The 144,179-nt window shown below is 39.6% G+C and overlaps 1 protein-coding gene and 1 non-coding gene across 2 annotated transcripts; one reads left to right on the forward strand and one right to left on the reverse strand.

The window, feature by feature from the left end:
• Window positions 1-56,002: 56,002 nt before the first annotated feature.
• NOX3 (NADPH oxidase 3) lies at window positions 56,003-121,456 on the forward strand. Its single transcript, XM_065927752.1, has 13 exons — window positions 56,003-56,050; window positions 56,685-56,780; window positions 56,897-57,007; window positions 58,020-58,104; window positions 67,245-67,390; window positions 69,844-70,025; window positions 75,923-76,046; window positions 81,499-81,591; window positions 83,936-84,189; window positions 90,776-90,938; window positions 104,752-104,898; window positions 109,803-109,927; window positions 121,330-121,456. The coding sequence occupies exons 1-13, from the start codon at window positions 56,003-56,005 to the stop codon at window positions 121,454-121,456; spliced, it is 1,701 nt and encodes a 566-aa protein (XP_065783824.1).
• A 2,955-nt stretch (window positions 121,457-124,411) lies between these two features.
• On the reverse strand, window positions 124,412-124,483 carry TRNAF-AAA (transfer RNA phenylalanine (anticodon AAA)). Its single transcript has one exon. It is a non-coding gene; the product is annotated as a tRNA-Phe (tRNA).
• Window positions 124,484-144,179: the final 19,696 nt, after the last annotated feature.

Below are 144,179 nucleotides of genomic sequence, written 5' to 3' on the forward strand. Positions count from 1 at the left end.
GCTCTAACATTTTCTAAACTTCAGCAAAGCTAGTCTGCTTTATATTAGATAGGCATACCCACTTATCTGCAAAGGGACAGTTTTTAAACAAGAATCAGTTGTTAGAAGACAATTGTCCATGGGTCTTTCCCATTTCTGTGAGTCTTAAGACCAGAGGCACTGACAGTTTTTTCAGAACTATCTTTTGAAGGATAACCATCTAGCAAACAGTCTTGGAAGATATGGGGTCTCGCTCTGGGGTACAGGACTCCGGACAAGTGTTGGACAGGTTTGTTAGCAGTTCCCTTCAAAAGAGTGATTCCTTTAAAAGTTTTGTCCCTGAGCTTCATTTAAACACTCAGAGCTTCTCAGCCACGAGATGAACGCACTGCACCGGGGTGTCTACCTGGGCTATTTCACATCGTGCATGGGCTTCCCGGTGCAAGAGAAACATTGTGAACATGAAGATCATGCTTCCTGCTGTGCCATGAGTAATAATATCCTTTCCCTCTGACCCAGGTGTCTCGTGCCTTCAACAAGCATTCATGAAACTGTGACAGTAACTTATTAGCTTGCAAATAGGATAAAGGCTCAGACTTTTCATAGTTCTTGCAGCTTTAACATTTACACTGAGGTAACACTCTTAGGTAAGTATCTTCCTATATAACAGCAAGAAAAGTTTGAAGATGTCAGTGGAAGACTGAAGAACACAAGATGGAGTAGTAACAAGGCTTAGTCTTATCAAGAGAACCAACTATATAGCATTGGTTCCCAGAGACGGTCAATGTAAGACACAATGACAAAGTCAGAATGAATATGATAGAGGCAGAATTTCAGGACATGGTGATTTTGTTTTCATGGTCCAGCTGTACTTCTACACAGTTTATGGGGTTTACAAACAGAAAAGGAAGATGGGAAGCTAGAATCTAGACAAGTCAGGACAAGTTTATTTTATAGGTCTGGGGAAAAAAAAAAGCTACAAAGCTAAAATAGTTCCATGTGTAAATTCTAGTACATCTTATTTTGGTTGCCCTGGCATGATCAGAATACATACTTCATGCTTGCAATTCTAGAATGAAAGGATTTGAAGGGTAGGTACCTTGGGATAAGGACAAGCTTCAAAGCAGAACATTGCAGGAAAATAAATGCTCTAGAATGAGAAAAAGAAGATCCTACTGTCTACATTCATGGTTAGCATCTAACAAGTTGTTCCTATACCATTTTGTCCATTTTATTCTTTTAGGACCAAAATCCACAGAGTTTTGGATGATGAAACTCTGGGTCTTATTATCCAATACTGTGATAGGCAGAATAATCACCCCATAAATATCCATGACTTCATCCTCCAAACCTTTAAAAATAAGTTGCAATACATGGCAAAAGTATCCTTTCAGATACAGTCAAGGTTACAAACTTGAAAATGGGGAGATGATTCTGGATTGTTTTGTTGGACCAATCTAATCACTAAAGTCCCTGAAAGTGGACAGATTATTTTTCCAGCTAGAGACAAGAAAGACACAATAGTAGAAAAGTCAGGGAGGTTTGAAGCATGAGAGGGACTCGACTATTTGTTGCCGGAAGGGCATAGCAGCAGGAATGTGGGCAGCCTCCAGGAGAAAAGACCAGCTGGGGGCAAAGACCTTTGCTGACCGTCAGCAAGAGAATGGAGACCTCAGTCCTACAACCACATGGAACTGAATTCAGCCAACAACTGGAATGAACTTAGAAGTGGATTCACCCCCAGAGTCGTCAGAAATGAGTATGATTCTGACATCATGTTGATCTCTGCTTTAAGATACTTTAAGCAGAAGACTCAGCTATGCTAATCTATACCTAGAAAATTTAATCTCTGGAACTGTGTGATAATAAGTGGGTATTATTTTTAAGTGCTCAATTTGTGGTAATTTGTTATAACAGAAATAGAAAGTAATGCAACACTAAACTCCCTCTATAACTCCGATGGAAAATTTGTCTGAAGCTTTTATATTTGAGGACTCAAGCAGTGATGATCCGATAAGCAAACCTATGGAGATGTTGCCAGTTTTTAATTCCAGTGTCATTTATTTGCCTACGGACATTTATCTAGTAAATGAAATAACTCAATGAATAATTGAAACTTTGCTATTTGATACCTTTTCAATTATTCAGGAACAAAAGAGAATAACAATATCATTCCCAGAGAGTTTAAATAAATATTTCTTTCCTGAATTTATTTAACTCTTACACTGTGACCACAATGTCAATGCTACCACGCTGACAGTGAAGACTGGAAAGCTTTCTTTGAATTACTGTTTTAGGCATTTGCACATGAGGTCACTGTAGGTTAGTGAAGCACATAGGTTAGTATTTGCATCTTGCCCAGTAAATGACCTAATCCTTCTAAAACTATCTTTCTCATTCCTTTGAACTAGGGAAGCTAACTTTTCTCTGAGGATAAAATCCTTCAACAATCTAAACAGTAGAATTGCAGTATTGTAGCCTGTGCTTTGGGGAGACCGTAATATAACTGATCATTAGTTAACTCACAGAAAGTTATCTTTATTAACAACATAAGATTAGTACTAAAGAACTGAAAAGAGAGGCAGGATCTCTCTGGGATGCAGTAAGTGGTTTGCAAAGATCACAATTATTTATGTGGTAACTCTGTGTCAGTGCTCCAAGGGAGGGAATGCTTTTTAGGATCATTAACAAGGTCTTAACACTTCACATGGCTTCTCTCTAACCTTTCATTTAATATTAAGGCACATTGGCTAATAATAACAAATTGCCAATTACCTCTTTTCAAAAATAAACCTCAGAAACAGAAGAATCTATTTTCTGTCTTCTGATATCAACAACAAAATTATAATAGAAAAAATGCTGGCACCACTGTAGAAAATGTTCTGCACAGCAGAACATGGTAGGAAGCATTGAACTCCCACTAGGAGAACTTTCATTCTGATAATAAGAATACATGGTATCTCACTTTACAGTGTATGGTCCCCAATCAGAAAAATTGAAGGGAAATATTTTTTATCAAGTCAACATTTATTTTTAAATTGTTACCCAGACATCTGTAAAGGGCAAACTCAAAGCAGAGCTTAAGGACTAAATATCATATAATATATCTTCTTTTTAAGAAGGACAATATCAAGTGGATAAAAGCTTCCTTGATTTGAAAAATTCCTCCTGCAAGGGGAATTTCCCAGCATCCTATGACAACTCATTGATACAGCATGTTTTGAAACATTTATTATCACATATAACCCAGCTGTTTAAGTCTGCTTCTTCTTGAAAAATCTTTCAATCAATATTTATTAAGTACCTACCACTGTCTGATTCTACCTTTCTCATATTTTAGCAAAATTATTGAGCTATAATTCACATACTCCAAATAACCCATTTTAAGAGTTTTTAAAATGTTTTTTGTGTATTTAGAGTTGTACAACCATCACTCATAATTTGCTTAGAACATTTCTATCAGTCCAGAAAGAAACCCATTAAAAGCCTTTCCAGCATTCTTCCTTTCCTCGGCCACTGGCAACCATTGATCTGCTTTCTGTATCGATAGATTTGCTTATCTGGGATATTTGTTGGGCTCTCTAGGTGGCTCAGTGATAAAGATTCTGCCTGCAATGTAGGAACCACCGGAAACATAGATTTGATCCCTGGATCAGTAAGATCCCCCTGGAGAAGGAAATGGCAACCCACTCCAGTATTCTTGCCTGGATAATCCCTCGGACAGAGGAACTTGGTGAGCTCCAGTCTGTGGGGTCACAAAGAATGAAACCCAACTGAAGCAAATGAGTACACATCTTGGATATTTGATAAATATATGGAACCATATATTTTATGATTTTTTTTCACTTAGCATAATGTTTCAAGGTTCATGCATATTGAAGTATGTATCAATGTACCATTCTTTTTATGGCTAAATGATATTCCACTCTATGAATATATCACATGTTATTTATCCATTTGTCAGTTTATGCACATTGGGTTATTTCCACTTTTTGGTCATTATGAATAATGCCTCTATAATCATTCATCTCATAAGTTTTTGTGTGGATGTATATTTTCATTTCTCTTAGATATATACTGGGAATAATGGATCATATGGTATGATTGGGGCTTCCCTGGTGGTTCAGAGGATAAAGCGTCTGCCTGCAATGAGGGAGACCTGAGTTCAATCCCTGGGTTGGGAAGATCCCCTGGAGAAGGAAATGGCAACCCACTCCAGTATTCTTGCCTGGAGAATCCCATGGACAGAGGAGCCTGATGGGCTACGGTCCATGGGGTCGCAAAGAGCTGGACACGACTGAGCAACTTCACACACACATGGTATGATTAACATTTGAGGGATCACCAAGCTGTTTCCCAAAGTAGCTGCACAGTGACACATTCTCACCAGCAACATCCTACACATCCTCCCACACTTGTGATTATCTTCTTTCTTATAGCCATACCAGTTGATTCTTAATAATATCTCATTGTGATGTTAATTTGTGTTTTCATAATTAACTATAATGTTGATCCTCATTTCCTGTGATAATTAGCCATTTATTTTATCTTATTTGATAACTGTCTATTCTAATACTTTATTCATATATCAATTGGGCTATCTTTTCTATTATTGAGTTGTAACAGTTCTTAATATAATCTAGATACAAGTATTTTATAAGATACATGACTTTGAAATATTTTCTCCCATTCTGTGGGTTGTCTTTTCCTTTTTTTGATGGTATTGTTTGTTGAAAATACTATTTCTTTCCCTGTTGAATTATCTTGAAATTTGTCAAAAATCAATTCACCATAAATGTGTTGGTTTATTTCTTAACCTTGAATTCTATTTTATTGATCTATATGTTTATTTTTATTAGCAAGTACCACAGTGCTGTGATTACTATAGCTCTGAAGTAAGATTCAAAATTGGGAAATGTGAGCCCTGTTACTTTTTCTTTTTCAAGATAGATTTTGCTCTTCTGGCCCCCTTGAGATTCCATAGATTTTAGAATCATCTTTTCAGTTTCTACAGACACACAAAAAAGAAGCTAGAATTTTGATAGAAATTGTGTTCAATCAGTAAATCAATTGGAGAAGTATTGCCATTTAAACAATATTAAGCCTTCTGTTTCATGGTTTGCAGTCACATGTTTTTCATTCCTTTTACTGATTTGTTTTACAATCAGTCCCATAAGTTAACTAGCACTGTGCCTACTGACCAAGCAGTTTGAGTCATGTACAAAAGTTCTTCAAAGCTGTGAATTCTGTTTTCTATTGACTCTGAATCTCCCATAGTACCTGGTTAAAGTATAAGATACTCCACAGGAAGTTAATTTGTAAGTGTTGAATAAATAGCTCTTACTGAAAATTAACTTACAATATTTTGTTTGAGCTGAATGATCAAATGGTCATGAACAGGGAAATGAAGACAACATGCCAAAAGATACTGGAGAAAGTCACCCAAGGAGTGGTTGCTGAAGACAAAATATGCCGTCCCTGACTTACAAATGATCTTTAGCTGTATAGCAAGCTCTGTGACTTATACACTTTTTTCCTACCTCCAGAAACCCAGACATTCATAGTGGCCAGGGACTTAGGCACAAGGAGCCTCTTCAGTCAACAGCAGTGGTCAACATTTTTTTTTCTAAAAGATCAAGTATCAAATATGTCAGACTTTGCAGGCTGTCTATCCTCTGTTACAACTACGCAGTCCCACCATTGTAGCACAAAAGCAGTCACAGACAATACATAAACAAATTAGTGTGCCTGTGTTTCAACAAAACTTGGTTTATAAAAATAGGCAGCAGGTCAGACTGGAGCAGAAAGCTGTACATAGTCAACTGCTGGTCTATCCCATTGTACCTTGAGCACAGTGCTGTCCTTATAGACTTGTAGGACCAAAAACATGGGCAGAGGGTGCTGGTTCAAAGAGAAATCTTTTCCATTATTACAGCCTAAAGTACAAGAAGCACACTTCCATCAGGCATTCAGCTAGCTGACCAAGAAGAAGACAGACTGCTGATTCTATATCTTCAGTGATTACTGACTCCTGAGAGTGGAACAGGGTTCATGCAGCCAGGGAATGGGAAACCACAACATTCCAAGACTTCTGAATTACTCTGCTAGGGCTGTTGCCACAGACTGGGAGACTTAAACAATAAAAATGTATTTTCTCACAATGCAGGAGATTAGATGTCCGACACCAAGGGTGTCAACAGAGTTGATTTCTTCTAAGACCTCTCTCCTTGCCTTGTAGATAATGGTCTTCTCCCCATGTCTTTACATGACTTTCTCTATGAGTCTATATCCAAGTTCCCTAGTATAAAAACACCAGTCATATTAGACTCAGTCCCTCAGTCACGTCTGACCCTGTGACCCCATGGACTAGAGCTGGCCAGGCTCCTCTGTCCATGGCATTTTGCAGGCAGGAATACTGGAGTGGGTTGACATTTCCTTCTCCTGGGTATCTTCCTGACACAGGGATGGAACTCACATCTCCTATTTCTTCCGCATTGGCAGGCGGATTCTTTACCACTGAGCCATATTAGATTAGAGCCTACACTAATGACCTCAGTTTAACTTAAGCATTTAAAGACTGTGTCTCCAAACTGTCACAGTCTGGGGTACTAGGGGTTAAGGTGTCAACACATGAATTTGAATACAATTAACCCATGGTGACTTCTCTCAGAGAAAACCCAGAGACACTTAAGTGTAAAACAACCCCCTATATTTTCCCTTTTCCTTTTATTCACCTGTCTATGAACTGTACTGTCCATTTCCCTTCCCATGACCACCACCAGCTGTGTAGAATCTGGATTTCTTCTCATTCTAGTCTACCAAAGAACAGAACAAATCTCCCAGCTTCTTTCTTATTTCTATAGCCATAAAGCATGCTCATAGCCATCTGAAGATTTTTATAAGTTTAAAGCATGTGTAATAAATATTCTTTCCCTCTTTCAGAGCTTAAATCTTGTTAGAACACATAGCTATACTAGAAGAGGTCTTTGTATACACAATGGATGGAAGAAAGATTTGTCTGTTTTACTGTTTTGTTGTTTGTTTGTTTGTTTTAGTTGCTCAGTTGTGTCTTTGCAACCCCATGGTCTGTCCATGGAATTTTCCAGGCAAGAATAATGGAGTGGGCTGTCATTCCCTTCTCCAGGGGATCTTTCTGACCCAGGGATCAAACCCAGGTCTCCTGCACTGCAGTCAGATTCTTTACCATCTGAGCTACTAGGGAAGCCCATTTTACTGTTAGTTAACAGGAACATTAACATAGAACACTGTCACCAAGATATACATACACATATATTATCACTTTTGATCCCCTTGGAAGTCTCTGAGGAAAATAGAACATCCTCAGTGTTCAAATGAAGAAACTGAGATCTAAAGTGTTTCAGTGATTTTGCTAAAGATTTTACAACTAGGTTATGCAGCCAGAAAAATCCTACAGCTGTAACAAAGATTTGGGGTTATTTTTTTCCGATATTACTCAGATATTCCCAGTTAGTATCTAGTTATTTTTTTTATTTATTTATCTTTAGGAAACAAAAACATTTTAATAGATCCATAAGAATTACTTGTATCTAGTGTGTAACTTGCTATGAGTTCCTCTGCTGCTATTGCTCAGTCTTATCATATCTGACTCTTTGCAACCCTGTGGATTGTAATCCACCAGGCTCCTCTGTCCATGAGATTCTCAAGGCAAGAACACTGGAGTGGGTTGCCATTTTCTTCTCCTAGGGATCTTCCTGACTCAGGGATTGAGCCTGCATCTCCTGTGTCTTCTGCATTGCAGGCGGATTCTTTACCCACTGAGCCATCAGGGAAACCCTAAGATTTCCCCACCACCCCTGACATAAGTGAAAATATTCTTCTCTACTGTTTAAATATCTTACAGAAGTTCATCCTTATTACTATTTTTTTAAAATTTTTAATGTGGATTTCTGCTATACAACATAAGTGACATAAGTGAAAATATTCTTCTCTACTGTTTAAATATCTTACAGAAGTTCATCCTTATTACTATTTTTTTAAAATTTTTAATGTGGATTTCTGGTATACAACATCAATTTCAACCATAAGTGTGTGTGTGTGTATATATATATATATATATATATATATATATATATATATATATCCCCTCCCTCTTGAACTTCCCTTCCAGCCCCCCCACACCCCATCCCAACCCTCTAGATTGTCACAGAGCACCAGGCTGAGCTCACTGTGTTATACATCAACTTTGCGCTAGCTATCTGTTTTATACACACTACTGACCATCCAGGGATGACCTAAATCAAATCCCTTATGACTATACAGTGGAAGTGACAATAGATTCAAGGCATTAGATCGGATAGACAGAGTGCCTGAAGAACTATAGACAGAGGTTCGGGACATTGTACAGGAGGCAGGGATCAAGACCATCCCCAAGAAAAAGAAATGCAAAAAGGCAAAATGGCTGTCTGAGGAGGCCTTACAAATAGCTGAGGAAAGAAGAGAAATGAAAGCCAAAGGAGAAAAGGGAAGAAATACCCATTTGAGTGCAGAGTTCCAAAGAATAGCAAGTGAAGATAAGAAAGCCTTCCTCAGTGATCAGTGCAAAGAAATAGAAAAAAATAAAATGGGAAAGACTAAAGATCTCTTCGAGAAAATTAGAGATATCAAGGGGACATTTCATGCAAAGACGGACACATAAAGGACAGAAATGGTATGAACCTAACAGAAGCAGAAGATGTTAAGAAGAGGTGGCACGAATACACTGAACTATACAAAAAAGATCTTTATGACACAGATAATCACAATGGTGTGATCACTCACCTAGAAACAGATATGCTGGAATGCAAAGTCAAGTGGGCCTTAGCGAGCATCACTATGAACAAAGCTAGTGTAGGTGATGGAATTCCAACTGAGCTATTTCAAATCCTAAAAGATGATGCTGTGAAAGTGCTGCACTTAATTTGCCAGCAAATTTGGAAAACTCAGCAGTGGCCACAGGACCAGAAAAGGGCAGTTTTCATTCCAACCCCTAAGAAAGGCAATGCCAGAGAATGCTCAAACTACCGCACAATTGCACTCATCTCACACGCTGGTAAAGTAATGCTCAAAATTCTTCAAGTCAGACTTCAACAGTATGTGAACCGTGAACTTCCAGATGTTCAAGCTGGTTTTAGAAAAGGCATAGGAACCAGAGATCAAATTGTCAACATCTGTTGGATCATCGAAAAAGCAAGAAAATTCCAGAAAAACATCTACTTCTGCTTTATTGACTATGTCAAAACCTTTGACTGTATGGATCACAACAAATTGTGGAAAATTCTTCAAGAGATGGGAATACCAGACCACCTGACTGCCTCCTGAGAAATCTGTATGCAGGTCAAGAAGCAACAGTTAGAACTGGACATAGAATAAAAGACAGGTTCCAAATTGGGAAAGGAGTATGTCAAGGCTGTATATTGTCACCCTGGTTATTTAACTTGTATGCAGAATACATCATGAGAAACGCTAGGCTGGATGAAGCACAAGCTGGAATCAAGATTGCCAGAAGAAATATCAATAACCTCAGATATGCAGATGACACCACCCTGATGGCAGAAAGCAAAGAACTAAAGAGCCTCTTGAAGAAAGTAAAAGAGGAGAGTGAAAAGTTGGCTTAAAGCTTAACATTCAAAAAATGAAGACCATGGGATCTGGTCCAATCACTTCATGGCAAATTGATGGGTAAACAGTGGAAACAGTGAAAGACTTTTATCTTTTTGTGCTCCAAAATCACCTCAGATGGTGACTGCAGCCATGAAATTTAAAAATGCTTGTTCCTTGGAAGAAAAGTTATGACCAATCTAGACAGCATATTAAAAAGCAAAGACATTACTTTGGCAACAAAGGTCTGTCTAGTCAAAGGTGTGGTTTTCCAGTAGTCATGTATGGATGTGAGAGTTGGACTATGAAGAAATCTGAGTGCCGAGGAATTGACACTTTTGAATTGTGGTGTTGGAGAAGACTCTTGCGAGTTCCTTGGACAACAAGAAGATCCAACGAGTCCATCCTAAGGGAAATCAGTCCTGAATATTCATTGGAAGGACTGATGCTGAAGCTGAAGATGTGAAGAACTGACTCATTTGAAAAGACCCTGATGCTGGGAAAGATTAAAGGCAGGAGGAGAAGCGGACAACAGAGGACAAGACGGTTGGATGGTGTCACTGACTCAATGGTCATGAGTTTCAGCAAGCTCTGGAAGATGGTGATGGACAGGGAAGCCTGGCATGCTGCAGTCCATGGGGTCGCAAGGAGTCACACATGACTGATCAACTGAACTGAGTTGAACTGACTTATTTTAAATGAAAAAGAAAGTGTGGCATTTCTGATTGCGAAAAGAAAGGTAAGGATGGAGGGTAGATTTGCCCAAGGAGTTACGAGAAAATTCAATCCTAGGAGAGATGGAAGGAATCAGTAAGGTAAATAGGCTATAGTATTCAGGAGTGTTTAGGAAGTACAAACCCCAACCAGGAGGGGAAACATTGCTCTTTCCCTGCCCCCACCTCTGCTAGGCTGATGGTCCCCAGGCAAAATGTCTGAACTGCTAGCTTAGGAGAAAGGATAGGGACTTGTTAGAAAGAGCTGCCTGGGCTTCCCAAACCATTTTCCAAAAGGATGGATGGCAAAAAGCTATCCCAAGAGGTAGCTGCTCCCATGACCGCAGGCAAGCAGGTTTGCAGACTGTTTCAGGTGCTCCCTGCCACTATTCCTTAATATGCAGCCCACATGTGTCAGACACAAGGAAGCCTGGGTCTGCCTGCAGCCTGTTGACAGAAGAAATGGTCTGTGGGGGATAAACCTAAGGAGAAATCATCACATCGCAGAATACTTTGTGTTGAAAAGAAATTGTACAATCCTTTCCCCTCCCTGTCCTCCAGAAAAGGCTTTTTATTTTCTAAAGGGCATGATTCTTAAATCGTTCCAACCAAGGCTGTGCACAGCTCTTCAAAGGGGCTTCTGTGGCTGCCCTTGGGAGATGGTGCCAAAACACATTAGATTTTGAAGCTCTAATTTGAAAAAATGTTTCTAATTCAGATCCTCCAGTTTCCTTTAGTAAATTTCACAGTATTATTTCTCCTTATACTTCTTCTTGGCACTATATATAATTCTACCCTTCTTCTTACCCTTCAGATGGCAGTCAAGAGTTATTGCATCTCTCCAATTTATCACTTAGCTAAGACATATAAAGCATAGTGAGTTATTTTAGCCACCTTTTTCAGGATTAAATCCTTAATATGATCTCTTTATCGTCCCCAGCACTTTTCTGGCAGAAGATCGCAAAGTTGGAAGGAATTTTAAAGATCATCCTTAGTCTGGCCCCCTAATTAATATCTAAATCCCATTCTCCCAGAAGACCAATAAGAATACTCCCAACGGCTACTCAGCCCTCATGTAATTTAGTATCTTGTGAAGCAACATTTTCTTTGCCCAGAGGAGATGTATTTGTTGTTCTTCTGTTGTTATTCTGGTGGGGAGAAAAAAAATTATAGCTTCCAACTATTGTCTCTGCTCTTGGCAATAAACAGAAACCTACTCCTCACACATGCACCCAATCAAGTATTGAAAACAAGTTTCAAGCTCATTGAATATCCCCAAAACTCTAGCTAAGGTCAGGTAGGAGGGCATACATTAAATTTAACTATGAAGTAAGCAATTTGCTTACCTATTTAGTTATCACGGGAGAAAACACAAAGAAAGCATCCAAGTGCTTCTTCCTGAATTTCCATCTTCCCTGTGCCTTGTTTTGGTCACCGTGTCCTGTGTGTTCTCCCTGGAGGGCCCTTCCTTTACATTTTCCCCATCATTTACCTATTTTCTCCTTAAGTCCTTACTAGGTGATGGTTAAAAATCTAACATGTGAATATGAACTAACAAGTGAATACGACAGAATTCTTTTCTGATGACATCATTTTACAAGAGACCACCAAGTCATGCACACTCAGTCGTTTAGTAGTGTGCAACTCTTTGAGACCCCATGGATTATAGCCTGCCAGGCTCCTCTGTCCATGGGATTTTCTAGGCAAGAATACTGGAGTGAGTTGCCACTTCCTTCTCCCAGGGGATCTTCCTGAACCAGGGATTGAACCCGTGTCTCCTGTGTCTCTTGCTTTGGCAGGCAGATTCTTTACCACTGAACCACCTGGAAGCCCGAAACCACCAATATTTATCACAAATAAGTACAGGATGTTGGAAATATCAGATGACCTGGCAGTTTGAAAGGAGTGAGATCCTGAGCTTTGGGAAGGAATTTTGATCCTTTTAAATGTAAACTGTTTGTCTAGCCTAGGGCTCAGTGCTGGAGAGTAATAATAATGTGCTTCAAATTCTGGAATAAACCTCCATTTCAACTTTTAAAGAATTGCTTGTGTTATTTGTTTTGGGAGATGACTCAACACTTCTGGCATAAGCTGTAAATCAGCTCAGCTGAATTGCATTTACATCTGGAAAGTAAGAAGCTTACCATAAGCATTCTCCCGTGATTACTCATATATTCAAGGGAAGAAAGTCTTGACTGAATCTCTACCCTCATTCCTAGAAATCCCTTCATTCTGTGGACCAAGATACCCATTAGTTCAGCAGGACTCTGACTGATGAGAAGTTAAAAGGTCTCCCAGGAAGGAAGCATCCCGTGGTTACCTTTGCCAGAATGGCACTCAAATACACCAGTATGTCTCCCTATCCTTCCCGATTCAAAACCCTTTCCTCACCTTTTTTTGTTCCTCCCATGAAGGCATTTGCATTCTCCTGACCCTTCTATATTAATCTTTGCGAGGTCAGCTCTCACCTCAAAGAAACACAGAGGTTCCATTCACTTCCAGAATAAAAGTCAAACTCTAACCAGGCCTTATAGATTCTTCATGAGTCAGGCTTCTCCTGCTTTTCTGGGCTGATCTCCCACATTCCCTTCACAAATCCTCTGACTTAGGCAGAACTCATCATTGGACCTACCTTTCACGGTGACTCAGGTGGTAAAGAATCTACCTACAATGCAGGAGTCCGGGTCAATCCCTGGGTTAGGAAGATTCCCCTGGAGAAGGGAACAGCAACCCACTCCAATATTCTTGCCTGGAGAATTCCATGGACAGAGGAGCCTGATGGGCTTCAGTCCATGGGATCACAAAGAGTCGGACATGACTAAGTGACTGACACTTTAACTTTCAGATACACAGACACTTTCACACCGGCCCTTGATGTCCTTTCTGCCTGAAATGCCCTTTGCTACTTGTTTCCAAAGGAATATGTTCTCCTGCCCTTCAGAGTCAAACACTAATGCCTCCGTCAAGGGTTCTTTTATACTGCTCCTAACACTTCCTTCTAAACTCTCAGGGAATTGGCTTTATTACTTTTTGTGGTACTTACATAACAACCCAACTTGCATGATTTTATCATCTTCCGACCTGCCTATAATAACGTCTTACACCAGCACCTAGTTCTGTGTTTGAGTCCAGTAGCATTTGGTGCTTATCAGATGGCATCAAGCTTAAGCTAGTTACTCAAGCTTATTCGTAAACTCAAATTCCAATGAAAGAGAAATACAAAATAGATATACAAATGGCACAGACATATGTTCATTTTAGGCCCAAGACCAGTGTTTTAGAATATTGACCTCAGGCACTAGATCCAAGGCATTTTTGTGGCTGAATCCCTAAATCCTCCATTATATATATGTATGTGTGTGTGTATGTGTGTATATACATATATATATATACACATATATACAAATGTATATAACTATTAGAAGGAAATGAACAAGCTCATCATGTGCTCACACAAAGTTTTAGTACTGTTAAACCATCCTGTAAACTCTTTTACGTTGCATTCTTTGCTGGTCTCTGGCACAACATTGTATTCCACTGATGCCCTTCATTCCTTTTAACATTTCTGTGCTCTTGTCTTAAAAGTTCTTAGAGTTGCTGCAGAATACCACTGTTTCTTATAATCAGTAAGAAAAATGGAATAGCTCAATTTCCTACCAACATAACTCTAGGTAATCTTCCTTTGCTGCTAATTCTGGGAAGGACAGGAAAACACAAAGAAAGCATCAAAGGGCTATTTCCTGAAATAATCCCTTTCTCTCAGATCCCTTTGCAAAAGTGACAGCAGAAACAGAAGAGACAAGATACAGCTTCCAAAAGCTAATGACAGAGCCGCCATCCAGGGCTGCAATAATTGAGTTTTAATGTCCTGAGCTGTTGCTGGTCATAAATCCTCTATATGTAAAACGCCAGCCCCTGCTAGGCAAGATGAATGGTTAGCAGTGTATATAATATTTATTAAACCCCCTTTTATGTAGCTAGGCAATCTGTGCTACCATCAAACAAGTTGAAATAATTGACATTTAGCACATCAACCTGCTTTTGACTGAGAAGCATGACATTCATGTAGATAGTAAACATTTGGCGATTGCTGTAAATGTCTCCAAATTTAACGTCATGACCTTTTCTCAGGTAAATGTTTTTGGATAAAATGTAAATAATGATTCACTGTATGTCAAATACCACAGTATGTCAAATACCGTGCAATGTCAAGTTTACTGTCTTGTTACCCTCCAGAGGTTCATAGATTGGTTGACCTGTTGCATCTTTCAGTGAGTTTTATGTTAAAACTCACCATTATTTATTACAATTTATTGGCTTTCCAAACTTTCCCCCCCAAAATATTTCTGATTAAGAAGTGTGGTTTGGTTCCATTGTTTAATTAAATGAAACCTGGCATTTTAAAAATCCATACCACAGTATGAAAAAATTAATTCTATTTCTGAGACTTCTAAGTACAAAGAAACACACATGCCTCAGAATCTTTGGAAGTAGTGACTGCAAATCATCAAAGAAAGTAAGGCTAATGGATTCAAGGGGCCCGTTTCTTACCCTCCGACATCTTTGGGCTCTTCTCCAATCAATGACAAATCCTAATGTTATGAAAGTATAATGCAGCTGCGTCTAATCGTGCTGCTTTATGAAAACTCATCCTCATTCATCACGTGAAAAGGATCACCCTCACTAATAGCCCGTAGGTCCTTTGTTACTATATTTAAATCTCTTTCCTAAGAGGACTTCTGCTTTTCAGATGTGCTTTCTTTGTACACGCTAGGTACACATGGAATTTTTTTCATGAGATCTTCCATTCCTTTAGTTTAACAAAGTATTCTAGACAGAGCATTTCACAACTGTCAGTGGTTCACTTAGGCTATTTTAATGTGGTGATAGAAGTAGATACGCACTGATGTGCAAAGAATACAATGAAATCGATTTAAATTTCTTTTCTGATGTTGAAAGATAAGATAGGCATTTCAGTCAAATTTCTAGAGAGGCTCCTACAGAGGAACTCAAATAATCAGTTAAAAAAAAATAAGTAGGCATGAATTCTTTTTTAAAATTGAAGTTTAGTTGATTTAAAATGTTTCAGAGGTACAGCAAAGTGATTCAGTTTTCATATACACATGTGCAGTGCAGGCTCAGTCTCCTCCGGCATGTCTGACTCTTTGAAACCTGCAGATGGTAGCCCACCAGGCCCCTCTGTCCTTGCGATTCTCCAAGCAAGAATACTTGAGTCGGTTGCCATGCCTGCCTCCAGGGGAATCATCCCAACCCGGGGACCAAACCTTCATCTCTTATGTCTCCTGCATTGGCAGGCAGATTCTTTACCACTAGCGCCACATGAGAAGTTCCAAAAAGAATTTTTTAAGAAAGAAGAAATGGATATGAAGGCTCATTTTGTATCCGATATTCATTTTGCATTTTGATTATCCTTTATTAAACAGTTTTTTCAACAGAATGTTTTGAACTTCTGCTCTGAGCAAAGTATCACACTATAGGCATGGTGACTTTCACTCTGGATAAGGCACTGAGATGCCTTCCTTCATAGAGCTTACAGTCTGGGGAAAATTTTACATTACATGTACCCACGCTCTCTGTTTCCACAATACCAAGTCACAGTTAAAGCTGTTGAAACCTTAGAGATCTCTTCTTCCAACACCTTCATTTTCTCCGTGAAAAACTTTAGTCCCAGGATTTCTCTCTGACTTGTCCAAAGTCGCACACTTCCAGCAGCAGATTGAAATGAGAATCAAGTTCTCCTGCCTCCTAGGGGACTTGTAATCCTCCCATTGTCCACCTAATTCATCCCCTAGTCCATTTAAAATTAAATTCGAAATGGAACCTCATACAAAAGTTTGGGAAAAGTTATCTGATACTTACACAATTGCCATTATGAGAAAACATAACAAACTCTCTTTAGACATTTAAATATGTCTTAACAATACTGTCAGATTGTGGTTAAAAATAATAGTGATGATAATATCAAACTCCTTTATCGTGCCTCTTAGCTTCCAGATATACTTCTAAGGCTTTTATGTATAGTAACGCATTTAATCCTCATGACATTGTAGGGCAGGTGCTATTTACCTTCACTTTACTGATTATAAAAAAGAAATTGAGGCACAAAGAAGTAAAGAAACTAGCACTTAAAATGTGCTTCTTCAAGTTAATGAGTCAGAGCAACCATCAAAAAGAACAAATTGACAATGTGTATTGATACTGTATGACTTCCACAGTATATTGTTAGGTGAAAGATACCTATTTAAGTGTATGCATAAGTTTATATACATATGTACCTATATGCGTGTGTGGTGCCATTGTTTGTTTTTTTAATCACCAGGGAATGTTGTCAAAAATATACACTCCATACTACTTAGCCATTAAAAAAGAATGAAATAATGCCATTGGCAGCAATGTAGATGAACCTAGATATTATGATACTAAGTGAAGCAAATCAGAAAGAGAAAGACAGATACCATATAATATCACTTATATGTGAAATCTAAATTACAACACAATTGAACTAACCAGAAAGAGCCTCACAGACACAGAGAACAGACCTGTGGTTGCTGGGTAAGTAAGGAAGTGAAGTCGCTCAGTCGTGTCCGACTCTTTGCGACCCCATGGACTGTAGCCCACCAGTCTCCTCTGTCCATGGGATTTTCCAGGCAAGAGTACTGGTGGGTTGCCATTGCCTTCTCCAGGGGATCTTCCCGACTCAGGGATCAAACCAGGGTCCCCAGCATTGTAGACAGATGCTTTACCATCTGAGCCACCAGGGAAGTCCTTGTAGAGGGAGATGATTTGGAAGTTTGGGATTCACAGATACTAACTGTTATATTTGGGTGAAGAAACAACAAGATCCTAGTGTATAGCACAGGGAACTAGATCCAATATCCTGTGATAAACCCGAATAGAAAAAAATATGAAAAAATATGTATTAATATAGCTGAATTACTTTGCTGTTCAATAAAAGTTAATACAACATTGCAGTTCAACTATATTTCAATAAAATAAATTAAAAATAAAATATATAGATACTTTCCAGTGTCCTAACTCTAAATTAGAATTTCTCTGGATAGAGTCTGCACCCATGGATTCATAAATAGATGTTTCATCTGTGTACTCTTGGTTAAGATTGCCTACCCTAGTGCAACCAAATTCATCAGGGAAACCATATTCTAATTAACTGATTAGAATAAGTTACACTAAGTTGTGAAATCCAATAACCTTGAAATTCTCCAGACTTACTTGCTGCTGCTGCTAAGTCGCTTCAGTCGTATCCAACTGTGTGACCCCATAGACGGCAGCCCTCCAGGCTCCCCCGTCCCTGGGATTCTCCAGGCAAGAACAGTGGAGTGGGTTGCCATTTCCTTCTCCAATGTGTGAAAGTGAAAAGTGAAAGTGAAGTCGCTCAGTCGCGTCTGAGTTTTGGTGACCCCATGAACTACAGCCTACCAGGCTCTTCTGTCCATGGGATTTTCCAGGCAAGAGTACTGGAGTGGGTTGCCATTGCCTTCTCCGCCAGACTTATTTACATGTATATAAATACATCATACATCATGTACAAGGAAAGAACACATTACCAGGAGCAAGAGTTTTCAGCCCATTGCTAACACTGGGATCCACGAAGTCACTCCTGTCACCAATATACCAGAAAAGCAGGGTTCAGAATTTTAATTGTCAATCTCTTATTTAGACCATTGAACTGCAATGTGCTTTAAGGTTAAACTAAATTTTAAATTCAGTTCACTTGAAGGAGTTCATTGGTGACCTTTGAAAAATCAGTTGTGTAGTATCCCAGGCAAAAAGATGATCTAACTTCCCTATAAATTGATGACCTTAAATGATGTGTGCCATCTCTACCAAATATATTGGGAGAACATTTGCATAGTTCAAGTTCGATAACAGCCTCTTAAGTCCTGATGGGGAACTCTTTGAGTCTCCACCGAAAGAGGGATGAACATTGAGAGTCAGCTCTGAGTCTGGTTCTCCAGAGAGACACAGCAATTTTTATAAACACGATTTTGGCCTCACTCAATCATTGTTTTGATTACTTAAATAACAATTCAATTCACCATTTGATTAAAATCTTTATTTTGAAAGGAACATTTTCTCTTTGGGGGAAAAATGGTGAAAGTGGTTTCCTCTAGACAAACTTGAGAGGTCGTCATGGAGACACAGTATGTAGATACAGTATGTAGATACAGTACGTATCTACATATCTTCAGTATGTAGATACAGACAACAGTGTTACCATGAATTGCTGCAGTGATCGAATGAATTCACTTCCCACAAGTGACCGTGGCTTTCTGTCTGTAAGGGGCCCCGGATCTCTGAACATCCAGATTCAAGAGTTCCCTTCCTATGGCTGAAACTTGTTTCTATTAAATTTCATATTGAGGCCAGTGGACCTCGCTACATGACTGTACAACCTGTTGCTAAGAGATTCCCTCTCTAGAGACCCCTGACTGGACAGATCCAAGCCACCCTAGTCCCATGGAAACACAAGCCAGGCCACAAACCACGTTAGCCAGGATGGTGGTCCTCCCTTGAAATAACTCCATGATTGGCTGCAGCCTAATTTAAGTGGCATTTATTAGTATAATAAATCCACTACTGAGATAAGCAACCGAGAGCAACATTTAGACAAAGTAGGAGAACCCTTGTTTTGTGAGATCAGTAGAAGCTTAAAAGAAAACTGAGAACTGGTCAGAAGATAAGGACAGAACTGTTAAGACACCTCACATTTCATCTATTTTCAAGGAGAACTTGTCGGCTCCCCTCTGACTGTCAGTAAACAGCGGCTCAAGTTCCAACTCCTATCTGCCCAGCCAGCAGACTTAAACACTGCTTCTTAGGACAGCCTTATATAAATAAGTTATGTACAATATATTGCCAGCTTCCACCACCTAATAACATCATGTATTTTTTATGTATTCTTGGGATTCGTAAGTGGGAGGCATATCCATTGAGATGGATAATGGCCATACTCTTTTAGTTTATGCACTTAGCCTTCTTATTGAGAACTGCATTAATCTTGTGTTTTATAATGGTGAATGCCAGAGAGGTGTCTCCCTCTTCGACAAGAAAAAAAATCCTCTTTTGATGTCTAATGTACTTGCTACTTCAGTTCATCCCCTGCTTAGACATTTTTTATTAGTATAATTGTTTATAAAAGCACACAGCAAAAGCTAGAATCTAAAGAGATCAAATTCCTATGGAGTAGATTTATGATCCAATATGAAAAATTCTTGTACTTTGAGATGTCGTCCCCAAAGTCAAGAAGGATTTGATGTCAGAATGTTTTTAAATTATTTCCTGGAAGAGATCTAATACAAGTGCCTGAAGATGCTAGAGTGCCAACAAATGGAGTTAAATTTCAAATTAATTTGCATTGATATCAAGGAGTATTAGGTGATTCAACCATCGTTAGTTTCAAATTGTTATATAGATTATATAGATATTTTATCCTAAATATAAACACAATGGCAAAATACAGAACTTTTATTTAATTGTTTTAAGTAGGCTCTAATTTTGACTATTTCTGGTATGAAGGATTTTCTTAACTCCCCTGAAATAAGTAATGCTGCAAATGTTTGGATAAAAACCAGTTAGTGCAAATATGCCATTACACCACCATAAGAAAGAAAACTTCCACAAATATGGGCTTTCTGCAACTGCATATCTAACTGGATTTTCTAACACATATTCTTAATTCACAAGACATCGGAGACTAAAGGAACCATGAGAGATAAACTAGTCTAGCACTGTTATTTTATACAGGACATATGTGAGTGGGTAAGTGGATTATCACAAAGCTGTTTGAAGGAAGAGATTACAAAAGGATGCAGAACTGTCTTCTACAACAATATCCTTTCCACCAGACCATCTCATATCCACACGATCATAGAAAATCAAAACTGTATATTTTTGAGATTAATCCTTTGTCTGTTTCCTCATTTGCTATTATTTTCTCCCAATCTGAGGGCTGTCTTTTCACCTTACTTATAGTTTCCTTTGTTGTGCAAAAGCTTTTAATTTTCATTAGGTCCCATTTGTTTATTTTTGCTTTTATTTCCAATATTCTGGGAGGTGGGTCATAGAAGATCTTGCTGTGATTTATGTCAGAGAGTGTTTTGCCTATGTTCTCCTCTAGGAGTTTTATAGTTTCTGGTCTTACGTTTAGATCTTTAATCCATTTTGAGTTTATTTTTGTGTATGGTGTTAGAAAGTGTTCTAGTTTCATTCTTTTACAAGTGGCTGACCAGTTTTCCCAGCACCACTTGTTAAAGAGATTATCTTTTTTCCATTGTATATCCTTGCCTCCTTTGTCAAAGATAAGGTGTCCATAGGTTCGTGGATTTATCTCTGGGCTTTCTATTCTGTTCCATTGATCTATATTTCTGTCTTTGTGCCAGTACCATACTGTCTTGATGACTGTGGCTTTGTAGTAGAGTCTGAGGTCAGGCAGGTTGATTCCTCCAGTTCCATTCTTCTTTCTCAAGATTACTTTGGCTATTCGAGGTTTTTTGTATTTCCATACAAATTGTGAAATTATTTGTTCTAGTTCTGTGAAAAATACTGTTGGTAGCTTGATAGGGATTGCATTGAATCTATAGATTGCTTTGGGTAGAATAGCCATTTTGACAATATTGATTCTTCCAATCCATGAACACGGTATGTTTCTCCATCTGTTTGTGTCCTCTTTGATTTCTTTCATCAATGTTTTATAGTTTTCTGTGTATAGGTCTTTTGTTTCTTTAGGTAGATATACTCCTAAGTATTTTATTCTTTTTGTTGCAATGGTGAATGGTATTGTTTCCTTAATTTCTCTTTCTGTTTTTTCATTGTTAGTATATAGGAATGCAAGGGATTTCTGTGTGTTAATTTTATATCCTGCAACTTTACTATATTCATTGATTAGCTCTAGTAATTTTCTGGAAGAGTCTTTAGGGTTTTCTATGTAGAGGATCATGTCATCTGCAAACAGCGAGAGTTTCACTTCTTCTTTTCCTATCTGGATTCCTTTTACGTCTTTTTCTGCTCTGATTGCTGTGGCCAAAACTTCCAACACTATGTTGAATAGTAGTGGTGAGAGTGGGCATCCTTGTCTTGTTCCTGATTTCAGAGGAAATGCTTTCAATTTTTCACCATTGAGGGTGATGCTTGCTGTGGGTTTGTCATATATAGCTTTTATTATGTTGAGGTATGTTCCTTCAACTCCTGAAGCTCAATTCCAGAAAAATAAATGACCCAATCAAAAAATGGGCCAAAGAACTAAACAGACATTTCTCCAAAGAAGACATACAGATGGCTAACAAACACATGAAAAGATGCTCCACATCACTCATCATCAGAGAAATGCAAATCAAAACCACAATGAGGTACCATTACACGCCAGTCAGGATGGCTGCTATCCAAAAGTCTACAAGCAATAAATGCTGGAGAGGGTGTGGAGAAAAGGGAACCCTCTTACACTGTTGGTGGGAATGCAAACTAGTACAGCCACTATGGAAAACAGTGTGGAGATTTCTTAAAAAACTGGAAATAGAACTGCCATATGACCCAGCAATACCACTTCTGGGCATACACACTGAGGAATCTAGATCTGAAAGAGACACGTGCACCCCAATGTTCATCGCAGCACTGTTTATAATAGCCAGGACATGGAAACAACCTAGATGCCCATCAGCAGATGAATGGATAAGGAAGCTATGGTATATATACACCATGGAATATTACTCAGCCGTTAAAAAGAATTCATTTGAATCAGTTCTAATGAGATGGATGAAACTGGAGCCCATTATACAGAGTGAGGTGAGCCAGAAAGATAAAGAACATTACAGTATACTAACACATATATACGGAATTTAGAAAGATGGTAACAATGGCCCTATATGCAGGGCAGAAGAAGAGACGCAGAAGTACAGAACAGACTTTCGAACTCTGTGGGAGAAGGGGAGGGTGGGATGTTTCGAAAGAACAGCATGTATATTTTCTGTGGTGAAACAGACCACCAGCCCAGTTGGGAGGCATGAGTCAAGTGCTCGGGCCTGTTGGGCTGGGAAGATCCAGAGGAATCGGGTGGAGAGGGAGGTGGGATGGGAGACCGGGATGGGGAATTCGTGTAACTCTATGGCTGATTCACATCAATGTATAACAAAACCCACTGAAAAATAAAAAAATTAAAAAAAAAAAAAAAAGAAAATCAAAACTGTTGTGTATATGAAATTACTTGCCATCCCTTGAGACATTTTTATAAAACTAATCAGAGCTTTCACATCTATACCATCAAATTACTCTATTAGACAAACAAATTTTCATTTTAAACCTAAGGATGTGATTAAGACTTCCAGAATCAGCATCAAGAGGTCAAATCTAATCATTGTACTTATATCACTGTTAAAGATTATAATGTTGCACTGTTAGTGGAAATGTAAATTTGTGCAGCAGTGTGAAAAATAGTAAGGAGATTCCTCCAGAAACTGAAAACAGAACTACCATGTGGTCCAACAATTCAACTTCTGGGTATTTATCTGAAGGGAAAAGATCATTATCTCAAGGAGGTATCTGCACTTCCATGTTAATTGCAACCTGATTTATAATAGCCAAGACATGGAAACAAACTAAGTGTCCACTGACAGATAAATGGACAAGGAAAACGTTCTGTGTATACATATATATTCAGCCATAAAAAGGCAAAAATTCTGCCATTTGTGACAGCATGAGGAGTGGACCTTGAAACATTATGCTATGAGAAATAGGTCAGGTAGACAAAGACAAATCCTTGTATAATCTCACTTACCTGTGGAACCTTAAAAAAAAAAAATTGAATTCCTAGACACAGAGAACAGATTAGTGATTGCCAGAGGAAGGGTCAGGATCGGGCAAAATGGGTGAAGGTGCTCAAAGGTATAAACTCCCAGCTATATGATGTCCTGAGGGTGCTGGGTATGGCATGGTGATGATAGCTAACAATATTGCATTGTTATATTTGAAACTTGCTAAGGAAGTGAGTCTGAAAAGCTCTTATCATGAGAAAAAAATTCTAACTCTTGTCTGATGATGAATGTTTACTAAAATTATTGTGGAAAGCATTCCACAATAAATACATACAATAAACCATTAGGTTGTACACCTAAAACTAATCTAATGTTATATATCAATTATATCTCAATTTTTTAAATTAAAATATATGTGTATTTAAAATTAATTGAGCACCCATAGTGAGCCAGTAGTTAAAATTTATGGAGCACCTATCGTGTGCCAGGCCCTTGTAAAGGGCCATTTTTTTTTTTCCCCATTTAATTTTCAGCACAAAACTACAAGTTGGATAGCATTTATTGTTCCAGTATGCAGCTGAAGAAAGAGAAGGTCAAAGAAAACTTGAATTAGATCATATTGCTGGGGAATTCAGGGAGTTTGAGCAAGAGCCCCCTGTTATCCTTGCTTGGCAGTGCAATAAACACTTCTCTGCTCAAATATATACATATGTATTTTTAAAGATCTTATTGCTATCCAAAGATAGGTCAAGGCTCAGGTCCTGGCAATCTTGTTCCAGAGCCTTTGCACAGAAGGAGTTCAAGGAAACTCATAAGAACCTGACTGGACCAGTCTATCTTCACAAGAGAAACAACTTCACAAGATTTGAAAGCTCTTCTTCCATTAGACTCATCAATTGCTCTCAATTTCTTATGCAAATGAATTTACAAATATATAAATGCCAACTCACAGCAGAAATGCAAACCTGATAAATCTGTAATGAGTGCAACTCTTATTAACAGCCTGTGGTTCCAGTGAGAAATCTGCTTGTAATTTACAGCAAAGGCATAATTATTCTACTTCCCATAAATGGCTACTGTAGTGATACCAAGTTTGTAGCCTGTCACATGGATGACAACACAAGTCATATGTAGCTGTTCATTTGTAACAAGTCAGATACGTTATGAGTATTCCCTAGCAATAACATTATGAAACATATTTATGAATTTATGGGGACATTTGCTTAATGTCACAAATTAAAACATCAAATACAAAGTAAATATGGTAGACCATGAACTGTAACATACAAATAAAATGCTGTTATACATTTTGTAATTTTTTTCTTGCTACCTCTATCTTTATCCATTTGTGCTATGCTTTAAATTAATGTCAGAGTGACAAATGTCACCACCCACAGTCACCCCTCCTGTGAAGAGAACTATTTATATCAATGTAGTTATGAAGTGAAGAATGATATCTGGAAATACTTTGGAGTCCTACCTGTGAAACAGTGGTATTAAAAACCAAAGAATGGCTTAATTACCTGATGGCATTATTTTACTTCAAAAATCTAAAATATTGATAATGAGGTGATTCATAGAGTGATGACAGTAACATTGTACCTTTGTTATATATTAACAGGCCACTTGGTTTTATGGACTTTTGTGGACGTACGTTCCAAGTAATTGTGTTCTATGTATCAATGAAATCAAATATATAATATCAGAAAAGATGCGCCAGCCTAATTTTGCACCATGTCTTCTAGACTGAAGGTCACAATTATGTTTTCACATTCAGTTAGTATGCTCAAACAATTATGTTTAAGATGTTAACAATTATGTTTAACATTTCTGTCTAAGATGACAGAAAATGGTGTATTGAACCTTAAGTTTGTGATCCTCAGATTTGCCCCATAACCCTGTTTTCTTCTATCTTATTGCTCTGTATTGTCTATTCACTGTCTATCTACCCCTCCGCCTAATTATAAACTCCTTGAGATGATGACTGAGTCTTCTTCCCCTTTGAATCTTCATATTCCTCTTTGGATTATCAATACTGGCATGTTCCTTGAAAACAGAAGGCATGTGATATCCATTTGAGGAATGAAGAAAGGAAGAAAAGAGGGAGAGAGGAAAAGAGTGATGGAAGGAAGGGAGGGAAGGAAGGAGGAATGAAAGAAGGAAGGAAAAGGGGAGACCAGAATGAATTCTGCTATATCCTCTTCATAAACTAACAGGCTCCAACCTTGTAGTCCCAGCAATGACACATATATGAAGAAAATGTGAATTTCTCAATGAAGATATTCACACAGATACAACTGATACCAAGAAAACATGTCAGCACAATGTCCTGCTGCTATGAAACTTAGAGAAAATTCCTCTGGTTACAGTGTACTTGGATTTCTATTTAATTACGATCATACTGTTCATTGTTTTTGAATAGTAATTTTAAAATACTCAAATAGTGTTTACTAAGTATTTAGTATGGTCTGATATTATGCTAAACACTGAAAGAAAAGCAAAAGAAGTTGTGCAATCATACATTCATTCAGCATTTATTGAGTATTTAGTAATTTGCCAGATGTGTTGAATACTTTACTGCCCTTGAGATAATTACATTGTTCTGGGAAGCCAGAGTATGCAAGTGTAAAACAGAACACTGGGAGAACATGGAGATAAATATAAGCATTTAATGATAAAGGCAATATTAGCCAACATTTAGTAAGTGCTTACTATGTGTCCGTCAAAGGGCCAGCATTATACATGCATTATTTTATTTAATGTTCACTGTAATTTATACACACACAGTACTTTATATCCATGCTATTGAAATACTCATTTTATAGCTAAGAAAGCTCAGCCCAAAGCAATTAAATAATTTGCCAAAGTCACCAGCAATTAATTTGAATCAATGGTCTTTCTCACTCCTAAATTCATACACTTAAACATTTGGTTCTACCATCCCTGATCACTGCCTAAATTTTTGAATGCAGGTAATATATTCTAAGGAATAGAGATTCTGTTTGGGCTAAAATTAATTTTTAAGTGACATGGAAGAGGCAAAATTTAAGATACCAATCTTGAAGTGTGGGCATGATGTATAATACTTGAATAAATAAAGGAAAGAATTGATCACATCAAAGTGAAAGCAGGGGATAGTAAATCCAAAATTGTCAAATGCAAATTTATATGAAATGATGAGATCTGTCTAGGAGCAGATAATTTAATGGGATGGAAGCTTTTGGTCCATAAGTCAACCAAGACCAATGGATATGCTCAGATGGCAACATAGAGATGAACCACCATCCTCCCCTCCCATATCAGTCCTTTGTTAATGGCACCAAATTCTGTTCCCATTTGAATATGTGTTCTCCCTTTCACCTCCATCTCCAAAACCTTAGTTCCCAGCCATGCAATATTTTTCTTGGATTCATGCTCCAACGTAACTTACTTAATGCTGCCATGCAAAGTATTAAATCTCTCTCTAGTCCCCAGTTTTACTATTAGAGAAGTGAACAGGACAATAAAACCTATTTCAAGGCTAGTATATACATCGAATAAGATAATACATGTAAAGTATATAGCTCAGTACTGTTTACCTAGCACATTGTATCAACTCAATGAATATCAGTTTTGCCATCTTCTTATCTCATCTTTTTCATGATCTGTCTCCTCTGTTATCCATCTCTTGCAATATGGCTAGAGTGAATCTTTCCAAAAAAAACCATATATCATCATTTCAGTTTGCGGCTCTAAAATCTTCCAGTGATTTCTCATTGCATCCAGGATGAAATCCAAATCACTTAGTCTGGTACTAACCTTAGAGGCCATTCATTCATTGGTAGATTAATTTAATTTTAAAAATAAGTAAGTCCACCCTGTGTGCTAGGAACTATTCTACATGTCACAAAAACAGCAACAAACTTGGTAATTCAACGTCTAGAGCTCAGGACAAAGTTCTGGATGAGAAATGGTTTGGAGTTCATCACCATTAGGGTGAAACCATGGGCGTGGTTGAGATTGCTGGTGGAGAACATGAAGCTTGAGGAGGGAAAACGGTCAAGAGGAACACCTTTGGAATTATCAACACCTGATATTGATGGGGATAGACAAAGGAAGAAGAGTCCATGAAGGAAATTAGAAAGACCAATCAGGAGAAATTGAATGGGAACAGACAAGACTGATATTAAAGACAAGGAGGAGGATGCAAGGAAGGAAGAAGTTATCAACCAAGTAAGTAGGCAGACCCTGCAATGAGAAAGCCAACAGCAATGTGTGCCCTGGTGAGGGTAGAAACCTAACCACAACAGCTGCAAAAGAAAATGGCAAGTGAGAAAGTGGAAGCAGGGCTATGGGCTATATTTCTAGGTGCTTCTTGGTAAAACAAAAGAGATAAATCCCTCTATTCCCACTCTTGCATCTCCACTTAGCCAGAAGTTGAATTTTCTTTTCAGAAAGACTTCACTGGTCAGTGGCTTTCAACCCTGGCTCCTATATAGAATCACTTCAAGAGAATTTAAGAAAAAATGACGCCCAGGCCAAGGGCCAAAATTCTTATCCAAATGATTTTTGAAATAGATATGACACTGATATTGTTTCAAAGCTTCAAAAGTGATTCAAATTTGCATCCAGGTTTAAGTGAGCAACAAGCAAGAAACCAATCACAAGCCTCCTGGCTATCTCATGAAAGATGTGGGTAGAAAATTCTGTTACATGGCAGGGACTTTGAGTAACACTATTATGTTTTATGCATTCACACTGCACTGTGTCCAGAAATTGACGTACACTATCTTAATGTACGCTTGGAATCACCTTATGAGTGTGATGATCATCCCCATTGTGCGGTTGTGGAAACTGAGGCTCAGGAAGGTTGGAATTTTAGCCAATGTTAGCCAGCTGGTAAGAGCAGAGCCAGGATTCACAGGAACTCAGTCTGTTGAATCTGGTTCCCTGTATGCCTAACCTGCTCAATCTCACCACAAAAACACTGTGGCTGGCATTACAGAATAACCAAATAAATTCATTTCTGTGGCTATACAGACAAAAGCTAAAAACCAGAAGTGAAAACTTAAGACTAACAACACTAACTCTACTGAGGATTCTACTAGAATATTCAGGAGTACCATATTGTCAGTTTCCAAAATTATCCCTCCATCATTTACTTGGCTAACTCTATCCTGCTGAAAGTTAATTAACAGGTCCAACACAATCTAGATAAACCACTAGACAGATAATTAATTTTGCTTAAACTAAACCTGAACCTGAATGGCACTTCTATTCTACCTTCCTAAGTGACCCAAAACTGAATGGATGCAATGACATAAACCTAAATAATGATTTAGTAGAGCAATTACCAAAAGTTTAAAATTTTCTCCTAAATGATCTGCATGATAGAGAGTCCTAAATTTGCACATAAGTGAAAGTTTGTAAATTACTCAAGAGAGGTGAGCAGAAGAGTATCACCAGCCACCTTAAACTGTAGCTCGTTGTAATTGTAACTAATATTCATGTCATAGCACACACACAGAAATCACATCTGTCCTCAAGAAGCAGACATAAATATGTTAGCATGTGTGTTCATGTGTGTAGTACTCACATGTTCCCCAACATGGAACCTCTTGGGTCAACCCCAGCATCTAAAATTGTGCTAACAGCCACAGCATTTTAGGGGCTAAGTAAACAACGGATACTTTTTTAATTTGTAAGTGACAGGATGAAGAATATTGTGGATTTTCCCCACCAGACTGTAACAATATTAGGTAAATCAAATTTTGCACCTCATTTATTTAACAATGTCGTTTCTCAGTTGCTATCAGGTTTTTTAGTCTCTCAGAACACTAGGCTGCACAAATTTCCCAGAACTTATTTTCACAAATAAAAAAAAAAAATGTTAGCTCTTGAACACTTAATTATAATTGGCTACGCTTCTTTTCTTTTATTAAGTGATAATTTATGAAAGACTACTTCAAGATCGTCTAAAACACTGCCTTTGGAAAGGCTGAAGCAAGGGAATATGTAATTGCTGTGTAATGTAATCAGAATATGTAATTAACATATAATCATAAAAGAAGAAGATAGTCTCATAGCATCCATGCCCCAAAGTCAACAACAAGACTGTATTAAAAAGGCTGTATATGCTTATAAAAATATGTTTAATGAAGATAATATTTTTAATAAAATATTTGCTCCATCATTTATTTAATTTCAGCCAGAAAATTTGACCTAGAACTTAGTACTGGAAGGATACGGCCTCTGGCTTTCAAACTGGTTCACAGCCCCCTTCATATTCCCCAGCTCCCATGAACTCCCAAAGCCTTCTTCAGTCACATCCTCTTCCATTCACCTCATACATTTCTTCTTTCTCCTGAGTCTTCATTTATTATTGAGGGCCATCCTCCAAAACCAAGCTTTGTTATTTTAAATATCTGGTCCATTTGTTTTTTCTAGTCAAGGATCCATAAAAATATATAGAAATGCAATCACAGAAAATCACTGAGGATGGGGAGGTCACAAAATTTTGTACCCCAAATCAATGACAAAACACAGGGAAAGAGATGAATTTGATTAAGAATCATAAAGGTAATACCCGGAATTTTAAGAGCAAACATAGTTCAGAATTAAGTGCCTTTTATATGTTCTCCTGGAGGAGGAAATGGCAACCCACTCCAGTATTCTTGCCTGGAGAATCCCAGGGACAGGAGGAGCCTGGTGGGCTGCTGTCCACAGGGTCGCATAGAGTTGGACACGACTGAAGCGACTTAGCATGCATGCATGCATTGGAGAAGGAAATGGCAACCCACTCCAGTATTCTTGCCTGGAGAATCCCAGGGACAGGGGGAGCCTGGTGGGCTGCCATCAATGGGCTGCAGTCCATAGGGTTGCACAGGGTCAGACACGACTGAAGCGACTTAGCAGCAGCAACAGCAGCATACGTTCTCCTAGTTGTAGACATGAGACAGTATATATTTTAATCCTTTTTTTAAAAAAAGTTGCAACAAACTTCGTGTAAGTATCTTCTTGGATGCACGTCTGAGAGTTTCTTTAAGGAAAGTACCTAGCAGAGTTGCTAGGTATAGTGTAAAAATATTCCAGATGACTACTTACTACTCAATGGCTATCCAGGGTGGTTTTAACAATTATCAGTTTGGAGGAGTTCCTTTTCCTTAATGCCAACTCAGTAGACTCTGGCATTTTAATTTTTGCCAGTCAAATGAGCCAGAAAGGGCACTTTGTTCCTTTAGTTTGTATTTCTCCAATTATTAATGAAGCTAAATTTCCTTTTATTGGTGTTTTAACCAATTTGATTTCCTTTTTTCATAGCTGTCCAATTTCACGTGTTTAGTTTTCTAGAGAGTTTTCTCTTTCCCGTGGATTTCTAGAATTTCCTCCTATCTTCCTTACATTAAAGATATTAATTATATATCATTAAAGAAAGAAAGAAAATTAAGTCGCTCAGTCATGTACAACTCTTTGTGACCCCATGGACTGTAACCTACCAGGTTCATCTGTCCATGGGATTTTCCAGGCAAGAGTACTGGAGTGGGTTGCCATTTCCTTCTCCAGGGGATCTTCCCAACCCAGGGATTGAACACGGGTCTCCCACATTGCAGGCAGATGCTTTACCGTCTGAGCCATCAGGGAAGCCACTATTATATATGATATACATATATTACATATCATTAATATATGATGTATAATGATAAATATAAATAACAAAATAATAAATTATATATATATTATATATCATATTATATGTTAAATTTTTTTTAGTTTTCACATACCTTTACCTACAAGTTTGTGTTTTTTATTGTATAAATTAGAGCTTTAATTGTGATGTGGTCAAATGTATAAATCTCCTCGGTTAACACATTTTTTTTTTATTCTCAGTTGATAAAATTACCACCTGTATTTTCTCCTAATAGTTTCAAATTTTTGGTTTTCACTTTTAGGCATTTAATCCACACAGAATTCATTTGTATGTAACATAGTGAGAAAGGGAGCCATGTCTATTTTTTCCATACTGAGAGCCATTTTTCGCCTTATCACATATTAACAGTCTATTTTCTGCCCACAGAGTTGTAGTATCACCTTTCACATAAGACCCCACACAAGACAAATCTGTCACTAGACATTATATTCTGTACTATTCAGCATTTTTTCTTATTCAAAAAGCACATCATTTTATATTGCTTTATATTATACCATATTTTAAATTAAGCTTTATATTATCTTGGTACCTTTTAGAATAGTTATCTTTGCTTTGTTTGTGCCTATTACCATTGTTTAATTTTGTTTTTTGAATTATCTTAGATCGTTTCTGAATTCAACGAACACTATAGTTGCAAAGAGTCAGACACAACTGAGCGACTTTCACTTCACTTAGATAGTTTTCCATTTTTTTTTCTTCCATTATAAGCTTTGAATCTTCTTCACAAACTGTAAAAACTTAGTGATGGTATTTTAATTTTAACTGCATTGAATTTCAAAATTTATTTGGTGGGGAAATGACATCTTCATTATTGTGAGTTTCCTCATTCATTAAAATGATATATTATTACTTTAATCCTATTTCGGTGTTCTGCAACAGAGTAAAATTTCTCCATAACAATCTAACATATCTTTTGCTAAATTTGTTCCTGGCTACTTCACAAATTTTATTGTCACCATGAATAGGATTTTAAAAGTGATTATATTTTAGAAATAGAATATCTATGAATTCTCTGTGTTTTTATATACTAATGTTCCTAAAATCTTTTAGTATTAATAGCTATAATCTGTCAATTGGTTCTCTTGGATCACATATGTATATGATCATTTGCAGTCTGCCTTCTTCTTTATAATTCTGTAAATTGTAGTTGATTTCTTTATTACTTTTTTAAATAGGTATTTATTTATCTATTTATTTATTCTTATTATTATTTTGGGTGGCAGTGCTGAATGTCATGTTCCCTGACCAGGTATCAAACCCATGCCCCTGCTGTGGAAGCCTGGAGTTTTAACCACTGGACCTCCAGGGACACCCCTATTTCTTTTATTATCTTGTTGGTTAGTTCCATGAGAACAAGATTGGATGATTACAATGACCATCCTTGTTTTATAAAGCACATTAATGGAAATTCTTTTAAGTTATGTAAGTGTGAGGATCATTAAAACTTTTTCTTAGATGCCCCCCTTTATCTTAAGAACTCTATTTTATGTTCGTAGCTTAATAAGAGCTTTCATCATAAAGTAATATTGACTTTTATAGAATAATTTTTCTCTAATCATTGAGACAGTTATATTGGCTTTAATCTGAATTTATTAATACAATGAATAATACTTAGAGATGTCTAATCTTTTTTAAAAAAATTCTTGAATTCCTTAAATAAACCATAATTGGTCCTAACAACTTTTTTCTATAACCCATATAGTCAATTTTCTAATATTTTACTTAGGATTTTTACATCATTCCAAAACAAGATATGTCTATAATTTATTTTATTGTTTGATTATCAAGATTGTACTAGCATAAAATTGCTTTTATAAAAGAGAGAGCACTTGTAAAGTTTCCATAAAACTTTCTTCGAAAACTTCTCAGGCCTTTGTCTTATCACTGCCCTAGGAAAGGACAGGATAGGATTCTGACTTTTAATCTATTTCTTTAATAATTATTTTTCTACTCAGATCTTCTGTTTCTCCTTGAGTACATTGCACCAATGTATAGTTTTCTTGAAAGTCATATGTTTTATCTATTTTATTCATTCATACTATTCTCTGATACTTTAATTTTTAGTTATTCATACTATTCCCTGATGTTAAAATAAAAAAAAAAAGACTGTTGAGTTCACTGCTTCAGTTTTATCTTTATTATGTTGTTTTACTTTCATTAATTCATGCAATTATTTACTATTTTAAATACTCTTCTATATACCCGCTATTTCCTGAAAATTGGTAGTTAGACCTAGAAACCTGATCATATTCATTATTTTGTTTGGCAAAAATACTTTATAATGTTATATACCGTGAAAAGATTCATAATGCCTAGTTGAATTTCTTTTTTTGATGTTACCAGCTAGTGATAAAAATTGCCTGTCCTGCGTACTAAGTCATTTCAGTTTTGTCCAACTCTTTGTGACACTCTAGCCCACTAGGCGCCTCTGTCCATGGAATTCTCCAGGCAGGAATGCTGGAGTGGGTTGTCATATCCTTCTCCAGGGGATCTTCCAGAACCCGTGTCTCTTATGTCTCCTGCATTTGCAGGCGGGTCTTTACCACTAGCACCACCTGGGAAGTCCTAAAAGTGTCTAAATTCACTCAAGTTGAATTTCCAAATGACTGTTTTAATATTATTATTCCTTTTGTATTCATGAGCTTGAAACCAATCCTCCTAGAGAGAGAAATTTTCTTTATCAATTATTTCATTACCCCAGGTACAGTTCAAACAGAAAGGATAAGAATGTAAAAATATTTGACTTTTTTCTTTTATTTAAGAGTTTTCAAATGAGTTGGTGCCCCAACCGCTTCAAAAGATGACAAAGGAAGTGCTTCCTTTTAATACCTTCACGAACTCGTGCGTTTAGATATATTTGATATGCTGCTGTCTTTCTTCGTCTTCAAAGTGTCCCATCTCTGACCTGTGGGAACTTTCTCAACTCGGCTTTTAAGTCGCTTTGACATATAACTTAGAGTCTTTGATAATTCCCTTGATTTCAGGTATGACAAGGTAGTCCAGGCTCTTATAAAGTCCCTGTTCCAGAACTTAACCACTTATCCTTGGATTTGTGGCTTCTTTTTAGTGAATGGTGTTTAGAAACCACAACCTGAACCAAGAGGTGTTCTTGCCCATTGCTATTTGAAACCTCCCCACCCTCACGACTATTTTTGTTTTTTGATGTGTGTGTGTGTGTGTGTGTGTGTGTGTGTTTTTAACTAGCATAGTGAAGAGCTGACTCATTGGAAAAGATCCTGATGCTGGGAAAGATTGAGGGCAAGAGAAGAAGGGGGAAGCAGAGGATGAGATGGTTGGGTGGCATCACTGACTCAATGGACATGAGTTTGAGAAAATTCTGGGAGACAGTGAAGGACAGGAAAGCTTGGCATGCTGCAGCTCATAGGGTCCCAAAGAGTTGGACATGACTTAGCGACTGGACAACAAGTAGATAAATCTATCAAGACTTTATACTGAACTTTATATTTGAACTATTTCTAGTTCAAATCCATAATTATAGATCTTCTACTTAGCCTCATTGACCTCATATCTGTACCATTTTTTCCCACATTGAAATCCTTGGTTCTCAATGACTCAAGTATAAGTATTCATTTTCTTCCTCCTTCAATGGACACAACAGTCTTACAGTAATATTACCGCTAAAAGTATATTTTAGTCCTTACAGATTTAGTCCTTACAGATATTTAGTTCTTACAGATAATACCTCAGATGCGGTTCAATTACTTTTAAAAATAAGCTGGAATAATTTCTTTTTATTTAGCTATTGCTTCTTTATTCCTAATAATTGAGATGGTAACTATCTAATTTAATGTCTAAGCATTGTCTTGCTTTGTACAAAACCTTGACTGTATTTAGAAATTTCCCTATGAAAGGTTATCTCTCAGTCTTAAGGGAAACCCAAAATTTGAGTTCTACTTTCCATGGAACATTTTTCAGTGTCTCTGCCAAGACCCTAAAAGTTTCACTGCTTATGAACCATTTTTACATTAATTCATGGCTCCATGTTTTCTTGCCTTTTAGCACAAATTCAGGGTTCCACTCTCAAGGCAATTGTTTGCTCCCACAGTAAGATATGAACTGGTCTTCTGGGATTACAAGCAAAGATCTTTCAGTTCTTATTGATAGAATAGTGATGTCACAGCTGCTTCCTTCGGGAAGGGAGCCTGGATCATTTCTTGGGTATGTGTGGGGCATCTTTCCTGACCTGTAGGTCCTGAGGTGAGTTTCCACACTGGAACCTGAGTCCCACCACTACTTCTTTGCTTATGTGCCACTTTATTTTGCTACCTGAAGTTTTCTATTTTTATCATAAGTTTCTTTCTCAATATTTAGTAGTAGTTTTGGTGACAATTTCTGTGCATTTTAAGTAGTAGTGGAGTTCTCTGCATCTGTGGATGCCATAGCCTTGATCACAAGTCTCAGAAATTAAACTTGTACAGATATATTTACACAGTCCAGAAAATCCAGGTGAAATCTGGAGGATTTCTTCATCCAGATATTTTGATATTTATAAACATCTGAATAATTGAATTTTTCAGCTGGTTGGTTAAGTCCATCCATGTTAGTTTGTGGTACTCATTTTAAATGGTTTTTACCTTTTAATCTATGCCCTGCAATATTTTGACCTTGATTCACCTTGAGTGACTCAGTGGGGATGTATCTCTCTGAGCGTTCGAGATCATGTAATTTAACTCATGCACTGATGTACTACAGCCTAATAGATCCTACAGATTTGAAAGCTTTCTCTTTGGGTGTACACCCAGCACTGTTTAGGGACAGTATATTTTCTAGTTCATCATTTACTCAATTGTTCTGAAGGAGACTTCCTTCACATTTAAGTTATTGGCATCCTCAAACTCAGCCCCCATCTCTTCTTAAAAGATTAATTTTTCAAAAGAGAAAGAATCACATATTTTTAGCACTTTCTTTTCCTGTAACTTAAACATATCTTAACACGATTTTTAAAAGATATTTTAAAATTAAATTTATCCCTTGGCAATTTGATTTGTAGGCTAAGGAGAGCAAAGTTTTACAAATGGAATACTTTTAAATAAATCATAATTAATTAACTATGCAAATATATCAAATAAATGTGGATACATAGTTAGATGACTAATTACCATTCAGAAAGGTTAGAAACTGTAATACTATTTTTTAGCTTGGTTAATATAATATTATAATTGGGGTTGCTTTGATCATGGGGAATGTCAAAGACAATAATTTTTCAAGCTTGGCTGATTTTGAAATCATATGGTTATGAGTATTAGCAGCTTAATATAAAATGTGGTGCTGTCCACAAAGTTAAAAGAAAATTATTTTTGTCATAATAAGCTATATTAATTTAATTAGTTGTGTATGCAGTTATATTTTTCATTTGAAAATGAAAGCAGAATGGTTGTCGATAGATCTAGTTCTTAAAAAAGAGAAAAAAGAGTTCTTTGATATTTTAACTCTGTAGGAAAACATTTTTGTCTCCTTGGGTTTTATTACTTCATACATCCTAGTTATTTTAAGTGCCAGCTAATTCCTGGACCATTCAGTAAGCATTCATAGGGCCTCAGTGGTGCATTTAGACAGCCAATCCTTGAGTTAACTGAATGTAGCCTCTCCTGCTGCTGCTGCTGAGTCGCTTCAGTCGTGTCCGACTCTGTGCGACCCCATAGACGGCAGCCCACCAGGCTCCCCCGTCCCTGGGATTCTCCAGGAAGAAACACTGGAGTGGGTTGCCATTTCCTTCTCCAATGCATGAAAGTGAAGTCACTCAGTCGTGTTTGACTCCTAGCAACCCCATGGACGGCAGCCTGCCAGCCTCCTCTGTCTATGGGATTTTCCAGGCAAGAGTACTAGAGTGGGGTGCCATTGCCTTTTCTGGTAGCCTCTTCTGGCCTACCGCAATGACCTCCTACTTTGCCTTCTGGCTTTGAGACTCAGTCCCTCTGATCCATCCTCCACTCTGACACCAAGATCGTCTTCTCGTAAAGCAACCTGGGGCCTTTACACTGCGCCCTGTGTTTCACACTTTTACGGGGCTAATCTTCTGTTACAGTGACTCTTCTAAACCAAGCGTCCGTGAGCCATCCCCAGGTAACAGACTCATTTCTTGGGCTCATACTGTGATGTCAGTCTTGGTTTTGTTTTCACTTCAATTTGTTTCCAAATTTTAAAATGAGGAGATTTTAGGTTAAATTCTAGAAATCTGAGTTTTCTTCAAAACTTGAAGTGATGGGACCATGCTGGCCCATGTTCCTTCAGGAACTGAGCAGCGGCTGCTCCTCTCAGATGAGGTTGGTCACAGCAGGCATCTCAGGCCCCCGCTCACTAATGTTAACCACCTGGAATCTGAATCTGTGGTCCCTGAATGCAGGCTCAGATCCAGATCTGTCATTTTTCCCTCAAGGCTGTAGTGGATTAAATTGTGTCTCCCCAAAGGTTCACCTGGAATGTCAGAATGTGATTTCATTGGGAATAAGGGTCTTTGCAGGTATAATAAAGGGAAGTATCTGAGATGAGATTGGGGCTTCCCAGGTGATTAAGCAGTAAAGAATCTGCCTGCCTATGCAGGAGACGTGGGTTTGATCCCTGGGTTGGGAAGATCCCCTGGAGGAAGAAATGGCAACCCTCTCCAGTTTTCTTGTCAGGAAAATGCCATGGACAGAGGAGCCTGGGGAGCTACAATACATGTGGTCATAAAACAGTAGACATGACTGAACGACTGAGCATGCACACACACCTAAGATGAGATTATCCTGGATAGGATGGGCCTTTTAAATATGAGCCACCAGGAGCTTCCCTGGTGGCTCAGATTGTAATAGCATCTACTTGGAATGCAGGAGACCCAGGTTCAATCCCTGGGTCGGGAAGATCCCCTGGAGAAGGAACTGGCAACCCACGCTAGTACTCTTGCCTGGAAAATCCCATGGATGGAGGAACCTGGTAGGCTGCTGTTCATGGGGTCGCTAAGAGTCGGACATGACTGAGCAACTTCACTTCACTTTAAATATGAGGATGGGCTGTCCTCATAGGAGACAGAAAAGGAGAAGAAAAAGACCCACAGAGAAGAAGGCTGAGTGAAGACGGAGGCTGAGGTTGGAATCACGCAGCCTCAAGCTAAGGAGAGAGTAAGGTGTCAGCCACCAGCAGCGTAGGACAACTTTTTGTGGTTTAAACTTCCAACTTGTAGTAGTTTGTTAGAGCAGCCCCAGGAAATTAACAAAGCCCCTCTGTGATCACAGCTGCATGATTTTGTGATTCTGTCTTTGAAATGGCTGCTCCCCTTACCTAGAAAACTCTTACATCTCTTTCTTCCAGCTGAAGTTCACGGTTTAAGGCTCATGTCAGAAGGCAAACTCATTGGAGAACCCCTCCTCCTTAGCTAGGAAAATGAACAGATTGCTGCCCCCTAGAGCCAATACTGATGTCTGACCTACAACTCCTTTTAGCACCAGGCGTGTGAGATCAGTCCTAGGTATTCATTGGAAGGACTGATGCTGAAGCTGAAACTCCAGTACTTTGGCCACCTCATGCAAAGAGTTGACTCATTGGAAAAGACCCTGATGTTGGGAGTGATTGGGGGCAGGAGGAGAAGGGGACGACAGAGGATGAGATGGCTGGATGGCATCACCAATTCAATGGGCATGAGTTTGAGTAAACTCCAGGAGTTGGTGATGGACAGGGGGGCCTGGCGTGATGCGATTCATGGGGTCACAAAGAGACACGACTGAGTGACTGAACTGAACTGAACTGACACCCGGCTAAACTATGCCAGGGTAAGAAAGCTTCCATCAGAGGTCTTATTTGAACTAATCCTTCAAGGAGTTGAGGTTTGAGGCATGTGATGGTTAATTTTATGTTTCAGTTTTATATGTCAACTTGACTAAGCTGTGACAAAGCTGTTTGGTCAAACTCCAGTCTACATGCTGCTATGAAGATATTTTTTTAGATGTACTTAACATTTAAAGGAGTACGTCAAGGCTGTATATTGTCACCCTCATTATTTAACTTATATGCAGAGTACATCATGAGAAACGCTGGGCTGGAAGAAGCACAAGCTGGAGTCAAGATTGTCGGGAGAAATATTAATAACCTCAGATATGCAGATGACACCACCCTTATGGCAGAAAGTGAAGAGGAACTAAAAAGCCTCTTGATGAAAGTGAAAGAGGAGAGTGGAAAAGTTGGCTTAAAGACCAACATTCAGAAAACGAAGATCATGACATCTGGTCCCATCACTGCATGGGAAATAGATGGGGAAACAGTGGAAACAGTGTCAGACTTTATTTGGGGGGGCTCCAAAATCACTGCAGATGGTAATTGCAGTGATGAAATTAAAAGACGCTTACTCCTTGGAAGGAAAGTGATGACCAACCTAGACAGCATATTAAAAAGCAGAGACATTACTTTGCCAATAAAGGTCCATCTAGTCAAGGCTATGGTTTTTCCAGTGGTCAAGTATGGATGTGAGAGTTGGACTGTGAAGAAAGCTGAGCGCCAAAAAATTGATGCTTTTGAACTGTGGTGTTGGAGAAGACTCTTGAGAGTCCCTTGGACTGCAAGGAGATCCATCCGGTCCATCCTAGAAGGGATCAGTCCTGGATGTACACTGGAAGGTCTGATGCTTAAGCTGAAACTCCAATACTTTGGCCACCTGATGTGAAGAGCTGACTCATTTGAAAAGACCCTGATGCTGGGAAAGATTGAGAGCAGGAGGAAAAGGGGATGACAGAGGATGAGATGGTTGGATGGCATCACCGACTCGATGGACATGAGTTTGAGTAAACTCCATGAGTTGGTGATGGACAGGCAGGCCTGGTGTGCTGCAATTCATGGGGTCGCAAGGAGTCAGACACGACTGAGCAACTGAACTGAACTGAACATTTAAGTCAGTTGACTTCAAGTAAAGCAGATTACCCTCCACAATGTGGGTGGGCCTCGTCCAATCAGTTGAAAGCATTGAGAGCAAAGGCTGAGGTTTCCCAAAATAGAATAAATTATCTTCAAGAAGGCAAAGTAAAAAATAGGAAACCCTGCCTTGGTGTTCAGTCTGCTCCCCTGTGTACTTTGGACTCCAGACTATAACCCTCTCCTGACTTCCCAGCCTACAGCACAATTGAAAACTTGCCAGCTCCCATAAGTATGTGAGACAGCTCCTTAAAATAAATAAATAGCTGATGTGTGTGTGTGTGTGTTTTCTATTGGTTCTGTTTCTCTGAAGACACCTGATTAATACCAGACAGAAAAGAGAAAGAAGAACATTCCAGAAAGCAGAAACAAAACAATACAGATGTGCTGGTGGAGTCAGATGCGGCTGAATCATGGGGTATACTGAGACATGGAAAGAGACACAGCTGGAGGGGGAGCTGGGGACCAGCCTCTTGTGGGGGTCATTTCAGGCACATAAGCAGAGTTGGGACTTGTTCTGTCTGCTTTTGGAGAGTAGCTACTTTAGTTGTCGCACTGGGGTACAAGCAAACTTTTGCAAAAATGCAAGTAAAATATAATAAAGGCATGTAGTGAGGGACCTGGAATGAAGTGGGATGGGGGGGTGATGCAGATTAAGAATCACAGCCAGAATCAGATGACATGAGCTGATGGCTGGTTTGCCGCACTGTAGTTTCTTGAAGTCAGCTTCTTTCTTATTCCTCTTGGCACCCAGGACCCAGCACTCCTGGGACACAGCACACGATAACTTATCAAATAAGGGGATAAATGGAAGAATTTCAGGAGGAGCATGATGAAAGATTTAAAGACAGCCCTGGTGCCTCTACATCACAATATCTATTCTTTTTCCTTTCAGCACCTTTTAAAGGCTCTATTTCTCCACTTCTCATCTATTGTCAAAAATCTGTACGGTCTAAAAATAATCAGGAACAGTGTGGATTTAGTTTTGCACAAAACTTCCTACTGTTTGAACCTTACCTCTAATCTCCTCCCTTCTTCCTTCCTCCTGCTTTCCTCTGTACCCTTTGGAGCCAGGAATGCATGAGATGTGATTGCTGAGTGTTACCAGTGAGGAGATTGAATTTAGTGGCAGTGGAATCAAGGTTGGTTGGAAAAAATACTGTGTTAGTAAACTTTAGGGGAAATGGATGGGTGGTCAAGGCCTACCTAAGCAATGTGAAGAGGCAGAAAATTCAGAAGATGTTAAGCTACCATCGAGTATTTTGCAGTCATCTGACAAAACCTTCTAAACAGAGTCGGAGCGTAACAAAGCAATTTTGAGAAAATCCATGTTGTACTTTGCACCTTCTTGGTCACCCTGACAACAAATCCTCTTTCTTCAGACAATAATATCATGCCAAGAAAAGCACTTGCAAATTATGTAAGTGTTAATTACAGGTGAAATATCTATGACTGAGGCAGCTCCACCCGGGGAAATAACGGGAAGGTATCTGAAAGTTTGTACTGCTAACGCAGGAGGGGTAAGGAGTTGGGTTATAAAAAGGATAAAGTACAAAGCAAAGACGGATGTATTCACAACCAGCATCAATCCATCAAATGATGTGCAGCCAGGATACTGGATCCATTGGTCATACCTCCCGGAAGGGACTTTAAACTGAGAAATGGAACAGTTACAGTAGCGACTGTAGCATTGTGGCACCTGCAGCTTCAATTGACACTGAAATCAGCTGGGATGACTGAGGCCATGGAGAAAGGAGAGAACCAGACATCAAAAGTGACAATGGACCGATATACTGATTTTCAACACACTCGAAAGAGTTCATTGTTCTTACCGAAGATCCATCTTTTAAAAAGCACTCTGACATGGATTCTGAGCAATTATTCTTATTTGGCCACCCCACACGACCTGTGGAACTTTAGTTCCCTGACCAGGGATGGAACTTGTGCCCCCTGCAGTGAAAGCACGGAGTCTTAACCACTGGAACATCAGGAAAGCCCCTGAGCAACCATCTTGTTTTCTCTACATGGCCAAAAGTATTGCTAAAAATATCACAATGGAAAAAATAAATTTTACTTTTAAATTATCTATAAGTAACAAAGCACTTTAGGATATTGTCCTATTTGGTTGTACTCTTCCCAGGAAAATTTAGGCTTTAAGTATAAACTTTTAAACTTTGACATGAAATTCACGCTCTCTCAAGAGCTATGTTATCAGTGAGGTGGGTCAGAGGAGCACTAGATGACTGACCCCATCTTTCCATGTGCCCAAAACACAGCTTAATGGCTGTGGTCATTCCGAATAATTTTTTTTTTCTTTATAAGTTCAACTTAATTAGGCAGACCATCGTAAAATGCATCTAGCTCTGGACACCAATCAGACAGAAGCATCCATGCACATAGGGCAAGTTTTCATTGGTGGTTTAAGAAGTGCATCTGTGCATTTGTCTCCAAGGTAACATAGTCTAACAGGTAGATCACAGGACTGGGTTCAGGCATGTGCAGCTCAGCTATGCTTACCAACTAGGAGATTTTAGGATGTTTTCTGAGTCTCGTTGTCTCACTATATCCTCCTTTTCCATAAAGAATGCCTTTACTACATATGTCTGAAGTATTAAGTATCATAGTGTATGAAATGCCTGGCACCTGGGAGGGTCTCTGGAAATAATATCCACTCTCGGGGCTTTTGGAGAGTAAATACACCTTCCCTATTAGCACTTCGAGGCTTCCCAGATACCTGGGTTGGGAATATCTCCTGGAGTAGGAAGTGACACCCCACTCCAATATTACTCCCTGGGAAATCCCTCGGATGGAGGAGCTTGGCGGGCCACAGTCCACTGGGTCACAGTCCATTGTGTCTCAGAGAGTTGGACACAACTCAGCCATTAGCAGCAGCAGCGTTAGCACTTTCAGGCTGCATTGTCTAGGATCCAGGCTCTTGCAGTGAACTCTTTGAAGCTTTTTGCTAATGCTTTCACCTTTCTCTACTGTAGACTGCAAAGATACAAAAACCTAAGTGTAATAAGTGATGTAATGAAACAGCCAGTGGACTTAAACACCTGGACTCTGGTTCTGTTTTTCTACTAACTTGCAGTATTACTTTAAATTAGTTGCTTAAGCTCCTTGTTTCTGTTTTCTCCTTCTTAAAATGAGAATATTGCTCTATTTGATCCCTACGAGTCCCCTCAGTTCTTGAGTATTATGACGTAAAGCAATATTTTGAGTACATGAATTTTGGTTGTGAAATATTATGATAAAATATCTGTACGCACTACAAAATGATCACCACCACAGTCTAGTTACCTCACAGATGACTCCCTCCACCCATTAGCTTGCCCCCAACACCCTTCCCCTCTGATAACCACGAATCTGTTCTCTATGAGTTTTCATTTTATTTTGTTTGCTCATTTATTTTTAGATTCCATGTATGAATGAAATCACAGTATTTGTCTTTGTCTTACTTACTTGACTTAGACAAATATCTTTAACTTTTATCCGTGTTGTCACTAATGTCAGGATTTCATAGTGTATAATGTTCATACTGTATTGTTGGATCTGATTTGCTAATATTTTGTTGAAGATTTTTGCACATATATTTATCAAGAATCAGTTCAGTTCAATCGCTCAGTCGTGTCCGACTCTTTGCAACCCCATGGACTGCAGCACACCAGGCTTCCCTGTCTATCACCAACTCCTGAAGCTTGCTCAAACTCATGTCCAATAAGTCAGTGATGCCATCCAACCATCTCATCCTCTGTTGTCCCCTTCTCCTCCTGCCTTAAATCTTTCCCAGCATCAGGGTCTTTTCTAGTGGGTCAGTTCTTCGCATCAGGTGGCCAAAGTATTGGAGTTTCAGCTTCAGCATCAGTCCTTCCAATGAATATTCAGGACTGATCTCCTTTAGGATTGACTGGTTTCATCTCCTTGCAGCCCAAGAGACTTTCAAGAGTCTTCTCCAACACCACAGTTCAAAAGCATTAATCCTTTGAACACAGCTTTCTTTATAGTCCAACTCTCACATCCATACATGACTACTAGAAAAACCACAGTTTTGACTAGACAGAACTCTGTTGCCAAAGTAATGTCTCTGCTTTTAAATTTGCTCTCTAGACTGGTCATGGCTTTTCTTTCAAGGAGCAAGCGTCTTTTAATTTCACAGCTGCAGTCACCATCTGCAGTGGTATTGGACTATAATTTCTTCTTTCATAATATCCTCATTTGGTTTTGGTATCAGGGTAATGTTGATTTTGTAAAACGTGTTTGAAAGTTTTCTCCCTTCTTCAATATTTTGGAAGAGTTTGATAAAGATAGGTATTAAACTTCAAATATTTTGTAGAATTTGCCAATGAAGTTGTTTGGCCCTGGGCTTTTCTTTCTTGGGACATGTTTGATTGCTGTTTCAATCTCCTTACTAGTAACTGTCTATTCAAATTTTCTGTTTCATCTTGATACAGTCTGGGGAGAGTGTATATCTCTAGGAACTAAGCCATTTCTTTTATTTGCTATACAATTTGTTGGTGTATAATTGCTCTTATAGTCTCTTATGATCCTTTCTATTTCTGTGATATCTGCCATAATGTCTATTCTTTCATTTCTGATTTTATTTAAGTCTTCTCTCTTTTTTTCTTAGACTAGCTAAAGGTTTTACTATTTCATTTATCTTTTCAAAGAACCAGCTCTTAGTTTCATTGCTCTTTCTTATTGCTTTTTCAGTCTCTATTTCACTCTGATCGTATTTCCTTCCTTATACTAATTTGGGGTTTCATTTGTTCTTTGTTTTCTACTTCCTCTTGGTATAAAGTGAAATTTCTTATTTAAGATTTTTCTTGTTTCTTGAGGTAGGCTAATACTGTCATTAGCTGCCTTCTTAGAAGCATTTTTGCTGCATCTTATAGTTTTTGGTATGTTATGTTTCTGTTTTCATTTGTCTCTAAGTATTTTTAAAATCCTTCTTTGATGACCCAGTGTTTTTTCAGTAGCACATTGGTTAGTCTCTGTATTTTTGTGGCTTTTCCCTTTTTTTTCTTGTGATCAATTTCTAGTTTCATGCCATTGTAATGAGAAAAGATGTTGGATATGATTTCAGTCTTCTTGAATTTACTGAGACTTGTTTTGTGAACTAACATGTTATCTATCCTGTAGAACATTCCATGTGAATTCAAGAATGTATATTCTGCTGCTTTTGGGTGGAATGTTCTACATAAATCTATTATAAATTCATCTGCTCTAATGTGGTATTAAAATCCAATGTTTTCTTATTGATTTTCTGTCTGGATGACCTATCCATTGTTGTAAGTGGGATATTACAGTACCCTACCATTGTATTACTTTCAATTTTTTCCCTTTAAGCCCATTAATATTTGTTTTATATTTCTTGGTACTCATCTGTTGGATGTGTATACATTTTAAATCTTATATCTTCTTGCTAGATTGACCCCTTTGTCATTATGTAATGCTCTTCTTTGTCTTTTATTACAGTCTTTGTCTCAAAGTCTATTTTGTCTAGTATAACTACTCCAGCTCTCTTTTCATTACCTTTTGCATGAAATATCTCTTTCTATCCCCTCACTTCCTGTCTGTGTGTTCTTCTTTTTAAAGTGAGTCTCTTGTGGGCAGCATATAGATTGATCTTTTTTGAAAAATCCGTTCAGCCATTCTGTTTTTGATCGCCAAATTTAGTTTATGTACTTCTAAAGTAATTTTCAATTTATATTGACTGCCATTTTTACAAATTTTTTAAAAAATTAAATTCCATAGCTTTATCTTTTTACTCCCCCTCTATCACATTTTATACTTTTGATGATACCTAGGCAAGGCTGGCCCCTGGACCAGCTGCAGGGCCTAGCCATGGCTCCTATGGCATGCTAGTGGACGTGGCTGACCCCCAGAAAGCCCCCAGGACTTGACCACAGCTGCTGAGTCTGTGGGGTAATGCTAGTGGGGCTAGCCTCCAGGTGAATCTAGGTAATTTTGATTCTTAGTATGAAGTTCTACAAACCATCTTCTAAAAAAGCATTCCTAAGTCTTTTTGTGTGTGCACGTCTTGTGTTGCTGGATGATGGTTATGATGATAACTGTGGACAGGTTTGTCCCTTTTTGCCAGTTCCTTATTTAGTGGTTATTGAATATTCAATCTTGTTAAAGTAGCAAATGAACCTACTCTTTTCTGTGCTTACAATTCTTTCTTCTATTTCCCATTTTTCAAAAGCTTGTATTATTTTGGTTCCAACTCCTAACTGAACCCTTTGTTAACAAAATGAATCTTCAGAGTTGTAATAATGCAAACATTGATAGTTGAGTAGGATAATAGCAAATTGCACATGAGATGACAAATGAATCATTTCATCCTAGAAAAGAAATATCATTGAACCTGTTGAGGGACATTGGCATCCTTCAGTACAAATGTCCAATGCTTTCTCCAGCTGATACTTTCTTATCTGATGGCTTTACTTAAAAAAAAACTAAACCTTCTTTTGATTTTCCTGTTCTTTATTGAACTGTGATCAAACAGTCCCACAGTTTGGCAAACTGCCTTATAAGGTAGTAGAGGGCTTAAAAGTAAACTTTCCAGTTCATCTAAATGGATCATGAAAACAGAATATTTCAATACGTGTTCATTTGCTTTCTTATTTGCTACCAGAAAATTCATGACTGCTACAAAAAATGCATTTATTTTTAGGAAGCTTGTTTTATGTTATTTCACCCCTCCGCTGTCTATTAAATCAAATGGATGTAATTCACTGCTTCATTCCTCAGAGCCTTTCCCTGCAGCACGCAGGGGTTAGAGTACGCAGTGTGAAAGAGCAGCAGGAGAGATGGTTTGGAAGTGCTCTCCTCATCACAAATATGTGTCTTCAATATTTAGTTGTTGTGGCAGGAAAACAGCAACAAATACATGAACTGTAAACCATCTGCTTTGAAATATGTTCAAATATGAATGTTCATCTTGAAAAATGAAATCTATGGAATTCTGGCATCCACTTTGACTTTTGAGAGATGAACAGCTTGGATATGCAAAGAAGGGATTTCCAGACTAGCCTTCTTAAACTTTAAATTTTCCTAAACTCTGAAGTTAAATAATTCACGACCTAGACAGGAAAACTTTCCTCTCGGTTTTAAACTTAAAGGGAAAACACTACTCGAAAATCCTGCAAATGTATCTGTGTACGGATTTGTATAGAACTGTCTTATGTTTCAAGAAGCGGAGAAATGAATGTAGCTCTGTGTTTGTTATTTAATATTTAATAAGTTTCAGTGTATGCTGGGCATGATAGAAAATATAAAAAGCATGATAATTCTGACTTCCACCAGATTCCTAAACCAAAAAGTTAAAATTGGCAAAATAGGAGACTTTGAACTGTGCCACTTAGTTTGGGGATAAGAAATGATGAGTTAGTCTCTCTGCTCACTTTTGAACTCTGGTCCTGAGGCTATTCAGCATCGGAGCCCTGTAAGAAGTAGCTTTCTTTTCTTTTTTTTTTTTTTTTTCATTTATTTTTATTCGTTGGAGGCCAATCACTCCAAGAAGTAGCTTTCTAAATGACTCTCAAAAAGATTTTAGGTGACTCAATAAATGTAAAGATGAAACGTGCTATAAACATGTGAGCAATGAGAAAGATGAAGGCAGGAAAATGGACACTGAAGAAAGCACAAAGCCTCTGGGCTTAGCAGACCGAATCAGAGGTGTCTGCAGGAAGATTGGAAGCAGGAGTCATTTTTCCTTGCTGTTTGATGTTTGGGGAGCTCATTCAAGGGACCCTTTGAGAGACACAGAAATTTAAGCTTATTTTCCTCCTTTTCTTCTTCATGCCATGTAATTTTTGACAACAATCAGTTTGATCCTCATGTAGAGAGCATTCTCCCTACAGTAAATCCTTTGGCAAGATCTCTTTGTGCTTCAGTGGCCCCCAGGTGGACAATCTCGGCCACTCCAGGATGTGCTCCCCTTGAAATGATTACTTTATTGCTACACACGTCCTGTCACTTCCCTGCTACCCTGTAAGCCTCTAAGTAGTGGAATCCAAACTCTAACACCCTCTGAGCCGAGGCATCATGTGATGAGTGCTGTGGTCTCAGTTACTGTTCATTTGAAATTGGGAAACTTGGACAAATAAATTATGCCTAAGTGGGAAAAAAAGGTTTAAACTGACTAATGCCAATCTAAGTTTGTGAAATAAGATATTTTTATACAGTATTGAGAGCACAACCTTTCCTAAAACAAAATACAATATACTTAATTCAGCAAACAGTAAGATGTTGGTGATATATTTAATTTTATTTTATTTTAAAAATCAGATATATTTCAATGCCTGGCCTTTCTGAACTCTTTTCTTTTGTTCTACTTTTTCTTTAAAAAAGGAATTCATTCAACATATGATTCATCTAACAGAGTTTCATAATTTTTACAACAAATGCTCCTCAAAATAACTGTATAAAGACCTGATACTATTTGTGTCTGTACTTTTTAATTTACTTTTTTCATCTCTTTTCACTTTTGCTTTTAGGAAAAGGGGCAAAAACACGTCTAATGCTTAGAAGATTTGGCAATGCTATTTTTATGCACTGTGAACTCTGCTATGTCTACAGGGAACTTAGATTTTAGTATGCAGCAGCAAAAAAGCTACTGGATGATCAATCTTGCCCTTGAGGATCAAAGTGTTTTTTTGTTGGGTCAACTGTTCAAGTAAGAAACTAAAAAGAACAAAAAATATAATGGAGCAAATCCAGTCCAGAAATGTAGTGTGGGCAGTATGGAGTTTCTGTTTTATATACAAGCAATTAACCTGCCTTTGTAAACATATTTGTTTGGTTTCCTTCCTGCTTTCTCTACTACAGAAAGTCTGTTACTGGTAATCTCTACAAGGGAAAAAAAATCCACATCTTTTGTGTTGAGCTGGAAGAACCAATGGGTGTATCCATTTTAATTAGAAGGACGATATCTCCTTAGAAACACACAGAACAAATTTCACTTCATTTTTTTCTGAGAAAATCCTGAGAAATGAAATGAGCACAACTTATTAGCAACAAAGAACAATTAGGTGAAGTTAGATTGAATGCTGAGCATTCATATCATTTTAGTAGATTTTGTACAATTTCCTCTCCTTAGATGCAACTTCATTCAGTTGACCTGAATTCTTAGGAAATGATTCAGATAGCTTTGATTTAAATTCTGATTTGTACAAATTTCTTCACTGCAGTAAAAACTAAGGCAGCCACTGGGGGCTGGATAGGCATCCTTGAACTTCTCCAGATAAATTAAAAATAAAGAGAGAAATCACAGTATCATATTTATCAAAACTGAGGACTTCTGGGGAGTGCAGAGGCTGGACTGAGTTGAACTTGTGTGTGTGTGATATAAGGTATGATACTTTGTGTTTTATAAAATCTGATTCCAATATTGTAAACCAACCAATGGTGTCAACAGATTATCCTTATATATGAATACAGAGAATCGGAGAAGAAAAAGCATGTCCATCAATTGTACAATAGTGCTGAGCTCTGAATAAACTGAATATAATTTGAAAGTCACATATTTTTTAATACGAGTAAACTAACATGGCAAGTTCTACAAAAATAAAATCTGTAGAGAAAAATGCAGAAGCTGTCATGATTTATACTTTTATAACACAACTATGAACCATCTTTTAACTATGAATGAATAATAGATTTAACACAAAGTGTCTTTGCATGCTCGAGATGAGGAACAAATACATCAAATTTTAGAAATAAGAATGGAGCATGCAAAGATGCTGTGTTGTTTTTAAACCTAAACCTTTAAATTTTATTTTTATTGTAGCACTAGAAATAGTCCAGGCAATTAACAACAACAAAAATGTGACCACACATTATTATTCAGCAGTATATGCCTCTCATTTGTAACACCGTGTGAAGAATACAGAAAGCCAGAAAGCTCCAACTCTGTCTCACACTCACTGAATCTAAAATAGAGAAGATAGTATAAAATTCTGGAGGTAGTCGCTCTGAATTAATTTTTATAACCCACCTGAATAATGCCTCTAAGATATGTAAATCCTGAACACTTCAGAAATAACAAATCATTTCATCATGGAAGATTATTGGCTTAAAGAAATGAATATGAAGACTTTACATCTTTATATGTCTCACTGTTAAAAAAGCTACTGAGGATATTTCACTAACTGCACTCTTACCTCGGGTTAATGCTGCCAAAATACCTGTACTTTTATATATTTCTAGAGGGAAAAGTTCCTTAGAAATGATATCTTTTTCTAAAGAGAAGCAAGTTTGATCATTTTTGCTGGCAAATCTAAAATGTCTCCCAAAGAGTCATCATCTCATGTAATTGTGAGTGTGTTTATAACTGTGAAGGTGTATGCACCTTGATTAGAGGGACTAGCAGTGAAAGAGGAAGCTTCAGACCCTGGTTTTTGGGGCAAGGGGTCTGCCCTGCCTCGGGATCGGTTGGTTGCTGGTTTTTCCCGGCCTCCATGTGTTCACTGCTTCCCGGACCTCCTTTCTGACCCGACTTGGAACAGTCAAAGCATCTCCATTTGTCATTTCCTGGTGAGAGAACCTGTGCATTCTTTCTTTACCTGTGTGAATAGACCACCCAATGCTTTCACTTCTTAGAAATGCCTAAACTTTCTCTGTCTCTGAGGCTGATCAGTTAAATCATTTAAAGGAAGGTACAGGTATTTCTTCATCCAACCCACCCCGGGATCAGGGGAGCTTGCATCCATCCTTGCCTTGGTCTCACCTAGGATGGAGGTCTAGGCAGGAGCAGCCGTTAGCCCCTGGCAGTTGCTGGGCACCGTTACCATACAACCCATTAGTAGGCAATGGTTATGGGGAGATCTCTAAGGCCTGGTGGTTAGCGTCACCCTTGGAGGTCCGACTCAGCCACTGGTCAGCACAGCAGTGGGCCCTGCCCCCAAGTGAGCAATAGTCAATGAGCAATCATTAGTGGGGACATTTAGTCAAGGGTCAACCAAGATAATCACGATGGTTTGATCACTCACCTAGAAACAGACATCCTGGAATGTGAAGTCAAGCAGACCTTAGGAAGCATCACTACGAACAAAGCTAGTGGATGCGATGGAATTCCAGTTGAGCTATTTCAAATCCTAAAAAATGTTGTGAAAGTGTTGCACTCAATATGTCAGCAAATTTGGAAAACTCAGCAGTGGCCACAGGACCAGAAAAGGTCAGTTTTCATTCCAATCCCAATGAAAGGCAACACCAAAAATGTTCAAACTACTGCACAATTGCACTCATCTCACATGTTAGCAAAGTAATGCTCAAAATTCTCCAAGCCAGGCTTCAACAGTACATGAACCGTGAACTTCCAGATGTTCAAGCTGGATTTAGAAAAGGCAGTGGAACCAGAGATCAAATTACCAATATCCATTGGATCATCAAAAAAGTGAGAGAGTTCCAGAAAAACATTGACTTCTGCTTTATTGACTATGCCAAAGCCTCTGACTGTGTGAATCACAACAAACTGTGGAAAACTCTTCAAGAGATGGGAATACCAGACCACCTGACCTGCCTCCTGAGAAATCTGTATGCAGGTCAAGACGCAACAGTTAGAACTGGACATGGAACAACAGACTGATTGCAAATCAGGAAAGGAGTACATCAAAGCTGTACATATATTGTCAACCTGCTTATTTAAATTATATGAAGAGTACATCATCAGAAATGCTGGACTGAATGGAGCACAAGCTGGAATCAAGATTGCCAGGAGAAATATCAATAACCTCAGATATGCAGGTGACACCATCCTTATGGCAGAAAGGGAAGAGGAACTAAAGAGCCTCTTGATGAAAGTGAAAGAGGAGAGTGAAAAAGTTGGCTTAAAACTCAACATTCAGAAAACTAAGATCATAGCATCTGGTCCCATCACTACATGGCAAATAGATGAGGAAACAGTGGAAACAGTGACGGACTTTATTTTGGGGGGCTCCAAAGTCACTGCAGATAGTGATTGCAGCCATGATATTAAAAGACACTTGCTCCTTGAAAGAAAAGTTATGACCAACCTAGACAGCATATTAAAAACCAGAGACATTACTTTACCAACAAAAGTCCATCTAGTCAAGGCTATGGTTTTTCAAGTAGTCATGTTATGGATGTGAGAGTTGGACTATAAAGAAAGCTGAGCACCAAAGAATGGATGCTTTTGAACTGTGATGTTGGAGAAGACTCTTGAGAGTCCCTTGGACTGCAAGAAGATCCAACCAGTCCATCCTAAAGGAGATCAGTCCTGGGTGTTCAGTGGAAGGACTGATGCTGAAGCTGAAACTCCAGTACTGCAGCCACCGAATGCAAAGAACTGACTCGTTGGAAGAGACCCTGATGCTGGGAAAGATTGAAGGCGGGCGGAGAAGTGGTGACACAGGATGAGATGGCTGGATGGCATCACCAACTCAATGAATGTGAGTCTGAGTAAACTCCAGGATTTGCTGATCGACAGGGAGGCCTGGTGTGCTGCAGTCCATGGGGTTGCAAAGAGTCAGACAAGACTGAGTGAACTAAACTGAAACAAGTGATGGTCAAGAGGAGAGTGAGCTAAGAGGCAGATCTCAGCTTTGTCCCTGGGGCCCTCCAGCTCACCTGGCTTCAGGCCAGCAGGTAAGCTGGGGGTCTCAGGAAAGAGGCTTGTGCTGTTTCCTGCAGGACTCCAGAGCCTGGTCAAGCTGCACACTGGCTGGGCCTAGGCCTGAGGCAGCATGAATCTCTCCCCATTCACACCTCTGTGTCCTCACGGCAGCTGAGTCTGCATGAGAGGTGGTCTGTAGGACCTGCCCCCTCAACCTCGCTGCTTGGGAGGCCTGAGGAGCCTGAGGGTCGGCTGGGTCCTGGCTCCCTCAGCGATGACACTGGATAGGGTCTGGAGATCGGGCCCTGAGGGAGCTGCCAGCTGAGATCCGCCTCCTCAGCCACACCGGAAACTGGCCCTTCCTTGTCAGAACAGAGACTAACCCTTGTTTGGTGGAGATTCACAGCAAGAACAAAGGCTCTGACACCAAGACGTTTGCAACAGTTCATCCCGCCCCACCCGCCCCTTTCCGAGAAAAGGGCTTTGCTGAGAGCTTTGGGGGAATCGGGGGTTTTCAAGACATGAGACACCCCATCGCCTTGAGGGGCCCTCAGCACAGCTTTCTCCGCTCCAAACTCCGATGTTTCCATGTTGCTTGGCTTCCCTGTGCTCATGGGGTTGGTTTCGGCCACATGGTTTCCGGAGCTGAGACTCCGGATCAGAAACTGAACGTTTACAGCGCCTCACAGGCCTCCCTCTCACTGGCGCTCCAGTTCTGGGTGTAACTGTGCGCCTCTCACTGGCATTTCTGGGGCATTGGGGGTGCAGCCTTCACCCCCAACCGCAGGACATTGGAGCCACTGAGATTCCTTTGAAAACCACTGTCCACAGGCTTTGAAAACCCACCTTCCTTGACTTCTCGCAGGGCCTGTCCGCCTGCAGGGATGCGGGAGGCATCTCTGCTTCCCGACCTTGGGCTTCTAGGCGAGTCTAGCTCCAAATGCTTCTAGAAGTTTCTCCCCTGTGCCCTCTTCTCCTTTCCCAATATTGCCCGAGGAACCAAGCTCTCCAGCACCTAGGACTTCCCTCCCCCTTTTCTGTAAGTTTTCTGTTATGTGCTAAATGTCTGGCTCACCCGTTTATAACAATCTTTCTATCAGGCAGTCTTCCTCCTGGTGACCCATCCTCCCTTGGGCAGCCCCTTCTTGGCCTGTCGGGACCTGCTGCAAGTCTAATACACAGACTTGTGGGATTTTTTTTTTTTAAGATATTTAAGCAAAAAAATTATATTAAGGCATAATTCAGTGAAATTTATTCTAAGGGGATGTTTTTACTTTTGTACTTTTTCTGTTGCTCAGTTGCTAAGTTCTGTCAGACTCTTTGTGACTCCATGCACTGTAGCATGCCAGGCTTCCCAGTACTTCACTATCTTTCTTAGGTATCTATATTTTATCAGCTTACATTTGAATGCCTAAATTTGCCCTGAAAATATCACATAAAATTGTATATTTATGAATGAAAGAAAAGGAGATGTTTAGGGTAATATTAAAAAATAATGATGCTAAATTCGGAGGTTCCAGCTGTTCACACCGCAAGTTACTTCATTAGGCTTGTTTCTGTATTGTAACTTGGCTTAGAATACCTACATCTTAGAGTCAATGAGTTAATAGGACAATATTGGAAAAGTTTTTAACCTGGCACCTGGATTTTTTATTTAAGATTTACAATTACTCTTATTATTTGTTGCTGATCAGTTGCTAAGCCACGTCCAACTCCTTGCAACCCCATGGACTACAACACACCAGGTCTCCTTGTCCTTCATTATCTCCTGGAGTTTAATGCAAACTTATGTCCATTGAGTTGGTGATGCCATCCAACCATCTCATTCTTTGTCACCCCCTTCTCTTCCTGCCCTCAATCTTTCCCAGCATCACGGTCTTTTCCAATGAATCGGTTCTTAGCACCAAGTGGCCAAAGTATTGGAGCTTCAGCTTCAGCATCAGTCCTTCTAATGAATATTCAGGGTTGATTTCTTTTAGGATTGACTATTTTGATCTCCTTGCTGTCCAAGGGACTCTTAAGAGTCTTTTCCACCACCACAGTTAAAAGCATCAATTCTTCAATGCTCAGCCTTCTTTATGGTCCAGCTTTCACATCCCTACATGACTACTGGAAAAACTATAGCTTTGAGTATATGAACCTTTGTTGTCAGTGACGTCTCTGCTTTTTAATATGCTAAGTTCATCATAGTTTTTCTTCCAAGGAGCAAGTGTCTTAGTTTCATGGTTGTAGTCACCATTCACAGTGATTTTGGAGACAAAGAAAATAAAATCTGTCACTGTTTCCTATTATTTAGGTAAATGAATATTCATAATTATCATTATTGCCAATTTTAATTTTCTTTTTAATTTTAATATTTTCTTTTAATTTTAATTAATATTAAAATTTTAGTATTTTTAGAATAACTAAATAGATTCACCATATGAGGATGCAGAAAGCTTAAGCAATTATTCAAGCCTCCTATTTCCATCTTAATTATGTAAAAACTTTAAGTGAAATATTTGAGCAAAAAAACATATTGCTGAAATTGGGCCAACTTTGCCCACCAGAGCAGTCATAGTCACTGTATTTAATAACTGTGTGTGTGTGTGCTCAATCACTGAGTTGTGTTCGATTCTTTGCAACCCCAAGCACTGTAGCCCTCCAGGCTCCTCTGTCCATGGAATTTTCCAGGCGAGAATACTGGAATGAATTGCCATTTCCTACTCCAGGGGATCTTCCCAACCCAGGGATCAAACCCACATCTCTTGCATCTCTTGCATTGGCAAGCAGATTCTTTACCACTGCACCTCCTGGGAAACCCCATGTAATAACTGCAACTTACACAAAATCAGAGACTGGACCAGACCCAGACAGAGCCACTCTTTGGATCACTAAAGCATGAAAGAATATTCTCACTGACCTCCTGGGTACACCAGGTGGGATTAGGGGGAAAAAAATACAATTCATTTTGCAATCCCACAAAACTGTCTCCTTCATTCCTTATAGTTACATATTTTTTGAATATTTACTCATTTGGCTGCATCAGGCCTTAGATGTGGCATGCAGGATCTAGTTCCCTGAACCGGGAATCAAACCTGGGTCCCCTGAATTGAGAGCATGGAGACTTAACCACTGGACTACCAGGGAAGTCCCATCCACATTTTAAATTTATGAAAGTTCTTCCATCTGTGTTTTTTTTTTTTTAATGATTCTTCTCTGGTTTTCTTCATCATCTTCTGAAAGATTTACTTATATTTATTTACCCATCATTCTATGTTTTCTATAAAAAGCTTTTTTCGAAGAGGAAGAAAGGAAGTGAGGAAACAAAAATAAACAAAGCGGCAAAAATTCTATTAAAATGTTTTGCTGTATCCAGCCTTCAGCAGTTAGGTTATTTTTCAAATTTACATAAGGACTTATTATCATCCTGACTGCAATCATGTAGAAAATGAATGGGGTATAAAGTACATGAGACTAATTTAATAAAACGAGCTTTCTTTTCTTGTGAAATCTTTGAAGAAAGGAATCATTAGACAGAGACTTGCCTTGTTTTCACCCAGGTCATGAGGCATGTCAACTTGGAGATGTGCCTTTGGCAAGAAGTCCTTAATTAGAAATTCCTCAAGAGCTGCTCCCAGTAGGTGCTTCCTAAGACAAAAAGACAAAATAACACAGCAAAAAAGCCCTTGCTAGGGATACAACAACATCCAGGCTGAGGTGAATGAAAGAAATAATTTGCCAACTGCAAAAGAGCAAAGCTGTCATGATGGGATGCTGGATTTTGAATGAGAGTCTCTCCATCATATTAGTAGTAAGTATCATTTTTGTTATTCAGCTCTAAACATATACATTGCATACCTTGATCCTTCGGATAACTTGTATAGGAACACTAAGTAATGTGAAGTATTGCTCTGCTTAAAAGACTAAAACTTGTTAGAAAACATCCAGGAGATACACCTTGGTAAATCTTAATTTACTCTTGCAGAATCATGCAAATCATTATTTTTAAAGTCAAGTGGTTTTCATTTGCATCGGGTATGAATGTTTCTGTAAGTTGAAGGAAGTGTTTGAATTAGGCTATGACATTGGAATTTTTCTAAAGTATTTTCTGAGTTGATTTTTAAGGATTTCCTCCTTGACATCATTGACTTAACACATTATAGCAATGTTAATTAGGAGGGTTCTGTACTTTTCATTAAATTCCTTAAAGTATACCCCTATGTATTTCAAATCTTTTTTAATAAAGTTAACAATTTCTTATCATGATGATGATAACTGTTATGAAACTAACCTATAAGAATTAAGTATATGAAATGATTCTGATTGATATTGAAAAGCTTTTCATTTCGCTTAAAAAAAAAAGACCCCAAGAACCCCAAGTGATTTTGAGAAGAAGGAAAGGTTGAAGACAGTATTGATTGGCTCTTTTTTCCATTCTGCTCTAGCTTTCATGGCTGGGAGTGAATTTATATCTGTTTATCGACACATTCTATTGGTATGAAGAGGAAGAGTCTTTCCTTTATACGCGAGTTATGCTGGGTGTAAGTAGATTTGGGTACTATGCATTAATTATCATTTCAGAAAACAAAATGCATTCTATTCCCCCCAGTTTCCCTGTTTCACTGTATCTCTTTCTTATGTCTTTACATACTGACAGTCAACACTCGCTTGGGCTCGCGCATCTGCAGTCTGCCTGAATTTTAACTGCATGCTAATTCTATTACCCGTCAGCCGAAACCTTATTTCATTTTTGAGAGGGACAAGTACTGTAAGTACTAAGTTATTTAGAAATAATTTCCGTTGTTATGATCTATTAATATAAGTGCTATTGAAAACAAAGATGTACTTCACTACAAAATTCCCAATAATCCTGTTTAGATTGACATGTGCTTCTTTGTAGAGAGGACACACAGCTAAAACTGAAAATCGGAAATTGGTACATTTGATTTGTGTTTTCCTTTTGCCATTGACACCTTACATGACATTGGACTCATTGCTCAACCTTCCCCTGATGCATCTGCTTCATCAGAAAAGAAAGGCTAATAAGATTGACCTGACTCATGAAGATGGAAGCGTTATAACAGCTTGAACTATTACCATTTCTGATTAAAAGGAAACAGATACGTAGATGAGTCAAATGCCACTAGAGAAACGTCTCTCTGAGTTTTCAGCCCAGGAAAACACAATTAGTGTACATAGATTTTAGTATGTAAATTTTAACCCCTAGCAGACACAATGGGGCATTTCCTAATTATGTAGATTTCACTGCGTTGAGTACTTACCTGTGTTTCCTGCCAAACAGAATAATGCACTGTACAGAAAAATGAGACCTTCAACAACCCTTCTAGACTTAATAATTTATCATATAATCATCTTCATAATTTTATGAATATTTAGATGTAGATGAATATAGAGCCTTTCTTTGTGTAATAAGGAATAATTTATAGACTACTTAAACCACATCACTGAGGATGATGGTTATCATCTTCATTTTCTAAATTAGCTGATGCATGATTATTAGCAGGTTTATTCTAGAGTTTTGACTTTTAGCCAGGGAGCTACTAACTCAATCACTTTTATTGAGTTGGAATTTCAGCAAAGCTAGTAATAACCATTTGATTTTGCCTGTTTGACTAATTAATGGCCACTAATTTTTTGTCCAGGTAGGCCCACCTTTAGTAATTTAGAGGGAGAGCTTGAGTCTTGCTCTCTTAACTCTCATGACACTGCTATTGCTATGATTTTCCCTGAATAAGACTTTCTAATTTTTGTTACTCTAGTGCTTCAGAGGACCATGGAGGAGGCAATTAGACAAAAATCTCAAATTCCACAAACTGGTTGCCTATGGGATAGTCATTAATGCAAGTAAGTGCTTATTATTAATTGTCTGATTAATTTTATAATACCACACGTTCACTTAATAGTTTTGTTTATTTCCTCCCTGCCAAAGACTCACCCTTAGGAGAAAGAAATCTTTGTCTTCCATCTGACCATACAAACCTTATACAAATGGATTTTTAAATTTCTAATTTACACTCATGCCTTCTCTTCTTTACCAAGCCTTCAATTTGTCAAGGAAAAGTTTATGAAACTTCATTTTCATTTCTGAATAATTAAGCTTGTTGATAATACCATGGTAAAGACCCACTTGAAAAATAAGCACTTTGTTGTTCAATATAATTCACATCAGAAATAAAATTGACCTATACTCAAAATCCCATTCAGTCATGGGAAAATGACTATCAAGTGGTATCATGGGCAATAAAAAGAAGAAAAGCAAGATCATGTGAACGAGGTTTTGAATAGTATTGAGCTAGTGGATATAAAAGGATCTTGAAAAGATCTGAAGCTTTATAGGCATATAAATTGTTATCACCATTTCTTGAATTAGAAAACAAGAGAGTTCAAGATAAAAGCACTAGAAATTAGCATCCAAGGTCAAGGTTAAACTCTGGTGAGACAGAAACGAAGAGGGGCAACAACCAACTGGCTTGTGGTTTTGTTGGACAACAAAGACATTGAAATAAAAGGCTATCTAAACAATAAAGAGTTATGATTCAGGACGGTTTTCCTCAAACTAATTTAACTATAAAATGTTTTTCTCTTGTTTTTATCCTCTCATGCATAAAAAAAATAGCAGAGTAAAAAGAACATTCAAAACAAATATAGATTTAATTAAGCAACAAGACATGACAGACGGTGCCCCGGTGCCAATTAGCACAACTTTGGGTGTGTGCTGAGACAAGTGGGGAGAGCTCCCTACTGGCTGTCTTCAAAGCCAGATTAAGCCAACCCAGGAAGTGTTTGGAAAAATCCTTCAGTGTTTGTTAAGAATTAAGGGTAAAACTACAGCATGTCCCAGAGAAAACCAGAGAAAGTTTGGAGGACAAAGAGCAGGGCTAAGTCATCTTTGTGTTCCAAGGCCTGCAATGGTGCAGAGTATGTGTAGATGCCAATATTCTTTGATGAATGAGTAAATGCAGGAAGGAATGAAGACTCAGGGAAGCAGATTTAAGCTCAGAAATGGAAGCCTTTGCCAGACCTTGAAAATTACCTGAAATTAGAATAAGGGCCCCCTGAGAGGGCTGAGTTCCCTGTGGGGGGAGCTGTTCTAGTGGAGTCCAGATTGCATCTTGGAAAGTGCTTCAGAAAAGGAATTCAAGGAAACTCTAGGCTTCCTTTAAAACCTGAGAACCTTTAATTCTGTTTTAAAGGAGGAGATAAAACACACTACAATGGCAGGAAGAATGCTCACTCTGCAATAGCTTTAAGGCAGAATTGGACTCTAAGAGAAAGTTATAAAGATATTATAGAGAGAAGGAACAAAAAAACCCCAGAGCATCAAAACATGTCAGAAAAGGAATCAAAGAATAAATGAAAATATGTGTTATGCAATGATTTTTTTCTCCTTAAACCTTTGGGTATATATATTTCTTCATGCAGAATCATATATCAATAAGATATATATATATCTTATTGATATATGATTCTGCATATATATATATCAGTGATGCGTGTTGAATATCTGCCTCCTGTGCCCAAGATACCATGATAGTAACTATATATAACCTCCTGAAACTGGTACAGTCAGTAATGGTTTCAGGGTGGAGCATAATTCACAGGGACAGCAGTTGACTAGAATCAGATGACCAAGTTATTTTATACGCCTGCTACTGATGGGTTGTGTGATCTCAGATAAGTTCCTTATGTCCTACTCTGTGGAATTAAAAAAAAAAAAAAAAACAATCAATAATGCACTGTATCCATTCTTATGAGATGCGCAGACCAGGTGCCAGGAGTGGACCTCTTGGAAACCTACAGACTTCAAGCCATTTGCTGCTGCTATTGCAGACAGAATCAGCTTGGTGGGCAGGCTCCCATCACCACGGCCCGCCCACTGTGCCCCAGCTCATCTCTCACCACGCCCCCTTGCTTTTTCCTCGCTACTGCTGGTCCCCGAGCAGGCTGTGCATTTGCCCTTGCTATTCCCTCTGTCTGAAATGCTTGCCCTCTCCTTCTTCACTGGATAAATGGTCACCATATCCAGGGCTCCGTGCTTAGCCAGCTTCCCCCTGAGCTGCCAGACCTGGGCTGTTGGGCTTCTTTATCTCTGGGCCCCAGCCACCCCTCCTACCGCACAGTACAATTTCTCAGACTCCGATCACCTTAAAACGTGAGACTGTGCCTTATGCCTCTTCCCTCTCCCAGTCCCGGCACATAATAGGTCCTCAACAAATCTGGTCTAACCTTAGGATGAGTAGGAAAGTTGGCCAGCAGGAAAAAAGAGATCAAGGGATTTCTTGGGACAAGGTGCTCTGAAGCGTTCAGGAGTTGCCAGGGAACAGGGACCGTTTTGGGGGTGGACGAAAGATACAGTGTGGGCAGCGAAGAGATTCAAAATGATGCCAGTCATCCAAGATAATCAATTCACATTCTGCTCTGACAAGACAAAGCAGGATGCCCGTTCTCCCGCTTTCCCTCACAAATCCCTGGAGAGAATCAAGTCTTCTCCCTGGCCCTCTTCTCCTTGAATCCCCACTGTTTGCCAGGCTCCCAAACGTCTCCCGGGGCTGTGCCAGCAGGGTCTGACTGCTTTTAAAAGCAGAGGCTCCTCGTCTCCCACCGCCATGGCAACCAGCAGCCCTGCTCTTGTTTCCACTCCAGGCAGAGGCAGGAGGGTGGAGAGAGAGCGCTCTGCTTCTCCCAAACCCTGACAAAGCAATTATTACATTTCACATTGACGAAGAAACGCGGCTGGCAACTGTGCTTTTAGGGGGAGAAAAATGCTAAGCCCTGGTTTCATAGATATACCTTTGCTTTTCACATTTTGTCCTTCTGGTAGATTCACTCGGGAGCTGCTGAAAATGTCCCCATGCTTGCTTTATTAGCATCACCCATTACGCTGCTTTTCAAATAGCCGACCAGCTTAATAGAGGTGTGTAACCTTGGAAGAAGTGCATCCACGTCGAAGTTTGCGTGCCAGCCTCTAATTTCTCATCCGTTCCCCTATAAGTTGAACTGCAGGCTTTAATTGGTCAAATCATTAAAGGAGGTAATTAGAGCCTGGTGAAAGTAGGCTGGGGAGGAGGAGGGAAGAGGCAAACAATGGTATCTATAATCAAGGGCATCACCGAAAATGCAGTGACAGGAGCTCTTCTTTTGGCTTCCTGCCTCCCTGCTTGCTTGCCTACGATAAGAGCTGCTGGAGCCTTCTTCAACCATTAATAAATCATTTTCAGAGCCCCATTTTCCCTGGTATAAAAATCATAGTTTTGCAGCCTCTCTGTTCTTGTTAATGCAGATCTTTCTGGGCTCTGGCCCACAGGAGACCTTGAAGACCCTTCCAATTGAATAGTCGTGCTTTAAGCCCGAGCTTCCTTCCAGGGGGCTGTGAATGGTGACCCCGGCAGCTCCGTCTGCCCCTGTAGTTGGCATCTGCTAGGTTCCAGGGGTGGATAATGACCCACAGGCACCTCCTGATTAGTTTGTAAACCTCAAGAAACACAATAGAGACAGGTTAAGAGAAGTGACCTCAGAATCGGGATGCTGAGAAAAAATGATTTGGAGGCCCCACCACAGAGAACAATCCCAGAGGCCCAAACGTTTTCAGACCTGATCCCAAAGGGATGGCTACTGATCTAGTTCTGCTTGAGGCATGTAGAGTTCCAAGGAGGCATCTCCCCAGTCCTGCCTCACACAATTTAATGTGATTTTCAAATGATTGGCATGCACAGTATGCCAGAGAATATGTGTATTCTTGCAGAAACAAGACCACAAATTTGAAAGTTTGGGGCCAAATTCTGGCTGCAAGAAACACAGCCAGAATTTGTCCCTGGGTCCTTCTTTCTAAAGGCTGCTTAATTAGGAGGTGACTAACTCCAAAATGACTGTTATCACTGACAGGCAGGCAGAAAGATAGCATAGAACTGACCACACTTCCAAGATTCTCCCTCAATTATGCTCCCTTTGATCTCCTGAAAAAGAAAAAGAAGGAAAGAAGGGAGGAAAAGGAACTTTCTCAGGGCAACTGGCTCTAATTGTAGCCTTTATGAATTTTTTTTATTCACTCTTCAATAAAAGCTCCTTATTTGAACTCCAAAGTTCACACACCAATTAAATGTGCATTTGTAGTGTGTCCAAGATTGCAGCTCTCTTTTAACTGTAAAAAATATTTTGGTAAGAAAAAATAGTGGAAAGACTGAGCCATAGCATCTTTTAACATGGAACTCGGGTGGGTTCTGGAAATGTGTACCTTGGGATCTTCCAAGCGATCGGTAGAAGGTCCCCTGAGACACCATGAGGGGAGAACCCGCATAGCCGGTGACACTGGATTTGCCATAAGACTGAAGAAGCTTCTTTAAGACAGTGTTGATTTTGAAAATGTTTTAAAATGTTAAATTTCATGTTTGCTCTCATATTGGACTGCAGCTCCCTTTCAGATGACAAATGTTCCCAATTAACTTCAAATGGAGACATAAGAGCCAGACAGCTGGAAGGGAGCCTAGATACCACGGTTTAGTTCAACCCACCCCTTTTACAGATGAGAAAACAGGGACTAAAAGAAGTTAAGTAACTGAGACATATCCTCCAGTTTTCTTTCTCCCACATGCTCATACCAAATCTAGTAACATGATTTTGATGACTAAGAAAGAAAAAATAAAATCGTGTCACTATTTTATCATATACTTGAAGCAACTGTCACTATAAACATAGATAGCACAGCTATTCATATTAAAATAACTAAAACGTATAAGTGGAAGAATAGAAAACATAATGTCTTTAAAAGAACAAAATCCATCTTTCCCCTGATAGGTATCAAGTTCCAGCAACCCTGGATTTGGTAGCCGGAAAACCTTTGGTTCCAAGCCAAGATTGCAATAAAATCAGGGTACAACCTAAGAGAAAATGGATTCTCAGGTGGCTCAGTGGTAAAGGATCTTGCCAATGTGGGTGATGCAGGAGATGCAGGTTCAATCCTTGGGTCAGGAAGATCCCCTGGAGAAATTGCAACCGGCTCCAGAATTCTGGCCTGGAAAATTCCATGGACAGAAGAGCCTGGCGGGCTACAGCCCTTGGGGTCACAAAGAGTCAGTCATGACTGGGGAACTGAGCATGCACACGGGCAGCACTGCTCCTGTGCTGGGCTCAGTCGTATCTGACACGTTGTGACTACGTGTACTCTAGCCCCCAGGCTACTCTGTCCATGGTATATTCCAGCAAGAACACTGGAGTGGCTTGCCATTTCCTTCTCAAGGGTTCAAGCCCGTGTCTCTTGCATTTCCTGCATTGGCAGGTGGATTCTTTACCCCTGTACCACCTGAAAAGAAAGAACATGGAGGTAGCTGCGGAAATGAAACATTTAAGATATGAATTTTAAAGTACATAGAAAAAAATGGAAGGAATAGCTTTCAATATATTTCCTGAAGAGCCACCTTGTGAAAAGCATCTTGGGTTTTCATACTCTACTTCGTTAGTTTCTTCAAATTTGTTGTGAGAAACCTGGCAATAAGAATAGATAAAGAGCTCAATATCTTTGCTTATGAAATAAATGTACTTAAATTTAGAAAAAAAATAAATTTAGTTCATCAATGCCAAATGCTCATATAGAAATCAATCTAATAGAAAGTAGATTGTGACCAACAGCTCATTACATGGGAGAAAGAAGCTATAGAATGTAGACTATAAAAGACCTAGACTTTATCCTGTGTTCCTTTTCTGACCATCACGTGTAGGTTATGTAATGGTAAATACATCACTTAATTTGGGACTTGAAGGTCAGTGTCTATTTCTGTAAAATGGGAATAACTCCTCTCTCTCTGCTCTGCTTTAGTCGACAGAGGGAGAATTGAAGGAGGTATGAGCAGAGGTGTGTGGGTGAAGGGATAAAATGCAGACAGAGGATTTATACCCACCTACAAAGAGGACTCCAAAGATAATGATCAGTCATCAGTCTTAGGAGCTCTTTGACTCTAGATTAAAGACACCAAGCGAGCTATTCAAAGAGTCTAGCTAAGCCCTTAGGAGAAATTCATCTTCAGTAAAGTATAGTGATTATTGATTAGAGAAAAGAAGCAATATAACTTAAAGGTCAAAAGATTGGGCTCTGGCATAGGCAAACAATCCCATGGACAGAGGAGCCTGGCGGGCCATAATCCATGGGGTCCAAAGAGTCGGACACGACCTCTTAATTTATTAAACACTGATCTGTAAAATGGGAATAAGACTAATATTTGAGGATTACATGAAATCATATACCTAAAGAATTTGTAACAGCATTTGGAGTATATAATAATATATATTAATGATATATTTATAATAATATTATATATATTATATATATAAATATAATAATAAGTATTCAATGTATGTTAGCTAAGAAAAACATTACTTGTTTTTCAAAACTTTAAGTCAATTGTCAGAAAACAGCTATTAGAAAATACTAGACAATGTTTATGTTGAACTAAGAAAACAGTTTCCTTTTTATATGTAGCATATTGCAAGAGACTGCTTCTGGATAAGCTTTTCTAGCTCCATGGATGCTGGGACCAAACAAGACAGCCCTTTCAGAGATATGGCCACATATATTGACAAATAGAACATATGAGGAAAGAGACCACCTCTTGGGTGCTCACCTCACTAAATCCATAAAGAGATAGTCAACATCATAGACTCAGAAACACTGTCTCGTGCTTTTCATTCTTAAGTAAAAGCTTCAACCAAAAGTATATTTGAATTGATTTCCAACTTAAAGGCTGTAGAAAAATGTGCAAAAATACATATTAGCAGAGAAAATGCTACCCTAACAATGCTGCACATAGATTGTCGCTCTGGACTTTCTCTTGTTCTGTAATGTCACTCTGCACATAATTACTAAGGACATGCACGCTCAGTCGCTTCATTCATGTCTGACTTTGTTACTCCATGGACTGTAGCCTGCCAGGCTCCTCTGTCCATGGGATTCTGCAGGCAAGAATACTGGAGTGGGTTGCCATTCCCTCCTCCAGGGGATCTTCCTAACCCAGGGACTGAACCCGAGTCTCCTGCATCTCCCCTATTGGCAGGCATATTCTTTACCACTGAGCTACCAGGGAAGTCTTACTAAATTCAGGCTGGAGCTAAGCATGCGCCAGGTGTTGAGATTTCAAGATGATCCAGTCTTGAGGGGTCAAAATCCATCAAGAAACGCAGGTAAAATAATCAGAACCATAATATCTGGAAAATGTCATCAAGGCATCATCCATGCCTGCGGAACTGAAGAATGCTTGAGAAAACAACTTTTGAATTGGGTCTTAAAACAGGAGGATTGCTTTGCAGGGCAAAAAAGGGAATGGCTCTGTTAAATGGAACTCAGGTGACAGAGAGAAGAGGACAGTTAGGAGGTGATATATTTAGATATATTTCTAAATTTATCTGCTACTAGAACCAAATGCCACCGACATTCACAGAAACTCCTGCTGTTTCCTTTTCCCTCACTCCACACACCCACTCCAGTATTCTTGCCTGGGAAATTCCATAGAAAGGGGAGCCGAGTGGGCTACAGTCCATGGGGTCAGAAAGAGTCAGACTCGACTGAGCTACTAAACAACAACCAGACCTCAACTCACAGTGTACAACCATGGCTGACCCCAGAACTCACCCACACTATAGAGACTTAGAATAGTAGACACCTCTGCAGCTTTTCACTGTGGATGCGGTGGGGGGGCGGGGGGGGGTGGGGGTGGGGAAAGATGTCAGCTGGGAAATTACCTATCCTCTGGGTAATGAGCTCTCATTTCACACTTGAATCTGATCTCAACGGCGAGCATCATCTGGCCACCCAGCAGGGCTCCCATTGGCAGGAAGAGCCTCAGGATGTTCTTGTCTGAATGCTGTGGCTGCTGGCATCCCCATAGATTTCAGAAGACAAGAAAGTAGCACTGGGTATAGACTGCTTAGGCCAGATGATGCTGTGATCTGAGCTTGTTCTCTTCACTTGGAATTTAGACATCACCAACTCCCAGAATTAGAAAACTAAATTTTCTTCTTAAGAATATACTGAGAGGTTTAGTTTCATAAATACTTATTTTGGTCCACTGGGAATAACATATGTAAGTATATGTGTGTATGTGTACATATATGTATATGTATATATATATTCACTAATATGTATAAAGTAAGAATAAAAATATAATGTCTGAAAGAGAAAAAAAACACTGTCTCTTCTGGTATCTATATCATATGTCACATGCATATATATATGTGTGTTTGATATACAGTATTCTAGAAAAATACTTTCTGATTTCTTGGGAAAGAAGAGATGTGTGTGTATGTGTATCTTCTTATATATATGTATAGGGTAGAATATATATATAATATATATAAGAATATATATATATAAGAATATATATATAATTAGCTTGTGTATCAAAATATCTATTCTATTCTATGTCCAGAATGATTATACATTTATAATTAAATTATGGTGAATTGGAATTTACTTTATGTCTTAATATAGTTAAAATGAATATGGTGATGGGTTGCACAGCCAAATTAAAAAAAAAATGAATGTGCTGAATCATACAGTATCTTTGAAAGTATTCAGTTCATTTCATTCAAGACACTAGGAAAGATGCACAAATCACTCTTCCTTGGAGGTTACAAAAACCAGAACAGAGAAACTTGACCAGAGAGACATTGAGCTTTTGAGTAACCACAAAGGGAGAAACTTACATGGTGCCTGTTCTGTGTTGTCCCCTACCCATGAGCGAATGAAGTCGCTCAGTCGTGTCCGACTCTTTGCAACCCCATGGACTGTAGCCCAGCAGGCTCCTCTGTCCATGGGATTTTCCAGGCAAGGGTACTAGAGTGGGTTGCCATCTCCTTCTCCAGGGGACCTTCCCAACCCAGGGATTGAATCCAGGTCTCCCGCATTGCAGCCAGATGCTTTGCCGTCTGAGCCGCCAGGGGAGTAACCACAAAGGAAGAAATTCACACGGTGCCTGTTCCGTGTCGTCCCCCACCCGCAGCCATCCACATCGTGGCGCATTTGTTTAATCTGGAGCACTACCACTGGAGCCAGTCGCCAGAGGCAGAGGGACTTGTGGCTGCACTTTCCAAACTCGGCGACACCCCAAACGAGACCTACCTCAACCCCATCCGGACCTTCCACACAGTGAGCTCTTCTTGCATGTCACATCGTTTCTCACCCCCTAAATCCTTCCTTTAATGATATCTTTATAAGGAATCCTTTATTTCAAAAGCTTCTGATAATAGTTTTTTAAAAGCTAGGGAGCTGGTTTCTGCCACACGCTAACATCAATTTCACCTTTTAAAAGAAGTTCTTTTCTTCTGCCTCCATCGTTGCTAAGAGGTTATGAGCAAGAAAAATTGATGCCACTTAATTAGTTTATAGCAAAAAGAAATAAATAAATACACCTAAACAAGAAATGAAATAACCTATTAAAACTTTAACCTTTAAGTTTTTAAAGTAGCTCATGATTAGATATTTTTTACCAACAATAGAATCATAAAGAACGTGAACTGCCATCTAAATTCAGGGATGATGAATTGGATGTCTTTATTTTCAGTTTGCAAATTGTTTTCTGGATTGCCTTTCCTGTGTCATTTTTGGCACACAAATGACTAGCTAGTTTGCCAAATCTGACGCTGGACACAGCAGCTAATTCCATAATGAGACCTGCGTGGCCAGTGACATCATTAATGCTAATTAGTTGTGTGCATATGTAAGAAAACCCAATGTGTTGCCGCAGAAATCTGCCTGAAAAGACATTTCTCTCCTTTAATTCACCCCCTACCTCTGTTTTCCTCGTTGATCTCAACGTTTGCCATGTACTACCTACCGTATTGCAAAATGTATCCTGCATGTTGACCAAGATCAAAAATCTGTATTGCCCAAGAAGAGCCTAACACAATACTCTCCAAAATGGAAATTCCTCCAATACTGTCTGGGCCATCTCTTTAAGTGACCCTTTTGCCCATTTAGCCTTACTTGAAGAAGCAATATTCAAAGTCTCTTTCTGGGGAAATTCTTCCATGTCATGTCTTCTAATTATCCTACAGTGATTTTGAAAATCAGGCCATTGATCTAGTAGAGCTACATTTTCTTAGCTGACAATAATTAGAAGCTACAGAGGCCCTAAGCCTGTGGGAATGGAATGCCTTTGGTGTACTTATTGGAGCTGCAGGATTTATCTGGGCACCTACTGGGGTTAACTCTGTCCCCCATTAAGGCTCTAGGAACTCTGCTGTTATATATACCCAAGAATAAATTTCTTTTGAAGAGACTACAATAAATTGTATTTATTACAAACGCTTTTAAAGTAATTTGAAATAAATTAAAAATGATTAAGCTACTCCCCATATGGCTATTTCAAAATTTTAAAGGCGATATACAATGTAAGTACTAATTAAGGTCAAGAAACCTTCTAATCTGGGATATTTAGAGAAAGATAGGTACCCATAACACAACATGTACATTATAGAGCATTTCTAACAAGACACAGAGGAGTTGTTTTAGATGATCCCTTGCAACTCAAACCAGTCTATAAATATGTCACAAGAAGAGGGAAGTGGGGATTTGCTTTAATAAGCAAAGAAGAGTGATTTGAAATTAGCACACCATGTGATATCAATGGATTTCTAAAATGCCTGAGTACACTGGGAAAAAAAAGTCCTTTAAATGTTTTAGACATAACCCTTTCAATTTTATTTCCACTGTTTGCTCTACAAAGAAAAAAATAAACAACAGAGAAGTCCCTGTTTAAGTTACCTCAAGATCTCAAAGCGGCCCAAATCAATATTTTACTGACAAAAAGTACAGTGTGCATTTATGGAGCTCATGGTTGTCTCAAAGATAGTAACACAGTGTGTGAATACTAATGACTTGACCAGAATATGGGAAACTCCCAATAAGGCAAAATGTTTTATGATTCATATTCTGAAAAGCTATTTAACCACCCTCTACACTAACAGGTCAGAATTCTGGCCTTGTGTCTATCTGATAAGAATAGCTGTATCTTTATTGATCACCTAGGATTTACAAAGCCGTATTCCAAGCCTCCTGAGGTGGCATGAAAGAAATGCAAGTCATGGTCCTTCCAATTAAAAATCGAGAGCAAGGAATAACTGCCAGGGGAACAGAGTGTGCAGCTGCTTTATTAGGGATGCCCCTGAGGGACCTCTCCAGAAAAGTGTTTATTAATGTTAAGATGCAATTAAGCATGGTGAGTCTCATTTTTATTTTAAAAATTAAAAACTTGAAACTCAGGGTTTTTTGGCAGTATTGTATCTTAAGATGCATTTTCATATATTGTCCTAATTTCAATTCAACATCATCAACTTTGGCATGATGGCTGATTTATACAGATGGGGAAGAAAGTAGTTAACAGAATGACATTGGACAAAATGTGAGCATAGTGAATTCCACCCTCAGGTGACAGACGAAAGGATAAGTCCCTTGTTAGAAGTGTATGGGGACCCTTTCCAAGGTTAATGTGCTTCTGACTAGTACATTTTGAATTGCTCCCTGTTTGGATTCTCAAATGTTGATCCTAAAATGGAAAAATGGAACTGAAACATTAATGTGATGGTGTTTGTTTCTTTTAGAACACAATCACTGAGTTGCTAACTACAATCGCAGGCATTACTGGCCTATTGATCTCTCTGGCTTTGATCTTGATCTTGACCTCTTCCACCGAGTTCATCCGGCAGGTGTCCTATGAATTGTTCTGGTACACGCACCATGTTTTCATCATCTTCTTTATCGGTCTGGCTATCCACGGAGCAGGGTGAGTCCTTATGACACTCAGTGAGTAAGATTTTATCTCTGTGAATCTCAGAATAGTCTTAGCAAGTCTTTTGGATGGAGGGGCATGACATGCAGGACAGATGGACACAGAGAACGTATGAAAAAGCAAATTCACTATGCCAAACATAGTGGATAAAAAAGCAATATAGATGGTTAAAGACTTCATTTTCTCTAATTAATTCTGTTGGGGAATCTTGATGGGTATATGAGAATTTTAATGAATACTGGATAACAATAGATCTATATTTTATTTTGAATCTATTTCCACAATCCAATTTATATGGGAATCATTGGGAAATATATTTTTGATACTCAGATTTTACTTTTGCTGGACTAAAATTATCCACTAGAAAACCCAGTGTGGCAGAGGGGACAGAGTGTGAGATGACCAACCTGATCTAGGTTGTGCCACTGGTCACCAGTGTGACCACTTGCAAGCCTTTTCAATTTTTTGAACCTCAGTTTCACCATCTGGCATCTAGGATTCCTTTTTGCTCAAACATCCCATAAAATGCTGTTCTGGCATTCAACACCCACCTGATACTCTTAGTTCCTTCATCAGGAAGCTAGAGTAGCAGCATCTGAAGTATAGGACCTTCAAAGATAATGTTTTTAATTCTTTAAATGTTACCAAAATTGTGCAGGAGACAGTGATCAAAACCATTCCCAAGAAAAATAAATGCAAAAAGGAAAGATGGCTGTCTGAGTAGCTGTACGTATAGCTGAGAAAAGAAGAGAAGTGAAAGGCAAAGGAGAAAAGGAAAGCTATACCCATATGAATGAAGAGTTCCAAGGGATAGCAAGGACAGATAAGAAAGCCTTCCTAAGTGAACAGTACAAAGAAATAGAGGAAAGCAGTAGAATGGGAAAGACTAAAGGCCTCTTGAAGAAAATTAGAGATACAAAGGGAACATTTCATGCAAAGATGGCACAATAAAGGACAGAAACAGTATGGACCTAACAGAAGCAGAATAGATTAAGAAGAGGTGGCAAAAATACATAGAACTATACAAAAAAGATCTTAATGACCTGGATAGCCATAATGGTGTGATCACTCAGCATCAGCCAGACATCCTCGAATGTAAAGTCAAGAGAGCCTTAGAAAGCATCACCATGAACAAAGCTAGTGGAGGTGATGAAATTACACCTAAGCTATTTCAAATCCTAAAAGATGATGCTGTGAAAGCGCTGCACTCAATATGCCAGTAAATTTGGAAAACTCCACAGTGGCCACAAGACTGGGAAAATGTCAGTTCTCATTCTAATCCCAAAGAAGGGCAATGCCAAAGAATGCTCAAACTAACACACAATTGCACTCATTTTGAATGCTAGCAAAGTAATGTTCAAAATCCTCCAAGCTTGGCTTCAACAGTTTGTGAACTGAGAGCTTCCAGATGTTCAAGTTGGATTTAGAAAAAGCAGATGAACCACAGATCAAATTGCCAATATCTGTTGGATCACAAAAAAATCAAGAGAATTCCAGAAAAACATTGACTTCTGCTTCACTGAGAATGCTAAAGTCTTTGACTGTGTGGGTCACAACAAACTGTGGAAAATTCTGAAAGAGAGTGGAATACTGGATCCATCTTACCAGCCTCATGAGAAACCTGTATGCAGGTCAAGAAGCAACAGTTAGAACCAGACATGGAACAACAGACCAGTTCCAAATTGGGAAAGGAGTACATCAAGGTTATGTATTGTCACCTTGCTTATTTAAATTATATGCAGAGTACATCATGCAAAATGCCAGACTGGATGAAGCACAAGCTGGAATCAAGATTGTTGAGAGAAATATCAGTAACCTCAGATATGCAGATGACACCATCCTTATGGCAGAAAGGGAAGAGGAACTAAAAAACCTCTGGATGAAAGTGAAAGAGGAGAGTGGAAAAGCTGGCTTAAAACTCAACATTCAGAAAACTAAGATCATAGCATCTGGTCCCATCACTACATGGCAAATAGATGGGGAAACAGTGGAAACAGTGACACACTGTATTTTGGGGGGCTCCAAAGTCACTGCAGATAGTGATTGCAGCCATGAAATTAAAAAACACTTGCTCCTTGAAAGAAAAAATTATGACCAACCTAGACAGCATATTAAAAAGCAGAGACATTACTTTGCCAACAAAGGTCTGTCTAGTCAAGTCTATGGTTTTTCCAGTGGTCATGTACGGATGTGAGTGTTGGACCATAAAGAAGGCTAAGCGCTGCAGAATTGATGCTTTTGAACTGTGGTGTTGGAGAAGACTCTTGAGAGTCCCTTGGACTGCAAGGAGATCCAACCAGTCCATCCTAAAGGAAATAAGTCCTGAATATTCATTGGAAGGCGTGATGCTGAAGCTGAAACGCCAATACTTTGGCCACCTGATGCAAAGAACTGACTCATTGGAAAAGACCCTGATGCTGGGAAAGATTGAAGGCAGGAGGAGAAGAGGACAATAGAGGACAAGTCAGACCATCTTGTCTGACTCAATGGACATGAATTTGAGCAAGCTCTGGGAGATGGTGATGGACAGGGAAGCCTGGCGTGCTGCAGTCCATGGGGTTGCAAAGAGTCAAACATGACTGAGTGACAACAGACTAGCTTGTCACATGGTAATTATTTCTCAAATTGATGCCTTTTTCCCATGTTAAAATTTTAAAGCAGGTTCATACAGTGTATGATCAATTTGACCCCAACAGTCCTGTCCAATGAAGATGGTGCTGTTATTCCCATTTCATAAAGAGGAAATAGATGCTCAGAGGGTTAAGTGATTCACTCAAAATCCGAGGACAAGTAAATAGCAGAGTCAGAGGCAAGACAATGGCTTTCAGACAACCCACCCTTTAGTGGTAACAAGCCCTGGAGATCAGTCCCTACTTACGTGAATAAAACATGCCTCCACACTTGCGAGAATGTGACTGGTGATATTGCAAAGCCTTCCGTGGCTCACCAGCAGCTCCTCCTCTGTTATGCACACTCGCTGGATGCTCCGTCCTGCACCCATTCTCCCACCCTAGCAGCTGCTGAGTGCAGGAGGCTGGTCTCAGAGGTGGGCTCTGTTACTGCCCAGGTCTGGAAGGGCAACCACACCGCGACAGAGACTGGATGGCGGGCCGAGACAGTCACACACCTCGTGGGGACTGTGGCCCCTGTGCGGGGCCCTCTGGGCAGTTCTTCTCAGTTTGCACCTCCCAGCAAGTCAGCTGCCTCCTCCAACCTCCTACCCCATCCTAGGTGCACCCCTAATCTTAGCCTCCCCTTCTTGAAGGGGGTCTGTGTGCCTCCCGCTGGCTCTGCCCAGTTAAGAGCTTCCCCATCATCCATTAGCTCTTCCAACACAGAAACACAGAAGGAAAAATTGCCCCCAGCAGCATATTCAACTCTAAATTAACTGGCCATCCCTCGGCTAATCTTTAGAAACCGAGTCAGTCGCTGTTCACATTGATGCTGCTGCTTGGCTGAGGGCTTTCTAGCCTCTTTTTTTTTTTTTTTTTTTTTTTTTTAATATTATTTTATTAGTTGGAGGCCAATCACCCCACAACATTTCAGTGGGTTTTGTCATACATTGACATGAATCAGCCATATAGTTACATGTATTCCCCATCCCGATCCCCCCTCCCACCTCCCTCCCCACCCGACTCCTCAGGGTCCTCCCAGTGCACCAGGCCCGAGCACCTGACTCATGTATCCCACCTGGGCTGGTGGTCCGTTTCACCATAGATAATATACATGCTGTTCTTTCAAAACATCCCACCCTCACGTTCTCCCCCAGAGTTCAAAAGTCTGTTCTGTATTTCTGTGTCTCTTTTTCTGTTTTGCATATAGGGTTATCGCCACCATCTATCTAAATTCCGTATATATGTGTTAGTATACTGTAATGTTCTTTATCTTTCTGACTTACTTCACTCTGTATAATGGGCTCCAGTTTCATCCATCTCATTAGAACTGATTCAAATGAATTCTTTTTAACGGCTGAGTAATATTCCATGGTGTATATGTACCACAGCTTCCTTATCCATTCATCTGCTGATGGGCATCTAGGTTGCTTCCATGTCCTGGCTATTATAAACAGTTTTCTAGCCTCTTTTAACTTTAAAATACCTGCACTTGACTCTCCTGAGCATGTCATCCTTCACCCTGACTGTTTGTATTTGGGGGATGGGGTGGGTGGTATGTAAGTCCCCAAGCCTTCCACCCCAAAGGCTGTCAGACCTTCCTTTCTCTGAGTTCTTCTGCCAATGCCAGAGTGTTAACCCCTGGAGTTCACTTGAGAGCTCTTCATAATTCACGTGTGTCTAGAAGACCTCTTCACAAAAATTATGCATGCATTGCCCTGATCCTTCCTCCTCGGCATTCACTCCGTGGTGCATTGTAGGAGCACAAGAGGATTTCAATGGGCAGTGTTTCGCTGGAGATATTTTTTAATATCCAAATAACATTTCACAAGATGAATTTTTTTTTTTTAGTCATTTTAACTTAGTTGAAAGGCTTATTTTGGGATAAGGGCCTCATTTAATCTTCTCAGCTTGAAGTATTCTACAGCTACTGTTTACAGCAAAAAGTAATTTGCAAATTCTATACAAAAATGCCAAGTAAAGTAGGATTATTGCAATGTGTTAAAGCCCACTAATCTTCTTATTATGGGATGGCATAGATGAAGACATAAAAAGTTTAAAAATTTTTTAAAAGATGCTTGCTGCGTTTGAGAAATGTTCTGAGGTTCCTTGGAATGCAACAAGAAATGTCTGAGGCCTGAGAAGGAAGGTGTTAAAATTTACAGATGCTTTTCATCTGGCTCCTGTATTTTATTCACTCGTCCTGTGTCTGGGCATCGTTTACTCATGGGAGATTCACAGATAGTTTTGCTCATCTAACTCAAAGGGATGTTATCAAGTTTGGATGACTTCCATAAAACAGACTAGGACAAAGGCCAGGATGGCAGTTCTCCAGGCCACTTCCAAGGGCATCGCTGCACCCTCCTCCCAGGCAAAAGGGGATGTGTTATTCCACGGGACCCAGGGCCTGAGTAGCCTAGTGTGATGCTTCGTGTGATGCTAAGCTTTCTCTGCAAGGACCATGTTCCTCAAAAAATAAACCCATGTATTTTACTCATAGACACCTAGGAAGTGAGCAACGCCTAGGTTGTATGACCTCAGTACCCCATGCATCACACTGTGCACCAGTAGATAAAGGAAGGAATTTGCCCCGAAGCAAATTGTCCGGGGCCAGTTGATACTGCACCTGTAGGAAATCTAATATAACAGGATCACAGGGCTCTTGATCCAGTGCTCCATTCATGAAGGCCAGCTTCTTTTTTCACTCTCCAATTCAACAATATCGTCTTGAAAGGCACATTTTACATCGACCTATTTGGACCCCATCAAAAACTAAGCCTGCTCTGGGTCACTGGGGGGACATATACCATTATTCAGGGCACTTCTTTTGACTTCTTCACTTGACAACTTGTAGGTGCTCAGAAACAAACCAGGAAAGGAAGAAGTACAATAAATTTGCAAAAGACCCAAATAGTATAGTTAGCCAATTAGCCCGAATCAGCAATCAGGACAAGATGTAACCTAATTAGATTCAACAGTCTACAAAAGGATGTGTTCAAACAATTTCCTTCATTATGAATTCTCTAATGTAGACACTTTCAATTTAACACAGGATACCACCGAGGGGCACTTCTTTTCTGGGCTCTTCAAAGTTACTCGAAGCATCTTAAATTCCTATTTTTAAAGAAGCTCAGGGAAATGCATCCCAGCCCAGATTGCAAGACAGTGGAAGTGTTATTGTAGAGTCCATCATAGTCTATGTATCCGTGGCAATCACAAGGCACAAAATCAATTTCAAATCTGAGGGTTTTATTATTATTATTATTTTTTAATAACAAGCCGGATTGTTCGAGGCCAAACCCCCGAGAGTCTCCTGCTGCACAACGTCAGCTTCTGCAGAGACCACCTGGAGGAATGGCAGGCCCGGTGCCCCGTGCCTCAATTTTCTGGCAAGGAACCTTCGGTAAGAATGAGCCCAGGAGCTTTTAAAAATAGCTGTTGCCACAGTTAAAATAGCTAGAGCTTTTACATGCTTGAAAAAAAGAACAGCCCGTGTCACCACAAGACAAAGCCAACTCTTTATTAAGAGTGCTAATGGAGGACTCGAGTTATGGATAATTTCAAGAGAGATCTCCTGCCAAAAGCACTCTGTTCGTTTTGAAACTTGTTCTTCCACTTACATTTAAATATGTATGTCTGAGAGCGTGGGATTCAGAGCCCCGCACGCACAGCCCTGACTCTGGAGGAGTCAGAAAGCGGTGGGTTCACCACGCTCAGCTGTCTGCACAATCAGTTACCTGATGCCCTGGGCAACTGCCCACTCCATCTTGAGGACTAAGAGCATCCCTTCTCAACAAACGTCAGGCAGCACCCAAGTGAAAATCAGGCCACCTTTGCGAGCTTGCCTTCTTTCTTTCCACAACTTACGAGATGGAAAGAAATTGAAAGTACATACATTTACTTCCTCTTCTAATTAAGCTTCTATTCCTGAAAGAATGACAATATTAGACCAAAATAGACTTAATTAGAGTATATAATAGTGTCCACAAGATCTTAAAAGCAAGATTTCCTGGGTATGCTGTCAGGATGACAGTTGATGGCATGCTGCTGCTGCTAAGTCGCTTCAGTCATGTCTGATTCTGTTTGACCTGATAGACGGCAGCCCACCAGGCTCCTCCATCCCTGGGATTCTCCAGGCAAGAACACTGGAGTGGGTTGCCATTTCCTTCTCAAATGCACGCATGCATGCTAAGTTGCTTCAGTCGTGTCCGACTCTGTGCGACCCCATGGACAGCAGCCCAGCAGCCTCCTCTGTCCACGGGATTCTCTAGGGAAGAATACTGGAGTGGGCTGCCATTTCCTTCTCCCAGTTGATGGCATAGATAAATAGAAATAATAATTTTCTTCGGTCTCCTCATGTGTCTCAGAGCAATGCAAACCTGGGGACAGCTGGGTAGTGCATAAAAGAAAGCAAATGAAGCCAGCAGATTAAAACGAGGAGGAAACAAGGGACAAAAAGGTGCACATTTGCTCTCAGCCGTGTCTGACTCTTTTGCGCCTCTGTGGGCCGTAGCCACAGGCGCCTCTGTCTGTGGGGTTTCCCAGGCAAGAACACTGGAGTGGGTTGTTATTCTCTTCTCCAGGGGATCTTCCCCACCCAGGGATCGAACCTACATCCCTTGAATCTCCTGAATTAGCAGGCAGATTCTTCACCACTGAGCCACCTGGGAAGCCAAAAGATATATATCATTTAAAAATGGGATAATAAGATATAAATGGTGAGGATTCAAGAAATTAAGTCATCAACATATGAAGAATATGATTGACTTTTTCAAAAATTCTCAACTCTATTCAATGAAACACTGTATTTTAAGGATGGAAACTGCTAGGAGGAATGTTTAAAACCAAGAGAAGTGGAATAGATGTGCCCATTAGACTGTGGTTCTTTTAATGGCCAGTATAGATTGTCTCTGTCTTAAACTCAACTATCGGGAGCCACTACCCAGCCTGCATATTAATGAGGAACATGAATGCCTCTCTCAAATGTTCAGCTACAGTGTCTCCATAAAAAAATCAATACTCTCCCACACCTCATGAATACAGACTAGAGCCCACTCCCAGCAGCGTTTGCTGACATTAATTATCATGAGAAGGGGGGAACGTACCCACCTCTCTGCTCACTCTCCCATGCTGTACCTCCTTGCACACCCAAACTCGTGTTGTCACTCTTTCCCATTATTTTTAATGGACCCTGATTCAAAGCGTGTGTGGGCTGTGCAATTACCGCTTGGCTGAGCTGTACAATATTCTTTCTGTTGTCTGAGAGACATGAATCCAAAAGGCATCCCAAGGACAAGAAGGGTCCCTGTGCCTCACTGCATCACACCTACCCTGTCTATGCAGGCCTCCGTCTCTTCCTCTCTGCCTCTCTTGACTCAGTGCATTTTCATGGTGCTTTTCCCAGTAGAATATTTATCAGTTCACCTTTAGGGGTGCACCTACTCTCCTACTCCTCCCAAAGCTGATAGTGCTGCATGCATCACCTCTACAAGCCGAACTGATCAAAGGAACCAATTATATTATTATTTTGCAATCCCCTTTGCCCCTATTTGTCTCACTCCCTCTTTCTTCCCAAACTCACAGACACACGCTGCAAGACTCCAGACTAGAATTCCTCATGCCATCCCTCTCAAAAGATGTCTGGTCTCCCTTAGCCTATTTCATTTAACTGCAGCTTTAACAAACAATAATAATAATAATAATGACTGGCACTTTTTAATTACTAAGGAATGATGCCAACAGTATAGGGAAAAGCTTTAGCTGAGGTAGAGTTAATTCAGCAAACTCTCGCCAACTGGCTGTTATATACTTGGCATTGCGCTAGATGCAAGATTCAGGGATGTGGTTCCCACCCCCTGGAAATCCTATTGTCTCCAAAAAGAGGCCATTCATAAACACGCACATAAAATAAAATCAAAGCCAGCATGTTCTTATTTTCTGGTAGGAATGAAAAACCAGGAGTGAAAGTAGAGGAAACAAGTTTCATTACTGCAGCTTTTAAATCAACATGGTTTTATTTCTACCATAAAATACTCACTGTACCGTGACTTTTTCAGTATTTTTTAGAGAAGAAAATATAGAGCTAAAAATCCACAGAGTCTTTTAACATTAAAGAAACTTAGATACTAAATAGCCCTGGCCCTTTATTTATTAGATGGAAAAATTGAGGTCCAAGGAGTTTTCATTTCTTACCTATGGTCACAGAGGGCATTCCAAGCAAAATCACATCAAGGAGCCAGAGCTTCTAACTCTCTGGCCATGAACTTTCACCTCTATGCTCTTCAGCGTTCATTTTGAATCTCTGACCTTTTCCCACTCCTCATTTTGCCAGCTCTCTGCTGCTATCCACAACTGTATGCCCCCAAAATTGTATTCACCTCTGTGAGTGAAGTTGAAACATTTAAAAGCTTGGAGGGAACCCAAATAACAGCTTCTTTCAACTCTCCCATTTTATAAGGCAGAAAAGTTGAGCGTAAAAGGATCCAAGGTTTTCCTAAAGGCATAGGACAAGGTATGGCAACCCCAAGACCAGAACCCAGGTCATCTGAGGCCCATTCCAAGACTCATCCCGTCACATGTCCCTCCTGCTCTGGGCCATCCCTTCTTGTTTTCACTCGATCTTGCCTTTCCTGGTCATTCCTGTTGGGAAATACATCTTTGAATATTCATCTCTGGCCATCTTCTCCTCCATCTCTAATTTCCAGGGGCTCCAGGAATATCACAGTATAACTAAACTGGGCTTTCTCCTCCTGGAGCAATTTATATACTAGACAGAGATAGTGGTAAGGATTAATAGCTTACATTCACCTTCCTGAGTAACTGTACAAAGAAAAATAATCCATTCCATTTTATCAACATGGAAAAAACAGAAACCATGACTGACTTGACACCAACAAAATGAAATGTATGATGTCTCAAAACTTTCTAAAATGGGCGTGGAAGATTATTTGTAAAAATACATAGAGACTATGGGAGTGTTTTTTTGCAAATCTCTCTCTAAGCTCATACAGAAAGAATTGCATCCTTGCTATCTTTTCTGTAAATATCCAAGCCTATTCCCGAAATACTTTCTGGTTCATTCAAGCATAAGAGACCTAAGGACTCACTGCTTTGGTCCAGCCCCATCCTTCATGTCTACCCCTTCCTGCCTTTTTCCCTTGCTCTGATCATCATGCCCACCTCACCCACAGCATAGGTGGACAAAAGGTTTTATTCTCTCGGCTATTCTGAACACGTTGCTGAATCCCACTGAGGCAGAAAAGAATAAGTGGGTCAAATTGCTTTGTGTTGCCTACATAAATGGAGCCTTTATCAGGCAAACAAGAGGCTCCCAGGGAAAAAGCACAGAAGGTTGAGGTAGGTGAGAAAAGGTACCATGCAAACAGACCTAGAAATAAACAAAAGAGCTTCGAAGAAACAAGAAAGATAACAAAAGCAAAAATAATGCTGAAGGGCTTGTGATCCGCCAACAGACAAGACAAAGATGGATGTTAAGTAGGGGAGTAATGAACAAGGAAGATGATGAGTCAGTCGGTGAAGGTTTAGTGAATATCTGTGTTCAAGAGAAAGGGACGCCCTTCCTGCTACTAAGGATTCTAAGAGTAAGTTTCAGTGGATTTAGAATTCCAAGGAGGGAACTGAGGGAAACTAGGAGAAGGCTTGGGTTCTACTCCTGGCTCTCTGCGACCTCACTCCATGTCCCTGACAATGTATACCCATTCTTGGAATGTTGTTTTTTCTTCTTTAAAAGAAGAACTAGGCTAGATTTCCAAGAACCTTGATCATCCTACAATTCAATGAATTAATGAGTCTTTAATGTGAAGCAAGTGTCTCTTCATTGAACAGAAAGAAGCATGATTACATGGGAAGAACACAGGCTGGGTAGTCAAGGACATCTGGGTTCACATCTTCACTGTGAACCTTGTTTATCACCTTTGTGACCCTGGACAAATTTGTGTCATCTTGTTGAGCCTCAGTCCCCTCTTCTGCAAAATAAAGAGAATATCATATGCCTCAGAAGGTTGTTTGATTAAATTTGAAGATTAAAGCTTCAAAATTTTTAAGTTCCTATTCCTTCCCTTTTAAGGAAGCAGACACCTTATGTTATAACGCAACCCCTGATACAAAGGTAACCTACCAGTAAACTGAAGCTCAATAAGGCAGATTATACTCAGAAAAGGCTAACACAGAATGGAAATGTTCCCTGTCACAATTCTCCAGACAAGTATTGAGGCTTCTGTTCTGATTCTGTTGATCTAGATTTACAACATTGAGAAACTAACTTTGTTTTATTTCAGATAACACTGACTATGCCCATGTGTGTGAAAGTGTGTATGTGGGTGTGTGAGTACATGGGTATATGCGTGTGTGAGAGTGTGAGTTGTTTTAGGCAGACCCGCAAAGTTATGATGCATTCTTGGCCCCCAAACTACTATTTGAAATGTTTTTTATTGAATTTCTTATGTCCTATGTTGACTCAGTAATGTAGTTTGTAAGCCTTTGACTTTGGTTGAGTTTGGGAGCATTTATGACCCTATCATATATAACATAAACATCAATCTACTTTCTATTTCTTTGCAAATTCAATTATTTCTAATTACATAAAGGCATCATTGATCAAGTAAGCATAAAAACCAATACAGAAGAGTTTAATCTCTTAAATAAGCTTGTAGACTTCAAGGCATAATTGAATGTTATAATATTTAATACAAGGAGACATCTTTGTTGTTGATAACTGGCCCAAAGTTAAAGGAAAATGTCTAAACTCCATCGCGTTATATATTGATTGGTTCAAATTGAAAATATTTGGATTCCATTTTCATTTCCTTTTCCTCTCTCTTTGCCGCTCTCTGCAGGCTTGGAAATGGGTTTTAGGCCCCATGGTCTTGTATGCGTGTGAAAGAATAATTAGGTTCTGGCGATTTCAACAAGAAGTTATCATTACCAAGGTATGCATGTAGGTTTATGTCTGAATAAAAACCTGAGTGTAGATGAAAATTTTTTATTGGCCCAAGTTTTTAATTTGCCATTTTTATTGCAGAACCGTCTGTAATTTAGAGGCTCATCTTCTGTTCTAATAATTGCTTGTATCCTGTGCATCTTTTAGTGAGACTAATTTTACTGAAGACAGGGATCAGGGCTCCCGACTGGTACACAGAATTCTGATAAAGGTTATACTACAGTCCTGGAATCGCCTGTATTTCCCTTTATTTTGGTGTCCTCCAGGGGAAAAGGCAGGAGGGCTGAGCATGCTTTACCTGGATCACAGTGCCTTAGAGTATAATCGCTTCCTCCACCACACAAAAACACGGACGTTGCAAACACAAAAATAATGTACATATATTTTCAAGTACACACGCTCACACTTGGAACTGCTGAACAGAAGATGGGGGAACAGTTGGCCTCAGGTTTAAATGGAGAAAGGGCACTGGGAGGGAGTTCAAAATGGAGCAGAAGGGGCCCTGCCCTGGTGAATGAAGGCAAGAAGGTAGTATTTTCCAATCTTGACATATCTCGTCACTGCGCCCCAATTTTTACCTTGAGCTGGAGGAAGGTCTCAGCAGATAAATCAAAAATACATGCCCAAGCAGTAAAAGTGGAAGTGTGAAAGTGTTAGTCACTCAGTCATGTCTGACTCTGAGACACCTTGAACTATAGCCCTCCAGACTCCTCTGTCCACAGAATTCCCAAGGTAAGAATACTGGAGTGGGTTGCCATTTCTTTCTCCATTTCCTTCCCAACCCAGGGGTGGAACCTGGGTCTCTTACACTGCAGGCAGGTTCTTTACCATCCGAGCCACCAGAAAAGCCCAGGCAATAATAGTAGTGTAATAATAACTCTGCTTTTGATTAATAAGAGTAGGACCCCTCTGTCATTCTGCAACATATTGCGTAGTTTTACTTTCTTCATAGCGTGTGTCATCTCCAAATGCATTTCTTGTATATGTTATTATTTGCAATAAAATAAAATCTTCTCTACCCCAGCTAAGATATATGCTACTTGAGAGCGAGGACTTTTTTTTGGCCTCATATTCTGTACTATATCTCCAGCCCTAGAATAAGTCTGTAATAGAATATACACTCAAAAAACAATTGTTGACTAAATGAATGAATGAAGAAAAAAATGAACACGTGCCTGGGAGACTGAAAATTTACCCCAAACTCTCCCCTCAGATGTTTTAATGTCTTAGAAGAAATTCTCTGCTAACCAAATCCATGCAGCTTTGCTAATACAATATTAACAGAATACTCTATCTCTTTAACTGTCTTCATGAAAGCAGATGCACAGAAATTGCTTCATATTTCTGTTTTAAGCTGCTTCTGTGTTGCTGTTTTTAAGTTAAGCACCAAAGAATATCAAGCTGTATCAAAAGCCAGACCATAAAACTTCTGGAAATCTACTCAAGCTGTTACTAGGGAGACCATTTAACAGCTGAATCAGAACAAGATCAGTAGGGAGAGGAGAAACTAATGATTAAAATGCTGTGAAATTCTCTTCTGAATGGAAAAATACTGTCACAGGATCCACACACTAGATTTTGCTCCCATATAACTCCTGTCACATAAGAAGACATGTGAGCCTGGAAAAAAAGAGGTATGTCTAAGGAGGAAAATTAATTCTTTGTCTCTGATAAGTAGCAAGTTATAGAGCACTTTAAAAAGCAATAGATTTTGCATCATGCTTTCTTACATCTAAAACTCAGAACCTAAGTAGGAAATTGGACAAGGTTTGAATAACACCAAACAAAACCAACAAAACATTTCAGAGTTTGAAGATTGTTTCATACTTAGAATGAAGAAATACCAGGGTTAGTTCACAAAGGATGAAGAAAAGATCCACGCCATTGAAAATGGTAACAAACTAGACCTACATTTTAAAACAACATGAAGTTAATTCTGTGGCTATTTCAATAACTTTAAGCCTAATTAACTGCTATGGATGAAATGCTAGCTTATATTCTCTTGAAATTAACCGGCCTGAAATTAACTGTGCTACAGAAAGCATGATCACTGAGACAAAAAGTCATGTGCTAGACACCACTTTGCCCCTGATGCAGCTGCACAAATTTCTGGCCTTAGCCCCTGAAGAAGATTAATGTCATTCTGGCTGAAGTTGCCAACTCAGACATGAAAGTTGTGGCAATGATCCTTGGAAACTCATAATTAATGGTCTATGTCAATTACACTTCAAAAGAGTTGATATAAAAATTGAAAAAGCTTTGATGGGATGAAGGCCATTGTCTTATTATTTAACCTAAGTGAAAGAACCAATGACTCTCTTGCTGTGATTTAGGTGGTAAGCCATCCATCTGGAGTGCTAGAACTTTGCATGAAGAAGCGCGACTTTAAAATGGCACCAGGGCAGTATGTCTTGATTCAGTGCCCATCCATCTCCGCACTGGAGTGGCACCCCTTTACCCTCACCTCCGCTCCTCAGGAGGACTTCTTCAGTGTGCACATCCGGGCAGCCGGAGACTGGACGGAAGCCCTATGTAAGGCCTTTGGAGCAGAAGGACAGCCCCTGAAGGAGCCCTGGAAGCTGCCAAGGTGGGAGCCCATTTCTTTTTTATGTATAAAGGTTAGTGGTACTATAAAAAGCAAGGTCCTTTAGTGCATCAACCTGCTGAGAGCTTCTGCAGTATCTTAATTCTAGATGGTAAATTTGAAACCATTTTTAAAATTTGAGTACAAACAAGTACATTTCTTTAAAAAATCGAATGATCAACAAAGGCAGGTCATGATCCAGGAACAGGAAACATTTTGCTTTCCCAGGTCTAAAACATCACTTTGGCGAATTACAAGCAACTTGTGATGCCTAACACAGTGCTGTATACTTTTTGCTGTCATCGTCTGTTGCTGGACCATTCAATCCAAAACAACACCCTATTTAGAAAAGCCCCAGCATGCAACAGAAGTTGACTATAATCGCCATGCCTTGGTTCCTTTTAGTCATCAATGGCTTAAAATTGATTCCCACTCTTGCTACAGGATTATCCAATAAGAATTCAAAATCTATGCTTAGGGCTCCAAAAAAACAGGGACACAGACAAAAAATGTTGAAATAAACATTGTGAAGAAATTTGAGAGAACCATAATTTTTCACTGCTTTGGGCACAGAAAGGATTTAATACAGCCCCGGGAATCTCTGAGACAAGCAGTGACTAAGGAGCCCAAGAGGAGAAGCAAAGCCTCGAGAAGAGGAAGAAAACTCTTCCTCTAAACTCAGGAAAAAGAGAGAATAAGACCTCTTTTTTTAAAAGTTCACATTAACAGATACACACTACTATATGTAAAAAAGATAACAAGGGTCTGCTGTGTAGCACAGGGAACTATAGCCAGTAGCTTGCTATAACCTATAATGGAAAAGAATCTGAAGAACAATAGATAGATGGCTCAGATGGTGAAGAATCTGCCTACAATGAGGGATACCAGGGTTCAGTCCTTGGATTGGCAAGATCCCCTGGAGGAGGAAATGGCAACCCACTCCAGTGTTCTTGCCCGGAGAGTCCCATGGATAGAGGAGCCGGGTGGGCGACAGCCCATGAGGTCGCAGAGTTGGACGTGACTGAGTCGCTAACACTAACAAATGTATGGATCACAGAATCACTTTGTGGTTCACCTGAAACAATATAAGTCCGCGACACTTCAATAAAAGTAAATAAATGAAAAAAAGACTTTGTCTTCCGAGGTCAAATGGAGGAATTTCTCAGCATTGGTACTAGAGTTCTCAGCAATTTATATCTACAACCCAAAGCCATGGGTCTCAGCATCTGACAACCTGGGTTCAAAGCCCAATTTTGCATGTGTTCTTGGAGGATATTTGCAACACCTGCCTCGGTTTCCTCCTTGGTAAGATGAAAATGATAATAATAGAACATAGGTTCTGTTTAGGAGTAAATATGATAGTCAGTACGATGCTCTTTGCATAATGCATAGTAAAAGAAAAAGTTAGCTATTCTTGATATTAGCAAAATAAGAAAGGTCAGAGATGACAATGAACGTGCTGATGAGAAGACAATGTAGATAAATAAAGGTCTTGGGTTCAGAGAGACAAGACCAAAGGTTGCTGGGCAATGCTGATGAGAAGCAGCAGGGACAGAGTGATGTGACTGCTGCGGAGGGAACTTGTTTCTAAGATATGTTATCAGAAGCTGTATCTACATCAGACAGGAAGCACCTGAGTGAACTTGATAAACAAGAATTTGTGCAAAGAAAGCCAGTTCAACGCTGAGAGAAACAGAGGTGTTTTGGTCCACAAAAAGAACCATCAGAGTGCCATGATGGCTAGATTCAGCTAGTTAAATAAAGGCTAGAGAGGCAGGGAAGGGAAAAGACCTGGTTTGTGTTTCTCAGGAAGGTAACAGGCCATGAGTTGTCAGAAGGCAGATCCCAGTGAGACAGGAGGAAAAACTAGACCAGCCCCTTGATGGAACACGGGGCTCTGCAAATTCACGTGGGAAAGTGATCAGTGATCACGGATGTGAAAGGAAGGATCACTGTATCAGCAGGGAGATGGGATTCAATATTTCCTCCTGCTGCTCCAGCTTAGATTCTCAGTTTTATGTAGAAGTGTGTTTATTGTGCATTTCTATGAATTATGACACAATTTTTCTTTGGGTTTAATTGTTATCTTTATTATCAGTGTCAAATAAATCCTAAATACAATGAAACATAAAAATAACTATAAGACGTTTTAGTTGTGGACAGTTTCTATTTTTCTCTCTCTCAATTCCCTTTATCTAACTATTTATAAAAGAATCTACCATGGACTGAGATACAAACCCTTTCTGATTAAGGCCCTTTTATTTTTATTCTTCTATTTCCATACATCAATATGTAATAAAAGCCTTATTAATTAATATTAATTTGAGGAGAATCAAATTGAATTATTAGGAGGTTTGGTATATGGAATATTTTAAAATAAACCCAATTGAACTTTCATGAACACATAGTAAGCCCAAGTGGGCCAACCCCGGTGCCTTCAATAGACGCTCCTTAGGGAGTGGTTATGAATAACTTAGAAGCTTTTTAATTAGCATATCTTTGTTCATATGTAAATGCGTGCTTTTGGAAAAGTTGAGGTTATTTAATACATTCTGTTGATTGAAATATTTTAAATATTCACAATCTATTCAACAAACTGTTATTGAACAATCCATGCCTCGTAAGGTGCTGGCTTGCAGTGGTGGGCAAAGACAGATACGCCCCCTCCCTCCTCAGAACTTACAGTCCAAGAAGAACTTAACACCAAACCCGCCTGCCGATGCAGGAGACGCAGGAGACTCGGGCTCAGTCCCTGAGTCAGGAAGATGCCCTGGAGGAGGAAATGGCAACCCACTTCACTCTCCTTGCCTAGGAAATCCTATGGACAGAGGAGCCTGGAGGGCTACAGTCCATGGGGTCACAAAGAGTCAGACATGACTGAGCGCACACACATAGGGAACAAAGACCCCACATGTTGGGTGGTGCTGCAAACACACACACACACACACACACACACCACCCAAAACAGCTATTAAATTACATGAATGATGAGGACTGCAGAGGAGAGATCAGTTCAGTCACTCAGTTATGTCCAACAATTCGCGATGCCATGGACTGCAGCACACCAGGTTTCCCTGTCCATCAACAACCCCCGGAACTTGCTCAAACTCATGTCCATCGAGTTGGTGATGCCATCCAACCGTCTCACACTCTGTCATGTGCTTCTCTTCCTGCCTTCAATCTTTCCCAGCATCAGCATGTTTTCCAATGCATCAGTCATTCCCATCAGGTGGGCAAAGTATTGGAGCTTCAGCTTTAGCATCAGTCCTTCCAATGAATATTCAGAACTGATTTCCTTTAGGATGGACTGATCTGATCTCCTTGCAGTCCAAGGGATTCTCAAGAATCTTCTCCAACACCACAGTTCAAATGCACCAATTCTTCAGCCCTCAGATTTTTTTATGGTCCAACTCTCACATCCACACATGAGTACTGGAAAAGCCATAGTGTTGATTAGATGGACCTTTGTTGGCAAAGTAATGCCTCTGCTTTTAATATGCTATCTAAGTTGGTCATAGCTTTTCTTGTAAGGAGCAAGCGTCTTTTAATTTCATGGCTGCAGTCACCATCTGCAGTGATTTTGGAGCCCAAGAAAATAAAATCTGTCACTGTTTCCATTGTTTCCCCATCTATTTGCCGTGAAGTGATGAGACCAGATGCCATGATCTTCATTTTTTGAATATTGAGTTTTAAGTCAGCTTTTTCACCCTCCTCTTTCACTTTCACCAAGAGGCTCTTTAGTTCTTCTTTGCTTTCTGCCACAAAGGTGGTGTCATCTGCATATCTGAGTTAATGATATTTCTCCTGGCAATCTTGATTCCAACTTGTGCTTCATCCAGCCCAACATTTCGCATGATGTACTCTGCATGTAAGTTAAATCAGCAGAGTGACAATATACAGCCTTGATGTACTCCTTTCCTGATTTGAAACAAGTCTATTGTTCCATGTCCAGTTCTAACTGTTGCTTCTTGACCTGAATACAGATTTCTCAGGTCTGGCATTCCCATCTCTTGAAGAATTTTCCACAGTTTGCTGTGATCCACAGAGTCAAAGGTTTTAGCATAGTCAATAAAGCAGAAGTAGATGCTTTTCTGGAACTCTCTTGCTTTTTCTATGATCCAACAGATGCTGCCAATTTGACCTCTAGTTACTCTGCCTTTTCTAAATCCAGCTTGAATATCTGGAAGTTCTTGGTTCACATACTGTTGAAGCCTAGCCCAGAGAGTTTTGAGCATTACTTTGCTAGCATGTGAGATGAGTGCAATCGTGCAGTAGTTTGAGCATTCTTTGGCATTGCCTTTCTTTGGGATTGGAATGAAAAGTGACTTTTTCCAGTCCTGTGGCCATTGCTGAGTTTTCCAAATTTGCTGGCATATTGAGTGCAGCACTTTCACAGCATCATCTTTTGGGATTTGAAATAGCTCAACTGGAATTATCACCTCCACTAGCTTTGTTCATAGTGATGCTTCCTAAGGCCCACTTGACTTTGCATTCCAGGATGTCTGGCTCTAGGTGAGTGATCACACCATTGTGGTTATCTGGGTCATTAAGATCTTTTTATGTATAGTTATTCTGTATGTTTTTGCCACCTCTCCTTAATCTTTGCTGCTTCTGTTAGGTCCATACCATTTCTGTCCCTTACTGTGCCCATCTTTGCATGAACTGTTTCCTTGGTATCTCTAATTTTCTTGAGGAGATCTCTAGTCTTTCCCATTCTATTGTTTTCCTCTATTTCTTTGCATTGATCACTGAGGAAGTCTGTTTTATCTCTCCTTGCTCTTCTTTGCAACTCTGCATTCAGATGGATATATCTTTCCTTTTCTCCTTTGCCTTTAGCTTCTCTTCTTTTCTCAGCTATTTGTAAGGCCTCCTCAGACAATCATTTTGCCTTTTTGCATTTCTTGTTCTTGGGGATGGTCTTGATCACTGTGTCTTATACCATGTCACGAACCTCCATCCAGTTCTTCAGGCACTCTGTCTCTCAGATCTAATCCCTTGAATCTATCTGTCACTTCCACTGTAAAATTGTAAGGGATTTGATTTAGGTCATACCTGAATGGTCTAGTGGTTTTCACTACTTTCTTCAATTTTGGTCTGAATTTGGCAATAAGGAGTTCATGATCTGAGCCAGAGTCAGCTCCTGGTCTTGTTTTTGCTGACTGTATAGAGCTTCTCCATCTTTGGCTGCAAAGGATGTAATCAATCTGACTTCACTATTGACCATCTGGTGATGTCCATGTGTTGAGTTATCTCTTGTATTGTTGGAAGAGGGTGTTTGCTATGACCAGTGCATTCTCTTGGCAAAACTCTGACAACCTTTTCCCTGCTTCATTCTGTACTCCAAGGCCAAACTTTCCTGTTCCTCTAGGTAGCTCTTGACTTCCTACTTTTGCATTCCTGTCCCCTATGATGAAAAGGACATCTTTTTTGGGTGTTAGTTCTAGAAGGTCTTGTAGGTCATCATAGAACCAGGGGATAGATACATGGTGTTATAAATCATCTAAGACAGAATTTACTAGTCTCAGAAATCCATGAAGACTTCCCCGGGGAAATGATTACTGAGACATGGAAGGATAACCGTGAACTATATAAGAAGATATAGGAGAACTTGGGGCAGAGTTTTCCAAGTGATTAGTTGGATTATCATGGGCAGAGGCCCCATGGCCAAAGAGGGTCCTGTGTTCCCTAAGAAACAAAAGAAAAATCAGTGGGGAGAACTGGTCATGAGAGATGAAGCAGAATCCAGGGAAGCTCAGTCCATTTAGGACCCTATTAAAGACAGTTATGGGCTCCCCAATTACTCAGATAGTAAAGAATCTGCCTGCAGTGCAAGAAATATGGATTTGATCCCTGGAACAGGAAGATATCCCCAGGAGAAGGGAATGGCTACCCACTCCAGGATTCTTGCCTGGAGAATCCCATGGACAGAAGAGCCTGGTGGGCTACAGTCCACGGGGTCACAAAGAGTCGGACACAACTGAACAACCGAGCACACACAAAGATAATTATACTTATTCAATGAATATGTATTATTCTTATAAAGAAAAAATTTGCCTACGCAAAGACCACCTGCCCCGGCCTGATTATCACAGATTTTTAAGTTCGCATAATCTAAAATAATGAGTTTTAAAAATTCAACATAACTGACAAATTATTCCAAAATTATGTTTATTCCTAATGAATAGCTACCATTAGACTAAAATTATATAAACATACTAAGAAGTGGGATGGAATAAATAAAAACAGGGGGAATTACATTAGCAAAAGGAGAGGTAGGCCTTGTAAACCACCCTGATACTTCTGTTTGTTTTTTCCCCTGATGGCAGCTAGGGAAAGAAAAGGAAAAGAAAAGGCATCTTTTATCAGTCTTCATGATGCAAAACAAGCTTTTAAGAACTATAAAAAGAGCTGTGCTGTGAGGCTGGCCACCAGATCTCTCCACTCTGTGTTCAAACAGGGCGTTCTCGAGCACAGAGCTAACCTCCCCGCACACTTATGCCAACACATCCTATTCAAAGCACTGGTTTAGGATGGTTTTGTTTTTAAGAGTAGTGTTCTGAAAGTCAAACCGTGCACTTTGTGATTGCAGGCTGGCGGTGGATGGGCCGTTTGGAGCAGCTTTGACTGATGTGTTTCACTATCCAGTGAGCATGTGCATTGCTGCGGGAATAGGGGTCACTCCTTTTGCAGCTCTTCTGAAATCTATCTGGTACCAATGTTGTGAGGCACAAACCCAGTGCAAGCTGAACAAGGTATGGAAAAAAGTCATCAGCTCACCCTTCCATGAATTCAAAGGTTCACCATCCTTCTATCTATCATCTACTGATTCCTGGGGAGGGTTTTAATTAACTATGAGGGATAAATTCAAGGATCCTTAACTATACTTATGTTCTTAAAAATCTCCTTTCAGTATTACATTTATGAGAAGGGTTATGTCTAATCTTGTTAGAGATGACAAGACATAAATTTTATTGCTTCATTGCCGTTACAGGACATGTAATTGCTCATGTCAGTATAATATGGACAGGCTGCAAATGGCTATGTGACTGGGCTGCAGTGAGTAATATTAACAGGCAGGCTTTGACTCTTGAGCTTGTTACTATGGTTTAAGTGTATGATTCAATATCTTCATCTCAGGGCCTCAGAGTCTTAATTGAGAAACAAAAATGCCACTGTTGGGATTCATTTGTCTGCTTGCTTCTTGTTGTCATCCAACTCCAAATCTCTCTTTTATCATTTCTTGAATGTTCTCAGACTAGCTTCCTCCATAGTTCCTTTTCTCCTTTTTCCATTCCTTATCTGAACCCTCTTAGGGTTAGCAACAGACACTAGAGCAACAGGAAAAAGGGATGTCAAGTTGAATGGTGTCAACTCCAGGGGACCCAGGACTCCTGGGTCCTGGTTCTGATCTTTCTGATCTTTCTGATCTTTCTCCTGCCACTTCTCTGGTTGACACTTTGGCAATAGTTTGCTCATCTATCCAAGGAAGATGCTTGATTAGGTCAGAATGTCTCCATGTCTTCATATAATGGGGTCCACTGAAGAGAATTCTGTAGTCAAATGACCCCAGAAATGTTATGATAAGGCACCCTTTAGAAGAGTCACATCTTCTATTCGCCTACTAAATAATTTCTGTAGAAAAGAACATCATTCAGTTTTGTTTCACCCACCCTTCTCAAACATATTTAGCCGTGGAAATTTTTTTCACTTCCCATCTTTAAGAAATGGCACTCTCACTATAGAGAATAGTGTGGAGATTCCTTTAAAAACTGGAAATAAAAAATAAAATAAAATAAAAACTGGAAATAGAACTGCCATACGACTCAGCAATCCCACTGCTGGACATACACACTGAGGAAACCAGAATTGAAAGAGACACGTGCACCCCAATGTTCATCACAGCACTGTTTATAATAGCCAGGACATGGAAGCAGCCTAGATGCCCATCCGCAGACAAATGGATAAGGAAGCTGTGGTACATATACACCATGGAATATTACTCAGCTATTAAAAAGAATGCATTTGAATCAGTTCTAATAAGGTGGATGAAACTGGAGTCTACTATACAGAGTGAAGTAAGTCAGAAAGAAAAACATCAATACAATATATTAGCGCATATAAATGGAATTTAGAGAGATGGTAACTATGACCCTATATGTGAGACAGCAAACGAGGCACAGATATAAAGAACAGACGTTAGGACTCTGTGGGAGAAGGCGAGGATGGGATGATTTGAGAAAATAGCATTGAAACACGTATATTCTCATATGTGAAATAGATCCCCAGTCCAGGTTCAATGCATGAGACAGGATGTTCAGGGCTGGTTCACTGGGATGACCCTGAGGGATGGGATTGGGAGGGAGGTGGGAGGGAGGGTCAGGATGGGGAACACATGTACACCCATGGCTGATTCATGACAATATATAACAAAAACCATCACAATATTGTAAAGTAATTAGCCTCCAATTAAAATAATAAAAAAGAAAGAAATGGCACTCTGAAGCACTGGCAAAGCCAGATTGGAAGACATCTAGATGTGGCAATTTCTCAACTAAGAAGTTAGAGTAAAATAAGCTACCATTTCATGACTTTTCAAGTGACAGGTGCTTGACAAATGCTTTCTCGTTCTATTTTTATAATCGTCCCAGCAACCTTAGAAAGTGGGTAGCACAATCTCTGTTTTCCAAAGGACTTGGAAGCTTTGAAGAGACTACAGTAACTTTCCTGAAAACACACTGCTAACAAAAGATAATAACCAGCATTCAAACCCCAGTCCATCTGGCTCTCTGGTTTGACATAGGTAGCACATGGTAAGCATGACTGCCACCTTCTGTATTGTAGGAAGACTGTGGAATTCCCGGCTAGAGAATCTACCTCAGCCTGATTCCACCAGAAGCATCAGTGCATCAGTTCACCTCTCTGAGCTGTTTCTTGATCCACACAACAGAGAAATAAGATTCCATATCCAACCAGACAGTTTCAATAACAAATAAGACAAATAAATGATGTAGAAATATTTCATTATAAATGTGTATGAAAAGAAAGTGAAAGCCACTCAGTCATGTCCATCTCTTTGTGACCCCATGGACTGTAGCCCACCAGGCTCCTCTGTCCATGGAATTCTACAGGCAAGAACACTGGCGTACATAGCAGTTCCCTTCTCCAGGGGATCTTCCCAACCCAGGAGTTGAATCCAGGTCTCCTGCATTGCAGGTGGATTCTTTACTGTTTGGGACACTAAGGAAGCCCAAGAACACTGGAGTGGGGTAGCCTACCCCTTCTCCAGAGGATCTTCCTGACCCAAGAATCAAACTGGGATCTCCTACATTGTAGGCAGACTCTTTTCCAGTTGAGCCACCAGGGAAGCCTGCAAATAGCTATAAGATTATATTAAATGTGCTCTATATCTGCCAGAGATATAAAAAGATTGCTAGTTCATTTCAGTTGCTGAGCTGTGTCCGACTCATTGTGACCGCATGGACTGCAGCATGCCAGGCTTCTCTGTCCTTCACCATCTCCCAGAATTTGCTCAAACTCATGTCCACTGAATCAGTGATGCCAAGCAACCATCTTATCCTTTGTCATCCCCTTCTCCTCCTGCCTTCAATCTTTCCCAGCATCAAGGTCTTTTCCAATGAGTTGACTCTACTCATCAAGTGGCCAAAGTATTGCACCTTCAGCTTTGGCATCAGTCCTTCCAATGAACATTCAGGGTTGATTTCCTTTAGGATTGACTGGTTTGATCTCCTTGCAGTCTAAGGGACTCTCAAGAGTCTTCTCCAAAACCATAGTTCAAAAGCATCAATTCTTTAGTATTCAGCTTTCTTTATGGTCCAACTCTCACAGCCATACGTGAAAGTGAAAGTCGCTTAGCGGAGTCTGACTTTTTGTGATACCTATAGTCCATGGAATTCTCCAGGCCAGAATACTGGAGTGGGAAGCCTTTACCTTCTCCAGGTATCTTCCCAACCCAGGGATCCAACCCAGGTCTCCCACATTGCAGGCGGGTTGTTTACCAGCTGAGCCACAAGGGAATCCCCATACATAACTACTGGAAAAAAAACATAGCTTTGACTATACAGAACTTTGTCGGCAAAGTAATGTCTCTGCTTTTTAGTATGCTGTCTAGGTTGGTCATGACTAGATTACTAGTACTACTACTAATACTAATAGCCTAGATTCAACAATCTCTTGCTTCTAGAAGGCAGGGAGTAACACATTTCCACATACTATCTCGCATCATCTTTTTAAGAGACTTACACTTTCATTCCATTTTACAGATTAGAAAATTATAATACCTCTTTCAGATGAGTAGCGTCCTCAGATTACCAGTGAGGAAGCAGAAGCACAGAAAGCTCATCAATATCAGAATGAGAGTTTGAATCCTGGTTCTTCTTAAGTTATTAACAAATCCCTTCTTTTCTTTATACCACAGTTAAGTTTAACTAAGTGTCTTGCTCTGTTTGAGCTGCTATAACAAAATGCCACAGGCGGAGTGGCTTTAAGCAACTGAAATGTATTTCTTACAGTTCTGCAGGCTGGGAAGTCCAAAGTTAACACATTGACAGACTTGGTGCCTGATGAGAGGCCAGTTCCTGGTTTATGAAAGGTCATCTTCTAGCTCTAACTTTCTATTGCAGAAGCGGGCAAGGGAGTTTCTTGGACACTGATGGGCACTAATCTCATTCAAGGGGACTCCACCCTCCTGACCTAATCACCTCCCAAAGTCCTCACCTCCAAATGGGGGGTGGGGTTAGGTTTCAACATTTGAATTTGGGGGAGGAGGCACAAAGAGTCTAGGGCATAAAGCAAGCAAAACAGACACTGTTTACACATGTGAACCCCACTGCAAGGCTCTGTTATTGTTTATGTTGATTTCTCATAGCTCTTACTGTCTACCAAGTCAAACCCATTTATCCAGAAGGCTTATTGCTTCATTGTTCTCATCATACTAAAGGTCACATTATGCTTCACATGCAGAATGTGATGGGATAGTATGTCTCACTTTCATTCACTTATTCACTCAATGAGTATTTATTCAGCACCTACTATGTGCCATAGGCAAAGCTATGGTTTTTTCAATTGTCATGTATAATGTGAGCGTTGGACCATAAAGAAGGCTGGGTGCCAAAGAATTGATGCTTTTGAACTGTGGTGTTTGATAAGGCTTTTGAGAGTCCCTTGGACTGCAAAGAGATCAAACCAGTCAATCCTAAAGGGAATCAACTCTGAATATTCATTGGAAGGACTGGAGCTGAAGCTGAAGTTCTAATACTTTGGCCACCTGATGCAGAGACTCATTAGAAAAGACCCTGATGCTGAGAAAGATTGAAGGCAGGAGGAGAAGGGGACTGCAGAGGATAAGATGGTTGGATGGCATCACCAAATCAATGAACATGAGTTTGAGCAAGTTCTGGGAGATGATGAAAGACAGTGAGGCCTGTTGTGCAGCAGTCCATGGAGTCGCAAAGCGTCGGACATGACTGAGCAACTGGACAACAGGAACTACGTCCCAGGTCCTCTCATACTGACATGAAAAGCCTTCCCTTCTCCTCGTGTCAGACTCACAATGCCAGACCTTTCTCTCAACATCCACTACCCCTGTGCAACTCCCCTTTTAGATCACTTATCTTTCTTTTTTTGTATTAAGGTTCACAAACTACCTTATTTCCCTTAACAGATTCTGAAGTCCTTGAGTGTGTCTCCTCTGGATATCTTCATAGTTAAATATGCTAGGTGCCTCGTTAGCGCAGTAGGTAGCGCATCAGTCTCATAGTTAGATATGTGTGTATATGTGTATATATATACACACATATATATTTATACATGCACACACACGATAAATTTTAAATAAGCCAATGAGTAGATAAGTGTCTACATGCCCCCCCAAAATGGCTTCTTCATAATTTTCTGTAAAATTCTAGGTTACTGAGAATAATTTTTTTATTTAAACAAAATGTTTAATAACTTTATAATTAAAATAATGCATTCCAGTTATTTTATCATAAATAGAAAAAATTCTTCTAAGAATCCACAGAATCTTAAAGTCCTTATAGGATCCCACAAAATTTTAATACTGTCTCCTCACTCACCATTCTGTTATTATTCATGGGCTCTGTTTATGGGTTTTGTTTATGGGTTTTCTTAAGGCTGTTTCAGTGAGAAGGCAAAGGAGTGATCACAAAACCATAAAACAGGGACTGTGATCTCTATTCCAAAAAATAGAAACCATGGAATTGGAAATAAAACACAACTGTTTCATGACTTATAAAAGTTGAGGGTGATATTGAGACAACCGTCAGCTGAAAATCAATGTAGAGGTTGTAGCATATGGGAGAGAAGAAGCCAAATGCAACTGAAGGGCCCAGCCTCTCAGTTTTGCATTTGACAATACTGAGTGACAAATGACTGGTCCAAAGTCCCTACCTGGCTAGCCACTGGTCAGGATAGGAGATTGTGTTTCTGATTTCAAAGCTCTTTTAGGAAAGAAGTGAGGTTTCATGCTATTGAAAGTTTAAACTGAAAATAACACTTGAGATCTACTTCCTCAAAATCTGCATGATTGAGAAAAGTTTAGGAAATTTCTCTGTTTTAAAGCAATTCTGTGTTTGTTTGAATACAGCCATCATTAGACTTATATAACTAATATTCATCAGGGCCACCCACATGCCTTTGAGATATAAGTACTACTCCTTCCACTAAACTGTCAGCATCTCTATAATTTTTTGAGTGCAGCAGAGCAATAGCAGTGCATTCTTATCTAGCTACATCTTCACAATTATAGATTTGGGCTCTAGTTTTCAGTGTTTTGTTCTGCAACAAGAAAAGGGGAAAAAAACAGCATAGAGACATAAAACTGAAATTTTAAGCTTAAATCGTTAAACTTAAGCTTAACTTAAGTGGGGGGGGGACTTTCTTCTTTTTTGTGGAAAACACCGGTTGACATAAAAGCAGCCTTTTTTTTACATACACGCCTTATGTTGCAAGTCTATAGTCAAAAATTTGCACCAGTGTTATTTGAGTTGTGACCATTGCAAGCTGCATCCCTTTATCCTTCTCCTCTAACACACTATTCTAGAACACTTCTAAGAAAAATGTGAGAGAATAGCCAATAGAACTCCTGCCTCTTCTTTGGTCGTGGGTAACACTTTGTTTGAAGCTGGCATTTTTCAAATTTCTTTCGAGCTATGTTTTTTATTAAAAATAGTGGGGAGAACGGGCAGAGGAAGAGAGAGAAGTGGTTAGGCGGTGACTTCCCAAGGAAGCAAAATAGCAATAAATATAGTGATGCTCTGCTGTGAAGAAAATGAGTAAAAGTTGTAATATATTAAAGGAATATTTTCAACCCAAGAGTAAGAGCCAACTTCACTTAGTTGGAAGCAGATGAGAACGCAGTGCTCCTTTAGGATGAGAGAATGAGGGAAGGGGCTGTAAGCAGCTAGGAAGTCTCTGTGATACAATGTGGAGGAAGCTGAGGGTAAAAATGCCCCTTGGCAGTAGATGTCTCCCAACTCCTGCCCAACTGGGATGATTAATTCTACATCACACTCAATTTGTGAAAAGAGCTCTTGAAAAAAATTAGGACAGTTTGCTTGTACAAACTGTCAAAATGATGAATGGAATAGGTGTGTACAAACAGGGAGGGAGGGGGCAGAGTGCTGACATAAATGCATTGGCCTCTACATTTGGTTCTCCTGGTATCACATCCGTGCAGTCAGAACGGAGAGGATGGCCAACGGAAGGATGTAGTTCATTTTCTTAAGTGCATATGTAATCTTCAGATGATAATAAAATAGATTCTAGAAAAACTGAGATAATCTAATCCCTTCATAAATTGTCTTCCTTCATCAGCTCAATAATACATAACTGTGATAATGGGTATTTATAGTGTGTCCCATGCAAAATGACCTTTGGGTTCTTAACCTAATATAATAAACAGATAATTCAAATAAAAAGACAGCTTGGGCCAGTGGGAACAAGGCAAAGAGGCCAAGAAAGGCAAAAATCCATACTCTCCTTAAATATATTAATAAAACAAAGGAGGGCCTGCTTCCTTTTCTAATGAATGAAAAATGCATTTAATTTAATCTGTTTAGCTTGAGAAATTATTTACTTTCACTTTCCCTCACCCTGGTGTTCTGGCTACTCCTGGAATTGATCATCTCTGAGAACCGCTGAGAGTGTTCTGATAAATTGAACCAGGGAGCACGAAGCCATCTTGCATCTCTAGGAGACACACGTGCATCTCATCTTTCACTAGGCGGCCTCAAAAGAGTCCAGTTTCCCATAAGGCCTCCCCATTGCCCTGTGGGGAAGTGACCAGTATTAATATTTTTAATATCTTGGTTTATTAACCACACAAGCTATACATGACTACAGGGTTCCTGTAAAAGATTCAAATAAAATACTCACTCAAAAATCTCCCTTCAAAAAGAAAAACTCCCCCTTCAGAAGAGATCAGTGGTTGCCCAGGGAGTTGAGGGAGAGCTGGACTGAGATTTGAGAGGTTGGCAGATGTAAACCATTACATATAGAATGGATTAAAAAAAAAAAGGTCCTACTGTAGAGCATAGAGAACTATATTCAATCAATATCCTTAGATAAACCATAATGGGAAAGAATCCAAAAAAGAATATATACATATGTATCTGTGTGTGTGTGTGTGTGTGTACATGTGTGTGCTAGTTGCTCAGTCATGTCCAAGTCTTTGTGACCCCATGAATTGTAGCTTGCCAGACTCCTCTGTCCCTGGGATTCTCCAGGCAAGAATACTGGAATACTGGAGTGGGTTGCTGTTTCCTTCTCCAGGGGTATATATATATATATGAATCATTTTGCACTATACAGCAGAAATTAACACAACATGGTAAATCAATTACACTTCAATTTTTAAAAAACAAATATAAGTATGGCTTTAAAGAGTAGAAAGTACACTGTTCTGGGAACCCTTGCGATGAAACACATCGTCTTCATTTAGCTGGTTTTTTTCATTTCTGCTTAAAAATAAATTGGTTTAGCAATTTGAAAAAACCAAAAATCTCCCTTTATTCACCTTCCTTCCCAAACTAACCACTACCACCACTTGACTCTCCAGGGCTCTCACCTGAAACAGTCGAGCATCCTTTATTCCATTCCTTTCCTGTACATTTATGTACACATACACACCTACACACATATGTTTATTTTTTATAGTTTTATGATAGGGATGTGGGGGTGGGGAAGGAGGGAGAGAGAGAAAGATGCGCAATTTATGTTTTTGTTTTTCATCCTAACATGGCCTGGAGCTCCTTCAAGTGTCAATGCCTATTTATTGATTTTATTTTATGTAGCCCCTTCAGTGAATTCTGTAGTATGACTATCTCACAATTGATTTAATCATTCTGGTATTAATGGACATTCTGGTTGTCTAACAAGTATTATTAACTAGAATCAGAACAAACTGAGGCACAATAAAGTTCAGTCCCCATTCACAAGGAAAAGCAGCGGCATAGCCATGAAAGAGTTAACAATAACAGTAATGGCTTTCAGAAAAAAACTCTTATGGGCTTCCCTGGTGACTCAGATGGTAAAGAATCTGCCTGCCGTGCAGGAGGCCTGGGTCTGATCCCTGGGTCAGGAAGAGCCCCTGGAGAAGGGAATGATGACCCACTGCAGTATTCTTGCCTGGAAAATCCCATAGACAGAGGAGCCTGGTGGGCTACAGTTCATGAGGTCACAGAGTCAGACACAACTGAGCAACTAACACTTTTAACTTTCAAGGGCTAACATGATTAACAAAGGCTGGTCTTATAATGGATAATGGGAAAAACAATAATCTTATTTCTTTAAAACTTGATGTGGAAGTCACATTAGGGAAGCTTCTTGATAAGAACTAGCTGCTTCAAAATCTGTTTGCTATTGTCTTCATCTAGGATGACCTTGGCGAAAGAAACCACAAAATAAAAACCAGGACAATAATAGCTACCATTTATTGAGGAGGTATTATGTTTTCTAAATATCAGTCTCAGTCTTTATCTTTTCAGAGACAATAGTTCTCTTTTTGGAAAACAGTCATGAGTCCCTCCATGGAACGTCTCCATCGCCCTCCTCGGTTGGAGCTTCTACCAATTCTGTCAATATTTCATGAAGTGTGGAATGTTAGCTCAGATTACTGTAAGGCTATAAGATTACCAAGGCTAAGTGGCTTAAAACAACAAACATTTCTCATAGGTCTGGAGGCTGGGAGCCTGAAATCAAAGTCCAGGATGATCGGAATTTTGCTGGAGGTCTGAAATCAGAGTCCAGGATGATGGGGTTCTGGGAGGACTCTTCCTGGCTTGCAGATGACCGCCCTCTTACTGTGTCCTCACGTGACAGAGAGAGGGGGCTCAGGTCTCTTCCTCTTCCTATAAGGGCACTAATTCCATCATGGGGGCCCAACCTCCAGACCTCATCTAAATCTAGTCACCTCTTAAGGGCCCCATCTCCAAATTATCACATTGGGTGTTAAGCTTTCAACACATGAATTTGGGAGAGAGACATTCAGTCCACAACAGTGGGGAACGTAGGGTGCTGCCCAGGAGGAGGCAAGGTGACAGTGCAATTCCACTGGCCTCCTAGGGGGAGGAGGTCAAGCCAGCACCCTATAAATCACTTTACTTTGAGCACATGGAGCCTGGGGTACCCTTCACTGATGAATGGGTTCCTCTTTCAGAACTGCATAATTATAAGCACTGCTGAGGTTTTGAGACAGGTGCTGCAGATAAAATTTGATTTCACCTTCTGTGGATGACCACCATCTTTATAATTCAGGAGTGACGGTGGGGACACAGACCCCTAAGTACAGCAGATGACCCCTTTGCTGTCTAATATCATCATGCGGTTTTCATTCTGTCAGCTCTGCCAGATGCCATTGAGGTGGCAGCAATATCTCAGCTCACATCTCACGTGGAAGAACACTTACTGCATCCATAAACCTACCCTTTCAACTTCAAAATAATCTTGTGAGTTATTGTTCAGTGTTTTTGTTTGGGTTTTTTTTTTTTTTCCATGTTAGTGTGTGATCATCTAGGCTCAAATTACATAATCTGCTCCCAGTTGCATAGCTTGAAGGTAGTGAAGTCAGGAAACTAGGCCAGGTTGCAGGACCCCTGGGTTCACAGTATTTAGTTACCATGTTGTACTACATCTTCAACCTGCACCCTCATGTGCAATTTCCTTTCTTGGAAAGGAAAAATCCCCTTGGAGGGATGCTTGGTCATAGGTAGATAGATAAGTTTTAGCCCCACTCCACGTTCAGGAAATCAGTCTGGGTCTAAAGGTGGTATCTGAGGGTATGTCCTCAGCTGTGTTCTGTGTTTATGAGTAACTAACCAGGCCGTGGCATGAGAACCTCTGATGGAAGAGTCTGGAGCTCTGTAGTAAAAGAGATAAGGAGCTTTCCTTAATGCATTTTCTAGAATTGTGTATCCACAAACAGCACAGGGCCATTTCCCACTGGGTCCCGATGACCTGGTTCAAACACTCTTCAAGAGAAGCCCAGGCTGCAGGGAGGCTGGGGGTGGGGTGGAGCTGGGACCCAGGCGCCCCAAGATTGGCTGCCCCTGAGCTTGTCTGGTGGTTCATGCCGGGAACAAAGAGAAAGCAGAGGCCTGTGACCGGCCACATGCGCACAGGGTTCCCCAACTCCGTGACACCCTCCCGGAGCCGTCCCCCATCACATCTGGGGATCCCTTAGGTCTACAGAAATGTGTGGGCTGAGTCCTGGAAAAGAAAGAACTTCATCACTACAAAAGTTCAGAACTTTCATCCTTTTACTGAAGACAACTTTCTGTGTAAGAAAAGCTTTTAAAGTTACCTGAGGTATTTTAGGCCTCTGTTATTCACTCCAGAATCCTGAAAGCCATGCTTTATTCGGGTAACCGATTTTAGGGTGGTTTTATTTTTGGAGACTGGGGCGGGGTGAGGGTTGGGAAGCGCAGATCACAGACGTGCAGGCTATTGTTTGGGACATTTGTTCTAGCATTGACCAGACCCTTCCTACGGGAGGAAATGCAGAGGTGGAACCGTTTGTCCCTTCACAGTGAGCGTCCCTCAACATTAGAAAGATGAAAGGGAGGCAAAGTAAATACGCTTTGCCTCCGTTCAAAGTCCGTTTTCTTCTTTTTCTGCCTGAAGCACTTCTCCTGGGCCCATTCAGTGCCCTTCCATTGCCTCCTGCACCAAAGCTGCCCAGTGTCACCTATGAGTCAATTACAGAGGGAAAAACACACAAAGCCATTACAAGGAAGCAAAAAAGTATAAAAGGCTTGGCAAACCCTCAGAACACTGACTGACACACAGCTAAGCCACAAGAAAGCAAGGACAGGGATGGTTTCTGTTTGAAAGAATAAGGGTCAGTAAGTGGAGGAAGCTGAGATGTGACTGTTTTTCAAGTAAGGGTGATTGGAACTGGATTTGAAATGAGAAGTTCTTTTTTTTAATGATACTTTTGTTAATTTCCTAGATGAGTACATTTTTAGCATGTTTCTTAAAGAGTGAAAATAGTAGAAAATAAGTCAATGATTTTTATTTTATACCAAATGCCACCATTAATGTTCTCAGATAAAACAATCTACCGGGGGCAGGGAGGAGAAGGATCATAGATGAGAATGGCATTAAATTCAGTCAAGGTTTTCGTTTCCATGGGGAGCCCAGTGAGTCAAAGGTTGGGGGACTAAGGTTTTGAAATAATGATTTAAATGAAGCACCTCACAAAAGTGGAAAGAGGATAGCAATATCACCCTCATAGGATATAAAGTCAGCTTCCCAGCCTTCATTCTTCCTCCCTCCTCTCCCCATCCCCTGTACACCCCCCAATCCATCCTCAAGATGCCGCGGGAGTGGTCCTTCCCCAGGGGCCTTCCTCAGATGACGTCATTCCCCACCGAGCAGCGGGCAGTGTCTTCCCCTGTCACTCAGAGTAAAAGTCAAGCCCCCGGCTGCACCCCTGCCTTCCCCTCAGACCTCACCTCTTGCTGCCACCAGCAGCCTCACTCTGCCCCCAGCCCTGCCCACCCGAGAGCTCCTGCCCTGGACCTCTATACTCTGTTCCTCTCCCAGCCTTTCAACTTTCTCCGTGGCCGGGCTCAAACGTCCCCTCTCCTTGACTTAATACTGCAGGACGTTCCAGCCTGTCTTCGTTTCTCCATAGGACCGATCACCCTCTGATGTGGCCTGTATTTCACCTATTCACTTATCACCATCTTTTTTTCTCCCTCTAAAATGCAGACTCCGTGAGGACAGGGAATTACTGGCTCGTCTGCCTGCTCTTCGAGTTGCAGAGCCAAGAACACTCTTGACACAGAGTAGGCATTGCTAGATGAACACAGTCGCCAGAGGGCCGCACGGCCTGAGACTGAAAAGAAGCTCCTTTGGGGCTGGGAGTGGGTAACGCCCCTGGGAGCTATTGTTTGTCCTGAGGTTAAGATTCCAAGTGCCCTTCCAAGCAGCAACTGTCCAAAAAATAGGTAGGCTCTAAGTTTTTGTTCTTGACTATTAATTTCTGCACAAACCTGGGGAGAATAGGCGAGATGCTTAGCCTTGAAACACATTCTGTGATTTTTTTTTTTTCTCATGAATATGATCTGCTAATTAAATCTTGTCTGGAAGTTTCATTATGTGATGATGGTGAAATGCAGGCTGGCGGGGGAAGGGAGGGCAAGAACACAGGCTATTGGAGGCAGTATTTCCTGGTGGAGATCAGGCTGGCCCTCTCCTCTATCTTGTTAAGCAGCACCTCTTTGGGGAGGGAGTGCAGGAAAGAGCAGTAGGCAATAGTGGGTAGGAGTGTAAGAAAAATAGGAGAATTAACAGACCTATCTCCTACAGTTTCTTCTAGATATAATTATCTGAAATCCAAAGTACAAAGTTGAGCCCTGGTTTTAGCAAGCCCAAACTGCTGCTTGTCACATGCCCTTTGCTAAACACAGAGGAGTTACAGAAACAAAAAAATGTTCTTCGCCATCATTTCATTATAGCAGTTGACACAAGACCACCACCGCCACCCACCAGCCTCCTTGGACACTAATATGTCTGGTTGAGAGCAAATTTCTGGTCTGCAAGTTTGATTCTGCAGTTACCATAATCTCCACCCTCTAGAGGTCATGACTGGTGAAGTCGATTAGTGAACAAGCCTTTGGGTCTCTGCAGAAGAAGGTCCAAATCCAGAGCTTAGATCATAAGTAAAGATGAACAGGATTGGTCTAATCGTTTATCCCCCTTTAGGAAGCAGTGAAAAGGCACAGCTAGTCATGATTATTAACTTCGTTCAGACACGGCACATCCAGGGATGGGGTAAACTGATCCTCATCCAGAGAAACTGGCAACAACCCACAGGCTCCTGACTCTGAATTCATTCTGGGCCTTTTCAAACACAAGGTGAGTGTTCTTTAAAGAAAACATAGTGTGACTGGCAGAGAGAAGCATGTTATTTTGCAGAAGTGCCCATTTGGGCTCAAATAATTTAATGGAGGTTAAGTAGTCTGCAATTATTGGCATATCATGAAAACATGGACCAATCTGCTTTCTTGCCCTCTGTCTTAACAGGTGTATTTCTACTGGATTTGCAGAGATCCAGGAGCCTTTGAGTGGTTTGCTGATCTCTTACTCTCGCTGGAAACAAAGATGAGTGAACAAGGGAAAGCTCACTTTCTGAGTTATCATATATTCCTTACTGGCTGGGATGAAAACCAGGTATTGATAAGATTCAGAATGAGCAATATTATCTAACTGGTGTTATGATAGAGCAAAGAGGAATAATTTCAGTAGTGAGTTCTACGATTATCAGGTAGCCTGAAAGTATTGTTTTTATGTTCTTTAAAAGAAAAGAGGAGAATAAAATAAAGCCAGCGTAGAGCTATTCACATTATAGCAATAAAAGGAATAGAAAAGGAGATTAGAAAAGAACTTGATCAAGGTGAGAAGATTCTAAGTTTGGAAACTCAAGAAAAATTACGTCATTGGAAATTGCTTTTGAAATTTAGTATTGTCAAGCAGACATTGTGGATTAGCTCTATTGTCCTGAGCCCTCAATTGGTTCTAATTCATTGCTTTGAGCTGTTCAAACAGAAAAAATCCGCAGATGTTGACATTCAGCATTTTGCGTTGTAAAACATTTGAGTTCTTACAAAAAATAATTGTTTCTATAGAAAATAAATATGAATATATGATTTATCTAGAGATTTATTTTTCCTAAGGCATTCTTAGAAATTGCTTACATATATGTTTATACACCTAAGATCAAAATGATCTTCTGTTAGAACAGGTGTTCTGCCTTAATATGTAGTAACACCATATTAAAGTTAGGCAAGCCACTCTAGTACTCTTGCCTGGAGAATCCCAGGGATGGCGGAGCCTGGTGGGCTGCCGTCTGTGGGGTCACACAGAGTCGGACATGACTGAAGTGACTTAGCAGCAGCAGCAAAGTTAGGTTTACCAAAAATAATGTATTATATATCAAAATATTGCATTGTGGTAGTGTTTCAGTGCTAATAGTATTGAATGATAACTGCTACATTTTAAATGTTTTCTAACTTCTCTAATGTGGAAGCTATCAATGAAGTGATGAAGTGATTACTGTAGTGGTGGTTTAGTTTCTTAAGTTGTGTCCAACTCTTGCGATCCCATGGACTATAGCCTACCAGGCTCCTCTGTCCATGGGATTCTCCAGGCGAGAATTCTGCAGTGGCTTGCCATTTCCTTTTCCAGAGGATCTTCCCAACCCAGGTCTCCTGCATTGCAGGCAGATTCTTTACCAACTGAGCTATGAGGGAAGTTAGAAAGCATTTAAAATGTAGCAGTTATCATTCAATACTATTAACACTGAAACTTCTCTAATGTGGAAGCTAACAATGAAGTGATGAAGTGATTACTAGGTTATGACATTTATGTCCTAATCAGCACTTCTGTGACAGTTACTGTAGATATTTAAGGAAAGCGTGTTTGAGCCAGAGATTTGCATTAGTCACTAAATTTACAAATGAATGCACTCCTGAGTCTCTCTCTGTCTCTCTCTCTCTCTGTCTCTCTCTCCCTCTCTCTCTGACACACACACACAACACATACACACTCTGGCCCTATAGAATATCACTGTAATTTGACTCTGTGCTTCTGAAAATGAATAAGATTTTGCTTGAAATTCAGTTGCTAAATGCTTTTTTAGGGTCTTATTTGCAGTCAGCCTTAAATATTCCTGTGGAATACTTTGAAATAGAGATTTCTTGGGAACTAGACTCGAAACACCTTCATGAATTAAATAGTGTTAATTATGTTTTCCAGAAAAACATCTTTTGCTTTCAAGTGGGATTTTTGACTAGTGATCCATTTGGTGAGGTGCAAACACAGCCTTTGTCTTCTGCTTTCTGGTCCAGTGCTTGCTCTTCTGCTTCTACGGATTGATTTTGAGTGTCCACCTAGGCAATCCCAGTCATTCGGAAGGTGCAAGATGCAGGCTCTGTTTGATTCTGTGACAACACAGCTCTGCCCCATCCCATCCCTGCCACTTCCAAAAGTACACTGTAAGAGATACTTTTCTTCTGAAAGCAGTAAATTAAAATCGACACATTCTTAAATTTTTGCCATGACATGTTGGAAATTCTCGAGATGCTTAAATTTCAGGACAAAATAATTGGTACATGCTGTCAGTCAGGAATCAAGAGGCTGTTTTAGAAACAGCCAATTGTTAAACTGAATTCAACAACCTCAAAGTGGCAGAATGACAAGAACAGAAGGGACAGATGGAAAAGGTATTATGAAGGGCAAATCAACAGGGTTTGGAGATTAATTGAACATTGGGAAGAGAAATATGGAGCAAATATAATTCCAAATGTTCAAACCCCAGTGATTGGTAGCTGGGCAGTATCATGGGCATAAATGAGAAAAACTCTTTTTTCTATTGAACAATACCCAAACTTAGCAAATACCTCCAGGCACCCCCTGACCAGACAGCAGCCCCCGTATTCTATACGATTCCTGTCATTTGCCGCTGGCCCCAGAGCCACCAAACAGTGTGTGTTCTCCAACCACACCAAGGACTTTCTCGCTTCCATCTCCCCTCACACTGTTTCCTTTCCCTTCAATGCAATGTTAAGGCACCTCAGTCATGTCTGACTCTTTGAGATCCCGTGGACTATAGCCCACCAGGCTCCTCTGTCCATGGGATTCTCCAGGCAATAATACTGGAGTGGGTTGCCATTCCCTTCTCCAGGGGATCTTCCCCCTTCAGGGATCGAAACCACATCTCTTGCATCTCCTGAATTGGCAGGTGGGTTCTTCACCACTAGTGCCATCTGTATGTCCCTCCTGTTGCCTCCTGCCTGGAACTTTAAAGCCCAGTTCCCACAAAGGCCTTCCCCAGTCCTCTTAGTTAAAACTATTCGAGGTTAACTTAGGTCTCCAGTTCACTTTGAGTGGTTAAGGTCATAGTATTTGTACACATGGGCTTCCCTGGGGGCTCAGATGGGAAAGAATCCGCCTGCAATGCGGGAGACCTGGGTTCCTCCCTGGGTTGGGGAGATCCCCCGGAGGAGGGCACAGCAACATACTCCCATATGCTTACCTGGAGAATCCCCGTGGGCAGAGGAGCCTGAGGAAGGTGGGAGGCAGCTACGCTCCATGGGGTCACAAAGAGTCGGACACTACTGAAATGACTAAGCACAGTTGTGCACATGGTCTGTCTCTTCTTCCAATGACCAGTTCCTCACAAAGCGGAGACCTCTCTTTCTTCTTTGCACTCAGATTCATAACATTCTGCCTGCCCAGGGCAATCACTTAACGATTGTAGGTAGAAGTAACTTGACATCACAAATTATTTGGAAAGCGTAATAATTCACTTTTAGCTGGGATGGCCAATTTGAAGGCACAAGAAGAATTCTACACAGTAATGTGTTTGGGGAGTTTAGGATGCAGTCCTCTACTCAGGTAGGAAGATGACAGTTTGGGAGAGAAACTTTGATTCACCTATGCAGGTGATGCTAATCGGGTTGCGAAAATGGAAGTTCTCTGGGGAGTAGTGGTCTGAAAGAGACCCAGAGAGCTGAGCTAGAGACTGGGAAGGCAGTCTTCCCATATGGAGACAGGGGAATAGGATAACAAAATAACAACTGCTGTTTCTTCCTTGAATCAGAACAAGAACCAGAGAGAAGTGCAAGAACTAGAATTTTGTAATGAAAATAGAATCAAGAAGCAGTGTTCAGCCACATGATAGAGAAGCCAAGAAGAATAAGGCCTGAGTTGTTCATTAGATTTGGCACTTAGTCAAAAAGGGAGTCGACTGTCCCTGGCTGCTTCTTCCACCCACTGCTGGAACCAGTTTCCTCTAGGGTTAGCAAAAGGGCTGTGGGGACAAAAATTCCAGTCTAATCTGGAGGTCGATACAACTCTGACCTTGAGTGCTAGTTCTAATAATGGGGCTTCTGCCAGTTTCCAAGACTCAGTCCTCAACTACCACTTCTGTTCTTAGCCTTGAACTCTTATCTCCTCTATTTTCCGCTTTACTCTCTGTCTTGACAAACCTGCCTAAGAAGAGCGTCCTGCCTGATGCTTGCCAGTTTTCCCTCTCTTGCCTGAAGTCCTCTTCCCAACTCAATTCCTCCAGTAGCCCTGCTACCTGGGCTCAGACCTGCTTGCCTAATGGCAACTCCCTGCAGCCTGGATTTCTGTGACTCCACCAAAGTCTCCATCATCAACTGGCTTGTTAGGGCCCAGCCTCCTTATTCCTGGCTGCTTTCTAGACTGATGAGAAGCATGCCAGGGAAGCCTGTCTTGCAGCAGGATCATGGGGTAAGAGTTGGGCCCCGCAGTATTGCTACTCACACTGGTCAGAGGAACTGAACAAATGAAGTACCCAAGGGTAAAACCCATGAGCTCAAGAGTTTTGGAGGGGCCTGAGCCCAGCAAACACAGATCTCAGGAGTTAAGAAGCAAGAATCCTTCTTACCTATCAGAGTTCAGCATGAGCTGAAACAAATGATAGCAACTTATAAACTCATCACTAGGCATGGCTATGCCCCAGGCTCTTACTTATCAACTACCTGATGCCTGGGTGCTTTTGTGCAATTTGAAGGCAAACCGTTGGCACAGAGCTCTAATACTGCCCCTTACTAGATCTGGCAACCTGTTCTGCCTGCCAGACTCCACATCCTCCTAGCATTTGAACTTGAACATAGATTGTTTCACTCCAAAAAGCAGATCTAACTGTAAAATCCGGCTTCACTCTAGGCATTTTCTATCACTTTAATCTGTCAGGGCTCCTCTCAGATCCCTAAGGTTTACTGTGAAGTGAACAGGGGCAGAGCTAGAAATTAGTTTTTGAGAAATTTGGCAGAAAAAAAAGTAGCTTAGTGTCTGCTTTCCCTTACCCCTTTTCACTGTATTACTCGCATCCTCTCAAGAAAAATCTTTCCAGGCTCACGTTTCTGCATGTCACCCACATAGAAGGAGCTTTGTTTCAATAGTGCCCAGGTGGAATACAAAGAATTTTCTGTTAAAAAATTGTGTTTTAAATCTACAAATGAGCATAATTACATCATCATTAATTTATTAGAGATACTTTCTTTTCCTCTCTAAACACCCATCTGATACCACAATTTTTACTTTAGGCCTTTCACATAGCTTTACATTGGGATGAAAATGCTGATGTGATTACAGGATTAAGGCAGAAAACCTTCTATGGAAGACCCAACTGGAATCACGAGTTCCAGCAGGTCGCCTTCAGTCACCCCAGGTGAGCAGCTCTCTCTCTCCTCTGCCTCTGGGAGCCTCCAGGAGAGACACAGTCTCCATCGCTGCAGGAATGGAAAGCCTCGGGCACAAACCAGCTAATCCACAGCAGTGGGCCTCTTGTTTAGAGATAAAACATCAACCTTAGAAAAAGTAGTCATGGGATATTTCAGGAACCACAGACCTGTGCATGACCATCTTACAACATTTGACAAGTGTCAACTGCATTGAACTTTTTCATTGTTGTTGTTTAGTCACTAAGTTGTGTCTGAATCTTCTGCAACCCCGTAGATTGTAGCTCCCCAGGCTCCTCTGTCCATGGGATTTCCCAGGCAAGAATACTGGAGTGGGTTGCCATATCCTTCTCCAGGGGATCTTCCCAACCCAGGCATTGAACCCACGTCTCCTGCATTAGCAAGTGGATTCTTTACCACTGAGTTACCATGGAAGCCCTAAAATTTTTCATACTTAAACTCAGTTGAAGATGATATTTCTTTTTAATTTTTATTTATTTATTTACTTATCAAACCAGCCTCTAATATATCTTTGCATTAGATTTTTAGGATAGATTACTTATGGGACAAAAGAAATAGAGCTGAAAAAGACTTTAGGGATTATATTTATCTTTATTTATTTTTAAATTAGTTTCTATTGGAGTGTAGTTGATGCACAATGTTGTGTTAGTTTCTGCCTACTGCAAAGTGTCTCAGTTACATATATATTGTTTCATAATCTTTTCCATTATGGTTTATCACAGGATACGGAATATAATTCCCTGTGCCATACAGTCAGACCTTGTGGTTTATTCATACTACACATATACTAGTTTGCATCTGCTAATCCCAAACTAGCAAACCTTCCGTTCCCTATCTTCCTACTCTTTGGCAACCAGAAATCTGTTCTTGGCATCTGTGAGTTGTTCCTGTTTCATAGATATGTTCATTTGTGTTGTATTTTAGGTTCCACATACAAGTGATAGCATATGGTATTTGTCTTTCTCTTTCCGACTTACTTTGCCTAGTATGATAATCTCTAGGTCCAGAAGATGGTATTTCTTAAACTGTCTATGCCTTCAAGAAATCTTGGGTAAACACAATTGATCTGTAATTACTCAACTGGAGAATTCACTTAGCCAAACTGTAAACTGTACCTAGCATATCCTGCAAAGCAGAAAAAAATATTCTAAAACCAAACAGGAATTCAGGAGTCCAAGAACCTGGTTGTAAATCCTGGCTCCATCATTACCACCAATTTACCTTGAACAAGTTATTTAACTTGGTTCTGACCATCCCCTTGTCTGTAAACTGCAAATAATAAAACTGTTTACCTCCTAGGCTTCTGTGAGGATTAACTGTGTGAATTCTAAAGGACCTAAAACACTGCTTTGAGTTCAGTGTTAGCTGCTCTCATTATTATTTTAATTATTAGTTTAGCTCAGTTCAGTGCAATCTCTCAGTTGTGTCCGACTCCCTGCAACCCCATGGACTGCAGCACGCCAGACATCCCTGTCCATCACCAACTCCCAGAACTTGCTCAAACTCATGTCCATCGAGTCAATTATGCCATCCAACCATCTCATCCTCTGTTGTCCCCTTCTCCTTCTGCCTTCAACCTTTCACAGCATCAGGTTATTTTCCAGTGAGTCAGTTCTTTGTATCAGGTGGCCAAAGTTTCAGCTTCAGCATCAGTCCTTCCAATGAATATTCAAGACTGATTTCTTTAGGATTGACTGGTTTGATCTCCTTACAGTCCAAGGGACTCGCAAGAGTCTCCTCCAACACCACAGTTCAAAAGCATCAATGCTCAGCTTTCTTTATAGTCCAGCTCTCACATCCATACATAACTACTGGAAAAACCATAGCTTTGACTAGATGGACTTTTGTTGGCAAAGTAATGTCTCAGCTTTTTCACTATCCTCTTTTACCTTCAAGAGGCTCTTTAGTTCTTCTTTGCTTTCTGCCGTAAAGGTGGTGTCATCTTTGTATCCAAGGTTACTGATATTTCTCCCGGCAATCTTGATTCCAGGTTGTGCTTTGTCCAGCCCAGCATTTTACATGATGTACTCTGCATATAAGTTAAATAAGCAGGGTGACAATATACAGCCTTGACGTACTCCTGTCCCGATTTGGGACCAGTCTCTTGTTCCATGTCAAGTTCTAACTGTTGCTTCTTTACCTGAATACAGATTTCTCAGGAGGCAGGTAAGGTGGTCTGGTATTCCCATCTCTTTAAGAATTTTACAGTTTGCTGTGATCCACACAGTCAAAGTTTTGGCGTAGTCTATAAGGCACAAGTAGATGTTTTTCTGGAACTCTCTTGTTTTTTTCAGTGATCCAGTGGATCTCTGGTTCCTCTGCTTTTTCTAAATCCAGCTTGAACATCTGGAAGTTCACAGTTCACATACTATTGAAGTCCGGCTTGGAGAATTTTGAGCGTTACTTTGCCAGTGTGTGAGATGAGTTTTTAAAAAAAAAAAACTTAAGTATGACTACTATATGGTAAACTTCAGCATAGAAGAGGAAAAGCATTTCCTCTGGGACCGTAAGACAAGAGTGAAGGCTGTATTTTCTGATTCTAGAAGATACTGACTATGTGACAAACAAGGGAGTTTGTTTGAGCTTTTGGGCCCAGTGTAAAACATGCATGATTCCATACACTCACAGTGTTATTTTCATAATTTAAAAATACATAGTATGTTGAAAAACTTGGTGAAGTACAAAGTACTAATGCAAAGCTTTTGTTGTTATTTATATATATTGTCTAAATCAGGCATTGTTCTGAACCCACATCATCTACAGGTCTTGGAAGCAGCATGTCCTAATACTGTCTTTGTTTAAAGAATAGTTTCCACTTTTGAGGAAAGACCTGAAGGATAAGGACCTGGCAAGTGTGCCATTGGGCAACTAGGAAAAAGCAAAAGGGTAGCATGTGCCAAGGCCCTGAGACAGCAGACAGTGTTCCTGGCATAATCCAGGAGGCCATGGATCATGTTGCTATGCTCTTTTTTTGGAAAAAAAATTATTCCTCTGATAAATGTTTTATACTCAATTTTCAATGATCATGGGACTAATGTCCCCACGTTGCAGGCTTTTGACAGGGACACATGTATCTTGGTCTTCAAGCTTTTATAGATAAGACTGCTCTTTTCTATGCTGTTTTTGTTGTTGTTCAGTCATTAAGTCACGTTTGACTCTTTGTGACTCCTCGGACTGTAGCACACTAGGTTCTTCTGTCCTCCCCATCTCCCGGAGTTTGCTCAAACTCGTGTCCATTGAGTGGGTGATGCTCTCTAACCATCTCATCCTCTGATGCCCACTTCTCCTCTTGCTGCCCACTTCTCTTTCAGTCTTTCCCAGTATCAGGGTCTTTTCCAATAAATTGGCTCTTTGCGTCAGGTGACAAAGTATTGGAGCTTCAGCTTCAGTCCTTCCAATGAATATTCAGAGTTGATTTCCTTTAGGATTGACTGGTTTGATCTCCTTGCAGTCCAAGGGACTCTCAAGAGTCTTCTCCAATGCCACAGTTCAAAAGCATCAATGCTTCTGTGCTCAGTTTTCTTTATGGTCCAACTCTCACAACCTTACATGATTACTGGAAAAACCATAGCTTTGATTGTCCCTTATAGCTTCACATTGTATCTGTTTATTTGTGTTACATATGACATTTACAGCCCAGTAAGAAGACCTTTCAGACCAAACCATTTAATTATCTCCCTTCCCTCAGAAAGGTGTAAACCAGAAACACAGCATCAAGAGACGGAGGGTAGAACTGTGTTTGCACAAACTCTACCTCCAAAATTAAATTGCATTGTGCTGAGAATTGAGTCTGTCTGATTTTGCAGGGAGTGAGGAGTAGCAAACAGTTTGAAAGTGGGAAAATCATATAGCCCTCACTTTTCTCTTTGCCTTGTGAAGTGTGTGTTCATTCCTTTTCAAAAGCCATAATCGAAGTATAGTATATACATGTACTTAAAGCCCAGTTGAATTTTTCAGCACAAGAGTTATGGAAACTCTCTCTTCCCAATGGAAGACTTCATCTCTTCCAGAGTTAAAAAAAAAAAAAAAAACAACCCAAAGTTAGTTTGGATGTCACTGAATCAAACCTCTATATACTTCCTAGTCCCAAATTCTAAAATGGTGTATCTGTAACAACCTTAGACTCTCTAACACTGCAACTTATTATACAACTTAACTATCAATGTAATTAACATTAGACATGTGTTACTGTTGTTGCTGTTCCCTGGCTAAGTCATGTCCGACTCCTTGCCACCACAAGGACTGTAGCCCTCCAGGCTTCTTTGTCCTTCACTGTCTCCTAGAGTTTGTTCAGATTCACGCCCATTGAGTTGGTGATGCCATCCATTTCATCCTCTGTCGTCCCCTTCTCCTCCTGCCCTCAACCTTTCCCAGCACCGTGGTCTTTTTCAATGAGTTGGCTCTTCACATCAAGTGGCCAAAGCTTCAGATTCAGCATTAGTCCCTCCAGTGAATATTTAGGGTTGATTTCCTTTGGGATTCACTGGTTAGGAAAGCTCAATTATCCTTTTATTCATGGAATGCCAGATTCCTGGGAAAAGACAAGTCACCAGGAGAAGGCTTAGCACTACTCTTCCAAAAGACTTTTTAAATGACCTCCTTAAAATAATTTTGTTTTCTGCTGTGTAAAAGAAGATTTATGTTTAATGAAGCTTTTAATGAAGACATCACAGAAAGAGAATGCCAATAGAATCTAATTTTTAAACAAGAAAATCTAATATTGAGAAGTATTTCAATATCCTGGCCTTTGCCAAGTTATAAATAAAACACACAATTCAATTATTGTTCTGCACAAAGAACAAAGTCACATTAATTTTCCTCAAGATGGTTATTAAAGAGATAAACAGTATGTTTTCCCCCCGATTATGTCAAGGAGATGTTTGTTCCCAAGTTTCATTGGCTACTCATACAAGACAGGTCTGTCCTGTCATTAGCTCATATCTTTCAGCAAAGATGGGCCAGGAAGAATTGTTGGATTTGTTCATGGCCTCAGAAAAGGTTCTTTGTTCTTGAGGGTCTTTGAAGTAGGCTCTCAACCATTTCTATTCATCAGTGCAAAGCAGAGTATTCTTAGGGCTTACTCTTTTAAAAACATTTACCTGTTCATTTAAAGCAGTAGTCTGTTCTTGTTCTAAGAAGAAGGAGTTAAATCAAAAGAATAAAGGGAAGAGGGGCAAAAATATTTTTTTACAGAACATGAAAAACAGCACCAAAAATAAAGCTTGAAGGGAAGTAGATCAAAGAGAACAGTGCAAGCTATAAAGGAAGCAGAAAATTGCAAAAATAACAGTAATGGAGAAACAAATTGATGGGCATCAAAATGAATACAAATAAGGAAAGGGAAAGAAAAAATTTTAAAGAGATCAAAGACAGAGAGTAGAAAACAGGGAAGTATACACTGTTGTTTTTATGTGCAATTAATTTCATAATTGCATCAGCTGTTTAACAAAAGCACAAGTATAATTTTAAAAGAAAATCAACAAATAGTAAGTGGACATGTAAAAAGTAAGTCTTTGATTGATATGGCCAAACTGACATGCATGGAACTGTTGCTGTACATTGCTTAAGTTAGACAAGCACAGAAAATTACTCTAAACTCACAGACAATGGAAACTATTCTTTTAATTAAAATACAAATGTTAATTAAATACACACATTGATATCTGTGTCTTATTAATCTTTAGAAATGCATGTCTTATACAAAAATGGCAGCTACATATCATTATTTGTAGATGTTATTATGACTCCAAACTTTAGGCAAATGTTCAGAAAATCAGGAAATTGTTTCCAAGAAGGTAAACAGAATGAAAATAAATATATCTTTATCACATCTAGCTACTTTTTGATAAACACATGTTATGTGTGTGCTCAACCTTCTGGATTTGCAGGTCTGTTGTCTTTAATTAATTGAATAAAATGATACTCCATAAGACTTCAATCTTGATCTTACATTTCACATAATATTTATAGTTTGCCACTTTTGACTTATCTACTAATAACTTCACCATGCCTTGTAAGCGTAAAACTTTATGCAGTTAATTACCATAAAAACTTAGAAGATCTGGGCACTTTTTTCATAGCTTCAGTAGAAGTGTTTCTTTTCTCTGGAAGAAAAAATAAAGAATAGAAGAATACTACCATTTGTTAGAACAGTACAACCCCAAAGTGAAGAAAGATGCCGACTTACCATATGACTGGGAACTTCTGATCCATGCTACATGAATGCATTTTAGACCACCCATTGTTTTCAGAAATGTAAAAATACCTTTCTACTAAATTGAGTAAATGTGTCCACCTGGAGCCACATTTGCTTGTGTGCACACCGTCCAATTCTCATTTGTATGTACATATGCACAAAATGTTTTTAAATGATATTTTTAAGAAATTAACATTCTGATTATAGCACACAAGTCTGTCTGTCTAAAAAGATATCCTAAACATTCCTTATATGACTAAATTGCTCAGAATACTCAAAGAAATAGACTTTGGTAGAAATTCCACAAAAAACAAATTATAGCTTCAAGAGAAAAAGAAAGTCACCATAAACTTATGATTGGGCATTGTTAGCATACATAAACAGTGTCTTTCCATCAGAGGACATCCAGTCCTGTTATGATCAAGTGAAGATTCACTGAAAATTGCTGGCATTATTCCATTTGTGATAGGTGGGATTAGGAAGGTCGGTGAGTACAAGGTAGATTTATCATTATTCTGCATTCTCCTTGGGAATTATCTATTGAAGCATTAGATACAGCAAAAATATTAGGATAATTCTGTGTGATGTATTTCTGTATGAGATGTATGTTTTCAGTTTTATCAGAGGAAGGAGTGGACACAATTGGCAGAAACATAGCTCTGCCATGGGATCCAACACTACAAGTCAGCTGCTTTCATTTCCCTCCCCTAATTTAATCATGAGGGGCTTCCCAGGTGGCGCAGTGGTAAAGAATCTGCCTGCCAATGCAGGAGACCCAAGAAATGCGGGTTCGATTCCTGGGTCAGGAAGATCCCCTGGAGTAGGAAATGGCAACCCACTCCAGTATTCTTACCTGGAAAATTCCATGGACAGAGAAACCTGGCGGGCTACAGTTCATGGAGTCACAAAGAGCTGAACACGACTGAGCAAACACACAACAACACACATTTTTAACCATGATGCTCTCAAGGGCAGCAGCTTCGTGCTCCTAAGAGCCAAGTCCAGTCACCAGCTGTAGCTCGTGAAGGTACCATGAGAAGGATGAGGAATCTGGGACAAGAGTGCTGACGCACCAGAGAAGATGGAGTTGGTGGGAAGAGCTAGAGAAGTGTGTCGGCCATGAGCAAACACCGTTAGGGATGCTTGTAGCCCCTCATCAACCCCCGAGTAATTAGGTCGCAGCAAAAAGTAGCAGAGGAGGCCGCTATAAAGAATTGGGAGGTGGATTTTTTTTTTTTTTAAATGGCCAACACAGTTATCATCTCTGGTTACGAAAAGGAAGGTGTTATTCAAAATATAATTATGAGATGAATTATTTGAAGGCTTCTCTAATGAAAAGCATTCTCTAGGGAAGATTAAATAGAAGTTGTGTCCATTGTCTGATAGTGAGCTTATAGTTCTCATTGTCTTCTTTCTAAGCCTCCATAAATCCACGGGAAGCTTCTGTTTATCGATTTTATTTGCAGAGTGCACTCGGGGCATAAAGTAATTTGATTTTTTTTTTTAAATGGGGTTTAGGGTCTGCCCCTATAGGGTTATAACTTACCAAGCATAAGAGCCAACACATAAAAACAAACATGCAATTTAAAGAGAGCAAGGCTCAAGATGGGAGAACCTGGGAAGCCAGGAAGGTGGTGGGATTACACTCACTCTCCCATATATCTGCTGGCCGGAAACCTCCCGGGAAGTGACATTCTGGCTTCCTTTCATGCATGGCATCACCGAACTGTTTTGACAAATGCATCAAGCCCACAAAAAATGAGCACAATAGTCATTTAGCAAATGAGAGGGGAACAAGAGAAATTTCTTTATTGTTTATCAGAGCTAAAAATGCTGTTAATGTTAGCCATCTCTGCAACTTGTGTAAAATTTGTCCTTTCCCCATCAATGTCAGATGCCCAGACTGATCAATGCTGCTAATGTTGTCCCCAATCCAACGCCTCCCGTGTGTGCAAACTCTGCAACTAGAAGGCTGTAAACTGAACAATAATGCCTGTGGTTTTATACTTCTTTTACAGAGAATCTTTTTTTTTTTTCATTCTGAGCATTCGTGGGTAATTAAACTTTATAGAAGAATGTTTTTTCTTTAGCAACCCCATTAGGGTTCTGTTGCACTTGTCCGTTGCCTCATAAAAGAAAAAAATAAGCTGCCACATCAGTGCCTTCACTACTTTTAGTGAGGCTTCTTGGCTCCTTGCTTTGCAGTGAGGCTTCATGATGAGAAAGGTCCGTACTTGAAATCACAAACGCCGAGGCAGGGAAGCAAGACACACAGAAGCATGCCATGTATGGGGACCATAATGCACAGAGAGCTAAGGAAGGACTGGCCTTTCTGCCTCAGTGGAAGGCAGATGATGAAGGGCCTTTGTGAGACTTTTTGGCGATGACATAACCATGACAGTTACATAAATACAGAAACATGTGCGCTCGGCTGTGCAGTGTAATAGCCGCACCTTCAAAGGAGGCAGGGTAGCTGTGAACTGCTGGGGACACCAGGGGTACACCTGGCAGCCAGCAGTCAGAATCCTTTGAAATGGAGTCTTAAAGGCAGAGCATCAAAGAGCATCTTCATGATCTGCAAACAGTCACACGTGGCTGCAAGCGAAAGGGCAATCTTAGCCTGTTGGGAATGGACCAGTGGGCAATCTCTTAGGTGACACCTACACTAATGGAAAAATATTACCACCCATATCACTGTCTTTGAACATAGATGCAAGGTTGCCTCTGGGCATCAGACTCCTCACGGGGAAGGCTTTTGCCTGACCCATCTATCATTCAAAATGCGACAGTCCAGAACTCAAAAAACCTAGTACAAGCCTGGGGGGGAGGAGAGTATGGGGGGAATGGACACATGTGTATGTATGACTGAGCCCCTTCACTGTTCACCTAGAACTATCCTTGTTAGCCAGCCATACCTCAATATAAAAAAAAAGATGAATACTTCAGATAAAAAACAAAAATTCCTAGTGCAAGAGTGCTGGTCCAGGAAGTCTGTACCAGCTGGGTACAATCACTGCTGGGTTAAAAGTCCACATCACATCCTGTGGTCAGCTTCTTGGAGCAGGCAGACATAATGTAGGTTGTAATGTAAGTTAACCATTCTTGACAGCTCACTACGTGCTAAGTCTGATCTAACCCTCACAGAGGCACATAAGAGATTGGTACAGAACTGTCCCCGTGGACAAAGTCCCCAAAGGGAGACTTTGGGAAGCTGATTAACATGCCCAGCAATGAAGTGATGAATCAACAGCACTCAACCATCGGCTGATAGTTCCATGTGCGTTAGTTCCTCAGTCATGTCTGACTCTTTGCAACCCCATGAACTGTAGCCTGCCAGGCTCCCTGTCCATGAAATTCTTAAGGCAAGAATACTGGAGTGGGTTGCCATTCCCTTCTCCAGGGGATCATCCCAATCCAGGGATCGAATTCGGGTCTCCTGCGTTGAAAGTAGAGTCTTTACTGTCTAAGCCACTAGGGAAGCCCATAAACACCTTTAAATTACTTCATTAAGTCATAAACTCATATTTTTTTCAGTGGGAAATGTTTCCTGAAAAAGTGTTTTCTCAAATTTAGCCATAGGAATAATCTCTTTAAAAATAATACTTAACCATTTTAAACATATTGTCATTTACAAACGAATCCACTTGATAAGTTGCTTTGAAGCTAGAGTTTGAAATGTAATTGAACCATCAATTTCTACCATGGCTATTATTGTTCAGGAACACATAATTAAATGTGGATTCAATACATGGCAGAGAATCATGTTAACACACAAGCTAAGAAGAATGAGGTTATAGAGGTGTTTCTCAACAAGCACGATATGAGGAGGTAAAGGTGTTGTGAAGGGCTGGTCCTGAAGTTCAAGGAATTTTTCTAAGACAGTGTTTCTCAGAGGATAGCTCATAGGGCCATGTGCTTTAATAGCACCTGGGAGGCTTGCTAAAAATGCATTCCTTGGATTCGAGCCTGAGGCTCTGTTTTAATAATCTGCCTAGATAATTTTATGCCTAGCAAAGTATGAGAACTTCTGACCCAGACTCGAACCACGAATTAAGCTTGTGCCAGAGATTAGAAAAATACTACAAAGAATAGCACAATGCAAGATAAGGGAAATCATGGTTTCTATAAGTCCCTGTAGAGACTGGTCACTCCCGCTTTTCAGAGACAGCAGGAATCCTGGTGCTAACTCATTATTTATATATAAAGAGAGCCAGCAGTTGTGTTTTCAAGGGATTGGAGCAGCCCTGGGACATTCATTATATGCAAAAACATCCCTTCAACACTGTTTTCTGAAATGCCATAATTAGAGAGGACAACTTTGAGGTGACTTCATTTTCAGCCATGTGATCTTCCTTTCCAACTCTTCCTTTTGGCATTCTTTGAAAATTAAAGTAATTCCAACAGGAGAAGTAGCAAAAGTTGCTAGGACTTTCATATAAATGATCTTAACTATGAAAAGGCAGGGTTGAATAACAGTAATAACTAACACTTTTAAAACCTTTTGGAATGCATTATCTCATTTTGCCTTGGATAAAGCATACCACGTAGTCATTATTATCTTAGTTCTCATGTGGAGATTGAGGTTCATAGTCTTGCTCAAGAGCATGCAGCTAATAGGGAACAGAGCCATTTGTTCATTTCCCCAGCAAACAAATATTGTCTACCCAGGATTACAGAAATGAGTAAGACAGACCAGGTTCTTACTCTTGGGGAGGTGACATTCTAATCACCAATCCAAGAGAATGCTAATCAAGGTCACGACCAAAATTCCACCCAATATCACCTCTATAATGAAACGCCTTCATCTGTCATCATGGCACCTGCCAACCTCAATCTTCTTCACATCACCTATCTGTATCACACAGCATCTTGTGATACAGAGCTTAACAGGATTCTGGGAACCTGTGGGAGAATATGCTGCTAAAAGTAGGAGAAAAAATTTTGAGGACATGGCTGATTGATGTCAATGTATGGCAAAACCACTACAATATTGTAAAGTAATTAGCCTCCAATTAAAATTTAAAAAAAAAATATTTTGAGGAAAGAAGAAAGTGGGTGGAGAAACATACATAAAGTCACAACCACAGCTACCCGCTAACTGTATCCTTCTGTCTTGGCTGTTGGCTGGTCTTGCCCTGTGTAACACATTCTGTTCTTGTCTCATCCCCACCACAGCAGCAACATTGGCGTGTTCTTCTGTGGACCCAAAGCTCTCTCAAAGATACTTCAAAGAATGTGCCGCTTATATTCATCTGCTGACCCCAGGGGCGTTCACTTTTATTACAACAGAGAAAGCTTCTAGACTTTGGAGGAAAAAAATCCACGTGTTGTGTAAGTGGCTACAATCATATAGGTCAAGCATCAGGAAACTTTTCCCATAAAGTGCCAGATAATAATTATTTTAGATTTTGTGGATCGTATGGTCTCACTTGCAACTACTCAACTCTGCTGTTGCCAGCACCAAAGCAGCCCCTGTATCTTAACAAATGGAGGTGGCTGTGTTCCAGCAAAACTTTATTTAGGGACACTGAAAGCAAATTTCATATAATTTTCTTCTGTCATAAAATATTCTTCTTTTGATTTGTTCTCAACAATTTAAAAATGTAAGACATTCTTAGCTCGTGAGTTGTCCGAAAATGGGTGGTGGGCCAAATTTGACTTGTAGGGAAGTAGTTTGATGAGCCCTGATATAGGCCATCTTTCCCAAGCTTGCTTTCATGCCTAACAATACGTCCAAATGGAGACCGGCATGGCTGCTTGGCTCATAGCCTCCTTTAGAAGTCATTTCAAATTTCATCTCCCCGATGACAGAGACATCTGCCTTGTATCCAAACCTGATCTTTTCTGCTTTAAACTTAAGCTCCTTTGTGCTTTTTTCATCCTCTATAGATCTGAGAAATCACCAATGGGGGTTATCTTTCACAAAATTCCTTTCTATACTTGAAAATGATAATAAAATCATTCTTTACCTATCCCTTTTCTAGTCCAAACAATACTGAACTCTTAACTTTTCATCCAAGGATATATACCCTAGCACTTCAATCATTCTTGTTGCCCTTCTTCAAATCCATTTTCATTCTTCACATCCTTTTAAAATGTGTTGACTAAAATGAGATGTAACATTCTAATCTAAGCAGGACTAGTAGTGTATAAAAGAGTGATTTTTTTTTTAGAGCTTGTATGCCATATGCTTTTCAATACAACTAAATTCTGTTTGCATCTCTTTCTTTCCTTCCTTCCACATTTCTTTCTTTCTCTCTTTTAATAAGTACTTTTTGTTACAATCACATTTTGATCTATGATCATCTTGATACTTACACCTCAGCTCAACTTCTATCCCAGAAACATACTGGAATTTTTTTTTTAATTTTATACTCTTATTGAGCCAGTATTTCCATGCCATGCAACTGTTTTATCCCAAATATGTTCAGAAAATACTCTTCATATTGCATAGTTTTCCCTACTGGAATCAATTTAAGAATTTTTTTCTAATATTTCAATATTGTTTTTAAGTCTATCACCAGATAATAATACTAGTATTTAACTCAGTTTATCTCAAAACTTTTGCTCAGATGTTCAACCTTAGACTCCTTTCTTTAGATTCAAGTTATTAAATCCAAAGAATTCCATGATGAATTTTTGTTACTGCCTGTTAATACGAGCACCTAGTTGGGGACATATTAAAGATAACTAACCATGGAGAATGGCACATCACCCTATACTGTCTTAACTTAAAAATAAGATATCATATACAATAAAACAAAAACATTTATTGAAATTAAAACAGATTATGTTTTACAAATGCTTCATATCTTTGTAGGTGGCCATTCTTCCATGGAACAGAATTTAATTGGTCTGATCTGATTTGTTTTTACAAAGTTAAGCAGCCACTTAAGCTTGTCCAGTTATTTCTAAATTATAAATTGATCATTTGTTTTACTTTAGCTTCAAATATTAATGTTGATTCTGTAATTTCTAGGGTATATACTTAACTATATTCTAGGGGAAAAATTAGGTATACCCTGATGTCTCAAAAATTATTTCTACTAACTCTGCATTGGAATTTATTAGTATCTTTAATTATTCCTTGGAGAATATCATCCAAATTCTACTAATTTTAATACAACAAATCTTTCTGTCTATTTATTTCCCCATTTAAATTTGATTAGCCTTTACAACTAGGCATTTCTGTAGTCAAATATGTTTATCTAACCTTTAATAGGAAAATAAATATATTAAACTATTTTCTCTGGGTTATATTCAATTCTTACTTTTTTTCCCCTGTCTATTTGTAAATAAAATGTACTCTCAGGTCAACTAAATTTGTCTAATAAGTATACTTTTCATTAAAAATAGGTTTCAGTCTCTGTAGATTTCTTTTAATTTTGTTATAAATCTAAAATTGTTCAAAACATAGAAAACTTAAAAAAAAAAAAAGATTTTGCTGCATTTGAAAAAAATTTTTCCCGTTTGCATACCTTTTTAGTTCTGAGCTTTAGGTTATTTCTCTAAATACCATGTAGAATCTGACCTATCTTGATAGTAAAAATACAAACAAATCAGTAGATTTCTTTAATGCAGAAATAATCAAATAGAAAATACAGATTTTTTTAAAAGGCAATTGTCTTTTCAAAATAGGATCAAAAATATAGCAAGCATAAACTTATTTAACAAGAATTATGTAAGGTGATTTGATAATTAGCAAACATTTACAAAGAGATATTTTTGATAGAAATAGCATGTTCCTAAATAGGATTATTAAGCATACCAAAAATATTGATTTGTTCTAAATTAACTAATAGGTTAAATAAAATTATAATCAAAATTTAAATTTTCTTTAAAACTTTTTGAAATGCTAGATATGCTAAAGTTTACCTAGAAGAATATATAAGCAAGAGAGAAGCAAAAAAAAAAAAAGTGAAAAGAAAGATAAGAAACAAAGAAAAAAGGAGAAGAGAGAAAGAAGAACAGAACAGAAAGGAAGGGAAGATAAGAGAAAAGAAAATTCAGCATCCAGAAGCATCTTCGTAAAACATAAGATTCTAAAGTAACCAGAAAGATAAAACTAAATTACTTACAAATAAACAACTATAAATTTGACAGCTGCCTTCTCAGAAGCATAAGGAAAGGAAAGTGAACTCGCTCAGTCGTGTCCGACTCTGCAACCCCATGGACTGTAGCCTACCACGCTCCTCTGTCCATGGGATTTTCCAGGCAAGACTACTGAAGTGGGCTGCCATTTCCTTTTCCAGAGGTCTTCCCAACCCAGGGATCAAACCTGGGTCTCCTGCATTTTAGGCAGACACTTTACCATCTGAGCCACCAGGGAAGTCCTTCAGAAGCATAAGTAGAAACCAAATGATTATGAAGTGATATCTTCAACATGCTGAAGGAACATAACTATAAATTGAGATTTTTGTGCTCAATGAAATTATTGGGCAAAAGTGAAGGCCAAAAAGAAAAAAAGTGAAGGCAAAATAACAGATATTTTCAAACAAAAGAATGACTCAGAATGGAGCTTCAGAGGAGTAGAGCAAGGTGGAATCCAAGTCAAACCACTGCTCTTTCTGCTTCAGAATTCTCTGTGCCTTTTTTTTTTTTTTTTTTTTTTAAGATTTTTATTTTACTGTAAAGATGAATACAGTATGGTACTGGCACAGAAATAGAAATATAGACTAATGGAACAAGATAGAAATCCTGGAGATAAATCCACACACCCATGGACATCTTATCTTTGACAAAAGAGGCAAAAACATACGGTGGAGAAAAGAGTCTCTTCAGGAAGTTGTGCTGGAAAAACTGGTCAACTATGTGTAAAAGAATGAAATTAGAACACTTCCTAACACCATATACAAAAATAAACTCAAAGTGGATTGAAGAGCTGAATGTAAGACCAGAAACTATAAAACTCTTAGAGGAAAGCATAGGCAGAAAACTCTCTGACATAAATCACAGCCAGATCCTCTATGACCCACCTTCTAGAGTAGTGGAAATATAAACAAAAATAAGCAAACGGGACCTAATTAAACTTAAAAGGTTTTGCACAATGAAGCAAACTATAAGCAAGGTGAAAAGACAACCCTCAGAATGGGAGAAAATAATAGCAAACTCAACAACTGCCAAAGGATTAATTTCCAAAATATACAAGCAGCTCATGCAGTTCAATATGAGAAAAACAGATAACCCAATCAAAAAGTGCACAGAAGACCTAAATAGACGTTTCACCAAAGTCATACAGTTGGCTAATAAACACATGAAAAGATGCTTCACATCGCTCATTATCAGAGAAATGCAAATCAAAGTTATAATGAGGTATTGATGACTTATGGTGAACAATGTAGGATTCATGATCTCCGAAGAAGATTTAGCTTCCGGATCAGGGACCAGGCTTGATTACTCAGAGCTTTTATGTGGCAAAAGTTTTATTCCAGTGAAGGACAGAGAAAACTTCTGACATAGAAGAGGGATGGAGAATGCCCCTGTCACTAGTTTTATCAAGGCCTTCTGTACTTTTATCAGACCCACTCCCACAACATGTATCTTAATACAGTAAGGTTAGTCAGAAGGTTCCAGTTAAGGAGAACACGTCCTCAAGCAAGATGCACAGTTATCAGATAATCATTAGCACAGAGCTTAAGGGAAAACACACCCTTGCGCAAGAGAGGTGTTTTGTTGTGTAATCATCAGCTCTGGGCTTAAAGAAAAGTCTTCTGTGACTAAGAGGAAGGAATGTAGGAAAAAAGATGTGTGTCCCTTTCTCCTCCTTGAGGGCCCCTGACTCCTTATCAACCTACCCAAGAATGAACTCTTTCAGTATCATTTCACACCGGTCAGAATGACCATCACCAAAGTCTATAAACAGTAAATGCTGGAGAGGGTATGGAGAAAAGGGAGTCCTCTTACACTCTTGGTGGGAATGCAAACTGATACGACCACTCTAGAGAGCAGTATGGAGATTCCTTTAAAAACTAGGAATAAAACTACCATATGACCCAGCAACCCTTCTACTGGGCATATACGCTGAGGAAATCATAACTGAAAAAGACGCTTGTACCCCAGTGTTCAATGAAGCACTGTTTACAATAGCTAGGACATGGAAGCAGCCTAGATATGTTCATCAGCAGATGAATAGATAAGGAAGTTGTGGAGCTACACACAATGGAATATTACTCAGCTGTAAAAAGGAGTGTTTAAGTCAGTTCTAGTGAGGTGAATGAACCTAGAGCCTATTATACAGAGTGAAGTAAGTCAGAAAGGGAAAGACAGTATCGTGTATTAATGCATATATATGGAATCTAGAAAGATCATACTGATGATCCTACATACAGGGCACCAAAGGAGACAGAGACAGAAAGAACAGATGTTTGGACTCAGTGGGAGAAGAAGAAGGTGGGATGATTTGAGAGAATAGTATCAAAACATACACGTTATCATATGTAAAATAGATAGCCAGTGGGAGTTTGATGTATGATGCAGGGAACCCAAAGTCGGTAGGTACTCTGTTTCAACCTGGAGGGGTGGGGAGGAAGATGGGAGGGGGGTTCAGGAGGGAGGGGTCACGTAAGCCTATGGCTGTTTCATGTTGGTATATGGCAGACGCCATCACAGTATTATAATTATCCTCCAATTAAAATAAATAATTTTTTTTTTAAAGAGTGACACAAAGTAGACATGAGTAGGTAGATGGTAGAAAGTTGACAGAGAAAGAGATGGAGAAATAGAGAGGTAGATAGATCTTAAAATAATAATAATGCTGATCTAAATCTCAAGAAGACATATTTCAGCCATAGGCTACTGGCTTAGCTTCTATATGGTTACAGAACTGAATGTAATCAAAAGAACAGATCTACTTGCTGCCATTCTGCCAACCACTAAACAATAAATATGCTTCCATCAGGTGAGTTGAATGCAGCAACATGACTAAATTAAGCCACATTCATTCCCTACCTTGTTTGTATATTACTTTCCAGATAGAGTCATCTTCCCAGAGAAAAATCTCATGCTGATGACCCTGGGATGTGTATTTATGGCCTCTAAAGTTGTTCAGTCATCAGACCAGATGGTTATTTCCTCCTTTTAAGATTTTGGAATTATTTATGAATCTGAATAAACTGTTCACATGTATAAAAAAAAATTTCACTTAAGTATTATTTTTCACTGCGCTGGGCCTTCATTGCTGAACGTGGGCTGTCTCTACTTGTGGCTGGTGGGGGCAACTCTCTAGTTGTGGTGTGTGGGCATCTCATTGCGGCGGCTCCTCTTGCTGCAGGGCGCAGACCCTAGGCGGGCAGGCTTCACAGTAGCAGCAGCACAGACTCAGTAGTTGCAGCTACTCTCGGGCTCTCAGGCTCTGAGCGTGGGCTCGGTATTTGCGAGGAACGCAGCATGTGGAAATCTTCCAGGACCAGGGATCAAACTCCTATCCCTTGCATTGGCAGGAGAATTCTGATCCACAGTACCACCGGGAAAAGTTCCAGTGCCTTTTCTTGTCCACAGGTTTTTAAAACTTATTAGATGATGTTTGTCCTTTATTTTGCCTATTGACAAATGTTTGTGTGTTAATTGCAATATCAGTCTACTCTCCATGGTTGATTGTCCACAGTGGTCTCTCTTAACATACTCCAATCTATTGTTGTCTCCACAACTATAACTATTTTCAGAGTGTGTATCTCCAAAACGTGAAATTCAACTCCTTTTTATTGTTAGCAGCAACTGAAACAGTTGACCACTTCTCCCTTCTTTGGACTCTGATGTCATACTGGCCCTTGGTTTTCTTCTCAGACTCCTCTGTTCAACTTTAAAATGTCAGAGTGTCCTAGGACTTGGTCACAGTTCTTGTCTTCTCATGTCTACCCTCTCCCCTTGACTGACAGCACACATTTCCATGGTTTTGAACCAATGAGTTCCAGATCTAAAACTCCAGCATATATTTTTCCTCTGGATTCCAGTCTGATATATAAACTGCTTACTCCACCATTGGAAGGTAATAAACATCTCAAATTTTACATATCCACAACCAGACTGTTTTTCTCCTTATAGTCCTGCTGTCCCTGCATTTTTTTGTTTCAGTACTGAGAAATCTGTATGCAGGTCAAGAAGCAACAGTTAGAATTGGACAGGAAACAACAGACTGGCTACAAATCAGGAAAGGAGTACATCAAGGCTGTATACTGTCACCCTGTTTGTTTAACTTATATGCAGAAAACATCATGAGAAATGCCTGGCTGGATGAAGCACAAGCTGGAATCAAGATTTCCGGGAGAAATATCAATAATCTCAGATATGCAGATGACATCACCCTTATGGCAGAAAGAGAAGAACTAAAGAGCCTCCTGATGAAAGTGAAAGAGGAGAGTAAAAAAGTTGGCTTAAAATTCAACATTCAGAAAACTAAGATCATGGCATCTGGTCCCATCACTTTGTGGGAAATAGATGAGGAAACAAAGGAAACAGTAACAGACTTTATTTTTGGGGACTCCAAAATCACTGCAGACGGTGACTGCAGCCATGAAATTAAAAGACACTTGCTCTTTGGAAGAAAAGCTATGACCAACCTAGACAGCATAGTAAAAAGCAAAGACATTACTTTGCCAACAAAGGTCTGTTTAGTCAAAACTAGTGGTTTTTTCAGTAGTCATGTATGGATGTGAGAGTTAGACTATGAAGAAAGCTGAGCACCAAAGAAAGGATGCTTTTGAACTGTGGTATTTGAGAAGACTCTTGAGAGCCTCTTGAAATGCAAGGAGATCCAACCAGTCTATCCTAAAGGAAATCAGTCCTGAATATTCATTGGACGGACCGATGCTGAAGCTGAAACTCCAATACTTTGGCCACCTGATTCAAAGAAATGACTCATTGGAAAAGACTCTTATGCTGGGAAAGACTGAAGGCAGGACAAGAAGGGGACGACAGAGGATGAGATGGTTGGGTGGCATCACCAACTCGATGGACATTAGTTTGAGTAAGCTCTGGGAGTTGGTGATGGACAGGGAAGCCTGGCATGCTACAGTCTTTGGTGTCACAGTCAGACACAACTGAGTGACTGAACTGAATGTCACCATCATCTATCAAAATGCCTATACTAAAAACACTGAATACTTCAGAGTCATCTTTAATTCTTCTCTTTTTCTCACCAGTGCCCTCAAATCCCTATCCCAAACCACTGTTTCATCATCTTATTTCTTCTACCTTTACCTAAAAACAGATCACTAAAGCATATGTCAAGCTTTGGTGACCTTGAATATGTACAATAGAAATTTTCAAGTTAATGCTTATGGGTAGTCCAACTTCAGACAATCTGTATTGCAAATCTGACTCACAAATAGGCAGAAGCAAAGGACTGCTCATCAGGTTAACTAGTCTTTCCCTTCACTAAGAGATGCTGGCATCCTAGTTATGCATTTCATCTACATAGGTCATCTCATTACCAAATAATAGAAAGTTTTCTTAGACACTTATCAGTAATTATTATGCTGGGGTTTTTTCTCTTTTCTTTTTCTTTTCTTCAATTCTCAAATTGTTCTCCCTGTCAATTATTATAAGAATTCTGCATCTCTAAGTTGCTTTTTCTCAGTTCTGTCCCTCACACTGAACAAAAGAAAAGTTATTTTAAGAATTCTTTATCAATTCCAAACACTTTCAAAACCTCCTGATTGATCTTAAAGAAAACAGCTCAATAATGATCCAGTCTCAATTTACTGATTTAACTAAGTAATCTGCCAACTAAGGAAAGGACCATCACCATTACATTTCTTATACAACAGTCTTGTGCCATTTCCCCCAAAATCTCTAGCCAATTTACCTCAAAATTCAATTTTTTAAAAATGTTTGAAGTGTAGGGATAGGATCAACAATATGTGGTGCCAACCAATGATCCTAGCAAAATATATGAAAACTTTACAAAGAAAATCGCAGAACTCTATCAACCACTTCCTCCTCACACTAACATGAATGGGGGTGCTCCTTCTCTACTGTCTCACCCCCACCTTGAGACTGTGGTGGGGACCTGTCAAGTATTCTCGTCCTATCCTAAACAAATATCTAGGAAAGGTTGAGGGGGAGGGTCTGGGAAGAGGGTGGGAAGGGGAGTATTATAGAACTAAGAATGCTGAAGAAAAGGATTTGTAAATCTATATACAAGTGACTTCCCTGGTGGACCAGTGGTTAAGACTTCATCTTCCAATGCAGAAGGTACAAGTTTGATTCCTGGTCAGGGGCTAAGATCCCACATGCCTCATGGCTCAAAAACATAAAAACAATAGAAGCAACATTATAACAAATTCAATAAAGACTTTAGAAATGGTCCACATCAAAAAAAAGAAAAATTAAAGTCAGGACCTTTCTCTAATGGGGATCTGTTCACTTTTTTAAAAAAAAATCTATGTATGAAGTCCTGGGCAAAGTCCCAAGAGGCCAATATGTAAAATCAACCATAATCAACAGCAGATGATTTGAAATTTGAACTCTGGTGAGGACTATCATCCAGGTTTCACATCAGCCTCTAGGTCGCACACATGAAGTATACCAGAGTAGAATTAAAAAGGCTTGAAAAACTAAATTGATATTGGAACCACAAACCACAGAAGTGGGCCAGGCTGTGTGTTCTGAACCTAAACCTGTTAACTGCCAGCTAAAATAGAAGATCTAAATAAGAACCAGAGTGTCATAACATTATACTCAAAATGTGCAGGACACAATCCAAAATTTTTGTCGTATGAAGAACTGGGAAAATCTCAACTCAAATGAGAAAAGAAAATCAACAGATGCCAACACCAAGACGACACAAATGTTGGAATTATCTAACAAGAATTTTAAAACAGCTATCATCAAAAGGATCCAACAGGCAACTGCAATCACTCTGAAACAAATGGAAGAATAAATAATCTCAGCAAAGACATAAAAGATACAAAAAGAACCCAATGCAAATTGCAGGACTTAAAAATGTAATAACTGAAAAAGAAAGCTCACTAGATGACTTGTGGTAGGTAAGATAAGGCCCTGAAAATGTCCACATCTTAATCCCTGGAACTTGTGCGGTGTTTTGGCAAAGAGCAACTAAAATTCTGAATGAAATGACGGTTGCCTTGAGATGATCCACTTAAAATGGGAAGATCATCTAAGGTTACCTGGATGGGCCACAAATTATTATAGGCACTTTAAAAGTAGAAGAGGGAGACAGAAAGGTCAGAGTCAAGAAGCGGAAGCTAGAATGTGATGAATAGCTTTGAAGAAGGAAAAGGCTGCAAGCCAAAGGATGTGGGCCACCCCTAGAAGCTGGGAGAGACAAGGATACAGATTCTCCTTGGAGCTTTCAGAAGGGAACACAGCCTTGCCAACACCCTGATTTTAGTTCTGTGAGATTCGTGTTGGAGTTTGAACTAAAAAAATACAAGATCAAAAGATAGGGTTATGGGATTAAAAGATCCAAACTACTATGTATAAAATAGGCAAGCAACAAGGTTATATTATTCAGAAAAGGGAAATATATCCATTATTTTGTAATAACTTTAAATGGAGTATAATCTCAAGGGGTGTATAAAAACATGCACCAACTAGATTTGGCCTATGGGCCACAGTTTGTTGATGCCAGAATTAGAACATGAATAAGCCTCACAATCATATTGAGGGAAAAAAAGTTATTGAAGAATAGATATAGTGTGGAACTATTCAACAAGATTAAAAAACATACAAAAAAATATTATTTACTCATATACACACATAATCAGATAGATGTAAATGTACAGAAATTAAATTACACATCCAAACTCAGAACACTAATTATTTCTGATAATAGGAAAACAATGAAGGACCTCAATAATCTTGGTTATATTTATTTCTTAAATTGGATTTTTAATGTGTATTACATAAACTGTAATTTTGCATGCATTTGACATATTTCATAATATTGAAACTTTCTTGGTAGATTTTTTTTCTCTGCTAAGCAAGGGATGGCTCTTCAAGTTATCAAGGGATATATGGATTGTCCTCAATGGATGGACAGTAGGTTCCCAGGTTCATCCTTCTTCAGGGTTTATACACTTGTCCCATATATTAAAGGTGAGGGTTTGAAAAAACTTAATTTTCTGGAACCCAGGAAAGCATGTTCAATTCATCATTGTGCCTGTGTCAAGGAAGTTTGGCTTTCATCTCAACAATAACTGTCTAGAAATTTTCCAAAAGTCTGTGATGAAAGAGACCCAGACCCTCAGCTTCTCCCATCACTGCCATCTCCCAACACACACAATCACTTGCTCAGTCATGTGAGATTTGGATTTTTAAGGTGACACCTCCGGTTCACAAGGATGTCCTTTTCCAATGCTCCGAATGCTGTCTTAGCCACCATCACATAGCTACTGTCACATCGAGTTCTAGGACCTTCCACTCGCTTCTGTTCACTTACTCTCTTTAAACTTTGAAGTAAGGGTCAGAGTATGGCAAAAACACAATATGGAAAGAAAATATGAGACAAGGTCTGGCACAAACCTCTCAAACTACAGCAGATAGCAGGCTAGAAGGCAGGCCCAGTCTACGTGCAAGAGCAGCTGGGCAAGAAGACAAGTGTCATGCCCAAAGAAGGGCCATGGGTCAGGCAACGGTGGACACTAAGACTTCCAAGGGATTGACACATCCCGGGAAGGAAAGTAGACCAAGGCAGTGGAAAACCCAGATGGGTAGCACATTGGATTGAGGATGACAAGTGTCATCAACAGGGAACTTCAAACCTAGCAATTAAGGCAGTAGCTGCAGGATTGGGTGTCAGAAGCAGAGATGCCTGGACTCACTTGAGGATGGCAAGGTGGCGAGAACTGAAACAGGGCTCAGGTCTCAGCAGTGAAGCACGTGGGAGCCTAGGGACGTCACAGGGCTCTGGGAAGCTGGATTATTCAGTTTCCATGGGATGAAGCAATGGAACTGTTTAAATCTTGCCCATCTGCTGTCTGATTTGGTCCAAGAACCAGGGCAGATCTCAATGAATGGCAGGACCCAGCCCAGCTCCTGTGACCTGGGGAAGGTCACAGGAAGAGAAAAGGGAAGGCAGTTGCCTTTCCTCTTCTTACATTTGTCAAGTTCTTCCCACCTCTCCCTCCCATCCCCACCCAGGTATTCATTATTTGTACTAACATCTGCAGCACATTTTTGAGATTCACTGCTGGTACAAAGAAAGCATCCCAAAATAAAGTCGTGCTATTGTATTTTTTTTTAATGGAGCATCTTGGTTCGAAAATTGCTTAAGTTTTGGAAATGTCTCTCCATCCGGCATGATTAATGTGATACATACAGAAGAGCAGCAGAGTGAGCGGAGAATTAGAGTTGGTGCCAGTTCACCTCGAGGCATTTATCTTTGCTTTTTTTTCCCCCCTGGTGCCTGCACTGAGCCTGAGGGTAAACTGACACTTTTTTTTTCTTTTTTTAACAAATTAAGCTTCATTTTCCTTTTCGCATGTGTGTTAAGAACCTTGAAGGGAATGAGCTTTGTCTGCAACCTCCAGTACCAGCTGCTGTGGCAGGAAAGAAAGAGGTGACAATTTCCCGCAGATTCCAAATGAGTGTTTTAATGGGACTGTGGCGGAGGTAACAAGCACAAAGATATTGTGCTGCCAGGAAAAAGCAGGTTCTCTCTTCCCCCTAGCCTTGCGCTACATGATGTAACATTTAGCTTCTGGCTTAACGTGGCATCTCTTCCCAGCTTTGATTTATTCCCACTTTTGCAAATCACAGAGGTATGTTACAGGAGATGCATTTAGAGCTGTTGTTATAGTTCATTGAGGAGGCAGGCTGTTATCCCCCACCGGAGGAGAATCTCCCACGTGGCAGGGTGAGTGACCTAGAATTAAAGGGGGGGAAAATGGTGGACGAGAGAGAGACTGGAAGAGAGCAGGAATGTAGATGTTAGGCTAGGATGAAATTGTATTTACCTTGATTGAAAACTCTTTTATTATGAACATAATTTAGATCAGAATGGAAAATAAAACGCCTGGGCTCCTTGCCTGGCCGGGAGTGTTGCTGAGTACACAGCCGCTACAATAATGTAAGTGCATATGTGATGACTATGTTATTGTGTTTATATACGAAGGCATTATGCTCCATCAAAGGAAATGAAAAATATCTCCATGGGTTTGCTCAGTCAGCTTCTTTAGCAGAAAACGCTTGGAGGTGTGGAATAGTAACAGTGGCCAAAATGCAGAGTCTCAAAGAACTATGCAGGTTTATGTTAAAGTCACATAACCATCTGAAACAAGTGACATGCTGACCAGACCCTGGCCTCCTCGGAACAGTTAACCCTGTATTATGACATGGGTCTAAGTGCTCCCTGAGCATGAATTATGCCCACAACTGCTGAGTTGGGCAAAATGATGTGTAAGACAGCAGTGCTGTCTGCAAGGAGATTATAGTCCAGTTGGGCAGGAAAAACACTTCTAAAGAGAGAATTAGAATTGCAGGGAGAAGGTGTGGATTTCAAATGAGTTGCTGCAATGATCCAGATTCTAATGGGAAGTGAAGTGAAGTGAAAGTCACTCAGTCGTGTCTGACTCTTTGCGACCCTGTGGACTATACAGTCCATGGAATTCTCCAGGCTAGAATACTAGAGTGGGTAGCCTTTCCCTTCTCCAGGGGATCTTCCCAACCCAGGGATCAAACCCAGGTCTCCCACATTGCAGGTGGATTTGTTACCAGCTGAGCCACAGGGAAGCCCAAGAATACTGGAGTGGATAGCCTATCCTTTCCCCAGTGAATCTTCCCGACCCATGAATCAAACTGGGGTCTCCTGCATTGTAGGCAGATTCTTGACCAACTGAGCTATTAGGGTCTAATGGGAAATGTTCTAGGAATTTAGCCACTCTCTCCAGAATGCCTGTGAGTATGTGTATTTATCTCTACATTAACATTTTATTTACATAAACGATATATATTTCACCTTCTTTTCCTAACACACTCAATTAGGAAGTCTCCATTTCCTTATTTCTATGACTTTCTCTACATCAAAGCTACCCTTTGGACCACAGAACTGAGCTAGTAGAGGTATTTATCTTCATGTCCCACTCTCAGCAGTGTAGAGGAGCCTCTAGATGTTTTCCTTGTCAATTCAAGTCATAATTGACCCCCCGCAGCCCACCCCCTGCCCTGCATGCTATTGACCAGTGCTAGTGCCAGACGTTGAGTACAGCTCAGAGGAGGGCAAAGAAAATAATCAGCTCTGAGTGTCACTCTGGGCTAGAACCATGGGATGATGCTAAATGTTTCACTTGTTATCACATCTCAACCGCAGAATTTCCACATGAGCAAGGACCTCGTCTTATAATCAATACTCTATCCTCTCTTCCTAGTTCTGGGCTTGGCAGATAGAACACGCTCAGTAAACATCTGTTCAATGAATGAATGGATGGATCTTTATAGCAAAATCTGTGAAGCATGTATCATTACCCCATCTTTCTGGCGATGAAACTTCAACTCAAAGATTGAACCATCTGCACTTGGTCACACAACACATCGAGACGATTACCCATATTCAAGGCTGATTAAGTCTGACTCCAAAGACCAGCTTCTTTCCTCATAAATACTGTTGCTGAAAGACAAAAGACCTAAGCTTGACCTCAGAGGGCTTAGCATCAGATAGGGAAATAGCACTTAACACATGGCCCAAGGCAGGCAGTGCCAGCATCCTTTATCTGGCAGTAGCTGCTAAACCCACTCACTCTCTCATCTATACCATAAAGGGCAGCAAAGTATTTACTAGCACACTTGATTTTGTCTACCCAAGTTTTTCCAGGCCAAAAAGGGTAAGAATGTAAGCAAAAACTTTAAATTTCTGATTCCAGTGTACACTTTTTTTTTTCTTCTGATTTTGCACTTATAAATTTCTATCAGATGGGTCTGGAATACCCAGAGTAGTTCTCAGCCATTTTCCTCTCTTCTTGTGCCAGCTCACTGTGGTGACAATGTATTTCTTGTAAAAGACCAACCATGCTTCTGACCTGAGTTAAAGACATGGCTGATAGGAGGCAGGATAAGAAGGATTTAAGCACAGAATCTGGGGTGCCATTCTGCCATTCAAATGCCAGTTAAATTTGTAAAATGACCACAGTTGTGAGGCTCAGATGATAAATGCCTCCATAGGAAGATCAGATTGTCACCACCTTAACCCAGTGATAAATTTTAGTATCACTCACGGTGCACCAACCAGAAATTAGGTACCACCCATTGTAATTAAAATGAAATACACGACAACACCTATGACGTATTCTTGCCAGAATGTTTAACCTAAATCTGATTGGGTCTTTCCATACAGGGCATAGAGAATAGGTTGTTAGATGGCACCACAGAAAACAATCAGACACATACAGAAGGAGGGCCATTCTAAAGATAATGGACCTGGTCTCTTCAAGCCAGAGTCATGACTGTTAAAAAAAGAAAAGCAATGCTGAACTGTAAAAATAAATAAATAAAATGAAACAGAGGATGGGAGGATTTTTCTAGATCGAGAGATAGTTAAAGAAACATAGTAAATGTGACAATTTAATTCTGGTTTAAACAAAAGAGCTATAAAGATATTTATGGGGAAGAATTGGGGAAATTTGAATATACACTAAGTTTTAGATACTAGAGAATTGTCAAGGATGATAATAATGTTATAGCTATGTAGAAAATATCCTTATATTTTGGAGGTGCATACTGAAGTACTTAGGAGTGTAGTGTCATGATATCTGTAACTTAAATTACGTTCACCAAAACAGGTGCAAATACAGAAAAGTATAGCTATTAAATTAGATGATGGGCTTATGGATAATCCTTATTCAAACTCTACTTTTTAGTACATAAATTTTCATTAAAAAGAGAATTTAAAAGGATGATACAATGCATGTGACTTGTTGAACAGAATTCCTGGCACACAGTATAGGCTTATGAATATTGGCTTTTACAATGATTATTGTTTTTTATTATTTCCAGCTGTCACTGCTGCTGCTAATGTGTCTGCCAACATTACCATGAAGGCCGCTGCCCCCAAAGGCCAGACTGCTGGTGTCATTGTGGACTGCGGCCACCAGTTCCTGCCTAAGCACAAAAGCCAGTGTTGCTGAGGCCTGTATTCTCAGTAACTCATATTGTTTTGTTTGGCTCAATTTTTAGATTTTGGTCACTGGAAACTGGGCCAGAGAAGAGTCCGTGTGGCCGGTACTGGGCTCAATTCAGAAACAGCTTTGAAGATACTGACGAGCCCCCTGTGCAGCAGGGGTAAGTGTTGGAGGAGAGAAGTGTCCTCCCCCAGTTTCGTCTTCCCCATGAAGGGACAATGGTGGGTTTAGACACGCCCTACTTCCTCACTCATTCTTCTCTAAGAAGGAGGCTTGTGTTATCTTATTGGCAAGTTTGAGAGTAGGCACAAGCCATGGACAGCCTCTGATGATAAGAAACACATGTGGTACGCCTTCAACGTGCTAAGGCTTGCCACAAAATCTTTGTGCCTGCAGAGGGACCCTGCAATGTTCCCTGGGATTGGGTGGGTGGGTGTCTGATTCTGAGATTCAGGATGGAAGTGCACATTTCTGTTCCTAAGCCATGTTCTCCAGCAGCAAAAAACAAAACAACAAAACACCCCCAAACTGCTATTTTCTCCTCCAGCTCCTTAGTTCACTTAATTATTTGGTTTCAAACCAGATGGAAGAGAAAAGGAGTGTTACTTCCTCAAACGCCAACATCCTGGACTGAACAACGTGAGCTTCTAATTTTGCAGGTTCCTTCTCAGGTCCTTGAAATAACTAGGTACACATTCTACACTCTGAGTCATGCAGATATGCCCAGACATACCTGAATTTTGAGAAAATACAGTTGATTTGGGATTTCTGTTCTATGTGTTTTAAATAAGCTCATTATACTGGTGATTAATAGCTATCAAACTTAAAGAGCTGGGCAAATGGGTTTTATATGAGTTAGAAGAAATTTTAAGTTGGAGAACATTCTGAATGAAGCTGATGAAATATGAAATTGCTATTAGTTTTCCCAGGTATTTTAATATTTCAAATTAAAAAGAGAAAGAGAACAAAGTTCCACATGCTACAAGTATAGAATTAGTAAGTCCTTCAGTAATTAATTTTTTTCTATGGTTTGGCGAAATGCTAAAGTTAACCTTGAAGTTGAAACGTCTATGACATACTGGACACCCTTCCAGTGACCATCTCACCTCTCCTTGCCTAATAATTTCAACTATCAGGAGATCCATTTCCTAGGAGGGTAAGTCACCAAGTTCATACGATAAAAGAATTGATACAATGGATTTTTATAGGAATGGATTTTTACAAGAGCAGAAATCACCTACCCAAAGCCAAATAAACTAAAGACAATGATTTTTAATATTTACATTTTTCATTGTGATGAGATATACAAAAACTGTATCATCTTAGCTATTTTTAAGGGTAGAGTTCAGGATTATTAAGCAAATTCACATTATTGTGCAACCATCACTATCATTCATCTTCAGAATGCTTTCATCTTGTAAAACTGAAACTCTGTCCCCATTAAATAGTTCTTTACTCCTTCCCCTTCCCCACCCCCTTGCAACCACCATTTTATTTTCTGTCTTTATGAATTTGACTAATCTAGGTCCCTCCTGTAGATGAAATCATACTTATATTTTTGTGATGAAAGGCAATTAAGTAGCTTCTTTCCTGTCCTCCACTCTTCACTTATATATGCCTTGAATGGGTATTCGCCCAGTGATTCACCCAACAATTGTACCCGCAAATAAGCCAAGCAATTTTACATTCAGAAGACCATCTCTTTCTACTTGACTTTTGCATCTAGCAGTCACCATGTCAGATAAAGCCTCTGTGTCATAACCTGTTTTCTTTGTTCAAAGTTAAATTTGTAACATCCGAACACTCTCCAGCTTGTCTGCACCAGTCTCTGGATGCGGTGTCGGCCTGGGTCATAGGCAGCAGACCCCAAAAAGAGGGACCAAAGCTGGACTCAGAGAACAAAAGTAAGCTGTCAGGAGTCTGGAGGCAAAACCATCAACAGAAGATGAACATCAATACGCAACATCACAGACAAAGAAGTCTCAACCGAAGTTAAGACCCACCGTGCATTTTCAGTAGCACTGCCGGTGTACATGGAGATGACACATATGTCAGAGGCTGCCTGATACCAGCAAAATGTGTCCAGTGTATGAGACATATAAAGAAAACATTCTATATTTTCTATTTTTATTAAGGGTAGAATTTGGGGTTATTAAGTACATTAATATTAAAATAAACTAGAAATCATATTTCTTAATCATCTCATTTCTACCAACAGAGATAGCAAATGCAAAAACTGAATGAAACCTAACTTAATTCAAGCCTTATTTCTTCTACATAAACACCTTGCTTTATATTAAGAAACAAAATCCTGGGTCTAAGGACCCAGAGGAAAGAGATCTTTTCTGATGGATTGTTGTTTCTCTTATGAAGTGTGACTCTGGGAATAAGAAGTCAAAAGCAGTTTGAACTTTGGAATTGAAATAGCATACACTGAATATCATGAAACCATAATTAGAAATAGTGTTCAGAAACTAATAATCCTGTATTTTTTAAACTGATATTACCATAGTAAAACTTTGTAATTAATTCTGGGTCCTGGAAGAATTAATTATTTCTCATTTTGGGAAGAGTCTGCTTTCTGCTTTTCAGTGCCTCAGATTCATCACATACCTAGTCAAGGGAGCAATTTTCAAAGTTCAAGTTTCCAAGTTCAAAGTTATAGTCCTGACAGACATAGTCATTTTCATAATCACTGAAAAAAATCTTCCATCAAAGAATTCAACAATTAAAACTTAAGATTCTACTTCACATGAAAGTGTCATGGTCCTGAAAGTTGTATCTCTCTGTACCAGTTCTTATACCACTTAGGCACATCATTATGCGTAATATACAGTTTGTTACAGAGCTTCAGAATGTTGGAGACAGATTTGGAAGCCAACTGCAACAAATTCTTCATTTTTCAGTTGAGGAAACTTTAGGTCCAGACTGGTTTCACTCAGTTAAGTTCATCTGACTAGAATAAAAATTCCTCTTGAATCTTATTTCGATGCTATTTTCATCACACCAAATAAAAATATCTAAATAATGAGAAAAGAAGTTGATATTTAGTTAGAATCCAATTCCTAAGAAATTTCCAGAGTCATCTTGCCTTGACCAAACTTCTCCAGAATAAGGAATGCTAACTGAATGGACAGAAGCTAGTTTCATTAGTAGATTAGACACTGACTCAAAAATAGACTGTGTTGGCCATGATCCATGTACTAAAATACCCACTATAACACTTACAGTGACCTTCATAAAACAAGATGCAACTTCCTGGGACAATAAATAATTAATAATAATACTTATAGGGACTCAATTTAAATCACACCTGAGTCAAATTTAAGTTACAAAACAAACAGCTTCAGTCCAACATCCTGAAATAAGGTAGCTTCTATGATGAATTTTCAAGAGGGCAGACTTCCAGAGCCAGAACATATAGATAAAATAATGGTATAAGAGAGATATTTATAGATTCACCAAGAACCAGGATATCTTTTGGAAAGTCAGAGTCCACACAGGAAAAAATAATAATAATAATGGGCTACTCTCTGAGGTAAAATAGCACCAGACTGTTATGGATACTTTTCAAATTTCAGAAAGTTTAAAATTAAATAATAGAGAGGGAAATGGCTGAAAACTTACTTGAATTATCCAAGATTCAAATAAAGCAATCAAGGAGGAAGTGGAGAACGTATCTCAGAAAAATAAGGATAATAAAAAAAGGATGGTGTAATCTGAGAACTAGTGGATGGGAGAAGTGGTGAAAGATCAATTCAACATGCAAAACTGTCTCAAATAAACAATGAAGATTTATCAGACCAAATGGCCAGAAGGAAATATGTTGACAGTAAATGAGAACTATGATGTAATTAGCAAATAAGGAACCAGATAGCCTCCTGCTGCCAAACAAAAACTCTGTCTAGGAAGGATATGGTGCAGGCACATTGGAGGGGATGTGGCTTTGTATTTTAGGGTCTCTTAAATGAAAACAGGTTGCAGAAATTTATGGACCAAGGAAATATGATAGAATCACTGGGGGTCGAAAACATCATACTTAAATATCTAGATCAGACTTTGTCAGATTACAGCCTGTAGACCAAATCCAACCCACAGCTTATTTCTGTGTAGCCTGCAATCCAAATGAAGTTTAAAAATAAAAATACATTGTTTTAAAGGCATCATATGGAAAATAAATATGCCTGAATAGAAAAATACAAGTGACATAATATATAGCAGAAGAAAATGCAATATATATGCATAATATATAACAGAAAAAAAAATTTTAAGCTCAAAAAGAACCAGGGCACATATCTGAGGAATCAACCCAGTATTAAAATACTTGTTAGAAACAGAGGAGCCAGAGAGATAGCAAGGGAATCAATGAGACCAATTGATTGATGATCACAATATAAAAAGTCCGTGCAGGTCTGAAAAGAAGATAGAAGAATGAATCAGCTTATAAAGGAAAGCATTAGTGACAGTCTCACTCCTAAATTAACTTCTGAAGCAGATCAGTCACAAGTACAAAATCAAATAGCAATAAATAAACTAGATGTCGTGGCCGAATCAATAATGCATTTTGTCACAATTTTCTTTCCTGAACTTGAGTAATCACTAGAAATAAATGGGCTCTACCCAAGAGTTTAGAAGACATTCAAGGGTGAAATTTGGGATCCACTGAAACTTGTGTAGACAGCTCAATTTAATGGAGGACTGGTGGACCGCTAATGTGACAAGCATTTACGAGTAAAGACTGCAGGATACGATTCCCTGTACATTTAAGAATAAGACAATCTATAGAGTAAGGCAAGACAGTTTATGAAAGCGAGACTATACCTGCCTAATATTTTGAAGGAAGCATGTGGTAAATGTCCTCTATTTAAATGCTCAGTAAGCCTGGGTGGGTTACAATTCCATGAAAAGCTGCCTATTTAATATTTCTAATTACAAAAGCAATATATATTCTTTGTAGAAAATGTGGAAAATAGAAAAGCAAAATGAATTCAATTAAAATCATCCATAATCCAGCTAACCAGAAATGTCCACTGTTGATATTCTGTCATATATTATTTGGGACCGAACACAGAATTTAATTAACTGTTTTATCTTAGAAGAGAACTGACACTGGCTCCCAAAAAAGGAGAAAAGGGAAAGGAAAAATATTTTTTAAATTGTACCAACTCACAAATGAATGCTAAGATGTTAACAAAAGACTGTTGACAATAAAATCCTCAGGTTTGCACCTGACACTAAGTTCTTTTTAATAATGAAATATTATACCATTTACGCAAGAGAAACTGAAATATTCACAAGACTGCATATGGGAGCATAAAACTGGCAGATGAAATTCCTTATATGCAAGTGTAAGAGAATACATTCAGGGGACTGTAAGACCAATTATCCTAGAAAAATGATGGATTCCACAGTTTTAATCATCGTCTAGAACATGGTCATTATAGCCTATACCTTAAAGACAATGTACAGATTCAACTAAAAGATTTAAAATGATGCAGAAGCCAATATTACATTCTCAAAAAGAACAGTATATCCACAGCTGGAGTGCTCTGTGCATTTTTAGTCCTGCCCTAATAAAAGCTAAAATAATTCAAATAAATAATCAAAGCAAGATAGGGGTAGGGAATTAAGAGGTATATACTATGAATAAAATAAATAAGTTACAATGATGGATTGTACAGCGTGGGAAAATAGCCACTATTTTATAGTAACTGTAAATGAAATATAATCTATAAAAATTTTGAATCACTATGCTGTACACTAAAACTGATACATTACTATAAATCAACCACATTTCATTTTTTTTTTAATGCTCTAAGAGGTCAAAGAAGTGAAGACACTCGCCTATGAGAATCCGTGATGATTATAATTGGCATTCTCCAAAGTGTAAAATATAATTGTGGTAGCTGAAATCTAAATAAGGTGAAATCTTTACAATAGCAGCATTGCTATATTAGATCATGCTCCTTAACCTGGAGTTCATGGGCTTTAGCATGTATGCACATTTATACATGTGTATGTGTGTATGTATATGCATGCATGCTCAGTCACTCAGTTGTATACAGTTATTTGTGACCCCACGGACTATAGCCCATGAGGCTCCTCTGTCCATGGAATTTTCTTGGCAAGAATACTGGAATGGGTTGCCATTTCCTCCTCCAGGGGATCTTCCTGACCTAAGGATTGAATCCGTGTCTCCTGCATTGGCAGGCAGCTTCTTTACCACTGAGCCATCAGGGAAACCTATTTCTGTGTGTGTATATATAGAGAGTATACGTTTATGATACATATATGTTCCTTCTGTTGATTGGATGCTTAGTTATCATCAGATTCTTAACAGTGTTCATAACCCTAAAATCACAAGAACTAGTTATCTAGAGGGTAAGGGTGCAGATTCAGACACTAATTCCTGGGAGTAGATCTTGAGACTTGCAAAAGAAAGCTTTAGAATGAATTAAGTTGTGCTTACTCCATGAAAAATAAATGTGAGGAGTTCATTTCCCTGAGAAATGCCATAGAAGAAGACAAATTTATGAAACTGCCTGAGGGAGATATGCAAGGTAGATCTCTAAGTTCCTCATATTGGGGCTCCAGGAGGGCGAAGACTGAGATCTTGTTTGCTGCTCTATGCCTAGTCCTTAGAACAGGGGCCTAGCACATAGTAGGCACTCACTAAATGCTTGTTGACCACCCAGGAGCTAGGGGGATCCTGGTGGGGCCATCAGAGGCAGCGGCTCCATGAAGGCAGGGTCTATCTCTGGGTGGCATTTCTGATATTCATAAGGGTGAGGCTCTTTCCCTCCTTCTCGCCTTCCCACATCCTCATCTCATCTCCTCACCTGATCATCTACCACCATGAGGGCATCTAGGCTGTAAAAAGAGAACGGGTACCACATTAGCAAAGAACCTCAGTATTCTGGCCTTGGAAGAAGACAGGAAAAAAAGACCCAGAAA

Source organism: Muntiacus reevesi, chromosome 3 (assembly GCF_963930625.1).
Source record: "Muntiacus reevesi chromosome 3, mMunRee1.1, whole genome shotgun sequence".
Lineage (NCBI taxonomy): Eukaryota > Metazoa > Chordata > Mammalia > Artiodactyla > Cervidae > Muntiacus > Muntiacus reevesi.

Coding starts and splice junctions, on each gene's coding strand:
- NOX3 (XM_065927752.1), top strand. CDS start 56,003: ATGATGGGATGCTGGATTTTGAATGAGAGTCTCTCCATCATATTAGTA. Junction 76,047..81,498: donor TTTCTGGCAAGGAACCTTCG/GTAAGAATGAGC, acceptor CGCTCTCTGCAG/GCTTGGAAATGGGTTTTAGG. Junction 84,190..90,775: donor GAGCCCTGGAAGCTGCCAAG/GTGGGAGCCCAT, acceptor TTGTGATTGCAG/GCTGGCGGTGGATGGGCCGT.